The sequence below is a fragment of the Pyrus communis genome, chromosome 10, assembly GCF_041283825.1.
Source record: "Pyrus communis isolate YQ-2024b chromosome 10, ASM4128382v1, whole genome shotgun sequence".
Taxonomy (NCBI): domain Eukaryota; kingdom Viridiplantae; phylum Streptophyta; class Magnoliopsida; order Rosales; family Rosaceae; genus Pyrus; species Pyrus communis.
Window position 1 is genome coordinate 15,516,166 of NC_142574.1, and position 144,179 is coordinate 15,660,344.

The 144,179-nt window shown below is 37.2% G+C and overlaps 8 protein-coding genes, 1 long non-coding RNA gene, 1 other non-coding gene and 1 pseudogene across 15 annotated transcripts; 7 read left to right on the forward strand and 4 right to left on the reverse strand.

Moving 5' to 3' along the window:
- Positions 1–73: 73 nt before the first annotated feature.
- On the forward strand, positions 74–1,242 carry LOC148693575 (E3 ubiquitin-protein ligase SINA-like 7; the record flags this gene model as incomplete). Its single annotated transcript, XM_088678056.1, has 1 exon — positions 74–1,242. A coding segment is annotated over one exon (969 nt), but the record flags the coding sequence as incomplete, so codon positions are not given.
- A 2,694-nt stretch (positions 1,243–3,936) lies between these two features.
- Positions 3,937–6,445, forward strand: LOC137728189 (endo-1,4-beta-xylanase 5-like). The gene is made up of 7 exons (XM_068467052.2): positions 3,937–3,994; positions 4,193–4,239; positions 4,335–4,554; positions 4,657–4,820; positions 4,931–5,029; positions 5,121–5,909; positions 6,080–6,445. The coding sequence occupies exons 1-7, from the start codon at positions 3,937–3,939 to the stop codon at positions 6,443–6,445; spliced, it is 1,743 nt and encodes a 580-aa protein (XP_068323153.2).
- A 1,425-nt stretch (positions 6,446–7,870) lies between these two features.
- Positions 7,871–9,171, forward strand: LOC148693576 (uncharacterized). Its single transcript, XM_088677292.1, has 2 exons — positions 7,871–8,816; positions 9,143–9,171. The coding sequence occupies exons 1-2, from the start codon at positions 7,961–7,963 to the stop codon at positions 9,169–9,171; spliced, it is 885 nt and encodes a 294-aa protein (XP_088533418.1). The 5' UTR covers positions 7,871–7,960.
- An 11,486-nt stretch (positions 9,172–20,657) lies between these two features.
- Positions 20,658–23,795, forward strand: LOC137728190 (endo-1,4-beta-xylanase 5-like). Its single transcript, XM_088678058.1, has 8 exons — positions 20,658–20,709; positions 21,011–21,057; positions 21,246–21,382; positions 21,422–21,471; positions 21,657–21,823; positions 22,065–22,163; positions 22,446–23,237; positions 23,445–23,795. The coding sequence occupies exons 1-8, from the start codon at positions 20,658–20,660 to the stop codon at positions 23,793–23,795; spliced, it is 1,695 nt and encodes a 564-aa protein (XP_088534184.1).
- A 15,930-nt stretch (positions 23,796–39,725) lies between these two features.
- On the reverse strand, positions 39,726–39,797 carry TRNAP-UGG (transfer RNA proline (anticodon UGG)). Its single transcript has one exon. It is a non-coding gene; the product is annotated as a tRNA-Pro (tRNA).
- Positions 39,798–40,586: 789 nt separating this feature from the next.
- Positions 40,587–46,800, reverse strand: LOC137729516 (uncharacterized). Of its 2 annotated transcripts, none has more exons than XM_068468481.2 (18): positions 46,635–46,800; positions 46,309–46,384; positions 45,971–46,064; positions 45,686–45,794; positions 45,573–45,611; positions 45,339–45,422; positions 45,155–45,216; positions 44,785–44,887; positions 44,237–44,377; positions 43,778–43,846; positions 43,630–43,686; positions 43,261–43,524; positions 42,953–43,036; positions 42,733–42,843; positions 42,162–42,232; positions 41,798–42,019; positions 41,550–41,643; positions 40,587–41,366 (listed from the first exon to the last, which is right to left on the reverse strand). In XM_068468481.2, the coding sequence occupies exons 2-18, from the start codon at positions 46,367–46,369 to the stop codon at positions 41,064–41,066; spliced, it is 1,968 nt and encodes a 655-aa protein (XP_068324582.2). In that variant the 5' UTR covers positions 46,370–46,384; positions 46,635–46,800; the 3' UTR covers positions 40,587–41,063. The 2 variants fall into 2 exon arrangements, with proteins under 2 accessions (XP_068324582.2, XP_068324583.2); XM_068468482.2 differs by having other exon boundaries at positions 45,686–45,789; positions 46,635–46,799.
- Positions 46,801–49,036: 2,236 nt separating this feature from the next.
- Positions 49,037–56,051, reverse strand: LOC137729542 (telomere repeat-binding factor 1). 3 transcript variants are annotated; one of them, XM_068468519.2, is made up of 7 exons: positions 55,756–56,051; positions 55,282–55,468; positions 54,905–55,122; positions 53,613–53,697; positions 52,373–52,456; positions 49,868–50,299; positions 49,037–49,317 (listed from the first exon to the last, which is right to left on the reverse strand). In XM_068468519.2, the coding sequence occupies exons 2-7, from the start codon at positions 55,429–55,431 to the stop codon at positions 49,258–49,260; spliced, it is 1,029 nt and encodes a 342-aa protein (XP_068324620.2). In that variant the 5' UTR covers positions 55,432–55,468; positions 55,756–56,051; the 3' UTR covers positions 49,037–49,257. The 3 variants fall into 3 exon arrangements, with proteins under 3 accessions (XP_068324620.2, XP_068324619.2, XP_088534274.1); XM_068468518.2 differs by having other exon boundaries at positions 55,282–55,477; positions 55,756–56,039; XM_088678148.1 differs by lacking the exon at positions 52,373–52,456 and having other exon boundaries at positions 55,282–55,477; positions 55,756–56,028.
- A 1,198-nt stretch (positions 56,052–57,249) lies between these two features.
- LOC148693577 (uncharacterized) lies at positions 57,250–58,081 on the forward strand. The gene is made up of 2 exons (XR_015952772.1): positions 57,250–57,361; positions 57,476–58,081. It is a non-coding gene; the product is annotated as an uncharacterized LOC148693577 (long non-coding RNA).
- Positions 58,082–71,859: 13,778 nt separating this feature from the next.
- Positions 71,860–73,645, forward strand: LOC137730172 (uncharacterized protein At2g29880-like; annotated as a pseudogene). The gene is made up of 2 exons (XR_015952467.1): positions 71,860–72,717; positions 72,831–73,645. The product of XR_015952467.1 is annotated as an uncharacterized protein At2g29880-like (transcript).
- A 3,007-nt stretch (positions 73,646–76,652) lies between these two features.
- On the forward strand, positions 76,653–84,117 carry LOC137730230 (telomere repeat-binding factor 1). Of its 2 annotated transcripts, XM_068469298.2 has the most exons (7): positions 76,653–76,950; positions 77,292–77,478; positions 77,637–77,854; positions 79,124–79,208; positions 80,481–80,564; positions 82,616–83,026; positions 83,575–84,117. In XM_068469298.2, the coding sequence occupies exons 2-7, from the start codon at positions 77,329–77,331 to the stop codon at positions 83,587–83,589; spliced, it is 963 nt and encodes a 320-aa protein (XP_068325399.2). In that variant the 5' UTR covers positions 76,653–76,950; positions 77,292–77,328; the 3' UTR covers positions 83,590–84,117. The 2 variants fall into 2 exon arrangements, with proteins under 2 accessions (XP_068325399.2, XP_088534266.1); XM_088678140.1 differs by lacking the exon at positions 80,481–80,564 and having other exon boundaries at positions 76,690–76,950.
- Positions 84,118–93,789: 9,672 nt separating this feature from the next.
- LOC137730079 (uncharacterized) lies at positions 93,790–96,257 on the reverse strand. The gene is made up of 3 exons (XM_068469145.2): positions 96,012–96,257; positions 95,691–95,865; positions 93,790–94,033 (listed from the first exon to the last, which is right to left on the reverse strand). Exons 1-3 carry the CDS (start codon positions 96,061–96,063, stop codon positions 93,988–93,990), a joined length of 273 nt encoding a protein of 90 aa, XP_068325246.1. The 5' UTR covers positions 96,064–96,257; the 3' UTR covers positions 93,790–93,987.
- Between the last annotated feature and the right edge of the window lie 47,922 nt (positions 96,258–144,179).

Consider the following 144,179-nt stretch of genomic DNA (forward strand, 5'->3'; position numbering starts at 1 on the left):
AGAAGAAGATGAAAGTGATAGTGACGGAGGTGAAGTAAATTGCTATCGCGACGGAGGTGAAGTAGATTGCTAACACGACGGAGGTGAAGTAGATCGCTATCGTGACAGGAGTGATGAAGAAGGAGATCGCTATCGTGACAGGAGTGAAGAAGGAGATCGCTATCGTGACAGGAGTGAAGAAGAAGATCGCTATCGTGACGGAAGTGAAGAAGAAGAAAGAGAAGAAGATAAAATCGAAGTTGAAGACGAAGAGGAAAATAATGAAAGGTCTGATAAAACTATCCTAACCCTAACTGACCCAGATCTGTTTGAATGCCCAATTTGCTATGAACCTTTGACCATCCCTGTCTTCCAATGTAATCAAAATGGGCATATAGCTTGCTCCTCTTGCATCGGCAAAATTAATAACAAATGTCCCTCCTGCTCCGGGTCCATTTGCTCTAATCGTTGCCGTGCAATTGAGAAGATCCTTAAATCAGTTTCAACAATATCATGCCGAAATGCCAACCATGGATGCAAAGAGTCGGTCACTTATGACAAAAGAAGTGAACATCAAAAGACATGTGTGTACTCGCCTTGTTCATGTCCCCATCTAGGCTGTGACTTTGTCGCTTCATCCAAGCAGATATGTCAACACTTCAGGCGTAAACATTTTGGTTCGGCAAAACGATTCGAGTACCACTGCAGTTTTCCAGTTACCTTATCAGCTACTGACAAATTTGTGGTTTTCCAAGAAAAGAATGAAGGTGCATTATTTGTTCTCAAGAACCATTGTGTTAAAGATCTAGGAAATGCCATGACGCTAAGCTGTATTCAACCCAGCTCCACAGGAGGTTTCTTCTATGACCTTGCTGTAAAAACCAAGGGAAATCGCCTAAGATTACAGGCTTTCACAAAGAGCACTCCAAGAATTATAATTGATGACAGCCCTCCTAAAACAGGTTTCCACTTAATCCCAGCTGATTATATCAGTTCTTGCGGCCAGCTCAAGATGGATCTCTGCATATGGCCTGAGGATGACCACCCTATATCCATCCTTTGAAAGCATCGGTGTGCTGTTTCTTAATGTTTTACGATCCACTTTTTAATTAACGTTGGAAAAGATTGTTTGATACTCGGTATCAATTTGATTAGTGTCTAATGCAAGGCTTAGCCTTGTTAGTTTTTCATGTACTTCTCCCCCGATTAGTCGATTATAATGTTATTTTTACATTTTGAGCAAAACATATATTTGTATTTGTACTTCCTTCTGTGTGGCAACATAAACGGTGAATTTGATGAATAAACATAAGATCGTTTCAGAGTATAGACGATACTTTCATGTTTGAAATTTCGATCTCTAAGAAGCCCTTCCTTTTGCTCTTCATATGCTCACAGTTCACTTACTCAGAATGGATATGCTACGTATGAATATTATTCTCATTTTCCTTGGTATATCCCATGTTTGGTAACGCACAAAGAGAATTTTCCTCATGCTAATTCTTGTATTCTCCACCATCATATAAAATTTCATAAGATAGTATAAAAAGCATAACGGGTATTGTAGAATGCTCATATTTATGTAACATCTTCTCTCTATCTGTTGTTTCATATGCAACGAAAAGCTTTAAGCACCAATTACCCTAAGAAGGAGTTAGGCTGAGAACAAAAAATCGAAAATTACTTGTATGTCAATAGAAATCCCCAAAAACTAAGATTGGTTGGATGTTGGCCAAGATAAGAGTTTAAAATCTCACACTCGGGCTAAAGTTCACCCCTTCTTCCTTAGTGCAAATAATATCAATTTGTTCAAAAAAAAAAAATCAAAATAGAAAAACCAGCATAGGACTAAGCATGAATTAGTAAACGCAATGATAATTTAAATTACCAATTTTTTATTTCTATGATTTGAGAATGCGACTAATAGTAACGTTTCTATGATTTGACAATACTCGAATAGGCTTCTTGCGATACAAGAAAAAGAAAAACAAGAGAAATCTGGAGAATGATCAGAGAGAACCTTTGTAGCTTTGTGACCACTTAGAGAAAAGTGGAGGACCCTTGCTGTTGCTTGTGCTTTCGCTCTTGCTTATGTGCTTAGGCTGGGACGACTTTCTCATTATTCTTGGCAGAGACACCAATTGACCTTATAGAAGATTACCAGATCAAAATATAAAGCTTTGTTTTCTTTTGATCGACTAGACACTTGTTTTCGTTTACTTTAGAGTTGACTGTAAAATAGAAAGCTTCATACAATTTTCTTGGTCGACCACACACTTGTCCTGTTGTTTTAGTTTTTACCACAATTTCGTTTTGGTAAATTTGTCAACAGGCGATCATTCTTTACTGATAACATATATCCAAGTTATCCTCAATCCCTATACTACAAATTCACACGACACCTAGTTCCCACATCGGCAAGTTAGTGAAATAGAGAAAAGCTTATAAGGTCTTACATTATAATTTGTAATTCCTGAGCCTAGCTAATAGTGTGGGCTTGTAATTAAGCAGGGTATTAAGTGATATGTTGTACGAGAAGGTTGAGAGCGGCTCTAGGTCCAACAGATCACAGTCTGGCTCTAAGTTTTACAGAGCACGCCCTACCTTTTACGGGTAGGTAGCAAATAACAAATTATTTGAGATGTAATGATAGTATACCACCCATGGTCAGTTAGTGCTTGACTCGTCCCCTCGGCACACCCTACTCGCTACATCAGGACCCAAGCCATGGGGGTACGGGTCTTAGCGCTTGACTCATCCCCTCGTCTCACAATCCACTTATTGGTTTTTATTATTAACACAACACTAAGAGTCCCACATCAGAAAATCGTTTTGTTTTTGTTTTTGTTTTTGTTTTTTTTTTTTTGAGTACATCGATATTCTTACACTAAGAGGAGGGAGAGTTCGGCTAAGCCATACAATAGGTAGCCTAATTCGGTATCGAATTCGTCGTCCACGAGATTCGAATATAAGACCTCTCACTTCCAGGTGAAGAGGAATATCACCTAAAAATGAAATATAGAAAAAGCTTATAAGGTCTTACATTAGGGTTTGTAATTGTACAGCCTATTGATTCGAGCTTGTAAGGCATGAAGGTCCTAATGCCATCTCCAACCAAACCGACCAAATGGCTATAGGCCAAAATATAGCCTGTTTTGACACAAAATCCATCTCCAATGAAGGGTTGGGACAAAAAAGATTTGGTACCCACGAGGCCAAAATATAGCCAAATGGGTTGAGGACTAGGCAAACATAGCCAACCAATCAGCCCTGAATGAAAGAGAATGAAAGAATTTTATGGATGTAGCGGAAACTAATTTTAATGTCAGTCAAATTAAGTATTGATGTAGCGGAAAATAATTTGAGATAGAATGAAAGAATTTTATTCTAGAATTTCTTGTAGTGTTTTACAATGTGAGGCATAGCTAGCTTTTAGACTTGTGGTGTGGCTATCTTGGAAAATTACACAAAATACCCCTAATTCAATAGGAAGAATCAAATGCCTAATTAATTGAGAAATGAATGACTTATTCATTTGAGGGATTAATGACCTAATGGTTACAACAGTTACACCAATTAGTAGACAGACATCAATATCCCGCAAAAATTATAATTTTTTTGGGTTTTTCAGTCAAATTAATTATTAAGACAACGTATATCATTGAAAGCTTGATACGGGATATATACATATCGTCTCATATCTTTAATTGCTTGAAGGGATATGGTTATAAATATCGGTGTCATGTTTTTGTGTTTTTTTTTTTTTTTTTTTTTTTTTTTTTTTTTTTTTTTTTTTTTTTTTTTTAATTCCCTCTAGAATCTAGCCATATTTAGCCATATTCTACGTATAAATATCAGCGTTCATCTCTGTATAAATACAAAGCATAATATGCTCTCTTACCATATGGTTCTTCGCTCTCACTCCAAGGTTTGTAATTAGCAAGCAAACAACATACAATGAAGATTTTGGGAGGAATCAATTTGCTTCTGTTGTTATGCGCTTCCATTTTTGCAGGTTTGTTTATCATGTACCATCTTTTGTAAGCAATGTTCACCATGAGAGCCGTCACGTTATAAACTTATAGCCGACCTTTATTGCCAATGAATCATAGTAACTGTTGGCTTATTTCGCAGTTCTCGAACGAACAATTAATCACTATTAACTTTTCTAGCTAGTTCTTGACAATTCATTACTCAATCAAATGTTGTGCAGGGTATGAAGTGAACGCATTATCTTATGATTACACAGCTAGTATTGAGGCAAGTTGCTTTCACTGGAATTTCTTGCTTTGTCAGTTGAATTAGAATGTAACAAATTTAAGTTCTTGAATTTTTATCTTTTGCCCCTTGTACAGTGTTTGGAAAAGCCTCATAAACCAAAATACAGTGGAGGCATCATCGTAAACCCGGAACTAAAACATGGCTTGAAAGGATGGTCTGCTTCTGGCAATGCAAAACTACAACACAGAGAATCACAAGGCAACGAGTTCGTTGTGGCACATAGCAGAAATGAACCGCATGACAGTATTTCTCAAAAAATTTATTTGCAAAGGAACAAGCTCTATTCATTCTCTGGTACAGAATTAGTTACGGGCAACTATATATACTGCAACAAAGTCATCATGCACTCCTTCCAAAAATTAATATTTTTTTTATATTTGTTTTGTGCAAGTGTAGCTTGGATACAAGTGAGTAACGGTAGTGTACCAGTAACAGCAGTTTTCAAGACAAATAGTGGATTCGTGTATGCTGGTTCGATTGTTGCCGAATCAAATTGTTGGTCCATGCTCAAAGGTGGTCTAACTGTCAATTCATCAGGCCCAGCTGAGCTTTATTTTGAGGTAATACTCAATACTTGCAGGCAAGAGTGTACAAGTAGTCTTCTAGTTATAATTGCGGTGCGTTCTTGTGTCATAGCATCTGTTGACATTTGCATTTATGTACTCCGCAGAGCGACATAGCATCTGTTGACATTTGGGTTGATAGCATCTCATTGCAACCATTCACCGAAAAGCAATGGAAGTCTCATCAAGATCAAAGCATTACCAAAGTGAGTTTGATCATGTCTATTTATCTAGAGTAGGTTTGTTGATGATTGAATTGTACTTCGATTTAAAGACTAATTAACTATGATATCTTAGATTCGTAAGAGAAATGTAAGAATTCAAGCACTTGATGCACAAGGTTATCCACTAGAAAACGCAACAATCTCCGTACAACAAAAGTCTTCAAGTTTCCCTTTTGGGTGTGCTATCAACAAGAACATCCTCACCAACATTGCCTACCAAAATTGGTTCACATCAAGGTTCAGAGTCACAACATTTGAAGATGAAATGAAATGGTACAGCACTGAACCTTCTTGGGGTCATGAATATTACTCCGTGGCTGATGCCATGCTTCAGTTTGCGAGAAAACACAATGTTGCAGTCCGTGGCCACAATGTGTTCTGGGAAGATCCCCAGTACACCCCCGGTTGGGTCAAATCACTCACTAAGCAGCAACTTTTTGCGGCCACTGCCAAGAGGCTTCACTCTGTTATCAATAGATACAGAGGGCAAGTTATAGCATGGGATGTGGTGAATGAAAATTTACATTTTAATTTCTTTGAACATATCTTGGGTTCAAAAGCTTCCGCCTTTTTTTATAACATGGCTATTAGAACTGATGGAGCAACCACCATGTTCATGAATGAATTTAACACCATTGAGGACAGTAGAGATGGTTTATCTACACCCGCTAAGTACCTTCAAAAGCTGAGAGAGATACAAACTTTTCCGGGTAACAGAAATGCACGGTTAGGGATTGGGCTTGAGTCTCATTTTAGTATGGCTCCTAACCTTCCTTACATAAGAGCTTCCATCGATACTCTTGCTGCTGCAAGATTGCCCATTTGGATTACAGAATTAGATGTGAAAAGCAGTCCCAATCAGGTAAAATTTGATCAATTTAAGGTGTTAGACTATACAAATTGAACTAATAATGTCGTTTGATCTTTCTAAACCCAAGTTGTTTCAATTTATATATAACTAGAGTTTATGATTATATGGGAAAAATTTATGATGTACTTCAGTATGAATAGCGTTTCTGTTTATATTGGCAGGCTTTGTACTTGGAACAAATTTTGAGAGAGCTACATGCTCACCCTCAGATTCAAGGAATTATTATTTGGTCTGCTTGGAAACCTCAGGGATGCTACAGAATGTGTTTGACCGATAACAATTTCCGCAACTTGGCCACTGGTAATGTTGTTGACAAGCTGTTACATGAATGGGGTTTGAGGGCTGGCTTAACTTCTTCTGGCATGACAGACGCTAATGGTTTCTTTGAGTCCTCTCTCTCCCATGGTGATTACAAAGTGAAAATCACTCGGCCATCAGCGGTGACAAATTCGTCCTTGGTTCAAACACTGAATGTGCCACCAACCACTGTGTCCCACCAACCTTTGGAGATCCAACTTTCTGTTTGAGTTTTTTTATTGTCTTGCGGTTTTAGTACAAGCTTTATGCTATCTTGCCTTTTGTGTGTTGTTAATGTTGTCCTCTTAATAACTAATTGATTATGTTCTTATATAAATTTGCGAGTATGTTGTTACTTTGGCTGCCGATCATCATAGAACCAAAAAAAATTTATTCTTAATTTGATGGCCGGCATCGCTCTAATACCAAGTGACCCTATTTAAGAACATAAAAAATCACATCTGCGGCATCATCTTGGACTTCAAGAGATAGAATCCCATGTCCTTGGTTAGAAACTTTGTGTTCCGTTAGTAAGTGTCAAAATTTCCCGTGTTCTAAGCAGAAAAAGGCCAAAAAGTTGGAACTACCAGGGCAAACAACAGGTCTCCTAGGTAAGTAGATAGGACAGCGGAAATTTTAACACATTGATGAACTTGAAAAGGAGAATTATCATTCTGATGAAGTTACCATGATATTTCTCCATTTCAAGTTTATTACCTCCATGTACATTTCACCAGAAAGGTTTATTGTGTGGTTGGAACTTCAGATAATGCCTCACTAAGAATATTAAAGACCCCGAGTCTATATATTTACGCAAATCCTTTGTTTGCTGTACTAGTGGTAGACGAGGCTTGTGTTAGCTTTATATGGCTATATAATTAACACAAAAAGGAGTGGCTAACCTGATCGAAGTGGTAGTCATGGGCTCATTGAAGACGAATATGAGAGGATGAAGACAGTAACAATACTAAAGTCTTCTACAAAGCATCTAGCCAGATATAACTATTGTATTGGAAGCGTTTGTTGTGTATCTAAGGTTTGTAGGGACCTTAGTATTTATATTGGCTAAGGTATTTATTGGAAGGCACTTTCTTCCTTAATTCAAGGGATTAATCATCTCCCTTAATTCAAGGGGATGTTATTTTATTATTCCCGCACTTTCTTCCTTAATTCAAGGGATTAATCATCTCCCTTAATTCAAGGGGATGTTATTTTATTATTCCCTAAGCCAGACAACTTCCGTAATTCAAGAGTGTTTTCTTCCTTAATCAACTCCCTTAATTTAAGGGGATGTTATTTTATTTTTCCCTAAACCAGCTGTTGTGGTGTAAAGCAAGAGGTTAATCCTCTTATATATTGCTGTACAATTGTAAAAGAACACACAAGTGAAATATAATTCAATCCTTGAAAATCAATATGGTATCAGAGCAGGAAAATTAACCTGCGTCTGCTATACTGCTATCCAAGCGTGTTCAATCCTCAAAATGTCTGAAGACAATCCGCTGATATCTGAAGCTGAAAGCTCACAGGAGCCTTCCTCCATGAACGTGCATGAGGTGGACGTCAACCCAAATCAAAGATTAAGCTCAGTCGTGTTGAATGAGTTTAATTACTTGCCTTGGTCGAGAGCTGTGTCTTTGGCGCTAAGTGGAAGGTCCAAGCTGGGGTTCATAAATGGAAGCTTCAAAATACCTGATGCTTCCTCACCAAACTATGAATCCTGGCTTAGCAAGGATCAGCTGGTTATGTCATGGCTTTTGAATTCCATGGATCGTAAATTAGCTGAAATATTCAGCTATTCAGAATCCTCGTACCAGCTATGGGAAGCGGTCAAGGAAATGTATGGCAGCCAAAACAATGATGCACGGGTCTTCCAATTAAAGAAGGACATCTCCGATCTGCAGCAAGATGGCAAACCATTTGTGCAACTCCTAGGAAGCATGAAAAGCATGTGGAATGAGTTGGAAATCTATCGCCCTCACACAACCGACGCAGCACTGCTACGAAAGAGAGCAGAAGAAGACAAGATATTTCAACTCTTGTCTAGTCTTGATTCAACGTATGAAGATCTTCGATGTCACATACTCATGAACACTGAGCTTCCTTCTTTCACCAGTGTGTGTGCGACGATTCAACGGGAAGAAGTAAGAAGGAAAGTCATGAACATAGGTACAACGACCAGTGTACCTGAGGCTAGGGCATATATAACCAACGAAAAGAGGTACAAAGGAAAACATCCGAACTTGAAGTGTCAACACTGCAATAATATAGGTCACGTCAAAGACACATGCTGGATCTTACACCCAGAGTTAAAGCCTGAGTTCATGAAGGACAACAAGGGTGTGCAAAGGATGAACCGTGCTCCACATCGAGCGAATCATGCGTCTACCTCCACCTCCAATGGGCCAGATCCACTCAAGAACTTCACAGCGAATCCTGCTGAACTCATGAACGAGTTTATGTCGTATCTTCAAATCAAGAAAGGAGTTGCTGGAAGTGATCGTGCTGATAGCATAGAAGAAGGGAACTCGACGGCATTGCTCGGCAAGTTTGCAGGGTTCTTGGCAGACACGAGATTCATACCCCAAGAGGACATGCAAGGTATCATGAAAGCCTTTAAAACTGCTCTTAAAATAAATATGTTGCATGATTTTTAGGTTGTAGATTCAGGTGCCACAGATCATATGACCAACCATGTGTCTAAGTCTCAAAAATTTGAAAAATTTGCAAACCCTTCTCAAGTTTCAATTGCAAATGGTGAGAATGTAAAGGTCTTAGGGAAGGAAAAAATAAAATTAATGTCAGACAAAATTGAATCAATGGCTTTATATGTTCCTTCCTTCCCATTTCAACTTCTATCTGTGGGAAAGATCACAAATACCTTGAATTGCTTAGCCATTTTTTCTCCTCACAATGTTATCTTTCAGGATTGTGCCACCAAGAAGACGATTGGTGAAGGGTTTTGTTTAGATGGTCTCTATTACATATCAAAGAGCAATCCGAGAGGGTTTCAAGCCAAGCTCAACCACATTCAAGATAATCAATTGTGGCATCAACGTTTAGCTCATCCTTCTTCACCCATTTTGTCAACTCTATTTCCAAACTTAGGAAAGGATGATATTTCATGTGAAACATGTCACTTGTCTAAATCCACTCGACTACCTTTTAAATCTTCCTTGTCTAGAACTAGTAAGTGTTTTGAACTAGTTCATTCAGATGTATGGGGACCAACTAGTGAATCATTTGATGGCTATAAGTATTTTGTGATTTTTGTGGATGACTTTTCTCGAGTCACATGGTTATATCTCTTAAAGTCTAAGAATGAAGTTATGAAAGTTTTTAAGGACTTTCATAACCTTGTTAAAAACCATTTCTCCTCCCAAATTCAAACCTTAAGGTCTGACAATGGCACCGAATATATGTCCCATATCATGAAACAATATTTGAGCACTCATGGCATCATGCATCAAACAAGTTGTGTTGGAACACCTCAACAAAATGGTGTATCCGAACGCAAAAACCGTGACCTACTTGAAAAAACAAGAGCACTAATGCTACAAATGAATGTACCAAAGAGATTTTGGTCTCAAGGTGTTATGGCAGCTGCATATATCATCAATAGATTACCCAGCCGAGTCTTGGAATTCAAGTCTCCACTCGAGGTTATGAAAGGAAGGAAAATTGACCTCTCACATCTTAGAGTGTTTGGCTGCATCTGTTTTGTGCATATTCAATTTCTTCACATAGATAAATTAGATCCTAGAGCTGCCAAATGTATTTTTCTTGGTTATTCCTCTACACAAAAGGGATATAAGTGTTATAATCCCCAATTAAGGAGATTGATTGTGTCCAAAGATGTGCGATTTCATGAAACTAACCCTTTTTTCAGCAAGTCAAGTGAACTCACAGCCCAAGGGGATGGCATCTTGGATGTGTTCCCACTACCAAGAATTGAACTGGATGAACCACATCAACATGAGCTCAGTTATGTCAACGTTGATGCTTCTCCCAATGAAGATAGCAATGAAGGGTCTCATTCTGAGGATACACTGCATGACAATTATGACAATGAAGATGATGCGAACGAGTGTGAAACAACGCTTCCAGCTCCTCGACGCAATCCAATGCGAGTTAGAAAAACTCCCACAAGACTTCAGGATTTTGTTATGTACAAACCCACACATCCCATCTCCAATTGTGTGTTATACAAGAGAGTGACACCGAATCATGCTGCATTCCTAAGCACTATATCCAGTTACCAGGAGCCTCAGAATTTCCACGAGGCCAACAGCCAAGAGGTGTGGAAAGAGGCAATGCAAGAAGAACTTAAAGCTCTAGATCAACACAATACCTGGAGCATCACCAAACTTCCAACAGGCAAGAAAGCAGTAGGTTGCAAATGGATTTATAAACTCAAATTCAAGTCAGATGGTTCAATTGAGAGACATAAAGCAAGACTGGTGGCTCGGGGATTCACTCAAACATTTGAGGTGGATTACAAAGAAACGTTTGCACCTATGGCCAAAATGAACACAGTAAGAGTGTTATTGTCTGTAGCTGTAAACAAAGAATGGTCCATGTACCAAATGGACGTAAAGAACGCATTCTTGAACGGTGATCTCAAAGAAGAAGTCTATATGAAATTGCCACCAGGGCATCCACAAAGCAATGAACCGAATGTGGTGTGCAGATTGCACAAAGCCATTTATGGCCTAAAGCAGTCCCCACGAGCTTGGTATGCCAAACTGAGCTCAGTTCTCACTAGTGTTGGTTTCAAAAGCAGCAACGCCGATTCCTCATTATTTGTTCGCACAGGAGCTGTGGGCACATTAGTTGTGCTTATTTATGTTGATGATCTGATAATTACGGGTGATAATACTGACGAGATCTCCACTCTCAAACAATCTCTTAGACAAAGATTTGCAATTAAAGACCTTGGGATATTGAAGTACTTTCTTGGTATAGAAGTGGCAACCTCACACAAAGGACTGTTTCTTAACCAAAGAAAGTATGTCTTGGATTTGCTCAATGATGCCAACATGAGCGATGCTAAACCAGCCACCACTCCTCTTGACAGTAAGCAAAAACCTAGCTTGAAGGGCACGCCACTCATGGATATCACCCATTATCAGCGATTGGTTGGAAAATTGATCTACCTCACAATCACTAGACCCGACATCACCTATTATGTAAGTCTTGTGAGCCAATTCATGCATTCCCCGACTATTGAACATTTGACTCTGGTTAAATGAATCTTACGCTACTTAAAAGGTTCAGTGGGTCGTGGTATCATCATGCGGAAGAATGACAACACTCAAGTCGTAGGGTATTGTGATGCTGATTGGGCAGGCAACGCAATCGATCGTAAGTCCACCTCAGGCTACTGTACATTTGTCGGTGGAAACTTGGTCACCTGGAAAAGTAAAAAGCAAACTGTTATCGCCAGATCCAGTGCCGAAACTGAGTACCGTGCAATGGCTTCCACTGCGTGTGAGTTGATATGGCTCAAGGGTCTTCTGTGTGATTTAGGGTTTCCTGCAACTCTTCCTATGTCCTTATTCTGTGACAATCAGGCAGCAATGCATATAGCATCTAATCCCGTGTTTCACGAGAGAACGAAACACATTGAGGTTGATTGTCATTTCGTTCGGGCACAGGTGCAGTCGCAGGTAATTCAGACACGGTATACACGAAGCTTCGACCAATTGGCCGACATTTTCACCAAGCCCTTGGCTTCTCATCGGTTTCAATGGCTTCTGTCCAAGCTTGGATCCATAAACCTTCTGGATCCAGCTTGAGGGGGAGTATTGGAAGGCACTTTCTTCCTTAATTCAAGGGATTAATCATCTCCCTTAATTCAAGGGGATGTTATTTTATTATTCCCGCACTTTCTTCCTTAATTCAAGGGATTAATCATCTCCCTTAATTCAAGGGGATGTTATTTTATTATTCCCTAAGCCAGACAACTTCCGTAATTCAAGAGTGCTTTCTTCCTTAATCAACTCCCTTAATTTAAGGGGATGTTATTTTATTTTTCCCTAAACCAGCTGTTGTGGTGTAAAGCAAGAGGTTAATCCTCTTATATATTGCTGTACAATTGTAAAAGAACACACAAGTGAAATATAATTCAATCCTTGAAAATCAATAGTATTAAGGTTCCATCCATAAAGGAGACCGAAATCCTATATTATAATCACATATCTATCAAAGATTTAATCAGCCTTATTTGGATTAATTCAAGACACATTCAGAAGGCTGATATAAGGGTTCAAATCTCAATCTTAATTCCATTACATTGTAGACCGTTTAAATGTTGATTTATATTGGATTACAAATGGTCTACAAATGTCATATTTATAATTGCGTTTCTGAATAGAGATCAAAACTACTTAATGGCTAGTGATTGTGCTCATACCCTGTCGTCAATATAAGCTTCTACCAAACAAGTGCTTCAACATGGAATTAACAATGTTGTAAGGTTAACATAACCTATAACCTTTCTAATCACACATTTATGCTAAAATCCTCATCCACATGAAACATTGTCAAGTTATGATTACAGATGTGGGATCATGATTTTTTAGGGCCGGAGTAAGGCGGATCGAAATAGAATGCCTCAAAAGTCCGATAATGGGCTCAACAACTTCCCAGCGGAGCTGAATAAACGGACCAACGATGCCAACATCATCTTGCTTAGGAGTAGTGGGCGAAGTCGTTAGACTTCGCTAGGATTGACCATGCTTGTTCCGCAAGACATGAGAATCAGCAAACTTACTATATTCTTGGAGTGCTTACAATCTAAGGATTGGATTGCGCGGCAAGTAATCACACTCTCAAGAAGATTTAATATCTATTTCCTATATATCCTCAGGGATTCTCTCGGTTTCATACAAATTCCTTATCCTAAAATGTCTCTACCTCGACTAGTGTAAATACCCTCATCTAGGTTAAATCTTGGGTAATGTAATTATCGTACACTTATTCTCTTGTCTACTGCTTGAGTCTCGTAATATTGCTTACTACCTTGACCATCAGAGAGTTTTTTACCCCTCCCCCCTCCCGGTGAGGTCTTTGGATACTTACGGTTGTTTACTATTTTGCAGGTAAACGGATTTGTGCATCTCCACCATTGACGGCGGTTCGCGAATTTGGTTCTAACAATTGGTGCTTTCATTAAGAGTGAACTTATATTCCTCTCGACCAAATCACTTTACCACCACTGCAATGGCTATTCCAAAGCAATATTACTGCACATGCGTCACCTCTGAGCACAGCGACTTCTCTAGTATGAAAGGTAGTCCCACCATGAATCGAATCTGAGAAAGCTTGCTACAAATCTATGCTTCTGTGATAAGCTTCGAAAACCTTCACGAATGAGGGAACAGATAAAGCTCGCTGACCTCGAAAGGCGGATAATGGTCGTTGAAGACATCGTCTCTAGCTTTGAGGAGTTGTTGGATGAGGCAACGCCTGTTCAAACCCCCCAGCAAGAACACTAATCTAAACTCATGTGCTAAGGGTCATCACTCCACTACCAAAACATCACGCTAGAAGTTTTCGCTTCTTCGCTTTTCTGCTTTAAATGCCCATGATTTTGAAAAAAAAGCTAGGTTTGCTTGAGTTAACAAACACAAATTAGAGTTCATCTTTTTTTTCACTCCTGCTTATAAAAAAAAGTTAAGCAATCCCAAACCAATACTTAGGGCTGGTTTGGTATGATTGTGCTTTGAAAAAAAAGCTACTTCTGCTGTGTTGTGAGAATAAGCAGCTACGAAATAAAGCAACAGAGTGTTTGGTAAACTTTTTTGTAATTGTGCTTTTGGAAAAAAAAAAAAAAAAAAAAAAAAGGGTATAATACTAGATGTGATATGACAAGCCACGACGTCGTTCGCTGGCAACCTCTTCACCTTCGTCTTCCTCTCCCTCCTCATCTTCTCCTTCCACACGATCGTCGAAAATAAGACCCACCTCCTCACCTCCTTCGTCGACCACGACCTTTCTCTCAAATCCCTCATCTCCTGCCTCGACCTCGCTAGCGTCAGCAATACCAACCACCGCTCTCCCAAATCTCTAGCCAATTCCTCTTCTCCGATCTCTCTCCGCCGACGACACTGCCTATTGCTTCACCTCACCCGAGTTGGAACCTTAGACAACGATTTCTTCTCCGGCGATGACGACAATGCTCACTCTCTTCAGCCCCAATCGGATCGTCCCAATCCTCATTTTCTCCTTCTCCTCTTACTCCACCTCCAAATTAAGGTTTAATGGAACTTACGGGACTAGAGTTTTTGAAATTGTGTGCTCCAGCCTCATGTTCAAGGCTGAGAAATTCACCATTTCTGATGACAGAGCTAGAGGCAGAGATGGCGACGGAGAAAGCAATGAAGGGGAGGAGAAAGACGGCGATGAAGAAATGGACGATCGGGCCGTCGATTTGCAATTCTTGATCAACAGATTGGAGTTGGGTCGCCAGGACGTGGCAACGTTGTTCTTCCTCCTGAAAGTGTGAGGAATCAGGAGAAATTTTGAAAATAAGCCACTTTTTGAAGCTGCTTTTTGCAGCTTCCACTTTTTAGCTTTTTTCATTTGAATTGAAAAAAAAACTGGTTTGGGGTGTTTACCAAACACCAAAAACTCTCCCGGCTTTTTTTAAAATCACCTCAACCCCAAACCATACCTTAGTGTGGACAACAGACGAAGGCACTTCGCACCTGTCGACGGTGCACACTCCATTTCATCAAACAAATTGAATGCATTTCAATGCCAACAAAACAAAAGGATTATGAGCAAGAAGCAATGATGTCCCAAATAGAAAATTTTCTTACCAAAATGCAAATACGTTGAATTAGTCTTATAGTTAAGTGAAGACATGCAAACTTTTCCTTTGTGCTCTAACCTGACAAGGTTGCATGGGTAAGGAAGTCATTAAAAGTCCACAAGGGAGCAGGTTGCAATGTGAATGACCATTCCTAAACGCATCATAGGCAATGTTCTAAAAATTGGTCTAAGCGGTGAAGGCCCGCCACGATTTAGTGCAAATCATTTCAAAAAATCGGTCTGGAGCTAGGCGGTCCTAGGCAGTTGGGTTTTTCTTTCTTTTTCTTTTTTTTTATTAATTGTGTGCTTTTTGTTTTTTTAGTTTTCATGGTGGTATACTTATGAAATGGTGTACCTAATTTGCAAAGGATGGATTGACTAAAAGTTCATCCGATTATGAAATGAATTGGAGCACTTATGAGGGGATACATACAAATAAAAGAAATAAAACTAGATACAACAAGGTTAAATAATTCAGTCTATGTCATATCCAATGCAAGGATCATGAACAAAAAGAATTTGGTCTATCATCCAAGAATACTCCTCATTATGATTATATGATTACTATTTTTTAAATATTGAACTTGTTGGATAGATGTACTTTGTGTAATCTTCTACTTCTATTTTTGCATTTTATCATTCTTTTATTATCCATACAAGTATAGTTTTTTTTTTTTTTTTTTTAAGTGTAAATAAGCACTTATTTACAAGATATACAATAAATTTACATAAATCCGTATAGGCCGCCTAGGTGCTAGACCCCTGCCCACCGTCCGACTAACGCCTAGTGTTTTTAAGAACCTTGGTCATAGGTGATGATGCCATCTTCCCACAATTTCTTCAACTCTTCTATTAATGGTTGAAGATAGATATCAATATTATTGCATGAAGCACATGGTTTAGGGATTAACAATGCTATGAATATAAACAGGTCTTTCATGTGTTGAAATATGCTCGAAAACAATTAATGTGGCAACACGTAATTGGTTATTCAAGTCAAATTAATGTCGAGTAATTGACAAAAAAAAAAGGCAAGTGAGAACATCCATCAATCGAGTAGTAAGATTCAAGGTTTGTTATTGGCTAGGATGAATCCAATGAATAACTTTAGTAGGATTGCAGAGATGTTCCAATCTTGGTATATGTACCCTATGGATCTTAAATCTTAAATTATGTTCCTAGCCATAGGATGATCGAAAGGACTATCAAACATCTGCAAAAGCTAGTTTATGTCGTATTCTGTAGTAAGTCTCATATTAAGCATGTAGTGACATAGAATAGACATAAAGGTACTCATCTATGAGATCGAATTCACTGAACATTGACCAACCATAGAAGTGTACGAATGGAAGATTGACTACTTGCCAATCGTACAACACTTCTGAGTTATGGATGCATCTAATTCTTAGACCTGAGACATTACTAGTTATCTCGTGTTAATGAATGTGATCTTTGGTCTCACCTAAAAGCTCTCAAACAATAGCGGAGCTCAATAGTGTAAGGTTTGGGATCATGTGCATCAACATGGAGATACGTGAAATGCACAACAAGGAATATGTTACCTTCTAGGTAATCATGAATGTTTGATATGCTAGTAGCCCGTTGATGATCTATCTCCAAAAATCTTTGGTCAAAGCAATGTATAAGAGATACACCATGGTGATCATATTCATGCTTAGAGTTTGATAAATGTTCCATGCTCTAAAATTTATGATCGAAAGATTGTAAACAGAGGAACCGAATTGCATTGTAACTGTAACTAAGGTTCTAAATAGTGTTGTATGAATTCAAACATATTTTGACTAATTTGGGTAGCCGAAAGTCATTGCTAGATGTTACTATTTGGTTTGTGGATATTCCTACAAGGTTGAATTACAATGGTTCTAACTATGTAATTAGATTAATTTGATTAATCAAATTATCCACTGCACCCAACTTTAGTTGAAATCTAGTAGGTCACACACACTAGAATGATATCAAAAAAATAAAACTGGTGAATGTTGTATTTAATAAAAATGGTTTATACTAAATGCTTTTGGTTTTTTTATATTAGCACCTCACAAAATGTTGAATGCACCCCACATTAAAATTTAATATTAAATAACTTATTTATCCTACTATGCAATGACAATTTTGACCTTATTAGGTTAAAAATTAAAAAAAAGGGTAAAGTACAAAAAACTACCTCAACTATTAGTGTCATGACACTTTCATACCTTATTTTTTAAAATTGACAATGTCATACCTCATCTTTAAAATTTGTGTCAATGTTATACCTTTCGTTAGCTTGGCCGTTTATTTCTTCGTTAAATGCTGACGTGGCTTGATCCAAGACCCATTTTTTATTAAAAAAATTAATAAAAAATTATTAAAAACAAAAAAAAATCATTTATTATTATTTAAATATTAAAATAATAATAAAAAAGTACATAAAAAAATAAAAAATAAACCTCTTCTTTCGTCCCTCCCTCCTCTCTCTCTCTCTCTCTTCCCCATTTTCCTACAACCCAGAAAGAAGAAGAAGGAGGAAGAAGAAGAAGAAGAAGAAGAAGAAGAGAAGAAAAAAAAAAACCCTCAAACCAAACCCAGTTCGTCCCCCCTCCCCCCACCATAAACCCAACCTCCTGCAACCCAGACAGAAGAAGGAGGAAGAAGAAGATAAAACTAAAAATAAATAAAAATAAAAATAATAAATAAAAAAAAAAAAAAATAATAAAAAACCAACCCCAACCCAACCCGAAGGAAGAAGAAGAAGAAGAAGAAGAAAAAGAAAGAAGAGGAAGAAGAAGAAGAAGAAGGAAAAAAAATATTGGGAAACTCAGTTCGTCCCTCCCCCCCCCCCCCCCCCCCCCCCCCAAATACCCACCAACCCACCCTGCAAAAGAAAAACTAGAAGAAGAAGAAAGAAGAAGAAGGAAAAGAAAGAAGAAAAAAAACCCAATTCGTCTATCCCCCCCCCCCCCCCCGGCACCCACCCTCTTCCCTCCACACCCCTTCCCCCCCCCCCCCACCCATTTTCTCCGCGCCCAGGTTCTCAACCTTCGGAATCGCCCTGGCGAAGGTTTCCCGATTCCACCTCAACAGGATCTGGGTTTTTTTTTTTTTTTTTTTTTTTGGGTTGCAGGTAATGGGTGCGAGGTTGGGTGCAGAGGGTGGGTGCGAAGGTGGGGAGTTTGGGTGCGGAGAGTAGGTGCGGGGAGAAGAGGGGGTGGGGAGCGGGGAAAACAAATTGGTTTTTTTTTTTTTTTCTCTCTTCTTTTTTTTCTGAGTTGCAGTTGCAAAAAGGGGGAAGAAGATGAAGATGGGGAGAAGAGAGAGAAGGGGGGAAGGGGACGAACTGATGTTGTGATGTTGGTTTTATTTTTTTTTTTAATAACTTTTCTTTATTATTTTAATATTTAAAAAATATTAAATGATTTTTTTTTAGTTTTTGATAATTTTTTAATAAAAAAGGGGTCTCAGATCAAGACACATTAGCATTTAACTGAAAAATAAAGGGCCAAACTAAAGGAAGGTATAACATTGACACAAATTCGTAAGATGAGGTATGACATTGTCAATTTTAAAAGATGAGGTATGAAAGTGTCGTGACACCAATAGTTGAGGTAGTTTTTTGTACTTTACCCTAAAAAAATATATATATATATATACACCCCAAATCACTTTTAACGTATTATTTATCTTCTTCAACTATCAAAACTCATCCGACCCTCCATTATTGAACAATACTCTAACCAATGAAACTACAAACATGTTGATTGAGAAAATTTATTTTTGACGAATGAAACACGAAATCAATGTTTCGGAAGCTTCACATAAGGTAAGACTTCATATTATTTATTATTTTAGTGATTTTGACGACATTGATAATTATTTAATCTTGCTTTTGATGCGTTATTCAAGCTTTTATGTTCGTATTCATCTTGATGGAATTGAAAACAACCCACATATGCTTTAAATCTCAGGCGGCATCTTTTATCAAAATTTTAGTCGGCATTATTTGTCCAAATTAAAAGCTTTATAAGATTTGAGAAATGTGGGGTGTATAGAAAATATGGGGTACATATAGAAAATGTAAGGTGTATATTAAGAATGTGTGGTGTAAGAGTATTATGGGGAAGTAAGTGTGGTGTATTAAGATAATTTTTAATTGAAAAAGCAAATGTGGGGTTTATTAAGTATGTGAGGTTTATTCAACAATTTATGGGGTATTAATATAATAAAACAAAATACTGGATTAATTAACAATGGGTTGCCAATATGGCTCACAGAACGGGATGTCGATAAAACCCAAATCAGGTAAAATTTTGAAAACCAAAACCTTGGCTTATGACGTTTCCAAGCGCAGAAGTTTTACACTTGTTTAATTTGTTTGTAGGCTCAATATTTGGATGAGATACTAGCGATCGAGGGATATTCTTATCTTGTAGTTAAAGGGATCATCATGTTTGTAGGTCTATTTGTCAGCTGGTTTAATGTTACCAACCTTGCAGAATAACTTCAAAAACACGCATCAGGAGATGTGGATAAGCTGATTGAGGAGTGGAACTCTGGAACTCAGGAAATCACAGCAGATGGTCAAAGATTTATCGATACTTCTTTGTTCCATGGAGATTATGAGATAACTGCGGAAGATCACATCGCTAATACCTCGGCTACTCTAAGCCTTAGAGTTGCATAGGCTGAACCATAGGCCATTGTCCATGTTCATATTGATACTTGAAACTGAAACATCACAACGTGTACATATTAAGAAATATAGATCTCTACAGTATTATCACAAAATCCTGGCGCAACAGCCTACAGAACAATATCTTTATTGCCACATTAATTGGTTTCTCTTTAATTCTATTTAACAGCTTTTTTTTCCTTCCAAACAATAGACTTTTGGGAAGTTGACCGAAAAAAACCATAGACTTTCGAGATTGGGGAGATTTGAACTCGAGCGCATAACGGTGAACACCCACTTTAGCCAATGGGGTTAAACTAATGTCTGCAATTTCTACCCAAGAGTTTTCTCAATTGTTCAATTTTTACTAGAAAACTGCCATGGAGTACGAATTTGAATGAACCTAAAACACAAATTTATGTCCATTACATGGATAATCAAAGATTTAATAACATCAAATGTTCAGAAACGCCAGACAATTATTCTTTTTTCTTATTCATGCATTTACTACATAATACTAATTTTGAGAATGTTAAGATTTCATTTACCTTCAAATTCAATTAGCAGGAGGATGAATGTATCTATATTTGGTAATTAAAATCCCCATGATCTGTAATATATGAGAGCATCAAATGTGGGATGATGAAGAGAATTTGAACAAAAGAGGGAGCATAAGTTTGGAAAATAATCATGTAAAAAAAAGTTTAGAAATTAATATACCACATTACACAATTCTATAGTACATTATAAATACCACATAATGTTGTGTTTTGAAGATTGATTAATTGTTCTGTGGACTGCAGGGTTTCCTTCCTCCTTTTGCATTAATTGTTCAGTATTTGCTCCAAACTTTATTTTCTTCACTTGTGACATTACCATCATTCTTCCACAAAATTTGAACCATATTTTTCGATCAGGTGAGGAAGGAAGGCCGTTGGTGTTGTGAAGTGATCAAGATGTTCACAACAGCTTGCACCTTATTGCTTTCATGCATTGTTCTCTTTCTCGGTCTCTCTCTCTCTCTCTCTCTCTCTCTCTCTCTCTCTCTCTCTCTCTCTCTCTCACGCACAAGGATAAGATTGCCGAAAATATAATGCGCCAACCAAATATGGAAAAGAGAAAGATTGTTTGCATGTTATTTGAACAAAATATTCTTAATTGTACAAAAAGAAAACTGATTAAGCATTAATTAGGATGTTAATCTTGTTTATTTAGAAGCTATTTTCCTCCTTTAGTTTGGGTATCATACTGCAATCAATTTTTGTGTCGTATAAATTCTTGCTTATGTAAACCTTTACAACTGCTACAGGGCATGGAACCCACGCTTCGTCGTACAACTACTCGACAACTACAAAAGCAAGAATCAACTCCTAAACTGTCCACAATTATTATTTCTTTTGCTTCCAAAAGTTTGTCACTATAACAATTAAATTTGGAAATACATATCAGTACCAGCTTCAGCAAGTCTTTGAAACATTGTTTAAAGTTAACATAGGCCAAAAGCTGATTTTTTTGGTGCCTTTTCTATAATTTTGATCAAACAGTGCTTGGTAGAACCACTAGATCCTTTGTATGGAGGAGGAATAATAGTAAATCCAGAATTTAATCACAACACAGAAGGATGGAAAGCTTTCGGAGAAGGGAGGATAGAAGTACGAAGAACGTCAAAGCACGGAAACAGGTTCATTGTGGCACACAATAGAACACATCCATTAGACAGTTTCTCGCAGATGGTTCAAGTCGAGGAAGGGAAAATCTACAGCTTTTCTGGTAACTAGTTAAAAAGCTTTATGGAATACAATTTATGTCTCGTACGGTTTTAAGATTTGGCTACTTGTTTCTTCCGATAGTGTTCAGGTGATTTAATTACTTTTTACATGATTTTTTTAGTGATTTAATCATGTAAATCATTACATGATTCTTAATTGATTGTGCCAAACTATGAAAACTTTCAGCTTCTGTTCAAGTCAGTGAAGGAAGTGAGATTGTAGCTGTTGTTTTTAAGTTTCCCAATGGAGATAATGTACCTGGTGGCGATGTAATAGCTGAGAAAGGATGCTGGACCCTGCTAAAAGGTGGCATAGTAGCAAATTTCACAACCCCAGTTGAGATTCTATTCGAGGTATGTTGAAATTTGATTTTGACTTTAACCATCTTGTTTTGGCAACCTTTGTGTTGTATATAATCACCGCAACTGATTAGAAATTCAAAAGTTCTCCCATTTTGTTCAGGATTTTATTCATCTGATAAAACTACAAACTTAAAAAGAATCATTGCTTTCGAATTGATGCCACCGCCACCAGAAGGTCAAAATTAAATGAGTTTGCTGACTGATTATGCTTTTCATGTATCATTTCATGTAGGCTGAAAATACATCAGTTGAAATATGGATGGACAATGTCTCATTGCAACCTTTCACCAAGGATGAATGGAGATCCCATCAAGACAACAGCATCAATGAGGTAAACCCAAGCATGATGAATCACATCTATTTAACATCAAGGGCGTATACTTAGTAATAGAATCTATGGATAACACGCTAGATTGATTACAATATCATAACTTAAATAGCTAGAATCATTCCAGAATTATCAAACAGATATCTACTTAAAAATGAGTCATTTTCCCCTTCTTGGTCCGCATTATACTTACATATGAGGGGGAATTTGATCGCTTTAACGGGTTCTGTGACCATGTCATGTCATGTAATTTCATGATAATTTTGATCACTTAAATCCCTGCAGGTACGTAAGAAAAGGGTGAAGTTGCAACTAACTCAAGCAAGTAAAGCTCCTCTAAAAGGAGCTAAAGTCTCCATCAAGCAAGTCAAGTCACACTTCCCATTTGGGTGTGGAATGAACCATTTCATCCTCACAAGCCCTGATTACCAGAATTGGTTCACGTCAAGGTTCAAATGGACAACTTTCACCAATGAGATGAAGTGGTACAGCACTGAGAAAACACAAGGCCAAGAAAACTATACCATTGCAGATGACATGGTTAAATTTGCACAACAGAATGGAATTTCGATTAGAGGCCACAACGTCTTCTGGGACAATGCCAACGCCCAGCCCAACTGGGTTAAATCCCTTTCCCCCGAGGAATTACGAAAAGCAGCAGAAAAGAGAATCAACTCAGTGGTTTCTAGGTACAGAGGAAAATTGATTGCTTGGGATGTAGTGAATGAGAATCTTCATTTCAGATTCTTTGAGGACAAACTTGGCAAAAATGCTTCTGCAGAATTCTACTTCACAGCTCAACAGCTTGATCCTAGTACAGTTATGTTCATGAATGAGTATAACTCCATCGAATATAGTAAAGACACGAAAGCAGGTGCGGCCAACTATAAGAAGAAACTTGAAGAGATTTTATCGTATCCCGGAAATGCAAATCTATCAGCAGGAATAGGGCTGCAAGGCCACTTTGTTTCTGGTCAGCCAAACCTTGCTTACATGAGATCTACTATAGACATGTTAGGGGCAACAGGACTGCCAATATGGCTTACAGAAGTGGATGTGGCAAAAGACCCTAATCAGGTATTCTAATTTTTTTAAAGCGGTAAGCAACGGGGACATGTGCAAGTAGGATCGGTTACGAAATTTTAATAAAAATAGAATCGGGGCCATTTCATTGTAGGTTTAGTGTTTCTTCAGTTCTATTTGTTCGTATTTTTCCAAAAAAAAATAAAAATGGTATGACATTTTGAAATGCAGAGGTTGTACACTTGTTTAATTTGTTGGCAGGCTCAATATTTGGAAGAGATACTAAGGGAGGGATATTCTCATCCTGCGGTTAAAGGGATCATCATGTTTGTAGGTCCATTGTCAGCGGGTTTTAATGTTACCACCCTTGCAGATAACAACTTCAAAAATACTCTATCAGGAGATGTTGTGGATAAGCTGATTGCTGAGTGGAGGTCTGGGACTCAAGAAATCACAGCAAATGATCGAGGCTTTGTTGATTTTTCCTTGTTTCATGGAGATTATGAGATAACTGTAGAAGACCACATCACCAATTCTACACTTTCTTTGAACCTTAGGGTCACACAAACTGAACCACAGGAAATTGTTCGTATTGATACCCTGAAAGTCTAGCGAGCAATATCTCTACTACAACAATAATCGATTTTGAATTTTTTTTATTTTTTTTTTATTTATCAATTTACAAATAATTTACATGCAGTACTCTTAACTCTTTGTCACGATCTTCTTTCTTATACTCTTTACGCCGCTCTTCTTCTTATATACTCTTTCAAAAGTTTAAGATATGTTCGTACTCAGGCCGTTTGGAAGTACTTTTTAAATGATTGAAAGCGCTTTTAGAGAAATGTTTTTTGTTTCCAAAGGCACTTGAAGTGCTCTATGTGAGAATTGAAGAAATGCAAAGAATATTCAGAAAAGAATGCAGAGAGAATTAGAGAGAGAGCTTAAGAGTTTTTGTGAATTGTTCTTTCTTCATTAACGAGTAATTGTTTTATTACAAAGAGTCTTATTTACTAATCCACTACAAAGATTGCAAGTTAAGCTAATACAATGTGCTAGCATCATATTACAACAAACTACAATCCTAACAACCTTGATAACAACCCTCTTCATCTAATGACGCATGGCACAATCTTAACCATTGTATTCTTTTCACTTGGATCATCACTTTGATCACTAGCTTTGATATTGTTACATATTCCCTCAAGGGAACTAAGCATGAGATTGCTGCAATGTTGATAAAACAATGATGATGATAGCCCTTTGGTTAGAATGTCTGTGAATTGCTTTGCAAAAAACACATGTTGAACATGAAGATCACTTCTTATGACTCTTTCTCGAACAAAATGGTAGTCAATTTTGATGTGCTTTGACTTGGAATGAAAGACTGGATTTGTAGACAATGTTATAGCCGAGATGTTGTCACAATATAGCATTAGAGATGTGAGAAGTGGAAGATGCAAATCACAAAAGAGCTGTCTTATCCAGACAAGTTTAGATGCTGTGATAGCCAATGCCTGATACTTAGCTTCAGTATATGAGCGTGACATTGTATGTTGTTTCTTTGAGGCCTAAGATATTGGATTGGATTCCAAAAACACAACAAAAACGGAAGTAGAACTTCTGTCATTGGGATCTCTTGCCTAATATGCATCATTGTATGCCTGGAGATGAAGTGGTCCTAATTTGAAGTGAATGCCACAGTCTGAAGTACCTTTGAGATATCTAAGAATTCTTTTAACAGCTAAAACCTGTGATTCCATTAGATTGTTCATAAACTAACATGCTTGATTGATAGAAAATGTTATATCAGGTCTTGTGAAGGTAAGATATTAAAGTGCACCTACAATGCTTCTATATTGCTCAAGGCTATGATATGGTTTTCCATCATCTTTTAATAACTTGATATGGCAAGCATGGTGTAGGACAAGGTTTACAATCCTGCATATCAACTTTTTCCATTAATTCTGATATATACTTTGATTGAGACACAAAGAGCTGATGTGAAAATTATCTTGACACACAAATTAAACCCTATTTGTGACAATTGTAGTATATATGCAAGTAGGGATCGTTCTAACCGGGGATTAACTAGGGATGCTAATCTACTCTAAACTGACTTAAAAATACAAAACTAAACTTAAAAACACTTAATTAGACCTATATGACTCAAAACAAATTAAAAAGACTCAAAACAGCACAAAACAATCAAATAGACTCAAATTAGACTCTAAAGGGTGATTTGAACGAAATTTAACTAACTTAGACTCAAAACTCTAATTTGGACAGATTCAAACACTTTTCTAACTAATCTAACACACTTAATAAAATGGGGAATTGATTTGGACGAAATCAATTAAATTGGACAGATTGTAAACTAAACAGATTAGGCACTAAATTAGGTGAATTGGATGGGAAAAAGGCTAGTTAGAGGGTCTTTCTCCACACATGCACATATGTAACACAAATTGATTTCCAGATTTTATCCCTTTAAACCATGAATGACAATGTCCCAAATTAACTGTGAAAAGCACAAATTAACTTTCAGATTTTCCTAGTTTCATTGAATTGGATGGAATACGCATTGACAATCAAATTATTCTTATCAAATTCCCTACATGAACTGCATAATAGAGATAAAATCAAAGATCATTAAGCTTTTTGAAAACCCTAAGCATTGACTAGGCATTCGTAACTATGAATTGCATGATACTCTTGCCTAGAATTTACTTAATACAATCATGACTAGTGATTTTCACTACTTGTGAATATAAGTTCATAACGATTAGGTGAAATTCCCTTATATCCTAGCATCAAATTCATGCATGAAAACTAAGTATGCATCCTTAATCAACACACAAGAACAAGTTCTCAATAAATCAATTAAGTAAATCACATCCACAATTCAACAAACAAAATCTGGAGGAAATCAATTGATATAAAACATATGCCCATGGCTTTGAATTCACCTCTAACTAAGAAAAACTTAGTTACACATGTTCATAACAATTGAAAAGCAAATTAAAATAAACATGGAAACGAAACGAGGGAAGAAAAAACTCTGAAAGTCTCCAAGGGTTGCAGATTTCTTGCGGCACAAGATGGTCTTTCTCCTATGGAAGCCACGGCACTCCTTCTTCTCCCTAGGGTTTGAAGGGAAATCTATGAGATTCATGTGGGATTTCTAGTGACTAGCATGCATATACAATTCAAAATTTATATACGAAAGCAACGGAAGCATGTCATACATTTTATCAAAGCTATAGTCATGCAAATCCCCTTCAAGATGCATAGGTTTATATAAGATGCATCAAAACAAAATTTAGAAGAAGAACAAACTAGAGGTTTAGTTTTATACCTCTTGATCTAGATCTTAGACCAAGGATGGACCACCTTCAAGATCTTTGCTCCTCAAACTCCTTGAGCCTAGCCTCCTTCCTTGCTTCCTCCACTTTGTAAAGTAAGTGCTCCTAGGTTCTCTTCAAGTTTCCAAAGATATGAAAACCTCTAAAGATCCTCACCCACTTTGTAATGAGAAAGATGAAGGAATAACCAAAAGGGTGTATAGATGATTAGTTAAATCACCCCCTTGGTGGCCGGCCCTTTGTGTTCAAGAGAGAGAGCTTTTCTTTTCTCTTTTGTTGTTTTTAGAACACATAAAACCCTTATGAACTTTGTGTTATAAAGTTCCTTTTATAGACAAAAGAAACAAGTCAACATTTTGACCTATCTCTCCCTTGGTGGCCGGCCATATGTGTTTGGTTTGGGCTTTGGGCTTTTAATTATTTCAAGTCATCCAATGCTTGAATAAAAGCCCAATGGGTTTTGGCCCAATGGACCTAATTAAACCCGAACGTTTCTTTAAGCCCAAAACGATCTTTATCGCTTTTATGATTTCTTTAGACTTTCTAAATTAATCAAAACACTTAATTAATCCAATTAATTATTTCCTTCATCCATTAGTTACTCACTACAAGAGTGTATTGGTGAACAATCTTTTAGGTTCTAATTAGCAAGGCAGTGAGGTGATTGGCACCAATCCAATTGATTATCCAATCACTTAGTGAATTAAAACTTACTTTTAATTCACCTTCCTTTTGATGACTACATTTAATCATCTAGAAGAACTCACAAGCCATGAGTGACATCTAACCATATATCATGGCTACCCAAGCTAATGTAGAAGTTATTCGGAGAACCTATTCAGTTGGAATTACAATGTAATTCGATCCTTCTCTAAAACAATACTCTCAATCACATTACTAGGGTATGGATTTATAATGTCAAACCCCTAATGTGATTATTCCTTCTTATATGATTCATTTGAGACGTATAGGAACGCTTTCCTTTATTACGCTCGATACTTCGGCCGAAGATTCCTGAATCATATCTTAGAGTATTCATCCTCTCTTATCGAGGATTAGAGATTCCTTGTTGCGCATTCACTTGCCTTCATGGCTAAGTGGCTTAACCCCAACGATGCCTTGGACACTCGCGAACGGAATGACTTTAACATAATCAAAGATTAAGTACTTAACCACAAGACAACGACGATGCCTCAGGTCAAAGGATTACTTACATTATTCCAACCATTAGAGTTACTTGCTTGACATGTGAGTAGACCTCCATGCAAGTACTCTCGTTCGATTGTGTTCAGTGAACTCATTCCCTTAATGAGCACCTACATACTTGTCTTAGTGTCACTACACGAATGGGATGAGACTTTCCATCCTTCCAATTGAAGCGGACATAGTATGTACCGGTCTATGGATTGTCAGTATCCCTCCGACAATCCTATGACCAGGAACCTTTTTGGACATGATGGTTATGAGAAGAAGGTCTCTGTAATCTAACATCATTAGGTTACTTCTTCCATCGATCCATTGTCCATGGATTCACTATTTAGGACATATTTCGTTTATTGAGATAGTCCTAATTAGTATCTTTGCCTTCCGATGTATAAGAATCATCTATACATCAATTCATTGTCCTGAAAGGTTTCTTCCAAAGATTGACTTTCAGGGCATATTTCCAACAGGGTTTGCGGCACAAAAGTCTATTTCTGAATGGATGGTGAATGATGTGAATGAATGAATGAATAAATTGAAGGATGAATGGCTGCCTAGGGTGTGTAGGGGGGTGCGGCACCTTAAGTTATATATATATATATATATATATATATATATATAGCATGGTAAAAACCCTAGGAATCAGAATTAGGGTTAAACCTAGCAGATACAAGTGATTTGGGTGCCCTAGGTTGCGGCAAAGGTTTTAAAATCAAGTCCTAACCCAATTAATTTCAGATATGGACCTATACAATCCAAATCCAAGAGGAAAAGGGCCAAATAAAATCATAATCCAATCAGAAAAAGGTTTAAGAATTTCGTCCAAAATTGGGCCTTCTAGAAACTAAGTGTTTTGTGGCTGATTTTGGGTGTTCTAGAAGGCATAAAAAGGGGGAAAGGTGTGGCACCCTTTTAGGGTCAGATAAGGCTTCTAGAAATTAGGTTTTTAGGTCCACTTGCAGCTAGGATGAAGGTGGAACAAGATTAGGTTAGGATAAGATAGGATAAGGTTTGGATAAGATAAGGTTGTTAGGATAAGTTTCCATATTTCTTGCTCTTTCCTTATCTTCTTTGTCTTGAACTTTCCTTTTCTGATTTGTGGCATGTTTCTAACCTTTTTTTACTCCAAATTCGTCCATCCACCTTGCTCCATATACAAGCTATCCATAATAAGCCCAAAACTACTCTAAAATGCTCAAAATTGCCTTTTCTTGCCAACTTTGTCATTAGGACCTACAAACAAACGAAAATAGCTTAAAACACTATAATAAGTAGTAATTAGCTCACTAAATGTAAGGAAATAACATAGCTAAGTAGCATAAATATGTTCCTATCAAGAGCCTTTCTGGAGTATAACTAATTTGTAATCCCAAAAAGTAGTTCAATTGACCCAACTCTTTCATATCAAATTCTGCAGTGAGATCTTTAATGATTGTTGATTTAAGTTGTTGATTGATGCATGTTAAATTCACATCATCTACAGGTAGCAGCAATACCACAGTACCAAGTGATGAATACTTGACAAACAGAGATGGATCAACTCGTGAACTTTCAAACCCCAAATAAGAAACTTGTAAATCATTAACTCCATGATCTTAGAGCATGTTTAAGTCCAATAGAGAGACTTTTGTAACTTGCACACAAAGTTTGATGGATATTGGTCATTGATAAAACCTGGAGGCTATTCCATGTAAACTTCTTCTTGGAGAACACCATGCAGAAAGTCATTTTTGACATCCAATTGCCTAAGAGGCCATTTGAATTAAGCAACCAATGTAAGAAAACAAGCACATGGTTTAAGTTGAAACTTATCTGTGTTATATGGTTTAAGTAATGGAAAACAATCACACCCAAAGATTTTCAAGTGACTTACACCAGGAACTTGACCATATAACAACAAATAGGGAGATTTCATTTTTAAAGTAGCACAAAGCATTTGATTGATTAAATAAGTTGCAGTAGCACAAGCATAAAACTAGAATTTGGAAAGAAGATGCGCAGTTTGTAGTAGAGTGATAACAGTCTCAATAATGTGTTTGTGTTTTCTTTTTGCAAGTCCATTATGTTCTGGGGTGTATGGACAAGAAATTAGTGTATAATTCCATTATCAAGAAGATAGCTTTTAAACTTGTTGCTTATAAACTTGTTGCTTATATATTCATCACCCCCATCACTTTGAAAAACGTTCATTTTTGTGGAGAATTGAGTACAGATATGCATTGAACTGAACAAATATTGGAAACACTTCTGTTTTTTTATGTAATGGAAAAATCCATGTATATCGAGTACATTCATCTATGAAACTTACATAGTACCTAAAACCTTCAACAAATAACAAGGGGGAATGTCCCCATACATCATTGTGAATGACTTTTAAAGGTTGACAGACTTATTTGAAGAATACAAGAAAGGTAGTTTGGCAATTTTTCCTTCTAAACAAGGTGTACAAATGTTTGCAGTACTATCTTGTGATGCAAGAACTTGATTATTGTGTAATATAACAAAAATGATTGTATTTGATGGATGTCCTAGTCTTTTGTGCCACAAGGTTGTATGTACTAGCTTTGCAAGATAGCATGCATGCTTGTGAGATGATGCAGATAACAGCTGCTTTGGTATGTAAAATGGAATAGGATAATAGACATCCCTACATAACCCCTTGAGGAGTATTGTCCCTATGATCTTTTCCTGAACCCAAAAAGAAATTTCATCACATATAAACCTGCATATATTGTCTTTACAGAGTTGATAAATGGAGAGTAAATGTTGTGACAATTTTGGAACATGAAGAACATTTTTTTAACTTAGGAGTATGATTTGGAGTATGCAATTTTGAAGAACCAATGTTGGTAATAGCCAAACTTGCACCATTAGCAATGGTTATTGTGTCAGTGCCTTGATATTGGTTAGCTAGCTCAAGATTAGCAAGCTCAGATGTCAATTGACATGTAGCTCCAATGTCAACAATTCAAAATTGATGTGGTGGAGCTGAAGGGTGATGATTCACATGCATGGCACTAAGAGAAGGTGCATGAGGCCTTCCTTGATAGGCAAAATTACCTTTATGATAACATTAGATTGATGTATGCCCAAATTTCCAGTAAATCTAGCATTGAATAGGTGATGAAGAGCTATTAGAATAACATGTATACCTTTGGAAATAGTCAGCTGCAATGTATCCTCTTTTGTTATAGATTTGGCATGTTGGAATTTCAAAATGATGGTCAGGACAAGTTGATTGATAAGGTTTAAGAGTGCCAAGAATTCCAAGGTAGTTGTTTGGTGTATTGAATCTTGACCTTGAATTGTAGTTTACTTTCCCTCTACCTTCACCTCTATAACTGTTGCTTCTGTATCTACCATTGTAACCACCAGTGTAGTTATGTGGACCATTATTGTAGCCACCATTTTGATTGCCGGTGTAATAACCTTGATTGTTTGAGCTACTTGGTTGAGTAGATCCAGCCCCCAGAAGATGAACCATATGTGTTCGACTCTGTGGAACTAGAACCAAGAACTAATGCTTTCCCTTTTGAAGCTTGAGTGCTTGTTACCATTGTAGTGCCAAAAGACATGCTAAACTCCAGAGATTGATTGATAGTTGCTTCTTCAGCAAGCAACTGAGAACGAAAATCTTTAATGGAGATGCCATTTTCCCTGTCTCTGATAACACATCGAAATGTGTTGTATTCTGCAATGAGACCCTTGAGAGGAAGAACAATGATATCATCATCTTCAAAAATAACCCCAGCTACTGCAAGATGATCTCTTGCACCTTTTTTTATGTTCTGAAGCTCAGTCTTTAATTGAAAGATACTTACTTTAGTCATACATGAGAACCTTTCCTTGAGATTCACCCACATTTCATTAGAACTAGTACAACTAGGGGTGGAAAAAAATACCAAAAATCCCAAACCGTACCGAAAAAAATCTTGAAACCAAACCGAAAAAATCCCAAATCGAAAATCCCAAAAATTTTGGTACCGATCCCGAACTTTTCAGTACAGGAATCAGCACTGAAGTTAACATATATATAGTTTTAGATATTATAAGCCGTTAGATTGGTTGAGAATTAATCTCAGCAGTTCATTCAAAATGAAACCCAACCTCACCTTCACCTTTACTCTCTAACCTCTCCGCCAAACTCTCTGACCTCACCTCACCTTCACTTCCTTCCCTCCCTACTCCTATACCCCTTTCAGTTCAGACCCACAAATCTCTCTCTATCCTTCTCTCTCGACCTCCACTCTTTCACTCTCTCACCCTTACCTTCACACTACATCCAAACTCCAGCCTTCCATTTTCTTTTTGCATTTGATAACTTCCCCTGCATTCGATAATCAATACAGCCACCTCTGCTTCCTTCTACTTCTCTCTTCATTAAGGTAATATTCTTGTCTTCATCTGGTCATCTTGATGTGGTAAAGTCTGTTTGTGGCTTCAATTCGTTTTTAATTTGGGCATTTGAATTCTAAGGTTTTGGATTTGAGGGTTTTCAATTGCATTTGAAATTTGGGGTTTTTAATCATATGGTTCTTCTATAATTTGTTTATTTCCTCCTCAAAGCTAGCAGACCCGAGCTCCTTCACCTCCTCCTCGAACTTGCTCTATGAAATAGGGACTTGGATGTTATCAAGCCCTGTAGTCGAAGAGAAAAAGTGCAAATGTTTATTGTTTCATAAAGCTTTTTGCATAAGGGTTTGTGTTCCGCAATCTTCATTGAATCTAGCACTCTTCTTCAATAGTTTGTACTTTAATGACAGCAGTTGCAATTTGTGTTTCCAACAACATTGCTAGCAAGGCAAGTTTAAATAAATTCATTTTTTTTATCAGTTCACTGTATTAATTTTTCAAATTTTTAACCACGAAGCCTTCATAAAACATGGTGGATTAGATTTGTTTTATTAGCAAGAGACCAACCATATTTGAATTCTATGTTTCTTACAGTCCCCTCTCTTTCTTTACAGGCATGAAATGATTTAGGCCAATGAGTTAGGTTTCTTGCCATTCTTGCATAAGGATAGTTTTCGATGAATGTTGTAATAGCATAATGTTTTGTCGAGACTTTCTCTGAATTCGTGTGTGCATTTGCTACTTTAGCTACACTGTTTAGCTGTAAACGAAGTTTCTATGTTGTTGCGATTGTTTTGACGCATGAGCCCAAAACTATTTCGGGATTCCCGATTTGTCTCTAAATCCTGAAACTATTTCGGGATTCCCAAAAATTGGGATTCCCGAAAATTTGGTTTGGGATCGATCTTGAAATTGGGATTCCCGAAAACTTCGATTTGGGAATCGGGACAAAGGTTTCGATTCAGTATCCCATACCGAACCAGCCTTACTAATGATACAAGACATTGTAGTGGATGACAGAGTTGCAATAATGAGCTGCATAATTGTCCGATCATGCAGTTTTCAAACTTGGTAGGCATCTGTCTCCACACCTTCCACATTCGAATCATTAACAAATCTTGATGGACATTTCTTGGTGCCATCCAAAAATTCCAATATCCCATGACCTTTAACAAGTAATGTGATTTGAAAACACCATGTCAATTAGTTGGTGTCATCCAATTTTACTGTAATAGATGTTGATACTATTGGAATAAGACTAGTGCTATTGTAACCATTGTTGTAGAAAGAGAGAAATTTCTTCACTGCTATGTTTTATCAAACAGTTGATCTTCATGATTAAGAACTCTAATTTTCTTGTGAATTGGATGATTGTACTTGCCCAATTTCATCTCAGAAGGTGTACAAACTACAAACTAGAGGATTAAGAAGAGAACAGAGAAATTTTCAATGAGATTGCAGGAGCGCCGGATTATTTCTTGGCGAGGATACCATGTGAGAATTGAAGAAATGCAGAGATTATATGTAAAATAATGTAGAGAGAACTAGAGTGAGAGCTTGAGAGTATTTGTGAATTGTTCTTTCTTCATTAACAAGTAATTGTTTTACAAACAGTCTTATACACTAATCCACTACAAAGCTTTCTAGTTAATGTAATACAATATGCTAGCACCATATTACAACAAGCTACAATCCTAACAACCTTTATAACAAGCCTCTTCATCTAATGACACATGGCACATTCTTAACCATTGTATTCTTTTCACTTGGACTATCCACTGCAATGTCTTATATCATTGGTAGTACTAGTTCTACTGAAATGTAGGTGAATCTCAATGAAAGGTTCTCATCTGTGACTAAAACAAGTATCTTTCAATTAAAGATTGAGCTTCAGAACATCAAAAAAGGGTCTGATTCAATTTATAAGTATTTGCATAAGATTAAATATCTAAGAGTTCATCTTGCACTACCTGGGGTTGTTTTTAAAGATGATGATATCATCATTCTTGCTCTCAAGGGTATCACTGCATAACACAACACATTTTGATGTGTTACCAGAGGCAAAGAAAATGGCATCTCCATTAAAGATTTTTTTTCTCAGTTGCTTGCTGAAAAAACAACTATCAATCAATCTTTGAAGTCTAGTATGTCTTTTGGCACTGCAATGGTAGCAAGGATTCAAGCTTCAAAAGAGAAAACATTGGTTCTTGGTTCTAGTTCCACAAAGTCAACCACATATGGTTCATCTTCTGGGGGTGGATCTACTCAACCAAATAGCTCAAACAATCAAGGTTATTATTCTAGCAATAAAATGGTGGCTACAATAATGGTCCACAGAACTACACTGGTGGCTACAATAGTGGATACAAAAGCAACAATTACAGAGGCAAAGGCAGAGAAAAATTTAACTACAATTCAGGGTCAAGATTCAATACACCAAATAACCCTGGAATTCTTGGCACTCCTAAACCTTATCAATCAAGCTATCTTGACCATCATTCTGAAATTGCAACATGCCAAATTTGTAGCAAAAAAGGACACATTGCAGCTGACTGTTTCCAAAGGCATATAGGTTCTTCTAACAGTTCCTCATCACCTATTCAATGCCAGATTTGTTGGAAATTTTGGCATATAGCAATCCAATGTTATCGCAGAGGTAATTTTGCCTATCAAGGAAGGCTTCATGCACCTTCTCTCAAATTTCTTGTCCATACACCTCAAAAAAAAAAATGGACTTGCAAAAAAAAAAAAAAACACAGACACATTATTGAGGCTGCTATCACTTTACTACAAACTGCACATCTTCCTTCCAAATTATGGTTTTATGCTTGTGTTACTGCAACTTATTTAATCAATCGAATGTCTTGTGCTACTTTTAAAATGAAATCTCTCTATTTATTATTATATTGTCAAGTTCCTAGTATAAGTCACCTTAAAATCTTTGAATGTGCTTGTTCTCCATTACGTAAACCATATAACTTAGATAAGTTTCAACCAAAAAGCAAGATGTGCATATTTTTGGGATATGTAGGTCATTACTAAGGATTCATTTGTTTTAATCCTAAAATAAGCAGAACTTATGTGTCTAGGCATGTTCATTTTGATGAAACATAGTTTCCATATCACGCACTGGTTTCAATATTACAAAATTCATCTATGCACCCATCGATTCAAACACAGGTCACTGCATTACCAAGCATTTCATTTCAAACTCAAACACTGTCACCCTCATGTCATGAACATTCATCATTATCATTATCCTTAAATTCTATGAAGAATAACTCATCTAGAGCCTTAGATTCTTTGTCTGCATTATCATCTAGTGCCTCAGATTCCTTGCAAACAGATGCATCCAAAGCCTCAAATTCCATTCAAAACCCTGTACATGACATGATCATTCCCCACTCTCTAAGCTTAACCATATAAATCAATTCCTCAACACAGTCACCTATCCCTGTGAATCCTGATTTCCAACATGAATAGCTCACTGTTGTTCTTCTTATATCAATGAATTTGCATCCAATGCAAACAAGATAATAATAAATAAAAAAATGAAATTATCTAGAAGAAAGCTTTCTCTGCAACTATTGATTCAGTTTCACCTACATTGGAACCAATGACATTCAAGGCAACTAATAAAGTTCCAGAATGGAAATCTGCAATGCAAGAATAAATAGATGCTTCACAAGATCAAGAAGAATGCAAGAATAATGCAACAATCTAGTAGGTTGTAAGTGGGTTTACAGGATCAAGAACAATCTAGTAGGTTGTAAATAGATGCTTTTAGGCTTGATCTTGAAGGTTGATGGATGAGCAAATCTTCAAGGGCTTTTGGGCTGAAGAACGGTGATGAATGGATCTTCAAAGGCCGTCGAGACTTGATCTTGAAGAACGGTTGGGTTTCTTCAAGGGGCCGTCAGGGCTTGATCTTGAATGAACAGTTGGTTTTCTTCAAGGGCTTTTGGGCTTGATCTTAAAGAGTAGACGTGTGGATTTGTTTGTGTTGTTGATCCAAAGGGTCGTTGGGGCTTGATCTTAGGATGAACACTTTCTTCAAGGGCCGTTGGGGCTTGATCTTGAGTTGGTGGAAGTTCTTAAAGGGCCGTCGGGACTTGATCTTGAAGGAGGATTTGACGAAGAACAAAAGGGCTTTCTTAATCCTTCGAGATTTGCTTGAGAGCTTTAGAGTTTGAAGGCTTCAAGGTTTTGGTGTAATGTGAATTGGTTGATTTTTTTTTTGGATCCTTGATACCTTGATGGAGAAGCCTATTTATAAGCTTTGAGAATGAATCACCACCACAAATTTTCTTGGTGAAGTAAGTGGATGATGTAGTTGAAATGAGTGGAAGTTGTAGGTGAAGTAAGTGAATGATATAGGTGAAATGAGTGGAGGTTGTAATTTTAATGCATTGGTCAACATTTATTTTACCGAAATTTCGATGTCTACAGTTCTACTTCTGGTTTTGTTGTGTTTTTTTTTTTTTATCAAATCCCATATATTGGGCCTCAAAGAAACAACATACAGTGTCACGCTCATCTACTGAAGTTGAGTATCGGGCATTAGCTATCACAATATCTGAACCTACCTGGATAAGACAGCTCTTTTGTAATTTGCATATTCCACTTCTCACATCTCCAATGCTATATTGTGATAACATCTCGACCATAGCATTATCTACAAATCCAGTCTTTCATTCAAAGTCAAAGCACATCGAAATTGACTACCATTTTGTTCTAGAAAAAATCACAAGAGGTGATCTTCATGTTCAACATTTGTTTTCTGCAGAGCAATTCGCAGACATTCTAACCAAATGGCTATCATCATCATTGTTTTGTCAACATTGTAGCAATCTCATGCTCAGTTCCATGAAGCATGAGCTTGAGGGAGGATGTAAGGATATCAAAGCTAGTGATCCAAGTGAAAAGAATACAATGGTTAAGATTGTGCCATGTGTCATTGGATGAAGAGGGTTGTTATAAAGGTTGTTAGGATTGTAGTTTGTTGTATTATGGTGCTAGCACATTGTATTAGCTTAACTAGCAAGCTTTGTAGTGGATTAGTATATAAGACTCTTTGTAAAACAATTACTTGTTACTGAAGAAAGAACAATTCACAAAAACTCTCAAGCTCTCTTTCTAATTCTCTTTGCATTCTTTTCTGCATAATCTCTACATTTCTTCAATTCTCACATGCAAGAAGTATCAGTTATGTGCTTCTTCCAAGAAACATTTTAAGTGCTTTTTCAAGATTTACTTACATTTTTTCTAAGAATTGGTTCCAAAAATATTTTCACTAAAAATGCTTTTAACCATTTTAAAGCACTTCTAAACAAGCTCTCAATTCCATGAAAGTCAGGATGAGCCAAATAACGTCTAATGGTACGTAATCATAATCAAAATAAGAGGAATTGGATTGAGAAGGAACTAAATAAAAGGGGAGTTGGAATGGCAATGGGTTAAAATCATATTCATATTGAAGCTGTTTACCTATATTGACTGAAATCAGATTAAAAATGAAATTGCGTTTATAATTTTTTGGTTAAAAAATTATTTTATACTTTAATTAATAAAAAAAAATCAATTAATTTCCTATAAAAAACTTGCCAAACTAATCGTGTACCGCTGCTACCACACCGTAACTTTCTCTCTCTCTCTCTCACATCCAGTGTTTTGATTACAAGATTCTCTAGGGACAAACAGAGAGAGATGTTTGGGAGTGGTTGCAGTGGGTATGAGATGTGGCCTTGGACGAGTCTCTTTTGTTAAATGAAGGGCAATTGTTGGAATAATAAAAACCTAAGTGAGGACATAGTTGGTAAAATACCGATAATAGACATCCTATTCTTGGACAAAAGCATTTATGTATAAGGGTTCAGGCCCTAGACAATCCGTGTACCGCCATCAGAAAACCCTCCTTAGAGCCACTCCATACCCTTCTAGCTTAACAAACAAAGGAAATGGTGGATACTTCCACTAGTTGGGTGGAAGGTGACGACCCTAATGAAGGGAAACTTCATTCCAGATTCCACATATATCGCAAAATTCAAATAATTAATTCATCTAGTGAGTCCAAATCCTTCAAAAAGAGGAGTTGGATTATAGCATTTGTGAAGACCTCGCATGAATTTTTATTCCTCTATGTTAGGTAAACAAAGAAGTAAAGTGTAATTAGAATCCAATTTAGTATTTTATTTCAATCACAGATCCGTAAACATGCCATAAGAATCTGAAAAGAAAATATCAAAATTTCTTTGAACTCAATTAGGTGTCTGAAATATTTTTGATTTGACTAATATTTTGCAAGGATGATTTATAAGGTGCAACTTGACAAATAGACGGTTCAAATTGTTGAAGTTTGATGTGATGTGAGTCCAACAACTAATTGTATCAATAGTGGGCATTCTCGTATAATTGTATCAATGGGAGTGCTAGCAACATTTGCACTTACCATTTGGGTAATAAAATGACACGTGTTATTTGAAGAAGTAAAAAAAATAATGTGATCTTTTGTGTTAAAAATGACATTGTGTCATTGAAAACAAATGGAAAGGTCCAAAAATGCAAAGGATAACACTGGTATACTAAATTTGTAAATCAAATGATGTGTCATTTATTAAAAAAATAAGCACATTAGTTAATCTAATCATCAACAAACACATAATTTGGTTAACAAAATTTAGCTTCCCTCGTTAGCAATGGTTTGTTGTTGTCTTACTTGTGTGGCGGTGATATTACGTGTGCTCTGGTATAAGTTTGTTGCGTCTGCCTTTTTTTGACAGATTTGTACCGAAATGCTTGTGCTAGTGTGGTAGCCAATTAGGGGTTTGTCATCATTACTTTGTTTGTGCGAATTATCTCTAGTCGAATATTTGGTCACTGGAAATTGTATTCATGTGGCAACCTTTGTAATTGTTACTATTAGTAATGAAAATCGTTGTCATTTCCCGTTAAAAAATAAATAAATAAGAAAAGAAGATAAAATTTGATTTTCCTAACATTGTTATAATAGAAAAGTTGCTAACATTTTTTTATATTAAATAACAAAATATAATAAACTTGACCGTCTCCCGCTTGGAAGGCGCTAGATTAAAGGGTAAGGAACACCCACGTGGCGCCAAAGCAAACGGAGGCCACAGTAGAGAGAGATTCCTTTCTGGGTTAAACCCTTTTGAGCACAAAACCCAAACAACATCAACACCACTAGCTCTCGCTCTCGCTCGCTCTCTCTCTCTCTCTCTCTCTCTCTTTCTCTCTCTCATGCCTTCTCCGCTCGCCAAAATTAAATTTCCTTTTCCGTTTTGTTGGTGTGTATTTGAGGAAGTCGGGAGATGATAAGAATGATCAGTCGTCGGAAATTCCAAGCGGGTGGAACATTTTTCAGGTGAGAAAAGAGTAGCTTAATGAGTTATTTGGGTTTCATTTCCTTTCATAATTATACATCTGATGGAAGCATTCTCCTTGCTTTTTAGTTTGTTAAATATTGCAATTTGCACAAGTAATTGTTCCGGATACTTAAATTTCACTCCTTATATTTAGTAAATTTGAGTCCTCTCTCTGTTTCTCGATTTCCTCCGTTGTGCCGACTCGCTACGAGGCAAAGCAAAAAGTTGGAAAGATAAAAGGGGCATTCCGAGAATCGAACTCGGGACCTCTCGCACCCAAAGCGAGAATCATACCACTAGACCAAATGCCCTCGACATGCTAATTATACGTCCTAATGATAATTACTTTGGTTTAGAAATGCTTTCCTTTGTTATAGCTGCATGCGTCCAGTTGCTTTCCTTTTCAGTTTGCTAGTTCTTGTGTACGGCAGTTCTCACGTGGGACGGGGTTGGTTGGGAGCCAAACCACATGGGACGAGACCAGTGTGAGGTTGGGTGGGAGCAAAATACAAGGGTCTGGTCAAGGATTTTGTGAGAGGTGTCTGAGGAATGACATGGCCGGGGACCGGGGTATTCCTACCCAAGTTTTCTCCTAAAGTTGGGTGCCCTAGGATGACGTGGTCACGCTAGTTTAGTTCACGTTTGGCAAGCACAATCTTGGGAATGCTAATCCTGGCACATGGGTATGAATGTGGAATTTGAAACCTTTGGGCCCTTATCATATATTCACTGGGGCCTTTATATTAATTAGCTTAAAGTTGAGTATTGATTTACCCTCTTTGATCCTGAACACTGATGCTTTCTGTTGTACGTTTCTGTTGTACGATTGTCAAGTAGGGTTCTCTAGTGTGCAAATCTAATGGTGTCTTGCTAATATTTAGTGCAGTTAGCTTCAAAACTGTTGTTGGAAACAGTGTCTTTGGATGAGTTTTAAGTTCACGTGTGTCCCGTTAGACCAACCCTATACGATATCAACGACATTTCAAGAATCCAACTCTTCATATCTTGCATCCGTGGATCAAAGAAGCTAGAGTTGTTTAACTTCACATCCGTGGATCAAACACTTCATCTTCTGCACCCAAACACCGTCACAGCTAATATTTATAGGTTCAAATGGAAATTATCTTAAATCTGTGATTAGTGTTTTTATGCTATCGCATTGATCCAATTGATCCTTTTGCGCTATGCTTGTTTCTTGTGAATACGGTGTCTGACCTCTTATCTAGTGTTTAGTGTTTACCTTAAACACCCCTAATCACTATCCTGTCCATGAACAACAGATGAATGCATCCAAGGCATGTTCTGAGAGGTACTGAATTCCCTAAACACCCCTAATCACTCAACGGAAAACAGATTTACAATGCAACCGGTTACAAATGTACAATGACAAGATACTGCACGAATCTGCGTTCGGCCCTCGACGACTGAGTTTCATTTTTTTACTTCTTGAAGAATTCTCAGTGTACCCGACTCTCCCGTTAGAATCAATTTGTTCAGGGGTACCAGTTATGCTTTGGCGTCTAACCGATCATCATGAACCATTTTACCCAAGTTACAGTAGACCGTTCCCATTTCGGTCAGGAACCAGTTTTGCTCGTGTTGTCTTTCAATATTTGCGCTGCAAGTATTAGGAGCTCCACCATCTCAAATCCGGCAGCATAAACAGAATCTATCTTCTCATGACTGGCCTTCCCATAAGCATGACCTGGCTCATTGCTGACACTCTGACGGTTGACTCCATCGTCTTCGTCTGCTGACCAACTAATCGGCAGGGAGCTGCTAAGTGCAGTCTTCACTAGTTTTGCCTCATTAATAATGCCATTGACGGCTTCTGATAGGCTAGCAACTGCTGTACTTCCAGAAGTCACCAACTCTTTGGCCTATACAGTAGATTACAGCAGAAATACTGAACACATTAACTTCAAACAGTAGACAAAAGGAAAACGGCTAAACCGCCTAGCTTTTGATGGACAAACAGAGTTTCAATGTTAGCAATTGAATAATTACTGTAGAGTAAAAGTTTTCCATATGAAAAACAAAAACATCTTAAACTTCCATCAGACCTTTGAAAGGGATAGACGAAGCCTGTGAACTGTCGTAGTCAGATGCTCCATACTACCCATGCTTTCTCGAAGTGTTGCTATTTCAATTTTCATTCTGAGAAGACAAAAATTGAGGAAGAAAAAGGACTTTGATGTCATATCATTATCTACTATCATGTCAGTGGCAAAATCAACGGTGATGCATGTCAAGAACACACATATACGGTAGTATCATTGAACTCAAATTTACCCAAACTATATTCACAAACCTGGCAAACTCCATGCTATTGGACCCCTTGCCAGATAGATTCCCCTCGACATTTTGGCCACCTGCAGCTTCATGTCCCCTAAAGTCTACATTACCAGCCCAACGACTCAAGTACGTTTTCTTCAGCAAACTTTTTAGCCTTCCATCTCTTTCACGAGTTACTACCTTCCTCTCCCCAATTTCAGCGGCCAAATTTTCTCTATTTGTCCCCTGACCCATTCTCCTGCACATTATCATCGATAGTACTGTCAGTACTGAAGCAAAAAATCACTACAAGGCAAAGAAGAAGGTTCTCCTCAAATAAAAGAAGAATTAATAACCCATCTATGATGCAAACATTTCTAAAAGTAAAGAAGAAATCTAACTCTTTAAGCTGATGATAATCCTGCTTCAATTGTGCAAACTCCATTAGAGCTCTTACTTTTTCATTCGTAACCTGAAGCAAAAAGAAATATTTGGACAGTTCATCAATGAACCCAAACAACAATTGTACTAAACTTTTAAGGTCACATCGAACAGGCAAATTCATATTTGAACCACAAATATTCATGCAAATAATGAATTATCAAACTACCACAATAAGATGGAAGTATCTGGAGTCAGCAAAAACACAAGTGGTCAATGAAGGTCACCATTGAAATGCTTCAACATTGTATGACATAGTGATAACATCAATAGATAAGGTCCCATATTAAAGCGAGTGGCCAAATTAACAACAAAGCACACGAGCACATTACAGGCATCCACATGAAACTTCACAATAGTTAGCTTGGATAACAGTGTCATATCTATACTGCAGCCTTTCACAAGAAATTTCATGAGTTACCAGTAAATTGCATGCAACACCCCCGAACTAATAAGCAGAATAGTTTAGTTAAATTCAGACAACCAATTCAATGGTGAAAAGTTGCAGGAGGGGCACTTCAAAGAAGTTACCTGCTGTAAATTTCTGTGAAGCTCTTCTATTTTACTTTCAAGAGCTGCATTCACATTCCTGTCCAGTAAATGTCTTTCTTCCTGCTGTGATAAAAGCAATAACGTTGAGACCTGAAAAACATTCATGGTTAAAGAAAAGCAACCGCAAATCAGTACAATCGTTCCAAAGTCACAAGAAAAAGAACCAACAGATTTCAAGAAAAAGATAAAAGCAAAAAACCTTGTCTTGCAATGCCTGTGCAAGGACTTCGGAGGAATCATTCCCTCTAACTGCCACAAACTCTGATGAGTCAGGACCACTATTCTGCAATCAGTATGGAATACATAAGGGACGAAAAAATGTAGGTGCAAACTCAGATAAACTGCATCCTCCGAACTTCTCGTCACTATTATTCTAACTAGAAAATTGAGTTCACCAACCACAGAGCGAAAAAGTACTACTTCCCATGAAAGTCCACAAAGATGTCTACTATCAAACATCATTGACAGTAGTCAGCAGATTACTCTATTAAGGTGTAGTAAACAAACCTTGGATACCAACTGGGGATCGGCATCAGTATTTTCATGCACCTCTTGGCCTTCATATTTGTCGTGCTTTATATCTCGCGGAGAAGGCTCCACCTTTTCAAGTCGGGTTGCATCAATTTGCCTACTATTTTCCTTTATTGCATCAATTATTGTTTTGATACTAGCCTTTCCCTCATCAAGTAAATTCATGATGAGAACTCTATGCTGAGAATGGTAATGATGCAATTCTGTAATCTCATGCCTTATCATTTTATATGTGAGGTTCTGCATGTAAGCCAACCAGAGTTAAAGTAAGAACGATGCTGAGGTTTTTTTAATGAGAAAGAAAGAAATTGAGATTGAACCTTATTTTTTCAAGCAAGAACTTACTTTTTTCTTTTCCAATTCGCCAACTCTCCGCTTTAAATGATTTTCGATTTCCAAGCCCTACATGCCATAACAAGATCAATTTTTGGAAAATAGACCATAAAAATTAGTCTGCAATGTAATGCTGATAAGTATGAAGCAAGTTGCTTACCATCCGCTGCCTGTTTTGAAGGTTATCTACAGATTTCCTCATCCTCTCAAGCTCTTCCTCTAATGCACTCTGTCTGAGGATAAGTTACTCAAGTTGCATACAGGACATAAAATCTTAATCTAGTGACAACTGCAAATTTTTTAATAAATTAGGCAAAATTTTCCAACTGCAAGCATGATGTCATTTCAATCTGGAAAACTAAGCAAGACGACAAAATTCTATTTTGATTCACAAGGTTCTCAAAGAGCACAGTCAATCTATACTTCTTGTTGAATCTACAGTTGCTAATGTGTTTATATCCTCAGCAAAGAGATGTTCAATATTTGGTATTCTTAAATTAATCCTTTAGATCTACCATCTCCACTAACTCAAACTTAGGTTAACATAAATTTATAGTTTGATATAGATATCCATTTACCCTTTGAAGAGAATGAAAAGTAGAGGGTTGTGCAAACTTACAATATATTTAGATGTTGAAGCATCCTTGAAACACCACCATTCTGCAGGATCATGCAAAAGGCATGCACATTTTCTGTCCCAACTTGTATCTTCACATCCCTCGGGGCTTTGCTGTCTGATCTCATAAAATTTATCAATTACCTGTTATGAACATAATATCTCCTTAACAACTACGCAAAAATCATTCTCAAAAAGAACCAAGCAAAAATAGGACAAATGAAAAGTAGAAATTGAGAGCAACATAAATCGAGTACAAAACGAAGAAACAAAACTGAGAACAGTGGTCAACGTTAAAATAGTTCTAGCTACACCTTGAGCACATACACGTCTTTGAAAAATCATGCAATATGTTCTCTATTTGCTAAATATGAGTGGAAAGATAACTTGCTCATTGTTTGGGACTGAAAGTGCAGTTAAATAGTAATATATGATTCGTCATGCAACATCTTTACATCCTTAGGAGCTTACATCAGATGTTTCTTCACGATTTAGAAACGTGCATTCAGAAAGTTGCCATGCATCATGATTTGAACATTATAGAAAGTCACCTTCTTGAAAGCTTCAATCTGCTCCTCTTGCATTGCTAAATCACTTGGCAGTTTATCACTAAGTTTCTTCTGTTTAGAAAAATCTGCAGCAAGTTCTTCTAATCTGTATCACAAATTAGATGCACATTCATCAAGAAAGAGGTAGGCTGTCACTTGCATCAGAGTTTCATCTTGGCTTTATAGCTCCAAGAACAGCATGAAAACTCAGGAAATTAATGAAAATGCCAAATCATAAGTTCCCGAAATAACACGTAGATGCCTAACATATATGAGACAGAAACCCAAGATTGAAGAAAGTAGAAGTATAGCGTTTATTTTCAAATATTTGCTGCTAATAATCAATTCTCCTTTCGTGCAAGGCCAGTATTACCTCTTCTCTATATCACATAATTTGTTTGACATGAGATCCTCTTTTTCCCTAGCCTTCTCAGCCTGTGATAAGCCACGTAACATATGTAAGATTTTGATTTTCATAAATACTTCATGCAGGAAAGTACTTATTAAGTGCCATACATGCAGAAAATAAGCTTAAAATAAAGGACAGCTGCTGTAACCTCCATTATTGAATGATCTCGTTCGGCAAAAGCTGCAGCCACACAGCCCTGGAAAAATTTAAGCTGCTTTTCTGCTTCCACATTCTAGGCAAACAAATTCAATATATCAGACCCAAGAATGCCACCATGAAATTAATTTGCACTCATTCCATAATTAAAAAAGTAATGTTTCGTATTTATCAGAACGATTCTGCTGATGATTGCGATGCAAAAGAGCTTTCGTGTGAGAGAGACCTTTGCAACCTCTGCACTATGTAGATCAGCCAACTGGCCCTGTAGGTATAAAGCACACATATTAGCTTTCATAAGCAGTTACACTCATAAGGGAAGAAAGTTAAAGGTCACACTTTGATTCTGTAAGCCTCAGAAAGCTCCTCTTGAAGATTCACATAATCTCTCGTGCAAGCAGCTAGCTTCTTTTTCAAGTTTTCAATCTCCTGCTCCAAACCAGCTGTCCTAATATGGCATTAAATTTTAATGCAAAACATATTTTTAGTTTTCTTGGCAGTACCACCCCATGGGCCATGGGTTACAAATTTGCCTTCCGAACCCTTCAATAAAAAGAAGAAGACGAAGAGGAAATCGCAAGGGAAAAAAACTCGACCCTCTTGATTGGGAACAGAAAATTATACCTTTGGAAATGCATCTTAGTGGCCACAACAAGGTAGCTTGGTCCAGCTTGTTGCATACACAGTTGTTCAATGTCTTTGCGCAATTCATCACGCTCTGTGAAACATTATAATCCCCATATTTTACCTTACATGTTAGTATAGACTCGACTCTGGAACACTACTGAGGGTCACAAACTGAACAACACGGTATATACAGAAGCACAACTTATGTGTTTGCAACATCAAGCAGGACCACACAAAACCAACTTCCGATTTCACGTAGCGTAATGAATAGTCAAAAACCAATTCTATACAAAAACATAGAGTGGAGATTGAAGACGCAATCAAATAGCACATACCAATTTCGAGCTGATGAATCCGAGCCAACAACGATTCCTTGTCGCTTAAATCTTCATCCATTGCTAGAAACAGAAACTGAGGTTAAACCGTAAAACCCATTAGCATCAAACAATAAACTTAACCAATTACCATAACCAACCCATATGCAAGATTGTATCCTTCAGATTGAAGCAAAGTCGACAGCGTTTCACAATTTGGGTATCGCAAGAATCCCCAGAACCAAAATTGGACAGAATTATATCACCAAGCGCAACAATTTCATACATATCAATACTTAAAGCAAGTGAAAACAATTGGAATTGAATGAATTTAGGGTTTTTGGTACCTGAATATGTTATAGGAACGACGAGAAAAGCAGCGGGGAGGAATTCGGATTCAAGGCCGGAGAGGGAGAGAAAGAGGAAGAGGAAGAGAAAGACGAAGAGGGGTAGTTTGCTTTCGTTTTGCTTCGTTTGCTTGCTGCAAGAAAATGTGTAAAACCACAGAACGTGAAACTAGGGGGTTTTCCTCTTTGTATTTTGTTGTTGTCGTTTTTGCCAAATATTTTTGAGTTTTAGTTCAATAAATTACCTTTTTTGGTGGATAATAAAACTTTGAGAAATTTTATTTGATTTCATCTTTAATAATCCGTTTGAAAATGCTTCTTTAAAAAGTATTTCTATTCAAAAGTGTTTCAAATAATAAAAAATAACTTTATTTTTAATTTTCCGATATGATTTTTAACCTATCTCGTCCTACCATGTGTTATTATCTAAAAATACAATTTTTGTGGATAGATTTTCGGGTAAATTTTTGTGTGTTTTTATAACTTTTAAGTTTATTTTCTGAATTCTTTTATAATCTTTAGTGAACTTTATTAATATAGACCGTTGGATAAATTTTTGTTGCAATCTAACAGCCCAGATTGTGTCACGTCACCCAACAATAACTTTAAAAATTTTTTTCTAATTTTTTTTTTTTTTTTTTAATTTTTAAACAGAAAAATCGATAGTTGATTATAAATCCAACAACCCAAGTTTGGACATGTGTCCTAACCATTAGGATGGATTTGAGTGCCTGCAAGTGGGCCTTGCCGCCTGCTTTTCGTCAGCTCACTCTCCTTACACACGTGAAAATCATGCGCCTGACAACAATAAAAAATTAAAATTGTGGCTGACGTCAGATCACCTTAGTTAGTGGGTTGGGCAATTCTAGCCCGTGTGGTCTGTCGGGCTCCCCTGAAGCCTAATTGATTTGGTAAGGCAGGAGTGATTTTGAGAAAGTTGGGGGATTGGGTTGCCTAAAAGCATCTCCAATGGGAGTCCCTATTTAGAGACTCCCACCACCACCTTTGAAGACTTATTTAGAGGAAGATTATATTCACACACCCCAAATTACTTCTCCCACACCCTTTTAATTTGTTTCTATCAAGTGTTAGTGGTGTGTAGAAAATATTAAAAAATTAAAGGGGTGTGGGAGAAGTAATTTGGGGTATGTGAATATAATCTCTCTATTTACATACTAAAGAGAATCTTCGAGTCCTTAAAAGAATATTGTCTCCAATGAAATAGTCTCTATAGTATAAACCCTAAATTTAAGGACTATATAATAATAAAAACAACTCTAGGTTAAATCTGGAACGTTCATTTATACAATAAATAAATAAAAATATGTGGGACTCAGCCTGCAGCTGTCTGGCGACTAGCATCCGCCTGCACTGCTAGAGCAAGTGGATGAGCTACAACATCACTCAAACCCAATATTTGGAAGAAGCATGCAACCTTTCATGTGGGTGGGCCTCCATCCCCACTCATAGTTATCCCTATGTATAGTCCTCAAATGTGAGGAAATTTTTTAGTACTCCGTCCCACTAGAAGTCACAAAGTCCCTAAATTTAAAGACATACGGTGGTAGAGCATGGTAAAGACTTTATTGAGGGACTTCACTGGAAATGCTCTAATAGCCCAAGTTATTTTCTTGGGGTGGAGTTGCTCTAGACATAATCTTTTGGCCCGTGGTTGGCCTGATAGTCTATTTAAAGGTTTTTATTTTATTTTTTTAACAAACGATATTATCTACACTAAAAGGATGGAAGAGTGGGTTAAACCTCACAATGAGCTAGCAATAATGTGATTCATATTCACTTTTTGCGAGAATCAAACCTAAGACCTCTCACTTACAAATGAAGATAAATATCACTAAATTGCAATATTAAGTAGCCTATTTTAAAAGCATTGCATACCACTTAAATTTTCAATGTAAATTTTTTTTTCCAAGCTCTCCAATGATTTCATGTTCCCACAAAAGGAAATAAAAACAACAATCATTGAGGAAATGGCCCATTTCTATCATATCCAGTTTTAGAAAAATCTATGTGCATAGTCCGTGCATATCTCAAAAATCCTACCTTAGTCTTAAGATTAAGGAAATGAGCCATATATTCTTCCAATCATCCTGATAACATGAATACAAGCTCAAAACAAAGAGGACAAAACTTTATCATCGAATCAGACTAAACAGTACGATCCAAAGCATATACATATTGTTGCTGATGAATGAACTAACTCAACCTATGACAGCATATGCCCTCTGCCCTCTGGTTAGTAGGAAAGACCCCACTCTAGACGCGCAGGGCAGGGCGGAGCGTGGTGGATATTAAAAATCACCTTCAAAGATGAAGATGACAGCCGCCTCCGCTTCTATATTGAAGACAAAGAAAAACAAGGAAAAGAAAAAATAACAAGACAATTACAACAACAAAAGAGATGCTGTTAAATTAACTTTTTTATCCCACTGTGAGTCCTAATTTTCTGCATTTCGACGCAGATTTATGGTTTGCAAAAGGAAATGAAAACTGCCATGAACCAGACTTTCCTACAATGAAACTAATCAAAATACAAATCACCTGTCTCTGTGTAGGTGAATTTGGTAACATAGTTTAATTACAATAAAACAACATACGTCCAGTCTCAAGAAACTTCTCGTTCATTGCTCTTGCATGTTTCGAACTTCATTCCGGGACGATTCATCTGCATATATTGACAGTAAAATGAAATTTAATTCAAAAGCTTGGTAAAGAGAATCAGACAAAGTTACAATCCAATTACCCTAAACCCTATCTACAATAATCAAAATTAGAACAGAGAGAGCTAGAGAGTAGGCATGTATGACCTCATCATAATCATTAAACGAAAAAACAAATGCAGAACTAGACCGAACACCAGATATATCCACAACTACTACAATGACAGTTACAAATATATATTAGAAGGATCTACAAATACAGAATACGTGTTCGTTGGAGTGCAGTTGCAAAGAGAGGTTTTGGGTGGGGATGAACATAACTTGTGTTTAACAACGAAGGGGATTTCTCTAATGATGGTAAAGTAAACAAACTCACTCAACAAGCATTCAACCCATTTGCACATGCGAATTTCAATTGTCAAAATAATTACCGTCTTTTTGCTAAAAGCAAGCATAAACTCAAGCCAAGATTATAAACTCACTATTTTAGCATTTCAAATCACGCCAAGACAATGAATTCACTGTATAAAAGAAAATATGCTATGTGAACTTTACCGTCTTCGCAGCATTTCTTCCTTTTAGTGTCTTCATTGCTGCTTCTGCAAAAGCTTGTGCTGCTTCTGCATCAGCTTCAGCAGCCTCAGCTTCTCTAGCTGCCTCTTCAGCTTCAGCAATGGCTGCTTCCGCCTCTTTCACTGCTTGAGCAGCAGCTAAAGTAGCTTCCCTGGGGGTCATAGTCCTCATCTTCGCAAGCTCCAAATCAATTTGGGCTTTCATCAGGATGGTAGCCTCATCATTGTCAAATTTTGGAGATGCCATATATCTTCCCTCAAAAGGAGACACCAATGGTCTTCCCTCAAAAGGAGATGCCATACGTCTTCCCTCAAAAGTAGAGGCCACCTGTCTTCCCTCAAAAGGATACGTCGAGGTATTTCTTCTTTTTTCAGATAATGCTGGGGTAGGTGCAATCCTGTATCTGCGTTTTACCTGTCAAAATAAAAACACAAACTAGTAAGATCAAACTCTAATCAACTCTAACCATATTCAATTCCAGGGTTAACATCCCTTGAGGAATATCATACGAGTGTCCTTTCTTTTTTTAACAAAGAAAATCCCAATTGAAGCACATGAACAAGTTGGTACTGTAGACCAAGTAAATTATATATCCAAGTATCAGCAAGCATTAATATCATAATATCCTCAATATTTATCCATCTAGCAAGAATCAATATTAGATACAATGACATTTTTTTTACACTCCATTCAAAATTTCCATCCAACTTACACCGGTATCAATATTTTCTTGATTTCATCAACATTTCCATACTTTTACATATGGCATGACATTTCCATTTTTTGTCCAATGATAAAAAACCAATGTGATCAAAGATTTTCAAGCCAAGCCAAACTCTCTTGAAGCTGTGATTCATAAATAAGGTCTTAACACTTCCATTTACTCATGAAAAGTTGGTTTAGTATAGTATGGTATCAAATAAGATATAGGCAGCTGACATACGATGATTTCTATAAACATTTAATATGTGAGTAAATTAGAATTTTACAACAATTCAATCACCCATATCTTCACTGCATTCAAAGTTTGGGGAACAATAAGCTGTCAAAAGAAAGCGGCTTTGTTTGTTTATCTACCAAATCTAAGAAAAACTACAGTAAAATTCTCAGTCAATCATTGTACTACCATGGAAAAATCAAAACCCAACTCTGAGTTGTTAACATGCAAACATGGACCACAAAAGAAGCAAGTAATAAACATAAAAATAAACCGTTCATATCAGAACCTGACATATTAAGCCCCCACTAAACCTATATCATGGGACCACTACAGAAACACTAAGATCAGACCGAAATGCTTATCTTGAAGCCCTAAACACTAAAATAAAGGGGGAAAATCGGAGTAGGCAACAGAAGGAAAGAGAGAGTCGAATGCAAGGAAAAGAAAAATACCGACTTGAACCTCTGCATCCTTCACCCCAAAGCAAGAGCACTGTGTTCTCTCTCGGCCTTTGTTTTTGGCCTTATCCCCAAAGCCAACAACGAAAACAAAAAGGGGAGGGATACTAAAAGGTAAAAAGAGGAAAGGTGGACCGAGAAAAGCAGGAAATCAAGGAGAGATAATATATCCATTTAGATACCTACCTGTTGACTTAAAAGGTAAGGTTCTTTTCAATTCAAGATGTCCAGATACCGATTTATTCAAATAAAGAAGTTCGGGAGATTTATGGAAACTACAACACGTAATACTAATTTTTTTTTAATTTAGAGAGCATAAAAGAAGAATAGACCTACACTCGTACAAATGGAGTGTTTAGCAGTCTGACCAGATTGGCGGAACCAAGGGAAAAGGCATGGGCCATAGAAAAGTGCAATTTATCGTGAGATCAATCAGATCTCGAATGATTAAAAATAGAGAAAATCTAGGATGAAAAAACCTGTAACACTGTTTAAATAGTTGATCTTCTAAACCTCATTAATTAATTGTGGAAATTACCATGTAAGGGAATTTCAAACAGAACAAGCATGAAGTTGCCAATCACCTATGAAAATTTGTTCCTTTCATGTATAGAGTAAATTGACATAGTTATTGAAATTATTATTGTCATGTGGCACGTGTAGCTCCAGTTGTAATGAACATATGCTCCCACACCCAAATCGACAGTTTGATATCCCTACCCCTTTGGCCCCGTTATTATCAACCAGAACTTTCTCGTATGTGGCAAATTCCCAAATGATCCTTTTTTTTTTGGAGTACACATTCCAATATGATGACAAACCTCGGAAAACCTAACCTTTTTATAAATGTGTACAACGTTTGATTACTTGCCGTACAACAATCAAAAACCACATTGCATGCAACAATTCTGATCATTTAAGTCCAAGTTACTTGTAAGTGTATAAAAATGACAACTCCATGCACATTAAGTAGTCATTAATTGTTTGTTCCACAAAAACCACATAATCTAACACCAATAAAAAAAAAAAACCATAAAAGCTATACAAATAGGACAACATTTTGAGATTATTAGACCACAATATATTTACCTTAATCAGTTTACGGCTTGCTGTCAAGAATTTTAATTTCTCAGATAATAGCCTCTTGAAATCTTGAGGAGGCCAATATTCGTCCTACAAAATAAAATCTCTTAAGGTGAACTCATTACACAAAATAATAGCAAGAAATAATGCTAGCGTATAACATAACTCGACAGCATAAAAAGACAAATAGATGCAACCTATGTATTGACAGTAATTACATAGCATAATTATTGTTAAATTATTGTAGATCGTATTCAGCAGTATGAAAAAATTGAACTATAACCTATCTAAAGTATCGGATTTCATGTACCATATGAGTAGATATCATAACCACTCTTCTTGACAAGGCTAGGCTATCATATGCGGGGTTTACTTCACAAATTACGTTAGGCTAGGAGATGAAACTGGACATTCAAAGTTAACGAGACTTGCACAAGAATTCATTTTCTCTTGGAAAAGTGCACTGACTAAAAACTGGTCCAACCACTCTTTAAACTTTTTTTTCCTTTTTAATTTCTTAAACTTTAATGAATTTGAAACCCGAGAAAGCAATTCATGACAATGTCATTAACAATGTTGCAGAAGCTTATCAATGAATATCAATGTCCACTTGTCTTGTACCATATACTGAAGGCTATTTTATTACCAAATATTGTCAATCTCCAAGCCTATTAATCGGTGGATCTTTGGATTAAATTACATTCACACTTCCCTACCTTGTGTGTGAAATCTTGAAAGGAAAAAAAGAGACAAAACATCCTCAAGGAATCCAAACAAAGAGTAATAGAGAAAGCAAAGAGTAATATAAAATTTAAAGCTAAATATCCGCAACCAAAAACCTGATGTGTGCAATCAAGTACGTCTGTATATTATACAGAGCCTCCCTGCAAGGGACAATGAAGAGAGGGTTCAACGTGCGCCATCAGCTTAATATATATTCCTTCTTTTTTTTTTTTTTTGTGGCTAGCAATTGTTCTTTATTCCCAACCCTGATGCTTTCTAGAACAGCAGTGAGAAGCCCCATATAACCGAAATGCAATAAACTCCTTTAAAATATTCGCTATGAAAATATTAGCTGAGTGAGCACACTGAACTACATGACTAGCTCATGATATTTGTCAACTTCATGAAACATGTAGTAAACAGTTTGATATAGTCAACCAATTTATGACCAGATACTAATGAAGTGGGACGTGCCATAGAAAATTGCAAATAACACATAATTTTTGTCAGACATAGAGGCTACCTCTATATAAGCAGAAATAGTCGTTTTATTAGATCCACCAGGCTCCTTCAACCTTGTTATAGCTTCCATGATAAGATTGTCCAGCCTACAAGCATTAACAACAACAAAGCATCAAAGTTACAGCAGAGTTTAAAATTTTGAAGTATGACAAGAAAAAAAAAACTGAATAATAGCTAGTAGCCTGATTTAAAACGAATAATAACTAACTTACAGTCAATAATTGTAAACGATAAAATAGCAGCAACACCTACGATAATTGCAAATAACAAAGACACCAAAAAAATTTCTCTTTAATATCATGATTATTTCAGTGCTGGACAAAAGGAATGAAACATTTGTCAGTACGCCCCTATCTAATGTTATTGCTTAACTATAGATATTATCTAATCAACTTGGGAAAAGAAGATATGAATTCAAAAAGATGACTGGTGTCCCTTTGCTTTTGTGCCCCCAACAAATTATATATGTCCATTACTATTGTTCAAACAACCAGTTCTCTATTGTTTTATAATATGTAATTGTTTGCCCAAGTTAAGGGGTCACCATGTACTTGCAACTGTAAAGATCAGCCCAGTTCACAAGGAAAGAGAAAAACCAGGTAAGTGTCAACAAATAAGAGCAAGCATCTCTCTAGTGAAATCGGACTGCTAAACAGGAGACCATAATATACCTGCTTCAACACACAAAATGCTCATATATGTGTAAATGACAGTGATTTAACTCTATGGAAGATTTTAGACACCCCATTTGATTTTGTATATCTTCTCAATTTAATCTGAACCCTAACACCTTTAAAAATGAAGTACCTAGTTGGACAATTGATTGATCCAACCTGCCTTCAGCCTATCACAATCCACTGTAAACTACAAATAAACAAAAAAGCCATGCAACAAAGATTACAGGTCCCCAACATTTAGCATGTCAAATTATGAAAAATTTAGACAGAGAACTCAACTAGTGAACTTCTGAATCTTAATAAGTGTCACACACAAAATGCTCCTACATGTAAAAAAGAGAGATGCAATGCTGGGTGCATTTCAGTTTTATATCTTCATAGTTCAATCACTTCTCCCATATGAAAATGAAGCCACTAATCTTGCACAACTAACCAATCTGAACCCTTCAAGATGTCGTGAATAACATTTACAAACAAATCAACCTGCTGAATCGCACAAGAGTTATTGGTCCTCAAAAACTGAATAGAATATATCAGATGGGCAATATTTAAATACAAGATTTGGCAAGGACTTCTTAAAAACAAGAATTCGAAAAAGCCAAGAAATCTGTCTAACCTCACAATAGATTTTCTTGGACCAGAAATCTGCTGGGTCTCACTAGAAACTGAAATAGGCTTAGCATCCATCATTTCATCATCGCTTTGAACAGCAGTACTGAAAGGCATAGAGTTTTCATCCTGTTTAGAAATCGGATGCATTCTTCTAAGTGCTGTCTTAGCTTTCTCTCGAGAGCCCCATCCATTTGCCATGACACTCATATTTCTCCACTTATCCTACCCACGATGATACAAAATAAAATTAAATACTCCATACGAACACAGACCAGCAAATAGTTTCAAAAATCCATTGAAGAATTGATAAAAGCATCGGTACACTTCGTGTCCAACGAAATGAGTAGTACAACAAGTATATAGTGTTAAAAGAAACCCTACCTTAAGATCTACATTTGAGCGAGTATACAGAACGCCACTAAATTCTGGATCTTTAAGTATGGTCCGCCATTTTCCTGCGCCATGTTTAATAACTCCAGCTTTAAGGGCTGATTCTTCTTCCGGCGTCCATTTCTGCTTAGGAGCACCCATAGGGGGTAACACAGAAGAACTCGGCCAGAGAATCAATCTGCAAAGCCTTAGTGAAAAGCAGTGTAAACGAACACCAGTAATTATTATTATTATTATTCAAACCCTAAAAGGCTAAAAGCATCCATAGCAAATTTCAACAGCCGAACGTGAAATTTCCATACCACACAAACACAACAAAATCTAAATTCCCAGCATTTATTCAAAAGGAAACCCAATACAATTCAATTTCCCAATCAAATGTCACGAATTTGTTCAAATCACCTCGAAAATCCACGAATCCAGACAATAAGAATCGAAATTACATGAAGGGATAGGGAAAATTACCAGAAATCGGCGTCTGATTCATCGAATTTGAATATGAATTCGATTGCCAAGTTTAAATTCAATTCGGTGTTCAGGGCTCTGAGATTTGATTTGAATTCGGTTCAGAGCGGGGGGGGGGGGGGGGGGGGGGGGGGGGGGGGGGGGAATCAGTTTCAGGCCTCTCGCGTCCACCTTGGATTTTTGCGGATCGACACGAAAAATCAGTTTCAGGCCTTGCTGCCCAAAGAGTGACATGCAATTTCCGTTGTGCCCTGATATGGTAGTGACGTATACAAAGGGCACGCATATGGGGCTCCGGAGCTATTTATTTTTCAAGTTGTGTTTATTTTTCTTTTTTCTTTTTTCTTTTTTAAGTGGAGAAGGGTGATTCGAATTTAAAAATATTGAAATATTATTACAAGATTGTCAAATTATATAACTTATATAAGTTATATAATTACGTTAATTCAGTTAACTTTGAATTACCGTTGTACCAACAACAAAGAAAAAAAGGGCACGAGTGGGGGTAGCGGGTGGAAGGCGCGAATGACAATTTTGGCGGTTCAATGTTATCATCTTTATATGCTGAAAACAAAAAAAATTATAAAACGAAACAACAAGAACAACCGGATGCATAATTGTTTTTATTATTGTCGTCGTCATCATCATCATTATCATCATTCTTATCTTTCATTTCTTCGCAAGGTAAAAGTATTTAAAAAAATTATGGAACTTTTTTTGTTTTTGCCAACATTCAAATGTATTTGGTAAAGAATTACAATATGAAATCTTAACCATAAATTTCCAATTATAAGATTAAGGATAAACTCAAACTTCTTAGGTTAGAATCAAATCAATTGACACGGTTAATTAAATGACATTCAATTGAATCGAATTGAAAAGGAATGTACAAATATTGAATGACACGATTAATTTAAATGACATTCGACGGAATTGAATTGATAAGGAATATACAAATATTGAATTTTAATCATAAATTTCCAATTATAAATGCAAGGATAAACTCAAAAATTTTAAGTTAGTGTCACGTCATTTGACATGATTAAATTGAATGACATAATCAAATTGATAAAAAATAAAAAAATAAAAAAATAAAAAAACTATACAAATATTGGCTCTTCATCATAAAATTTCAATTATACAATACAAGGATAAACTCAATCATCTTAAGTTCATGTCAAGTTATTTGACATGGTTAATTTGAATGACATTCAACTGAATCAAATTGATAGGATGACAACTAAGGCATCCAAAGTATCAATTTTTATTTTATTTTTAGTTGAGGAGAGGATGGCGATTCGAACTTAAAACTTATTTAACTATCACTTGTGATCAATTAGGCCTTGTTTGTTATATTGCATTAAATACCGAATATAACTATTTAATACGAACCAAGTGTTTGATACTTTGATCTATTAAATTCCCGCTAATTAATACGAACCCACCGGTTTTATCTGCCTCACACTGTATAACATATCCCGCTACAAATCGTCGGTATTATTTAGTCGGGTTCTGAAAAAACGCTAAAACAAAAACTCACGCTCGCTCTTTCCGAAACCCTTCTCTCGCGATCTGCTTGTGCGGCCATCTTCTTCTCCAACTGAAAGTATTCCTTCTTCTTCTATTTCTCTCTCTCTGTGGATTGATTTCTTAAGTTCTTATCACTGCCTTTTGGGTTTTCTTCATTGCCATCACCAAGAACTTGTCTTTGTTACTGCAGACTTCGTCAAAGCTTTGCTTTTTGGATAAAAAGCTTGCTTCTGTGATGGGTATTTGAGCTTCTGCCTTACTAGGTTCTAATCAAAGTGAATCTTCATCTAATTTGACATGGGTATTCGATTTCAACGACCGCGTCCCTGCCGGCCATGAAAACCCAGAACCCAACCACGACCGGCGTCCACTGCTTCACGGGGGTGTGTTGTAAAACCCAAAAAAAAAAAAGTGTGTTGTTGTAGAATGAGTGAAGGAATGCGATAATAATTCTGCAATCCGTCCAAGACCCAATTCTGTAATCCTTCCAATTCTGCAATTTCTCATACGAGCTCAAGTCTTGCAATCTCTTATTGAGTAAATCTTGCAATCTCTCGTTGAGTGGATATGTTTTAGTTGCTGCTGCTGAGCTCTCAAAACAAATGGGTAATCACCATTTTTCTTCCTTTTTTTTCACTTTTTTATTTTCCTTCCAAGCACCAAGATTTGCGCTGGGGCGGAGGTGAAGTCAGTTCGTGCTTGCATATGGGTATTTTGGATTGAATAAGTTTTGTTTATGGTGATTGTGGTTGGAAATTGGATGATTTTGGATTGAATAAATTTTGGCATTGGGCAAGTCATGGGGTTTGTGAGTTGTCTTGGGTTTTGTTTTTCATTAATCATCAAATTTTCTCATATCATTTTGAATTCCTCTTATCTGATGCATTATTAAGCATAGTATAAATAATATGATCATTAGTTTGATAGTGCATCAAACGGTCGACTAATTTAGTTAGTACTATCCGTCATTTATCTTATCGAGCTGAAATAGTCTGTCCAAATTGCCAAACAAGACCTTAGAGTCTCTCTTCCATCAATAGGAACTCCCAGCCCTTTGACCACACGCCTTAGCATAGCCTTTGCCGCATGAACATCTACAATGAATTTAGTGTGCTTTGGCAAAACTCATTGAAATCGGAAGTCGTTTAGTTATTTAATTGTGACCTGATAAATAGACGAACATAACGTTATTAATAAAAAAGAAATTTTCACAATAATAAATACAGTAACAAATAATTTTCGATTTAAGTGAATAATTCTTACAAGGATGACCTGTGATTAATAATGACCTAAAAATACATATTTTAGATTACAAGAAGCATTCTGGAGTATGCCTGAGCAAGTGGTTAATGCATATTAATTAAATTACTAATTAGCTTTTGAGAACTCCAGTGTTATTATTTTTATCTTTCGTTTCTTCACAAGGTATGAAGAGATTTTTGATAAATTCATGTATAATTTATGGGAGGCTACAATATTTATATATATTTTATACGATCATCATCTGACGGTTATATATACACATATGAATATATGTATTTAATACAATCACCATTTGATAGTTGAGATGGTGATGGTAATGGTATTAAATACATATAAGTATTGTAGCAAAATCCATAATTTATAGGGAAAACTAATCAAAAGGGCTTCAAATCTTTGCATTTTAATAAAAAAAATTATCTACTAACTCTATTTAATGATAAGGACAAAATAATAAAAAATAAAAAATAAAAAACATAAAAAACCCCACATGTTGTGTCACATCTCGGCCCGGGAGGGACCACTTTTTGGGCCCGATATGGAATGGTAAAAAATTGTCACATCCCGACCCAGGGGGGACCACTCCCCGGGCCCGCTTCACCACCGTAACACGATATTGTCCGCTTTAGGCTTACCATTCCCTCACGGTTTTGTTTTTGGGAACTCACGAGCAACTTTCTAGTGGGTCACCCATCATGGGATTGCTCTAGCCCCCCTCTCGCTTAACTTCGGAGTTCCAATGGAACTCGAAGCCAGTGAGCTCCCAAAAGGCCTCGTGCTAGGTAAGGATGGGAGTATACATTTAAGGATCACTCCCCTGGGCGAGTCTTTCGATACATTTAAGGATCATTCCGGAGATGGGAGTATACATTTGTGCTACCTACCAAGAATTCTTTGAGGTTCTACTTCATGTTAAAATTCTGAGAATGCTCTTGATGATGACGATGATGAAGAAATACTCGGAAGAATAATAAGAGGGGGCAATCATCCTCTGGCCCTCGAAAGACTCAGAATTTCAAGTGAAGCGGTAACAGTTCTAGATCGTCGAGTAGTGGTTCAAGTTCCAATACACCTCGAAGGGGTGGCAAGTCTACTGGCAGCTCACATTTTCAGAGTTAAAGAAACCCTAGCAATTCTAGTGCTCAGTTCTGCCACAGGTGCAATAGTCGACATTATGGTGAATGTAAGAGGGGAAGTAGTCGATGATACATATGCAGTCAGATGAGGCACAAAGCTACTCAATGCCCTCAAAATCAGAAACCTCAACCTCTTACTCTACCACTTGCAGTTCTTTTCCAGCAGATTCCAGGTTTTGGTACCTACTAGCAGACAAGTTATGGTGGTGCGTTTCATTACCAGGTGACATATCCCAGTATCTAAGAGGAGCGTATCAGTACCCACATGATGTCAATATTACCAGGGCAGCAATCTGTAGTACCAGGGGGTTATACGCCGTATCAGGGCGGCAGAGCTCAGTGGTATGCTGGAAAACAGTACCAGAATCTTGATGTAGCTTCTAGCAGTGGTGGTTCGACCAGGTAGACTAATCAAACCAACCAAGGTTGAGGTAATTAGGGACGCGGCAACCAAGGGAGCAGGGGTCGTGGAGGCAAACAATAGGTATACGGTCACATCAACAACATTACCTTGCAGGATGCTCAGGGTAACACCGACTTGATCATGGGTACGTTGAATGTTCTTGGCCATCTTGCTAAAATTTTAATTGACTCGGGTGCTACCCATTCGGTTATTTCCCATATGTTTGCTCAAAAGACTCAACCTTACCTCACTCCCCTCGGTTATGAGTTGGAGTTTTCGATGCCTAGGGGTGAAACTTGTTATGTTGGTTGGGAGTATCAAGGATGTCCTATTCTTATTAAGGATGTCATAATGCCAGCTAATCTTGTTCCTTTGGACATCGTTGATTTCGATGTTATCTTGGGCATGGAATGGTTAGATTACAATCGTACCATGTTGAATTGCCACCAGAAAATTGTTACTTTCCATCGACCGGGTATGCCTATGGTAATTTTTGTCGGCAAACGTAGTGGTCTAAAACACGGAGTTATTTCTGCCATAAGGGCGAAGTGTATGTTGAGGAAGGGTTGTCAAGGCTACTTAGCTCATGTAGTAGTGACTGAGGAAACTCTTGCTTGTGTGGAAGATGTTCGGGTAGTCAGACACTTTCTTGATGTTTTTCCCGACGATTTACCTGACCTACAACCGGATCATGAAGTGGAGTTCACTATCGACCTAATTCCAGGAACCGATTTATAGTGACGCCTCTCTGAATGGTCTAAGTTGTGTATTGATGCAGCATGGAAAGGTGACCATGTATGCTTCACGACAATTAAAGCCCCATGAGATGAACTATCCTACTCATGATCTTGAATTGGCAGTTATTGCTTTCGCTTTGAAAATTTGGCGACACTATCTTTATGGGGAAACATGTCGAATCTTCACTGACCATAAAAGTCTCAAGTATATTTTTACTCAGAAAGAACTTAATCTTCAACAGCGTAGATGGATGGAATTGATCAGCGATTATGACTGCACTATTGAATATTACCATGGTCGTGCGAATACTATAGCAGATGCTCTCAGTGAGAAATATCACGGTTGACTTTATGCTCTTTATGCATGTCATGTTCCTCTTCTCACCGATCTGAAATTTATTGGAGTGGTTTTATAAGTGGATTACCAAGGAGCCCTACTTGCCAACTTTCAAGTCGGACCATTTTTATTGGATCATGTTCTCGAGGCTCAGATGAATGACTCAGAATCCTAGGAGTTAAAGTAAGCAGTGTTGAACGGTAATAGGGGGATCTCAGGATTAGAAGGCTTGATGGTATGCTCATGCAAGACGATCAAATGTACGTACCGAATGTGGAAAAACTGAAGAAAGAAATACTCGATGAGGTGCATATTTTAGCTTATGTGATGCATCTCGGGAGTACTAAAATGTATCATACTATCCGACCTTTCTACTACTGGCCAAGAATGAATAGAGAAATTGTGGAATACGTGAATCGTTGTACGGCCTCTCAGCAAGTCAAAGCGAAAAGAAAGAAACATCTCGGGTTGCTATAGCCACTTCCTATACCCTAGTGGAAATGGGAAGATATCACAATGGATTTCATGTACAAGTTACCTCGCACACGTAATGGTTATGACGGTATTTAAGTGATTATGGATTGGCTTACCAAGTCAGCACATTTCCTACTTGTTCGTGAAAACTACCTGTTAAGTCAGTTAGTCGAACTTTTCGTCTCTGAAATTGTCAAGAATCATGGTGTTCCAGTTAGTATTATTTCTGATTGGGACCCCAGATTTACTTCAAAATTTTGGGTAGCTTTTCAAGGAGCTATAGGTTCGAAATTACTCTACAGCACCGCCTATCATCCTCAGACTGATGGGTAATCAAAGAGAACTATTTAGACGTTGGAAGACATGTTGAGATCTTCAGTCCTACAGTTCGGAGACGCATGGCACAAACGCTTACCTTTGATAGAGTTTGCCTACAACAACAACTTTCACTCCAGCATTGGTATGTCACCATTTGAGGCGATTTATGGAAAACCTTGTCGTACACCGTTGTGTTGGTTTGAGGTAGACGAAAGAGTTTTGGTGGGCCCTGAAATCGTAGATGAGACAACACAAAATATTTAAGTGATAAAGGTTAACCTGAAGGCAACCTAGGATCGACAAAAGAGTATAACAGATAGACATTCGACCGACATAGTATATAAGGTTGGAGATTAGGTATTCTTAAAGCTGCCGCCGTGAAAAGGCGTTGTACGTTTTGAGAAGAAAGGAAAGCTAAGTCTATAATACATCGGACCATATCAATTCATTGAGCAAGTTGGTAAAGTTGCATATTGACTTGATTTACTTCCAGAGTTGTCAAGAGTGCATAATGTATTCCACGTGTCCATGCTACGGAGATACGTCTCTGATTCGTAACACATGATTCCTCCTCAACCGTTAGAGATTAACCCAGATTTGACTTTCGATGAGGTTCCAGTGATGATTCTTGACTAGAAATACAAGGTTTTTAGGAACAAAACTGTTCGTATGGTGAAAGTCTTATGGAGAAACCACTCTGTTGAGGAAGCTACTTGGGAGACAAATGAGCGTATGAGAGATCTTTATCCACGTTTGTTCTTTAACTATGATTTTTAGTAGTGTTGAAATTTCGGGGATGAAATTTTCTTAAGGGGGGGTAGGTTGTGACGACCTATCCCTAATTTTTTATGTAATTTTATCCCTGAGTGTGTAAATTGATGTTTATGCCTTTTTTGGAAAAAGTAGAACTTGACGTGGACGTAGTCATTCAGCATTTAATTTATTTTTCTTGTTATCGTAATTAAATAGTACTCGTTGTTACGAACGCGTAAGCGTGAGTTAGACTCAAAATGGACTTGTAACGAAGAAGTTCCTTTTAATTAAAGTGTGTTAACAACGGGTAGATTTGTACACCTGCATGTTAATTATTCAGTGTAGGAAACTATTGTTTTTGATAAGGCGTGTTAGATTTCGTCTGATTTCAAATTGTACAAAACCTATCATTTTTCCCTTTAAAAATCTGACTCATGACTTGTTTCACCCACCAATCAATCACTTTACTATTTTCCCTCACCTAATCAGAACTCTTTCCTCTTTGCCCAATTAGAAAATAACCTTCTCTCTCTCTCTCTCTTCTTCTTCTTCTTCTTCTCATTCTCTCTCATTCTCTTTCTCGTACAGTAGTCATCTCCTCTCTGCAACCACTAAGAAACTTCATAGGTCGAGCCTAAAATTACCACCATCGAGATCCTCTCATCCTCACGAACCCATCCATACCAACCGATCAAGATATGGTTGAGTTTTAAACCTCCAACTCGGAGCTTCGACTCGGATGTAGGTTCTCCGATGTTTTCTCGGCCGTGTTACAAGGTTTTGGAAGTTGTGGAAGCATCCACACAACTCCCTGGAGTCCCTAGACTAAGTTTGAAGTGAAGTTAACGTGTAAAAGCACAAGTTTGAGACGTCAAGTTTAGGTCCAAGACTTTCGAGCCAATTTCAGTCCATTTCCGTCCATTTTTTGGACTTTTAAAAGGTATAGACTTGTTCTTCTCCTCATGACCTTCATTTCTATATAAAGTACATCAAAAATGAAGTTTTGAATTTTTTTACTAGAAATTGGCTACTTTTTCTAGAGAATACAGCAAACCAGAAGGCGGCGCTGGCGCCGACGGACAACGGAGGACCATCAAAGAAGAAGGAGAATATTCCGTCAAAGTTGACGGAATATTCTGACGCTGTCAGGTACTGCCGTTAACTGACGCCATTACCGTTAGCGAAATATTCCGTCAAGTCTGACGAAATATTCCTTGGGTATGTCAGCATATGGCCTACGCATGGGTGCGCGTGCGGCCTTGGGCTAGGCAACGCATGAGGGCTCGTCCAACCTCTGGCCGACGTGTATGGGTTTGTGACTTCATGTAGAATGTTTTCGTATATTTAAACCCTCTGTTTGAGCAAACTATGGGGGTTTTTCCTTATTAATTAATTATTATTAGTTGTTTCACATATAAGGGAGAATTATCCCGAGGACGTACGAGGTCAAGCAACGCTAGGAGGTTACGATCCGAACACGTATCAGTGAGTGGGCATTTGTTTATATATATATATATATATATATATATATATATATATAGTTTATAGTTTCCACAAATACTTTTAAATTGATTTTAAGCCTATTATGCCATGATTTATTTAATTTAAAAAAATGCTATTATGATGTTGAGATTCATATATTGTCATGGCATATTCACATACATTATACTTGCTCATTATACATGCTTGCACCGGTGTAGTACTCGTCCCGGGCCAGGGCCAAGCTTCACGTGTATGTTCACATCACACCGCACTCTCACCTTGGATCTATTGTAGGTGCCAGTTCTGTCGTATAGGTTGCAATAGACGACTCCGACTTGTATGTGATGCGCTTAATGCTAGTCTTCACGTGATTGTAGTACTAGAGCGTATATTATGATTACGCCCAATCATGTTCATGTTAGATTCCCTCTGCATGAACTCGTGTGTTAGCATAGATTGATGTGCACCTTATTTTATTATGCTATTATTGAGATATTGTGATTTTGGTGTATTTCTGGATTTACTGTTGATTTGCATTTGATTTCATACTTATACGTAGTATAAACTATATATGATATACGGCGAGGGGTTAGCATGTTTGGAAAATAAATATGTTTTATAAACCATTGTTTTTGCCCACTCACCCTTCTGTTTTTCGCCCCTTCAGGTCTTAGATGGCTGAATTCTCTGTGGCATACGAGGAATCTCCGGCAGTTTTGACATATCCATAATTAAATGTAGGGGCTTTTCCCGGTTGTGTATTAAGCACTTTAACTAGTTTCGATTGCACACTTTTATTTCATCTATACTTTGAACATTTGTATTTTATGGGTTCCTCCCACTACTGCGCACTCGCTACTTTAGATTAAATAATTGTTAGTTTTGATTTAAATTTATTCATATTTTTATACTTCATTTTCCTTTTTGGTTACATCACCTTCGGGTGACGGCCAACATGCCTCGATTCTGGTCGAAGTGTGTCAACGCATGCTAGAGAAGCAAATGAACTAGCTGGCTCTCCAAATAACGCCTCCCATGCAGCTTACAATTCCATCCTTTCTCCCTATAAACAGAATCTCGGCAAAGAAGAAAGACACACCATTGGAAGCCAATCTTCCTCTCAGATCACTCTCCCCCTCTTTTCATATTTTGTCAAGGCTCTTTGGCCATCTCCTTTGAAACTTGTAAATATCCACACATAGTGATGTGGAAATACAAAAACTCAACCTTGGATGCGCAAAATACCTACGGGGTATGGGTAACCGCGGTTACCCGCGCATATAAAATTCATGGTTACGCTTATAGGTAACCGTTTATAAAAATAAACGGTTATGGATATAACTGCTTATCCATGAAATTTAAATGGACAATTATATATATTATCCGAGGTAATAAATGGGTATCTATTTAACTGTTTGTTTTAATATATGTAAAATTATAAAAAAATAAAAAATAAAAACTAAAAACCTTAAAATTGTTCGACCTGTCCAAACTCCCACCGCTCATCTCTCTCCTCGCTGCACTTTATTTCATCTCTGGCAAAACATTCTGATTTGTTACCCATTTTTAGTCATTGATGATGGCGGCAGGCACCTGGACGTGCATTCACGACAGAGTTTTACGGTGGATTATTTGTTGGCTAACGATAAGAAAATGTTATAATTACGTAACAAAATCAAAGAATTAAACCCCGAATCAAATTGAAGATAAAATATTAATCAAATAATCAATTGAAGACACTAGAACATTGTTTATAAACAATGAACGAACTGAATTTTCTGTACATCATTCAACAATTCATAAAAAATAAAATAAACAACATGCGACTATAAGCTAACTAGATAATGGAGCTCTGTAATTCACATAAATCCAAATCAATCTCGACCCAACAACCATCGCGACTTGTCGAAATATTAGGATGGAATTTGAATTAATTTGCTCAAGTAATAAGAGGTATTTTATTAGTAAATAAATTGATTATTAGCAAAGATGTTATATTACGTTCATTGATAATAGGTGAAATCATCGTCATTAACTATAATGTCCGTCATTGGAATGGTAAGAGGGCTTAAAAGATTGAAATACGGGAATGCATGTTAAATATACCTATAAATGGCTTAAAAAAAACATGTCGACGGGTAAAAAACATCAAACGGTAAAAAAAGGAAAAATAGGTGAATGGGTAAACGGGTATGAGATTAAATGGGTTCAATTAATCGTTTATAAATGATTATGGGTACATGTAGACGCCATAACCGTTGCCCATCCCTAACAAGGACTTGGGCCTATGCTTACTTCCCAAACTTCCCAAATATGTGTGTGTGTGTGTGTGTGTGTGTGTGTGTGTGTGTGTGTACACAATCAACATTTAGATCTGGCTTTACCCAAACTTTTCTGGTTCACCTCAACATTTTGCACTTGTCCAATTGTTGAGCAGTTTTTGGATATCAAACGGACCTCCTCATAAGGTAATTTTAATGTGGTCGATTTCCTTTCTTTTGCAATCAGTTTCACTACATCACCTGCTACTCTAACTAATTATCCACCATTTCCAAGTGTGATTTCTATGTTATGTATGGTCATGCCTAAAGGCATATCGGTTGAAGTAGATTTTTCTTTTTGATCAATCAAAAACCCTTCCCAAACTGTACAAGCTTCTTCCAAAGCATACAACTTTCTGGATGTAGATGATAATATCTATATATATAGATCTTATATATCTCGTATAAATTATATGTATATATATATATATATCATATAATGAAGTACCACATGAGTGGATATATAGGAATCAAAATAATAACTCATGTTATGCTCTTCTACATCCTAGGTCTTTCGTTCTTTCATCTGGCTTATGTTTTTCATGTAACATTCAAACCGAATGACTCTATGAAATTTCGTCGATACTTTCATATATTACAGGTAATGTAAGAGGCATCTCTATTTTTTCACGTGGGAAATCCTTAGAATTACCACTGCTTAGCTTTCAATTCGCCTTTGACCATCAAATGAAATGTGAATAACCTATCATCCTCTCTTTGAAACAAGAGGAGCTTCTGGTTCTGTAGGTGTTTGAAACAATTTTGTCTTCTTCATTTTACTATATCTCTAAAGTCAATAATTTTATATGAGGAACTACTGAACTCAATCACTTGCTATCGTTACTCTTCAGTTTTCTGTTGAGGTTTATCCTGTAGAGGTACTCAAATTGGATCAATGATCGATTTCTAGGTTTCATTGTAAACCTAATTGGTTACTTCCAATTACGTAAATTAATAGTTCAAACCGCACTCAAAGGTAGGGCATTTCCCATTATTATAAGAACTTATGTACCATAAACAATGGTATCTCCAATTATAGCCACTCTGGGATGTAAAATAGGTCATTTCTCACCACCCCCATAGTGTATGAGACAAATTCATGCATTTCAATTAGGGTTGTATTCTATAGTTGAAGATATAATTTGTGAAAGCAAGTTCATTTGGGCAACATCTATGTATGCAATTAACAATTAAAGGCGGAATCATGCTTGTATGCACTCAAAAACAAAACTTTACCCATAAAATTCAAGGCCTAGTAGTTGTGGTGAACCAAGATTCAACTCAAATATTAAAGAAAAGAGTTGAAAAACTTTTATACCTTTGAAGCACCTCCTTGCTTAGCAAAGGATATTCACCTATGTGAGGGAATGAGTTATAATTTCCTTTCTATAGCCACTTACATTGAGTGGCATAATTGAAATTAAAACCAATTCTCCCTCACACTCTCTATGGTTGGCCATGTGGGTTCATTAGGCTTTCATGCCCTTTGTGTTTTCAAGTTGTCATACAACTTGAGTTATTGGACTTAACATTCAAACCCATTGGGCCTTGAGGCCCAAAATTAACCCAAGGTCTAAAACGAACTTATTCATTTGATTAATTAACATATTAATTAATCATAGCCATAAATAATTAAACCATTTAATTATCCTTACTCGTCTCCGTTGTTTCTTCAATCTCTAGCTTACACGGTGTACGATCCATTAAGTTCCTTTTAGCGAGGTAGTGGGCGATTAGAACTCTTCAAAACGATTATGAATTGAAACTTGATTTTCAATTCTCCCTTTAGTGATTATACACATTTAGGGCTTCCACAAACCATGAGTGACACCTAGTAGTATGTCATGGCTACCTAAGCTAATCAGAAGAGGTGGAGAACCTATTCAGTTTGGGATTACAATGCAATACCGTCTTTCTCTAATACAATACTCTTGACCACATTGTTTGGTTTGATAGTTTATTCATGTATACTATCCAATGTGATTCTCTTACTTATATGATTACCTTGAACGTGATTTGGAACGAATTCCTAAATCTCATTCATACTCTAGCCAGAGATTCTTAATCATATCATAGAGTATTTTCCCTCAAACGGTTTGAAGGTTAAAGATCCCTTGTTGTGCATTCACTTGCCTCCATGACTAAGTAGCTTAACCCCAACTATACCGTGGACATCCTTTGACGGATTGACCTTGACATAGTAAAAAATCAAGGACCTAACCATAAGACAACTATGATGCCTCAGGTCAAATGACTACTTTGCATTATCCCAACTATGAGTTTTCATGTGACATGAGTATGAGAACTCCTTGTTGATCGTGTTTAGTGGACTCATTGTCTATTGAGCACCTACATGCTCGTCTTAGTGTTAGTCACATCAATGACTCAAGACCAGTCACTCTCTCTAAGAGAAGGCATAACACGTACTGATCTTAACAGACTGTTAATGCCCAATTGGCAATCCTATGATTAGGAATATTTAAGATATGTATACGAAAGAGAATGGTCTCATGAATCTAACTTCTTTAAATCACATTCTCCCAATTACATATTCCTTAGACTTATCGTTTAAGCATATAACATTTATATGTGACGGCTTTAAACAATAATCTTTGCCCTTTATATTAAACTAGATTAGTTTAACATGTGAAATGTCCATAAAGTATCATCATATAGTAGTAGGGAAGCTAAATTCCTTACCCACTAGGATTACAATTCTAACAGGTTAATATCTAGTCTAAGAGATATGATAGAATTTATACGATCACATTTCTAAACAAATAGGACTGCAACGTATATTGAATTTTAGTAGGATGGTTGTTAAATATTGGTTTTATTGACACAATAACTTGGAATTAGGTGTTTTAGTACATTGATCATAATTCTAAATATTAATTAATAAATTTTATACTTTTAGGATTGGTGTTGATTGTTTGAGGATTTTATAATGTTAGTTGAGACTTTGAAATAGATGCTTGGGTTTTAGAATGAATAGTAAGTCCTAAATTTGAATCACCTTCTCTCGTTAGTTAAAAAAGATAGAAATTTTGACAATTGGAGAAGCCCTAATTCTCATCCTATTAACTCGATTCAGTTGAATGTCAATCAAATTACTCGAGCCAAATCACTTGACACTAACTTAAAATGTTTGAGTTTATCCTCATATTTTATAATTGGAAATTTGTGATTAAGATTGTATTTGCTTCCATATTTGTACATACCTTATAAATTATGGATTTTGTTACAATACTTACATATATTTAACCATCACCATCTCAACTATCAGATGATGATTGTATTAAATACATATATTCATATGTGTATATATTAACCTTCAAATGATGATTGTATACAATACATGTAAGTATTGTAGCCTCCCATAAATTATACTTGAATTTTTCAAAATGCTTTTCATTCCTTGTGAAGAAATGAAAGATAAAAATAATAACACAGGAGTGCTCAAAAGCTAATTAGTGATTTAATTCATACGACATTAACCACTTGCTTGGGCATGCTCCACAATGCTTCTTGTAATCTATAATATTGTTTTTTAGGTCATTATTAATCATAGGTCATCCTTGTAAGAATTATTCACTTAAATCGAAAATTGTTTGTTACTATATTTATTATTGTGAAAATTTCTTGTTTTTATTAATAACACAATGTTTGTCTATTTATTAAGTCACAATTAAATAACCAAACGACTTTTGATTTCTATGAGTTTTGCAAAAACACACTAAATTCATTGTGGATGTTCACGCGAGAAAGGTTGTGCTAGAGCGTGTGGTCAAGGATGGGGGTTCCTATTGATGGAGGAGGGACTCAAGCGATCACAAATGATAGTTAAATACGTCCCAAGTTCGAATCGCCCTCCTCTCCTCAATTGGGAAAAAAAAACAAAACAAAACTTTGGATGCCCTAGTTTTCGTCCTATTAGTTTGATTCAGTTGAATGTCATTCAAATTGACCATGTCAAATGACTTGACATGAACTTAAGATGTTTGAGTTTATCCTTGTGTCTTATAATTGAAATTTTATGATGAAGGTTCAATATTTGTACATTTTTTTTTTATCAATTTGATTATGTCATTCAAATTAATTGTGTCAAATGACATGACATTAACCTAAAATTTTGAGTTTATCCTTGCATTTATAATTGGAAATTTATGATTAACATTCAACTTTTGTACATTTCTTATCAATTCAATTCCGTTGAATATCATTCAAATTAATCGTGTCAAATGACTTGACACTAACCTAAAATGATTGAGTTTATCCTTATATCTTATAAGGGTTGTTTTATTGGCACCCCATATATTGATGAATACACCCCACATAAAATTTAAATATCAAATGCCTTGTATGCTCTAATATGAAATGACTTACATGCCCTAATTCTTATTTCTCTCACCACTTTGATTTTTGGGTTATTCTAATCATCCAGTTCTAAAAATTTGCCAACAATTTCATTCGGGTTTTGTTCAAGTTGATTAAAAGACCTATTTAATTTTTGGGAAATTTTGGTGTTTGAATATGTGGGGTGCTGTAAAAAATGGTGACATAAAATTTGGGGTTGTTGCAAGCACTATTTATTGGACCATGTTAGTGGAGCATTCATGCATACAAAAAAAACAAGCCTCAATTTTTCTTCCCAGAAAGCTGCTTTTCTCAGAGAAGGGGTTTTCAGGAGGCCTTGAGATGAGCAGCTTCTTAGTGCATTGCCTCCTAAGAGTCACAATTTAAGAGTTGCATTTCTAGTTTCGAAATTGGTTTCTCCTCGGATATGCTCTAGTATGATAGCAAGTAGGGTGTGAGGGTAATTTGGGTGAGTAAATGACGTGTATTAAGATAATGTTTAGTTTAAAAAGTAAGTGTGGGGTTTTTTTTTCCAGTATGTGAGGTGTAAATAGCAATTTGTGGGGTGCTAATAAAAAAAAACCATCTTATAATTGGAAATTTATCATTAAGGGGGTGTATTCAATTAGGATTCTGAGAGAGTTTAGGGAATTAATAATTCTAGGACTATTCAATTAGAAATTTAAAAGATTTTATAAAAATCTTGGTGTATTCAATTGAGATTCTTAAAGACTTCTTACAATTCCCTATAAATTTAGGTGTATTCAACTATAACTTTTTGAAAGTCTCTAAAAGTTTAGGTGTATTGAAAAAGGAATTGGATTTGAGTGGATTTGTGATTTGGTGGATTTTGGAGGATTTCAAGGTGATATGTATAAATACCAAAGAGCTTGGCAAATCTCACCTCAACCCTAGAAACTTTGAGAGATTTTGAGCATGCTGCTCTCTGCTCCAGAGAATGTTTTCTCCGGTCTCCGTCCCGTCATTTCAAATTCTTTGCGAAGGTACAATCTTTCTTCCTCTGCAACTTCTTCCCATTGTTTCGAATATTGTAAGCCTCCTCTTGTTCTTCACCTGCTTCGATTCTAGGGTGTCCTTGTTGTGTAATATTACTTTTGTGCTCGTTTGTGGTATAGGATTATGGGTTTTGTTTCTATTTTTTTGGGTTTTTTTTTTCAGCGATTTGTTTATTTTTAGGGGTTTATTTGGTTGGCATTGTTATATGTTCTGTGGGGTTTTTTTTTTTTTTTTTTTCCAGCGATTTGTTTATCTTTTAGTCTTTTTGTTATATGTCAATCTGTTGTTTATACTATGCTTGTAATCCCTATTAATCAATCTGTTATTATCATGTTATGCTTTTTTATAGTCATTATACTTGTTGCGTTAATAATATGTCAATCTGTTGTCCCAATCCTTTTTATAGTCATTTATACTTGTAATCCCTATTATCATGTTATGCTTTTATTGTCATGTCTCATTGTTTTATTATAATGCATCATCTAGTAAGATTATAAATGGGAGATTCACAACAAGAAAAGACAAAAGGAAACTATAATCAGTGGTCCGTTCAAGAGAACCACATATTGTTACAACTACTTGTTGAGGCCGTAAACAATGGATGGCATGATGCTAATGGCATAATAAGTAAGCAGACCATAGAAGCCAAAATTGTTCCCGCGCTCAATGAAAAACTTGGGTGTAAAAAAACTGAAGATCATGTTACGAACCGTATGAAAACATTGAAGGGTCGATTTCAATCAATTTGCAGCTTTTTAGACATAGTTCTGGATTTGGTTGGGACCCTGTCACAAAGAAGTTCACAGCTAGTGATGAAGTATGGGAAGGTTTCCTTAGGGTGAGTTTTTTTTTCTTTCTTTTTCTTTAAAGAATATATTATTTACACATGATGATCGTTCATGTTTATACATTTTTTATTTAACAATTTTATTATGTTTTTATTTTTGCTAGTCTCACCCAAAGAGTCAAGGTATTCGCAAAGAGACATTTGCAGACTATGAAGATTTGATGACTGCTTTTGGTGACGGAACAGCTAAAGGAAATAACTCGATTGGATTGGGCAATGATACTGATGCCACAACATATAGAGTTGAAGAAAGTAGGCCAGTCAGAGTAGACGAATTTCCTCCCTTTGATGAGAACGTCGAGCAACTTGATCCATTATTCCAAACGCCGTCCTATGCATCATCTTTCCTAGATGCAAATTCTGAGGCTCCCGCTGCTACACTCGTACCAAAGCTACTTCCAAGGAAAAGATCTCGACCTGAGTCTGAACCAAAATTAAATGGGACTACCTCTCATATCTTTCTAATGGAAAAAGTTTTTGTTGGAATGGATTCGATTGCTGCAATTGCCACTGAAATTCAAGGAATTCATTGCATAATGGCGAAAAGAGAAAAAGATAGAGAAAAAAAAAAAGAAATGGAGAAAAAAGAAGAGGAGAAAAACAACAATGTGTGGGATGCTATCAAAGAGACTCCAAATTTGGATGCTCGTAGTCGTTACAAAGCAGTTGCGTTGGTTCAAAAATTAGGAATGAAAAAAGAGTTCTTGAAAATGACACCAGAAGAACGCTCATAATGGATAAAATACAGTATGGAGTGAATGCGGTTATTTTAGATTTGTTTACATCTTGGAGTATTTACTTTTGTTTGATAACATGTTGACTTTGGTTTGGTTATTTCAAATTTGATCTTGGAGTATCTAATTTTTTTGATAATACGTTGACTTTGGTTTAAATGATAGAAGAAGTAGTTTGTTTATTTGCCCAAGGTATTTTCCCATTCCATTGGTCTTCTTAACATGGAATATTAATGCCATGGTTTGTATAAGTTTCGGTTATTTCCTGAGTTCTTATTTTTCTGTATTTCGAATTGCAAGGTGTGGTACTAGTTTGAATTGGCTTTGATTATCTCGTTCTGTATTTCCTTAGCTAACAAATGAACAGAGACTATATACTAAATGAATAATCGACCATTAAAAGCTACGATGTTGAACAGTTGGTTGCTTGATTCATGTTGTGAAAGCAAAATCATGTATTGTGCTTCGATATTTCCCCACTACTTATCTTTTGATATCCTGCAGAGGAATGAGTTATTTGCATGAGAAGTAGTTTGTTTCTTTACCTTTCTCTCTATTATGTTCTAATGGATATAGTTTTGTTTTTTTAGGTGATTCTTTATATAATGTCTGAAAACATGTCTGAAGAGGAAATGGAAAGAGAAGATGAAGAATATCATGAAGCCATTAAGTTACTATTGATGGCAGTACAAGCAATAGTTCAAGTGCTAAATGCGTTAATGGTTATTATACATGATGATCATATTGAACGTCCATTGGCTCGACGACCTATTAGTAGAACTGGATACGATTATATTAACAAGGTATTGAATGGGGATCCTCAAGAATTTCGAGTGCTATATAGGATGTATCCGGATGTTTTCTTAAAGCTATGTGACGTCCTTACGGAAAAGGTGCATTTGAAGGGTACAAGATTTATTTGTATTGAAGAAATGGTTGCTACATTTCTACTCACTATTGGTCAAAATTCTTGATATTGCCAAACTCGGGACGCATTTCGGCGGTCACATTTTACAAGCAGCAAAAATTTCAACAACGTTTTGAAGGCCTTGAACACAATTGCACCAGATTTGATGGTCCAACCTAGATCCACGGTGCCTACTAAAATAAGAGAAAGTACAAGATTTTACCCTTATTTTAAGGTTAGTAATTAGTACTTATCTTAACCATGTCCTGGTTAAACTGGTTTCATAAACATATTCTTAGCTATGTATTGACTCTTATAATTATTTTAGGATTGTGTTGGAGCTATTGATGGAACACATATACCAGCAATGGTATTGGGACCGGAAGTAGCAAGCTATTGTGATCGTCATGGTAAAATATCACAAAATGTATTAGCTGCTTGTAACTTTGATTTGGAATTCATATATATTCTTAGCGGATGGGAGGGTTCAACTCATGACTCCAAACTATTACATGATGCTGTATCAAGGAGGAATGGACTTAAAATGCCAGAAGGTTTGTATTCATTCATTTATTTATTTATTTACACTAGGATGTACCATAAATAATAACTTTATGTGTTTTAATTTTAGGTAAATTTTTTCTAGTGGATTGTGGATTTGCAAATCGTCGTCAAATTTTAGCACCGTTTCGAGGTGTTCGATATTATCTCCAAGATTTTGCTGGTAATGATCGTGACCCTGTAAATGCGAATGAGTTGTTCAATCTTCGACATGCTTCCTTGAGAAATGTAGTGGAGAGGATATTTGGTGTATTCAAATCTCGATTCACAATTTTTAAGTCTGCACCTCCATTTCCAATTAAAACACAAGCAGAGTTAGTGTTAGCTTGTGCAGGGTTGCATAACTTTCTTCGTAAGGAGTGTCGTTCTGATGAATTTCCAATCGAACTAGAAGATGATGAATCTGAAGATGAAGAAAATGATGATGAACTAGGTAATCAAACTCAAGAGCAACAACGACAGATTGCTAATGCATGGAGAGCTGGCATAGCTACAAATATGTGGACAGATGCTGTGAATGATAGCATTCAAAGATGAGAAATAGAGAATTAATTGTTTTTACGAATTGGAGTATGCAAACACCTTGAGAGCAGCGATATAACCTCGGACTTCACATGACGTAAGTTGCTTAATGTGTGTATGAAATTACATGGCACGGTGACAGCTAATATGGAAGTAGGGCCAAATTGGGTCAAGGTTGTATATCTATATAGACTTGTTGTCACCTTTGATACCTAGTTGAAAATATTGGATGTAAACTTAGTATTGCGATTTGGTATTAGTAGGATGACAATTTTGGCTCGTAATGAGAAGGAAAGTGTTGATCAAATTCTTTACAATTCTCTAACCCCATGTAAAGAATTATCTCACAATTTATGTGAATTCTCTGGAAGTTATAATTAATTCACTCAAAATGTATGGGAATTCATTTTTTTTTCTCTCTCAAACTCTCTCAAATTCTATAGATTTAAATTCCCTGAAACTCTCTAAGAATCATAATTGAATACACCCCCAAAGATTCAATATTTGTACATTCCTAAGTTTAACGTCATTCAATTAACCGTGTCAATTGATTTGATTCTAACCTAAGAAGTTTGATTTTATCCTCAATCTTATAATTGGAAATTTATGGTTAAGATTTCATATTTGTAATTCTTTATCAAATACATTTGAATGTTGGCAAAAACGAAAAAGTTTCATGATTTTTCAAAATACTTTTACACCTTGTGAAGAAATGAACAAGTAGAAGAATAGGAAAGATTGAGACTTATTTATTCATGAATAGCTCTTTAAAGAAAAGGTTCTAGTTCGATCCACTAGATGATGATGATGATGATTCTGGCATCTCATTGTCCTCGTTGTTTCATTTTATAATTTTTTATTCTAAGCATATAAGAAACAAATTGTCATTCACGCCTTCTGCCCGCTATCCCCGCTAGCACCGTTTCTTCCTTGTTGTTGTTAAAACAGTAATTAAAAATTAACTAAATTAACGAAATTTCAAAATAATAATCCGACGACTTATATAAATTGCAACACATCACATCCGTAATTTAAACTCGCAATAATATAAATATCAAAATTAGAGCATATCTCGAACTAGTTCAACTTTTTAATAATATTTCAACATATTTAAGTTCGAATCATCCTTCTCCACTTAAAATAAAAAATAAAAAAAATAAAAAAATCACAACTTGAAAAATATGGTGTGCCAAAATTTTCGTGTAACAGATAAATAGCTCCGGAGCCCCACACATGAGTGCCCTTTGTACACGTCACTGCCATATCAGAGCACAACGGAAATTGCATGTCACTCTTGGCCAGCAAGGCCTGAAACGGATTTTTCGTGTCGATCCGCAAAAATCCCAAGTGGACGCTAGAGAGCTGCGACCAACCGGTTCAACTTCCCCGGACCCTCTAAACTGAATTCATATCAAATCACAGAGCCCTGACCACCGAATTGAATTTAAACTTGGCAATCGAATTCATATTGAAATTCGATGAATCAGACGCCGATTTCTGGTAACTTTCCGTATTGCTTCGTGTAATTTCGATTCTTATTGTCTGGATTCTTGAGTTTTCGAGGTGATTTGAACAAATTCGTGACATTTGATTGGGAAATTGAAATGTATTGGGTTTCCCTTTTGAATAAATGCTGGGAATTTAGGTTTTGTTGTGTTTCTGTGGTATGGAAATTTCACGTTCGGCTGTTGTATTTTGCTATGGATGCTTTTAGCCTTTTAGCGTATGAATAATAATAATAATAATAATTACTGGTGTTCGTTTACACTGCTTTTCAGTTTTGAACGTTTAGTGGTGTTTGTTTTTCGATTTTTGATGTGTTTACTTATGTCGATTTGCAGATTGATTCTGTGGCGGAGTTCCTCTGTGTTACCCCATATGGGTGCTCCTAAGCAGAAATGGACGGCCGAAGAAGAATCAGCCCTTAAAGCTGGAGTTATTAAACATGGCGCAGGAAAATGGCGGACCATACTTAAAGATCCAGAATTTAGTGGCGTTCTGTATACTCGCTCAAATGTAGATCTTAAGGTAGGGTTCTTTTAACACTATATACTTGTTGTACTACTCATTTTGTTGGACATGAAGTGTACCGATGCTTTTATCAAGTCTTCAATACATTTTTGAAACTATTTGCTGGCCTGTGTTCGTATGGAGTATTTAATTTTATTTTGTATCGTCGTGGGTAGGATAAGTGGAGAAATATGAGTGTCATGGCAAGTGGATGGGGCTCTCGAGAGAAAGCGAAGACAGCACTTAGAAGAATTTACCCGATTTCTAAACAGGATGATAGCTCTATTCCTCTCAGTACTACTGTTCAAAGCGATGATGAAATGATGGATGCTAAGCCTATTTCAGTTTCCAGTGAGACCCAGCAGATTTCTGGCCCCAGAAAATCTATTGTGAGGTTAGACAGATTTCTTGACTTTCGAATTCTTGTTTTTAAAAGTCACTGCCAAATCTCGCAATTAAATATTGCCCATCTGATATATTTTCTATTCAGTTTTTGAGGACCAATAACTCTTGTGCAATTCAGCAGGTTGATTTGTTTGTTAATGTCATTCATGACATCTTGAAGGGTTTAGATTGGTTAGTTGTGCGAGATTAGTGGCTTCATTTTGGGAGAACTGATTGAACTCTAAATAAAATATTAAAACTGAAATGTACCCAGCATTGCATCTCTCTTGTTGACATGTAGGAGTATTTTGTGTGTGACTCTTATTATGATTCAGAAGTTCACTAGTTGAGTTCTCTGTCCAAATTTTTCATAATTTGACATGCTAAATGTTGTGGACCAGTAATCTTTGTTGCATGGCTTATTTGTTTATTTGTAGTTTACTGTGGTTTGTGATAGGCTGAAGGCGGGTTTGTTGTTCCGTCCACCCTCCATCAATGCTTCTTGGATCAATCAATTGTCCAACTAGTTACTTCATTTTTAAGGGTGTTAGGGTTCTGATTAAATTGAGAAGATATACAAAATCAAATGGGGTGTCTAAAATCTTCCAGAGTGTTAAATCACTGTCATTGACATGTACACGAGCATTTTGTGTATTGAATTTAATGTATCATACATGTACTCCTTCAGTAGGTATGTTATGGCCTCTTGATCGATTTCACTAGAGAGATGCTTGCTCTTATTCCATGATTTGTAGACACTTACCTGGTTTTTCTATTTCCTTGTGAACTGGACTGATCTTTACTGTTGCAAGTACATGGTGGCCCCTTAACTTGAACAAACAATTATATATTATAAAACAATAGAGAACTGGTTGTTTGAACAATAGTAATGAACATATTTAATTTGTAAGGGGCACAAAAGCAAAAGGACAGCGGTCATCTTTTTTAATTCATAACTTCTTTTCCCAAGTTGACTATATAATCTCTATAGTTAAGCAATAACATTAGATTGGGGGATACTTACAAATGTTTCATTCCTTTTGTTCAGCACTGAAATAATCGTGGTATTAAAGATAAAAATTTCTGGTGTCTTTGTTATTTGCAATTATCATAGGTGTTGCTGCTATTTTATCATTTACAATTATAGACTATAAGTTAGTTATTATTCAATTAAATCAGCCTACTAGCTATTATTCAATTTTTTTTTTTCTAGTCATACTTCAAAATTTTAAATTCTGCTGTAACTTTGATGCTTAATTGTTGTTGTTAATGCTTGTAGGCTGGACAATCTTATCATGGAAGCTATAACTAGGTTGAAGGAGCCTGGTGGATCTAATAAAACGACTATTGCTGGATATATAGAGGTAGCCTCTATGTCTGACAAAAATTATATATGGTATTTGCAATTTTCTATGGCACATCCCACTTCATTAGTATGTGGTCATAAATTGGTTGATTATATCAAACCATTTATTAAATGTTTCATGAAGTTGAAAAATATCACGAGCTAGTGATGTAGTTCAGTGTGCTCACTCAGCTAATATTTTCATAGTGAATAAATAAAGGAGTTTATTGCATTTCGATTATATGGGGCTTCTCACTGCTGTTCTAGAAAGCATCAGGGTTGGGAATATAAGAACAATTGCCAGCCACATAAAAAAAAAAAAAAGAAAAAAAAAAGAAAAAGTAAAAAAGGAACATATATTAAGCTGACGGTGCATGTGGAACCCTCTCTTCATTGCCCCTTGCAGGGAGGCTCTGTATAATATTCAGACATCCTTGATTACACACATCAGTTTTTTGGTTGCGGATATTTCGCTTTAAATTTTATATTACGCGTTGCTTTCTCTATTACTCTTTGTTTGGATTCCTTGAGGATATTTTGTCTCCTTTTTTGCTTTCAAGAATTATGCAAAAGGTAGTGAAGTGTGAATGTAATTTAATCCAAGGATCCACTGATTAATAAGCTTGGAGATTGGCAATATTTGGTAATGAAATAGCCTTCAGTCATATCATGGTTCAAGACAAGTGGACATTGTTATTGACATTGTCATGAATTGCTCTCTTGGGTTTCAAATTCATTAAAGTTTAAGAAATTAAAAAGAAAAAAAAAAGTTTAAAAGAGTGGTTGGACCTGTGTTTAGTCCATACACCTTTTCCAAGAGAAATGAGTTCTTGCACAAGTCTCGTTAACTTTGAATGTCCAGTTTCATCTCCTAGTGTAACGTAAGTTGTAAAGTAAACCCCGTGTATGATAGCCTACCCTTGTCAAGAAGAGTGGTTATGAAAACAATGCCTCTATTGCAAGGCAAGCCCCTCCCTCTCTTAAACTTAAAAAATAAACTGACATTTTGCAACACTGCACAAATGACATCTACTCTGGGTTCACTGATACGAACTTGTATATCCTCCCAAGGTTAAGTACACGAAATCAGATACTTCAGATAGGTTATAGTTCAATTTGTTCATACCGCTGAATAAGCTGAATAAGATCTACAATAATTTTAACAATAATTATGCTACGTAAGGCTACATCTATTTGTCATTTTATGCTATCGAGTTGTGTAATATGCTAGCATTATTTTCTTGCTGTCATTTTGTGTAATCAGCTCACTTTCAGAGATTTTATTTTGTAGGACGAATATTTGGCTCCTCAAGATTTCAAGAGGCTATTATCTGAAAAATTAAAATACCTGACAGCAAGCCGTAAATTGATTAAGGTAAATATATTGTGGTCTAATAATCTCAAAACGTTGTCCTATATGTATAGCTTTTGTGGGTTTTTTATTGGTGTTAGATTATGTGGTTTTTGTGGAACAAACAATTAATGATTACTTAATGTGCATGGAGTTGTCATTTTTATACACTTACAAGTAAGTTGGACTTAAAAGGTCAGAATTGTCGCATGCAATGTGGTTTTTGATTGTTGTATGGCAAGTAATCAAACGATGTACACATGTATAAAAAGGTTAGGTTTTCCGAGGTTTGTCATCATATTGGAAAATGTACTCCAAAAAAAAGGATCATTTGGGAATATGCCGCATACTAGAAAGTTCTGGTTGATAATAATGGGGCCAAAGGGGTAGGGAGATCAAACTGTCGATTTGGGTGTGGGAGCATATGTTCATTACACGTGCCACATGACAAGAATAATTTTAATAACTATGTCAATTTACTCTACACATGAAAGGAAGAAATTTTCATAGGTGATTGGCAACTTTATGCTTGTTCTGATTGAAATTCCTGTACATGGTAATTTCCGGAATTAATTAATGAGGTTTAGGAGATCAACTATTTAAACAGTCTTGCAGGTTTTTTCATCCTAGATTTTCTCTATTTTTAATCATTTGAGATCTGATTGATCACACGATAAATTGCACTTTTCTATGGCCCATGTAGTGCCTTTTCCCTTGGTTCCACCAATCTGGTCAGACTGCTAAACACTCCATTTGTATGAGCGTAGGTCTATTCTTCTTTTATGCTCTCTAAATTCAATAAAAATAGTTTTACGCGTTGTATTTTCCATAAATCTCCCGAACTTTTTCTTTATTTGAATAAATCGGTATCTGGATATCTTGAATTGAAAAGAACTTTACCTTTTAAGGCAACAGGTAGGTATCTAAACGGGTATATTATCTCTCCTTGGTTTTCCTGCTTCTCTCAGTCCACCTTTCCTCTTTTTACCTAGTAGTATCCCTCCCTTTTTTGTTTTCATTGTTGGCTTTGGGGATAAGGCCAAAAACAAAGGGCGAGAGAGAACACAATACTCTTGCTTTGTGGCGAAGGATGCAGAGGTTCAAGTCGGTATTTTTCTTTTCCCTGCATTCGACTCTCTCTTTCCTTCTGTTGCCCACTTCGATTTTCCCCCTTTATATTAGGGCTTAGGGCTTCAAGATAAGCATTTCTGTCCGATCTCAGTGTTTCTGTAGTGGTCCCATGATATAGGTTTAGCGGGGGCTTAATTTGTCGGACTCTGATATGATTGGTTTACTTTTATGTTTATTACTTTCTTTCGTGGTCCATGTTTGCATGTTGACAAGAGTTGGGCTTTGATTTTTCCATGGTAGTAGAATGATTGACTGAGAATTTTACCTTAGTTTTTCTTAGATTTGGTAGATAAACAAAAAAAAAAAAACTGCGTTCTTTTGACGGCTTATTGTTCCCCAAACTTTGAATGCAGTGAAGATATGGGTGATTGAACTGTTGTAAAATTTTAATTTACTCACATATTAAAAGTTTAATGAAATCATCCACCTACATCTTCTTATCTGATACAATACTATACTAAACCAACTTTTACATAAGTAAATGGAAGTGTTAAGACATGATTTATGAATCACAGCTTCAAGAGACTTTGTCTAAGGCTTGAGAATCTTTGATCACATTGGTTTTTTATCTTGGACAAAAAATGGAAATGTAATGCCATATTCTGCTTTTAAATACGTTTTTATATATGGTTATTTTTTATTTAAATAATGGGGTATTGATGCACATATTTACTACGTAAAAGTATGGAAATGTTGATGAAATCAAGAAAATATTGATATCGAGGATATTATGATATCTAATGCTTGCTGGTACTTGGATATATAATTTACTTGGTCTACAATACTGGCTTGTCCATGTGCTTCAATTGGGATTTTCTTTGTGAAAAAAAGAAAGGACGCTAGTTTATGATTTGATATTCCTCAAGGGATGTTAACCCTGGAATTGGATATGGTTAGAGTTGATTAGAGTTTGATCTTACTAGTTTGTGTTTTTGTTTTGACAGGTAAAACGCAGATACAGGATTGCACCTACTCCAGCGTTATCTGAAAAAAGAAGAAATACCTCAATGTATCCTTTTGAGGGAAGACAGATGGCATCTGCTTTTGAGGGAAGACGTATGGCATCTCCTTTTGAGGGAAGACCAATGCTGTCTCCTTTTGAGGGAAGGTATATGGCGTCTCCAAAATTAGAAAATGATGAGGGTACCATCCTGATGAAAGCCCAAATTGATTTGGAGCTTGCGAAGATGAGGACTATGACCCCCAGGGAAGCTACTTTAGCTGCTGCTCAAGCAGTGAAAGAGGCAGAAGCTGCCATTGCTGAAGCCGAAGAGGCAGCCAGGGAAGCTGAGGCTGCTGAAGCTGATGCAGAAGCAGCAATGAAGACACTAAAAGGAAGAAATGCTACGAAGATGGTGAGGTTCACATAGCATATTTTCCTTTTTACGTTGAATTTATTGATTCGGCTTGGTTTGAAATGCTAAAGTAGTGAGTTTATAATCTTGGCTTGAGTTTATGTTTGCTTTTAGCAAAAAGTCAGTAATTATTCTGACAATTGAAAGTCTGCCTGTGCAAATGGGCTGAATGCTTGCTTAATGAGTTTATTTACTTTACCATCATTAGAGAAATCCCCTTTGTTGTTAAACACAAGTTATGTTTATCCCTGCCCAGAACCTCTCTTTGCAACTGCACTCCAACGAACACACGTATTCTGAATTTGTAGATCGTTCTAATATATATTTAAACTGTCATTGTAGTAGTTGTGGATATATCTGGCGTTCAGTCTAGTTTGGCATTTATTTTTTTGTTTAATGATTATGATGAGGCCATACATGCCTACTCTCTCTCTCTCTGTGTTCTAATTTTGATTATTGTAGATAGGGTTTAGGGTAATTGGATTATAACTTTGATTATCTTTCCCAAGCTTTTGAATTAAATTTCATTTTACTGTCAATATATGCAGATGAATCGTCCCTGAATGAAGTTCGAAACATGCAAGGGCAACGAAAGATAAGTTTCTTGAGACCGGACACATGTTTTATTGTAATTAAACTATGTTACCAAATTCACCTACACAGAGACGGGTGATTTGTATTATGATTAGTTTCAATGTAGGAAAGTCTGGTTCGCTGCAGTTTTCATTTCCTTTTGCAAACTATGAAGCTGCGTCAAAATGCAGAAAATTAGGACTCACAGTGGGATAGAAAAGTTAATTTAACAGCATCTCTTTTGTTGTTGTAATTGTCTTGTTATTTTTTCTTTTCCTTGTTTTTCTTGGTCTTCAAGATAGAAGCGGAGGCGGCTGTCATCTTCGTCTTTGAAGGTGATTTTTGCTACCCGCCACGCTCCGCCCTGCCCTGCGCGTTTAGAGTGGGGTCTTGCCTACTAACCAGAGAGGGCTGAGGGCATATACTGTCATAGGTTGAGTTAGTTCATTCATACAGCAACAATATGTATATGCTTTGGATCCTACTGCTTAGTCTCAATGATATAGTTTTGTCCTCTTTGTTTTGAGCTTATATTTATGTTATTAGGATGATTGCCGGCAAATACGGTTGGAATATAATATAGAGAAATTGACAGAAATGGGCCATTTCCATATCTTGAGACTAAAATAGGATTTTTGAGATATGCACAGACTACGCAAATGATGTGCACATAAATTTTCTTGAAACTTAAAATGACCAAATTACCCTCCCGTATAAATGGGTTATTGCAAATACTAAGTTAGCATTTTCTCCTTCCTTGTAAAAAAACCTCTCTCACAAACCCTGCACGACGAACGGCAAAGAGAACCCCTAAACCTTCCAAGCATCACTCTTTCCGGTTCGTCTCTCTCTCTTATCTCTCTCTCTTTAACCTGATCATCATCTCCATTTTTGCTTGTAATTACTTGTTTTTTGAATTTGGTTTTTTGGATTTGTAGAGATGGCAAGTCGAAGAAAAGAATGAAAAGTAAATGATTTTCATGTTGGTTATTACCAACTGAAAAGAAAACGTGAAACAAGGAGCAAGCAGCAAACTGAAAGAGATTGAGAAATAAGTGCAAAATCTCTCCTCGTCCTTCATTCCTTGGGTAATTGAGTTTGTCTCTCGTATTAATTTTTTTTTTTTTTTTTTTGAACAAATGGTATCATTTACACTAAAGCGGAGGGGGATAGGCTTATCCTCACAATGTGCCAGTAATAATATGGTTCAAATTCGTCTTTAGTGAAAATCAAAACTAAGACCTCTCTCTTATAAGAAAACAGAAACACCACTAGACTACAGTAGTAAGTGACAATTCTAATTAAATACATCATCTTGAATTGGTGAATGACCTCGCACAAGTGCTTTCATCTTTTGAAGTATAAAAACGCTCATCCTAAGAGAGTTTAGAGAAACTTTATTCGAACACAGTGGCAAGTAATGTTCGTTCTACTGTCTACACTCATATATTTATTTTGTTAAACAAATTTTTATCTTTAGACTGGAGGCCCTCAATGACTGTTGTTTTTATTTTCTTGTGTGGGAACATGAAATCATTGGAGAGCTTGAATAAAAAATTTACATTAAAAATTTGAGTGGGATGCAGTACCTTTAAAATAGGCCATCAGGCTAGCCACGGGCCAAATGTTTGTGTTTAGAGCAACCTCACTCCAAGAAAATAGCTTAAGATTAGGCAACCTATTCTCCCAACCTCCCCAAAATCACTACAGCCCTACCCAATCAACTGGGCTCTAGTGGAGCCTGACAAACCACACGGGCTAGAATTGCCTAGCCCACTAACTGAAGTGATCTTACATCAGGCTGACGTCAATCACGTTTTTAATTTTTTATTTTTTTTTCTCTGTCAAGCACATGGCTTTCATGCACAAAAGAAGGAGAGTGAGCCAACCAAAAGCAGATGGCGGGGCCCACTTGCAGCCGCACTCAATTCCATGCCAACGACTAGGGCATGTGTCCAAACTTGGGTCGTAAGATTTATAATCAACGGTCCAAGTATTTCCAACTTTAAAAATTTTAAAAATAAAAGAAAAATCAGAAAAAAAATTCAAAGTTACTATGGGTGATGGCACAATCCAACAGTCTATATTAATGAAGTTTGATAAAATAAAAGATATAAAAAAAGTTCAGAAAATAAACTTAGAAATTAAAAAAAAAAAAATACAAGATCATGACACTTGGGCCTCTGAGATTGGTTGAAAATGTATCCAGATAAATTGTATTTTCGGATAATAACACGTGACGGACAAGATTGGTTAAAAATCATATCCGAAATTAAACATTAAATTATTTTTATTATTCATTAAAATAATATTTTAATACAAATCGCTTGGACAATTCATTTTAGAGGTGGAGATGCACTTGGGCAATTATTGTTAACTAAGATAGAATTACCTTAGCTCAATAGACTGGGCAGTAATTGCTTGGGCAATTTGGTAGGGGCAGGGCCGGTCCTAAGATTTTTGAGACCTGGGGTAACACCAAAAAATGTGCCTTAACTTCATAAAAGAAAATTATTTGTTTTCACACGTAAGACTTCGATAAAATCATTTTAAAAAGCATTTCAAACTTAATAATTTAGAAACAAGGAAAAACTAATTTATTTTATATCAAGAGATGGGAACCAAAAATTAAAGTTCCTTAATTTTAAACAACAAAAACATTGCTTCTGATTAAACCTCTTGATCTTTTAGTTGTATTTCATAAGTTTAAACTCATATGAAAAGAAATTTGTAAAAGTTGGAAAGTAAAAAAGCACATATAGTGTTTCAAACCCGAGACCTCCTTGTAGTCTAACTTCTTTATCATTTGTAGGGGTGAGTACGGTTTGGTGCAGTTTCAATTCGGTTTGGTTCGGTTTAGTGCGGTTTTGAAGTCAAAATCAAAATGAAACCAAACTGTTTGATTCGGTTCGGTGCGGTTTCAATTCTGTTTTTGAGAAAAAAAAATTACCGTTTAAAATTGCACAAAACTGCATCAAAGGTGGATTCAAACCTGCAACAAAACAATAGCAAATTCTTCCATAATCTGCGCCATATGAGAAATCAAAGCTAACATTTTGTAGGGATTCATGCACGCCAATGGCTGATCATTTCATTTTTTTTATATGAACATATAAAATCACATTTCATATGGTCCACAGGAGTGGTAAACAGGGCCGGTTTAGAGATTTTTTAGGCCCGGGGCGATGTCAAATAATGTGCCCTCATTTTATATAAGAAAATTATTTGTTTTCACACGTCAAACATCGATAAAATTAAACTTAGAAAAACACTTTAAACTTAATAATTTAGAAACAAGGAAAAACTAATTTATTTTGTATCGTGAGAAAAAACAAAAAAACTCTGGGTTTACAAGTAGATAGATATGAGTTTTGTTTTTCATCTGAACTTTTAAAGTGTTTTTGTATAAATCGTGATGTTTTTTTTTCTTATTTACTAACCTTTTCAATATGGGACTAAAAAAATAATGATATTTTTGAGTCTTTAATTGATATGTATAAGTAATAAAATGGTAATAAATTAAACTTTTTGATGACACGTTATATGATTTGTAAATTTGGTCAACGCTTTACTCTTTGTGGAAGATTAGGAACAAATATTTAAAAATAACAACCCACATAGCTACTAGCTATTAATTAAAAATAAATTAACAACCAAACAAAAATTCGTAAAAATTGAAAAGAATAAACATGCACTTAGCATTTTACTTAGGTAATTTTAAACAACAAAAACCATTGATTCTAATTAAACTTCTTGATCATTTAGCCAAATTTTATATATTTATACTCTTATGAAACGAAATTTGTAAAAATTAAAAAACAAATAAGCACACATCCTGTTTTGAACCCAAGACCTCCTCATTAATTCCAAATGACAAAACCACCAATTCTAGTTAAACTTCTTTGTCATTGAACCAAATTTTATGAATTTATACTCTTATTGACACAACCCGACCGAGATCGGGGCATGCTGGCCGTCATGTGGAAGTGACGTAACCATGTGCACAGTGCGGAAGCTAATAAATAATAATAAAAGTATGAATAAATAAAAACCAGCTATACACAAAATAAGAACATACATGTGCAAGCGTAAGTGTGAAAAACAAAGTTCAGAGCACGGAAGACCTAATGCAGTTCGGGAGAAACAACACTACATAAACACACCCAAAGGTGGTCCTACACTAGTGATAATCTGTCAGATATGCCGGGAAAATCCTCTGGGGAGCCACCACAAGTGCTAGCCAACTAGAACCTGAAGGGGCGCAAAACAGAAAGTGTGAGTGGCAAAAACAAAGCTTTTCAAAAACCATTTCATAAACAAAGTTCTAACCCCTCACCGTAAAACCTGTATACTTCCCAGAAAATAGAATATACATATACATACATATATATATATATATATATAAGTCATGCTCAAAAATATGCCATGCCAAATGTCTCGAAACAAAATGCAAGTACTCAGGTAACGCCAAAACAATGCCATGTAATTTGTCAGCCGAGTCACCTAACGTGACCTGTACGGCTGAATATAGAGCTCAAATCTCCATCTCACTAACTATACTTGCATACGAGTCGGAACCACCTAAAGTGGTCTGTACGAAAGGACTGGGTGTATAATAAGTACGCTCAAGTGCTACGATCACGTGAAGGCTGGGCGAATAATTGCGGGTCACCTACGAGTCGAAACCACCTAAAGTGGTCTGTACGATAGGACTGTGCACCTAACTTGGATCCAAGATGAGCGTGCGGTGCGGGAGGTGAACATCACGTGAAGGACTGTGCCCAACTCTGGGCGGGAGCACTAACATCGGGGGTGCAGGTTATGAGCTCTCTATGCATCTCAAATCATTACTGAACATAAACATAAATCATAACTCACATGACACTTACCTGTGCGTTCGCAGCACCAAACATATATACATATGAGACTAATAATGCATAATTAAATGGGCAAATATAATGCATGGCATATAAACGTATAAACGTTTCATTTCACTTTCTGGGAAAAACATAAGTATATAGGTATATACGGAAAACCAAAAACCCACTCACTAGTATGTAGAAGGGTCGTAACCCCCTTGCCTCGAGTGACCGCACTCGTCCTCGGGATAAGTCTCACCTATATGCAAAACAACTATAAAAACGTTAATTTTAAAGCACATAACCAACCTTACGAAATAACTTCTCATACAAAGCTCAAATGGGGTGTATGAATACACCAACGTGATTTACTCAACCTCAGGAACATCCCCATATTTTTAGAAAATTTTTCCGACGCCGCATGCGCCCCCACACGCCAGCCAAGGCACGGCCACACGTGCCTCCCATGCGTAGGCACGTGCCTGGCACACTGACAGCGTCAGTTAACCCCGTTAGGAATATTCCATTAAATCTAACTGATGTCGTTAACGCCGTTAGGAATATTCCGTCCAAACTGACAGAATATTCCGTCATCTTCTCCGGCCAAACTGACGGCGCCGAAAAACCGGGAAATTTTTAAAACTTTGTATCTTCTTCGTTTTTCAACCAAATTTCACAAAATTGGTACCAAAATGAAGCTTACAACAAGAGGAACAAATCCATACCACTTTCAAGCACTAAAACCCACGGAATCTCGCCGGGAAAACACCACCAACTCTGGCCAAACTTGTAACTCACGATCCCGACGTCCAAAACCTTCAAACGAACCACCCTGAGCCTCCTAAGGACCTCACCAAGCTTCCTACAAGCTTGAAATTCCCAAAAACACAAGAATTAACGTGTGCATGAACAGTGACCAAATCGGGGGATCCCGAGTTCGACGTGAAAACGAAGGTATCCTTACCTGAAATGGGTATGGTTGAACTCCTAAGGACCTCACGAGCACGAATATGTAATTTGTTTCCTCAATCTGTGAAGGTTTTAATGGTTTTGGGTGACGTCCGTACAAAAAGAATAGGAAAGGGAGAGAGAGAGAGAGAGATATTGGGCCCCGGATGGTCGCCCTGCCTGCACTGGGCCTGGGCCGGCCCTGGTGGTAAAATATACACAATTTTTACTTTTTATTTTTTATTTTTTATAATTTCTCCTAAGCATGCAGAGCTAGGTAAGAGAGAGAGAGAGAGACTGATGAGTGATAATATCTCTTGAATGGGGGTGGAAAGGGATGACATTCTAATGTGGTTGAGTTCATACTAAATGTATGGACTTTAACAAATAATCAATTAAAACATGACATCTAATTTGAGGTGTGATTTCAGTTTGGGTGCGGTTTTCAAAAGCCAAAATCGAAACCAAAATGTTTCTAACACTGCGGTTCGGTTTCAAAACTGCAAAACTGAACCGTTCGGTGTAGTCCGATTTGGTTCCTGTTTTGGTTTCAAGTGCCCACCCCTAATCATTTGGCCAAATTTTATAAATTTATACTCTTATGAAAAGAAATTTGTACAAATTGGAAGGTAAATAGACACACATAGTGTTTCGAAGGCAAGACCTCCTCTTTAATGTCAAACAAGAAACACCACTACTTCTAGTTAAATTTTTTTATCATGTGACCAATTTTAAAAATTTATATTCTTATAAAAACATATATGAATATACTGCCTTAATAACTTTAGGGCCCCCAACTGTTTTTGACCCTGGATACGGGTGGAGTTGCTCTTAGCCCGAATAGCCCCCTCTACATAGGCTTTATGGCTGGAGATGATCTCAAATCACCAAAAATTCTTTTAAAAGTATTTGATAGAAAAAGGTAAAAGGTAAAACTGTTTTTGGGTTGATAAATATTTGAAGTGTTTTTGCTATGAGCTTCATTCATGAAACACTTCAAGTGTTGTTCTGGAAAGTACTTGATTTTTAAATTTTAGTGTAATTCAAATAGAAGCACTTTTGAACAGAAATACTTTTTAAAGAAGCATTTTCAAATGGGCTATTTTTTTAGTACATCGATATTTTTACATTAAGGGACAAACGGGCTATTAAAGATGAAATCAAATTAAATTTCTCAAAAGTTTATTATTCACCAAGAAAGTTAAGACTCATTTTTAGTTACGCCTTCTATTTTTATTTCAATTTGTTCCATATAACTTAAAAGTCACTATTTTATTTCATAAAACTCAAAATTCGTTCCACTTTGGCTTATGGACTCTCTATTCTCTTTGAAACTTATAGGTCGCATCCTATAACAAATAATGAGACTCAACATCTAATAAGACTATAACACATGTATAATAAATTTAATTATAAGTCTCTATTTATCAACATTTAACAATAAAAGAATATTAAGCTTAAAAGGAATTGAAGAGATAAAGAAATAATAAAAAAACCCACATAAGAAACTAAGATAAGGGGGTAAACTAGGATCAAAATAGCACAAGGAATCGTTTTCGATCAATTATGGAGTGAATTTTTAGTTTCATAGAGACAAATTTTAAATTTAAGGGGGCAAACTCAAAATTGAGTTTCAGGGGCAAAGTGAAGAGAATTTTGAGTTTTAGGGAGTAATGACTCTTTTGAGTTATACATCTCTCTCTTCTCTCTCTTTGCCACCGGCCATCCCCTCTCCGTTCCTTATAATTATTTAATAAATTAGGCCTACAACAATATCAAATTTAATTTAAAAAAAAAACTGAAAATTGCAACTAATAGTCTGAATCCGTAAAACGTATGAGCTTCAAGGACGTGCAGTTTGAGTTTTTATTCTTCCTGCTTAATAAGGGGTAAATGTAATTTTTCTACTTAATTATAAAGGCTTGAAAATCATGGGCTTGCTTCGTTGACCTATACCTAATAATAAATATAAGCCGTCACTTAGTACTATGATCTAGTGATATTCTTCTTTACTTATAAGAGATAGGTCTTAGGTTTGATTATTGCCAAATGTGAATTTGAACCACATTATTGCTAGCCCATTGTAAGGCTAAGCTATCCCCCTCCCTCGTAGTATAGAACGTATCGTTTGTTAATTTTTTTTTTATTATTATAAATATAAGCCTATTGACTAGGTCTATAACAAAAAAATAATTATTGACATATGGCTAATTGTTAAAGATTTCTTCGATTTATGCGGATGGAGCGTTGAATGTCAATACCAAGCTGGGTGGTGTTGGAGTGGTGATACGAGACTGGAGGGGTGGTTTCTTGGCGGCAGGGGAGCATCTGTTAGAACCAATCAAATGTCTAGTGTATAATATATAACAATTGCACAGTTTTTATTTCAAATGAAAAAAAAAACTCAACGACAAATACAATATATCAAAACATAAACACTTAATGAAATTGTATATAAAATCACAAATCACTGACTTGTTTCTTGAAGATAGAGGCTTGCAGAAGCAATCTCCTAAGATAGAAATTCGTCCCTACACCAATGCAGCAGTTCAATGGACGTCTATCTTGCAGGATACAACTATCTAATCCAAGTTCTTGCACTCGAACTTGGATTCTTGGCGAATTGGTTGTAGTGTTTCTATGAGAAGTATGAAGAATTCAGATGGAAATTGTTGTCTTTGTTTCTGATCCGACAGCCATATATATAATGGCGTAAATGAGCAGTTAAAACCGTTCATATTTATCTTTAAGAACGGTTGTAACCGTTCATGTGATCAGTTTTATTCTTTCGGAAAAAATTGAATGCAAAAATCAAAAACGTAAAAATGATACTTGGGTTTTTCGTCCATCCAGGCCCAAGAGCCCCAAGGGCCAACGCCCATCTTTGACATTTAATATATACACCTAAACCCTCCAAGTCTAAGGCCCAAGGTCCATGACTTTGACCCAATTCATTTCAAACTATAAGTGAGTGAACTCACTTATAAAGATGTAGTGTTAAAGTTGTTTGGGCGATGTGGGACTGACAGTCCCACATAACACAAGTTCCAACAGCATCAATACCCATGCATCACTTATGTGCCGCTCCTGGAGTTATTTGTTGTGAGGTACGGATTGCAATTGACCGAGAGCAAGGTTTCAACAAGTCGTGGTGGAGAGTGATTCCATGAATAACAGCACATAAGAGGACCTGTTCAGACTCTTATTATATGTCTTATAATTCCTCATATTTTCTTCATAATCTTATTACATATCTTAAAATTTTCATCATTCATTGTATTCTTGATTCGAAAGAAGGAAAAAAAATCTCTTATTTTCTCATAAACCAAATATGATGAATCTCAAATTCATATTGTTGTGAAAAGAAAAATTCAAATTCAGGTCAAATTTCGGAAGGTCTTCATTTTCGTCTTAGGCTTCAATTTGAATAAGGACAACTCTGTAAGCGATAATGGGGAAGGGGAATAAACTCAAGACTTTAGGCGTGCAAGAGTGAATGCTCTTAATCAACTAAGCTACAAACGACTTGTCCATTAAACTCATAATGGATACTTGAACGGTGAGCAAATATGGTATCATATTCCGGATGTTTCTAATTCATTATCTAAATAATTCTGAATATAAAGCCTTTTCCCATGTCATAGGTTGTACTTTATTCCAACCTTGCTCCTTTTTTATTCAAATCTTCACATTTCCTTGCTTTGATGTAAGATTGCATGACAGCCACCTCAAAGTAGAAGCATTTTTCATGATGAGAATCCTTTCCGGATACTCGTTGTGAGGATTCTAGGGATCAATTCGTCTTAAATGTTCATCATACATCATGTAACCAGCTTTCGTTAGATACTATTTGTATTCAAATTTTTAATAAAAAATTCAAAATGATTTATGGTTGTAGGATGATTGATGGACGGATATACCGTTCATCATACATCGTGCAACTAATTTTCATTAGGTACTGTTTGTGTTCAATTTTAAATAAAAAAATTCAAAATGATTTCTAATAACAGAATGATTGATGGACGGATATAATGAACTGATCCTAGGATTCTCACAAAAAGGATTTGAATAGAATGCTATTCCCATTTTCCAAAGCATCACCACAAAGTTTCTCCAGCTCAAAGGAAATATTCCTCCAGCTGTTTTTATCCCCAAAAACAAAATCCAACCCATCACCTCAATAAAACCCAACAAAGTCATAAACCTATAAGCTTCCAAAAAATCATAGTTGTCCAATGTTGTACTCCTGTAAACAACGTCCAAATTTTTTGTCCATCTTGATAAGAATTATGCTAGCATTAGCCGCACATGCATGAAGCTAGCACAACTCGAGTTGAGAACTCAAATGAAATAAGATAAGCGCATAGAAAATATCAACCAATGTAACATTCAAGCAGAAGTTCATATTATATATAAAATTCAGGGGTTCGAATTTTGTTCACAACCGAAAAGGAAAAAAAGGAAAAATAGACAAAATAACAGAGAAAAATCTGACAGCCCAAATCAGGGAATCAAATTTTGTTCACAATCCAATCAAATGGACTTCACTTTTCACTTCATATTTTTGATCCAGAACTCCAATCAAAAGCAGGCATCGAGCAGACAGCAACAGCACAGAGCAGCCAAACTGCAACATTCATAAAATCGGATAACAAGTTGGGAAAAGTGTTACACATTGGGAAATGCAGTGCACCTTAAAAAGAAAGAACAGTGACGTACTTCCCCTGTCTAGAAACGACAACATTATATAGGTGTACTACAGAAGATTATTGTCGTATTACAACCTCAAAAACATCAAACACCGCTTAAATGACTGGGTTGCCCTTGACTCTGATGACATAACATAGAATGAGTTTCAATTTCGAGAATGATCTAATAAATAGACAAAAATGACTGATTAATGGAATGCATTCTTCTAAGCAAAGAATGTAATCTTACGTGTTTTAATTTTTTCATACAGATTATATTATTAGTTTACAATGTCACAGCGGATTCGCCGCGCATGCTTTTTGTCCCTTTTTTTTATTTTTATAAAAAATCAATATAAAATGTTGATGTAACTTAATCGTAATCGTTCAAGTAAGAAAAAAAAAAAAGGAAATGAGAGATTATGTAGTCAAACTCGAATTTAATAAGATTTTAAAAAACTTTAAAATCTTAATGTAGTTAATTAAAAGATTTTAAAGGATTTTGGAATCCATTCAAATCTAGGTGTAGTTAATCAAAAGATTTTAAAGGATTTTAAAATCCATCCAAATCTAAGTATTAAAAAAATTAAGATTTTGAAGGATTTTAATAAGTTGTGGATTTTGTGGGATTTGAGAGTAAGAAGTATATATAACAAAGACTAAAGAGAATTCAATCTCATCCCCTAGGATTTCAAATCATTTTCCATCTGGATTATCCTCAAATCTCTACTAACCCCAGCCACACATAGGTAACCACCATATACTTTGGTGGAATATGTTATTATGACCCCTAGACCTTAATTAGGCATGTATGATCATCGAAGGACATGATCGATCTAGGATTTTGGTTAATACTATGCTCTAGCCATTCTGATTTTTCAATGTATGTAGTACTACAAGCACTCCTGAAGTACCACAAAGTATGTTTGTGGCAAAAAGGCAGTCGGTGGTGATGGTTGTTGATGGTGTAGTGCTCTCAAAAGCTCACCAAAGTTATGTTGATCTATCAATTGAGAAAGAGATGGAGCCGTGATTGTGTGAAAGGGGACCCGAAAAAAGAGGGGATAAAGTGGCTGTTGAGTACATTAGACAAGGGGAAAGATTTTTATTTTTATTTTTTTAATAAAAAAATTTTATGAAAATCTATCACAATCCACCAAAATCTACAAACTAAATTCATTCAAATTCTTTAAAATTCATATGAATTTTGTAAGAGTCTTAAATCCTCCTAAATTCTATCAAATCTATCACTTTTAAAATTCTTTAAAATTCTTTAAAATCTTAAAATCTTAGTTTGACTAGATCTAGAATCTTCTTCCGTTGGGTAAGTACCTCTCCACGAAAAAGGGTAATTTGGGAACAAAAGTCATCGCCCTCCGGCCAACACCAGGACTATTCATGTGAACCCACCTTTCAAGAAAAAGGGTGTAAACCAGGATTGACTAAAGGACAACCACCCGGGACCGAGTTGTGCCAAACTCAACAAGACCAACCCAGATCTGAGTCAAGACAACTCAGTTTCACAGATTTTACAAAACGAAATACAGAAAGTAAAAGAAGTAGAAGAAGAAGAAGAGTGAGAAGGAAATTACATACCAGCCCTCCATACAACCACTGCTGCTGCTGCTTTGTTGTTGTGGGGGAGGCTGGGCATACTGAGGGGCGTAGGGAGGAGGGTACCCTTGGGGGTACCCCTGAGGTGGAGGGTATCCCTGCGGTGCATATCCCGGCGGCGGATAAGCGTCTTTAGGATATCCTTCCGGTGGATAACCTATTCCAATTCCAAACAAAAGTGGCAAAAACACAAATCAGAACAAAAACCAAGTCACAAAATTCAAATCTTCATCAAACTACTTCGACTCTTTATACAGATCTAAACAACATTAAGAAAAATCCCAAACATGGAAATCTACTTACCCTGAGGTGGAGGAACACCAACAGGGGGCTGCTGCTGGTTGTAGTAGCTCATTGTTGTTGGCGGTGTTAAAAGTAAGAAAAAACAAAACACCCAGAAAAAAAATCTGAATTTTTATCTTTTGTTGCTGGGGCTGTTGCTCTTTTGCTTCTGCAATAAGTTGAGAAAAGTTATAGAGAGAGAGAGAGAGAGAGAGAGGGGAGGAGGAGGAGGAGGAGGAGGAGGAGGAGGCGTGGGGATTGGTTTTCGACAGGCTGGGTCGGATGTTCGTTTTAAATACGTTATTTGTTTTTATTTTTAATTCTTTTGTATCCAATAAATAAATTGGAAAGGCTGCAAATGTTGAATGGGGACATGGGAAAACTTGTATAGGGCTTGATTTGCTACTAGATTTCGCTGAATGACACTATAATCCATTTAAAACTTACCACGTGTCAAGTCTTAAATATATTTTTTTATCATTCTTTTATATTTAAAATTTTTATAATTATTTTTTTAACTAATTAATATATTATATATATTAATGTTATGTTTCCTTTTTTATTTCTTTCCCCCTATTTTTTTTCTTCCCAAATCCCCCCCTTCCTACACTTTTGTTTTGCCGTAGGTCATAGGACTCTCTCCCCTTTCTTTCTTTCCCATTTTCATTTCTTTCTTTCTTTAAATAAAATAAAAAAAAGTTATGCACCCACTCCAAGTTTATCATGGAAAGCAACCAAGTATCTGTAAGCTTCAGCGTCTGAATGCACCACCATTCCGATTTTGCCGTAGATCTTAGGTTTCAATACTCTCCCCCCTTTCTTTTTTTCCCAGTTTCGTTTCTTTCTTTATTTAAAAAAAAAAAAAAAAAAAAAGTTCTACACCCACTCCAATTTTATCATGGAAAGCAATTAAGAATCTGTAAGTTTTTTTTCTTTCTTTATACAATAGTTGCTTTGATCATGTGACATGAATAATCCACATATATAGATGTAGTAGGGTTATTTTCTTTTTTTTTAATTGGGGATTTTTGGGTTCGGGTGAGGTTTTTTGGATTTTTTATATTTATAATATGAATTAGGGTATCGGAATGGTGGTGCATTCAGACCCTGAAGCTTACAGATACTTGGTTGCTTTCCATGATAAACTTGGAGTGGGTGCATACCTTTTTTTTTATTTTATTTAAAGAAAGAAAGAAATGAAACTGGGAAAGAAAGAAAGGGGAGGGAGTCCTATGACCTACGGCAAAACTAAAGTGTGGGAAGGGGGGATTTGGGAAGAAAAAAAAAATAGGGGGAAAGAAATAAAAAAGGAAACATAACATTAATATATATAATATATTAATTAGTTAAAAAAATTATTATAAAAATTTTAAATATAAAAGAATGATAAAAGAATATATTTAAGACTTGCCATGTGGCAAGTTTTAAGTGGATTGTAGTGCCATTCAGCGAAGTCTAGTGGCAAGCCAAGCCCCATACAAGTTTTTCTCGGAATTGGGACGTGGGTTTTTATTTGGGGAAAGAGGTTCTCTTTGGATTCCTTCCACCTAATTATTTTCATCAAACAATCCGATTTAGGATCAACATTTTAGCACGTCCAGTAGGACCAAGTGCTAAAACTATGAAGTTCATTCCAATTGAGACACAGTAAGTAAAAAAGAAAGCAGTCATGGAAAAATCAATGACCGACCTACTAGTCCAGAGTCCAGGACAAAATTTGCCACAGGCACAAAATCCTCTTGCTATTGTGACACTTGAGGCTACAAGAGCATCGCGCTGGGAAAAGGAAGTTTGTCTCGGCAAACAGCCTCGCAATACAGAAGTCCCTAACAAAACCACAGGCATTTTCATTGAAGGGATAGTGGAAGACTGCGATGAAGATGGTGGTGAAGGCTCTGATCCACCGATTAGGTCGTTTCTTCAAAGACGACTTGACGAGCAATCCTGGCAGGTTGAAAAGACAATTAGCCGAGAAGTAGACAATTTACTTGAGGTGATACACAATAATGGTGATACATACACCAGATTGCTCGAACTATTAGTTAATAAAGCCTATGAAGGTGGACCTGTCGATCATTCCCGACAATTTCCATCAAGGAATAACCCTTTACTAACAGTACAAGCCGAGCCAGGATTTGCTTGGCTCAAAATGACCGACTTGGAGAAAAGAGGGGGATCAAGCAGTAAATCAGATGGATTTAACCAGAGCACGGAAACAACATCCATCGATATGACCGAAGTCCAAAGAATGATTGATTCGGCCTTAAAGAAGAGGCCAAAGTTTCCAAAGTTCATTCATCCATATCTCGCATTCGTGGAGAAATTCGAGTATCCTAAAGGCTTCAAAATTCCGGACTTCAGCCTTTTCGTCAGAGAAGTATCCCTATCATCATTATAACACGTAGCTCGTTTCGCTGCTCAATGTAGGGATGTTAATAGCGATTTTCATAAGCTACGTTTGTTCAATTTTTCGCTAACCGACTCAGCTTTCGCATGGTATATCAATCTCCCACCCAACTCTATCCAAAGTTGGGAGGAATTAGTCGAGAAATTTTATGAGCAATTCTATCCGTCAGGGATGGATGTATCAGTGTCCTTTTTAGCCAGAATGGCTCAGGCCTCTGACGAATCATCGATGGAATATCTTACAAGGTTTAAATCAGCCAGAAATTGGTGCCAAGTACCTCTTCCTGAAGTCGAGTTCGTTAGGATCACTCTAAACAGCCTCAATGTAGAATACAAAAAGAAATTCCTGGGGGCGAACTTCTGTGACATGTACAAACTAGCTTAACATGTCGAGTAATACAACTATTTACTCCGAGAGGAGAAGGTTTCGAAGTCCTCGTCCAGAGGAACAATTTACAAAAACCCCACAGTTAGTTATGCATTAGCCAAAGTTGAAGAGTATGCCAGTATAGACGCGGCCGAGATAGTAATCGATAAACCATACATATGCAAGGCGTTAGCTCACACCAATCCCAAAGGAGCCAAAACTCACTTGGCCCTTGAAGAGTCTACCGTCAAAACGCCAAAAGTTTATACTTTCGACATTACTAAGGCCGACGCCATTTTCAATCAATTCCTACTTGCTAAAGTTATCAAACTTTTGCCAGGGCATAATATCCCTGAGGCCGAAGAACTAAAGGGAAAAATGTATTGCAAATACCATAACTCGAGAAAAACACACAACAAACAACTGCATCGTATTTCGAGACGTCATCCAAAGCTGAATTGACAACGGTAAACTTAAGTTTCCAGAAAAGAAAATGGGTGTCGACATTGATCCATTTTCTACAATGATGGTAAGCATGGTAGATGCTTGTCTACTTAGAGATAAAGGAAAAGAAAAGGCCGAGTTCATTCCAATGCGACACGTCCGAAAATAGAACCGTCGGCCACGATTAAAAATCGATTTGTTCTCAAATAAGCCACCTCAAGATTTAATCGGACCAGCCATTGTCGAATCAATGTCGAGCTCCAACGTCGAGGAAGCTAACAAGCTGACAGTCCTATGTAGTCGTTGCAAAGCAAACGTCATTTTAGCTGAGTTAAAAAAAGAGCCATGGCGGATAGCAGTACTGCAAACGCCCACAACCGTGGTGACATCCCAAAAAACGTTTGGAACATGCCAACGTCATAAGGTCTTCAATAGGCTTGGTCCCCAAACGCAAGATACCAAGCCATCTTTGGCTAGACGACACCTTGATTTCGAAGCGCCGTTTTATAACGAAGATTATTACGCGCGCAGCTCTGGTAGTTCAAGTTCACCCGTGAACCAACGCACTTTCAAGCCCCCTGAGCCACGTGACCAACGTTTGTATACCTATCATTCCCCTAATGGTGTATACACCACGCTGTCTAAGTCACAGAAACATCGGCGTCAAAGAATAGATTGTATGGCCCGCCAATAAGCAACCCAAGAAACTTCGGCCCCCAAGTGGCAGCCGAAAGAAAAATCCATAATGACGATAAAAGACAACCTCCGACTATTATGATAAAGTTGCTTCAAGGAAAACAGGTGATTAATTATGATTTTGAAACCACAATTGAGGAATTTGAAAACCGGATCAAACTCTTTCTTCGGCCTGGGGAAATGGAAGCTCACCTCGAATACTTCTGGAAGGAAGTCGAGAACAAACTTTTTCCACCACCCATATCGGAACCGTTGATCAAAGTGAAACGAAATCTACATCCGCCGTTCCTCGGGGAGGCTTTAGAGAACATGCGAGAGTTTCACTAAAAGCACTCGGCTAATGATTTATCTGGTTTACCGAAAGCATGTCAAGATACTATTGATCTCGTTCTAACTTGTCCAAATGCTGAACAAATCATCCAAAAAACTTCGGATTCAGGGTTAAAATCTAGGTTCTAACATATACGCGAGGCCCGAGTCCTTGGCTTTGATGTCGATCCATATACTGATATTGACGTAGCCGAGCTTCCATTCTCTCTCGAGGACCTTGGATATTTGTGATACCATTTCAAGCCGTTTTCCTTTTCAGCTTTACGACCGATGAAACAGAACGTGTCGCCCGATTAGATGCTTACCTTAACACCAGAGATGTATGTATCATGTATTAGCATGCTCGTGTCACGACACAAATCCTGGACACAGTTCCGATTTCAGATGAACCCGAGATCGATGAACGGAAGGAGAAAACTCTTGTAGACATATCACAGGAACATACTCCAGCGACAACCGACGAAGGAGAAACTGATACTTCCCATGCAAATCCAGAAGAAGAAGATCCCTAAGAAGAGGATCTAGAAGAAGAAGAAGATCATAACCCGATGGGCCATTTTGTCCTCGACAACATGGAAATCAGTATGGTCCATGTCTTATTTGTCGATTTTCAGCCAATTACGTCCCAACCTAATTCCTTGGATGTTGATGTAGTTGTTGAGGAAGCCACGCAAGTTAACTTTGTGGCTGTTGAGGAAATCGAGCTCGCAACGAAGGAAAATAAGCTCAAAGTGGCTCTCATCGAATTATTTCCTCGCTCGTCATCAGTTAATCTCCATCATTTGAAGTCGTTGTATGTTACAGCTCACATCGAGGGGTATCCAGTTTCCAAAATCTTTGTCAACTACAGCACGACAGTTAATATCATGCCCGTCTCCATCATGAAGGCATTACGTCGCTCTAGCGGCGAACTTATTCCATTGGGGATCACCATGAGTAGTTTCGTCGGTGGCAAGTCCCAGACCAAGGGGGTACATCCGTTAGAAGTAAATATTGCAGGTAGCAATCATATGACCGCGTTCTTCATAGTCGATTCAAAGACTGAATATAACGCATTGCTCGAACGGGACTGGATCCACCAAACAGGCTATATTTCATCATCTTTATATCAAGTCCTCATTTTCTGGGACAGTAAATCTGTCGTGGTTCATCTGACCGACAATCGGCCGTTTGAAGCTAACATGATCCAAGCACGTCACTATGATGACCACGTCAGCTACATCACCTTGCACTATTTCAACGATGAAGGACGACCGACACAAATTTCAATTTAGAAAGCCATCGAGGTTGGCACCTAGACTGTACATCAGGATTTGACGAGACTCGGGTTGGCTGGCCTCATTACCGAGCCTGATGTCTAACACTAAACAGGTTGAGCGACGAGCCGCGTTTTCATCTACCATGGAATGATTGCTGGCTCACTGGTATACTATTTCCAAACAACCGAATTCAGGCGTAAACCATGTGGAGTTTCTCACTAGATCAGATAATGGCCCTGTCATTTCCTTTGACAAAGTCCAAGCTACCCCGGCTGAGCTCAAAGACAGTCGGCCCCAAGTCAAAGACCTATTAGAGGAAATAAATGTTGCAACGGCCAATGACCCTTGGCCATTATTTATTAGTGCTTTGTTACCCTAACCCATGAAAACTGACCTTTGTAAGTTACTAAACGAATTTAAAGATTGTTTTGCTTGGAGTTATCATGAGATGCCTGGTCTAGACCGAACTCTAGTTGAGCATGAATTACGTATCAAAGTTGGTTATAAACCTTTTCACCAACCCCTTCGGCAATTCTCGACCAAAGTACAACTTGGCATAAAAAACAAACTAGTTTGACTTTTAAAAGCCGGGTTTATTTAAACCGCTCGATACGTCGAATGGTTAGCGAATATCGTACCCGTGTTAAAGAAAAGCAGGGCTCTACGCATCTGCATCGATTTTCGTAATTTGAATTTGGCAACCCCCAAAGATGAATATCTGATGCCAATCTTAGATTTGTTAATTGACACCGTAGTCAGTCATGAAATGTTGTCCTTCATGGACGGCCATGTTGGCTACAACCAGATCTTTATCACCGAAGCCGATGTTCACAAAACTGCCTATCGTTGCCCAGGGGCACTCGGGACTTACGAATGGGTAATCATGCCATTCGACCTTAAAAATGTTGGTGCCACATATCAATGTGCTATGAACACCATATTTCATATCGACGATGTGGTAGTTAAATCGAAGTACATAGAAGTACATAGAAGCACATATCAATGTGCTATGACCACATAGAAGTACATATCGACGATGTGGTAGTTAAATCGAAGAGTTACCGAACGCATCTAGATGATATTTGGCAAGCTTTCCTTTGTATGCGTCAACATAATCTTAAAATAAACCCAGCCAAATGCAGATTCGGTGTATCAACCAGTAACTTCTTAGGTTTTCTTATACACCATCGTGGTATCGAGGTGGACATAAATAAGGCTTGCGCAATCATCGACGCTCCACCCCAACGACCAAGAAGCAACTACAATCTTTATTCGACAAGATAAATTTTCTTCGCCATTTCATAGCTAATTAAGTGGGAAAAATCAATGCGTTTTTTATGCTTTTGAAACTCAAGGATTCAACAAGTTCGAGTGGCGCGATCAATTATTCAGCCGTAGAAAAACTCTGCCTGGCTTTGTTTTTTGCTGCGTCTAAACTTCAGAATTACATGCTCCCTTCCATCACTTAGGTCATCGCGCAAACCGATGTTATTCGGTATACGCTCACCTGACCAATGGCACTGTTCGAATTTAGTTTGCAATACGTGCCACATAAAGCTGTCAAAGGACAAGCGCTAGCCGATTTCTTAGCTTAAATTCCTTCTCCATATGGTTTCGGGGGCAACGACATTGAAATCGGCATGGTGGAAATGCGTGATAATTATTGGACGATGTATTTTGATGGCTCAAGTACTTTAGCCTTGGCCGGTGTAGGGATCGTTATTTAATCCCTAGATCAACACCGCTGGTATTTTTCTCTCAAGCTTGATTTTGACTGTACAAATAATCAGGCCGAATATGAAGCTCTTATCATCGACTTCAACATCCTTCATGACTTGAGGGTAGCTTGTGTACTCGTCCTCGGCGATTTAGAACTTGTAATTAACCAACTCAATGGAACTTTCCATTGCATGAGTTGTACTCGGGCGCCCTATCACATGGTTGCCAGCTATTTGGCCGAGTTGTTCGACGGTATCATGTTCAAGCACATCTCCCAAGTTCGAAACATCGATGCAGACGAACTGGCTCAAATAGCCTCTGGAGCACAACTCATAGGGGGTGAGCTAGGCCAGGCGATACCTGTAGTACGACGATCACACCTGGCCTTGGTTCATCAACAATTTCTCTAACACGACCACGTGATCCGTACACGAGTCATGTCTCTACCTTTGTTGTTGGAACGAAAAGTTTCTGCAGATGTCTGCGCTGTCGAGATATTACCAAATGATTGAAGAAGGTCAAATATTCGATAACCCTAGTGATAAACACGATCGACGGACAAAGGTCTATGCCACAAATTACGTGTCATACCAGAATGAGTTGTATCGAAAAGGTGAGGATGGTTTATTGTTACTATGCCTCGGCCCGCAGGAGGCTACCCAAGCAATTACAGATGTACACGAAAGAATTTGCGGGGCTCATCAATCTGGAAGTAAGATGCGTTGGCTGATTCGCTGACATGGCTATTTCTGGCCTAGTATATTGAAGGATTGTATCGAGTATGCAAATGGATGTGTACATTGTTAAATTTATGGGCATATACAAAGAGTCCCAGCCGAATTACTCCACTGGGTTACCAAATCGTGGCCGTTCAGAGGATGGGCCATAGATGTAATCAGTAAAATTACACCATCTTCTGGAGTAGCAAAACATGCATGGATACTTGTAGCAACCGATTACTTCACTAAATGGGTCGAAGCAAAATCATACGCTGAATTGACATCCAATGAAGTTTTCAATTTTGTAGAAGAAAACATCGTGACTAAATTCGGCGTACCAAAAACGATCATGACTGACAACGGCACGATCTTCACTGCTGAAAGGTTGAAAGAATATACGGCGAACTTGAAAATCCGACTCGAATAATCCACACCGTATTACCCACAAGAAAATGGACAAGCCGAAGCAAGTAATAAAGTTTTGATCGGCATTCTTGAAAGAATGATAAAAGAAAAACCTGGTATGTGGCATTTGAAGTTAAACGAGGCTTTATGTGCATATCAGACCTCACTTCGATCAGCAACCAGGACAACCCCATATGCGTTGATGTATGGGCACGACGTGATGTTATCAGCCGAGCTGAGTATAAACTCGTTGCTAGTAATTGAGCAAAGTAGTTTGTTCAGTGCCAAATATAATCAGGCCATGAGGCAAGAGTTGGAGGATTTAGAGAAAGCTCGGCTTGATGCTTACAATTTATTAGTAGTACATAAAAAAATCACCGAGCGAGCCTATAATCAACGAGTTGAACAAAAAATGTTCGGCGAATGAGAGTTAGTTTGGCAAACCATGTTGCCTGTAGGAATCAAAGATCCTAGATTTGGAAAATGGTCGCCGAATTGGGAAGGATCGTTCATCGTCCACAAAGTTCTCGGCAAGGGGGCATACCATCTCAAAGACTAAATTGGTCTAATTTATAAACTACCAATCAATGGGAAATTTTTAAAGAAATACTATCCAGTCACATAGGAGATGCGAGAATAAAAAGTTTATTTCATTAATTTTGCAAAATGACGTACAAGTGAAGTTACAAAGGATTCCTAAAGCCAAAATCCTAAGAGGTCTAAGGAAGGAAGACTTCAAGAGTAGCCTTCAATTTCAACCATCTTACTTCACTCATTGTGACTTTGGCTTGCCTTGTTCTTTTATTAAGCTAAAGTTGCTGTATCTGTTTTGCGTCAGCTACGAAGTCTGTCAGTCGAGCCCTATTCGCTTTAAAATCTTTTTTGAGTTCTAAAGCAACATCCAACCTTTACCATTGAAGCTCGGTAGTTTGACGTTGAAGTTCGGCAATTTGATGATCAAGGCCAGCCAGCTGCGTTTTCTTTACTTTTATGGCCTCAACCTCTGGCCGATTGGCTTCATAAGTGATATTTGCAGCCTTTAGGTTGTCCTTGGCCTAGAGACTCTTTTTAATGGTAGTAAAGTACTGTCGGGTCCACTCCAGGATATTGGATAAGTGGACGACACTTTCGGTGCTTAGCAAGCCACTGGCTGCAAGATCGTTCAGGCACTTTCTTACAAAGTCAAAGCCTTTACTTTGAAGGACTTGTAAGGCCAAAAGGGATAGGAGTTCCTGCAACTTGGTGAAGGCATTGGATTCAACAGCGGTCGTGGAAGGCTCGGCCAATGTGGCTATTCCAGAAGTACCCGAGAGGAAAGCATCGAGCTCGACTTCCCATGAAGGCTGCACATGAAAAAATTTTAGAAAAAAAAAAGGAAAATCGTAAAGAAGATAGTAAAGAGAATTTGTTTTAGACCTGCCGAGATGAGACTTTGGCCATATTCCCTCGTTCATTGCTCAAACCTAGAGAGCTTAATGGCCAAGCCCAGTGTTTAAGACTGCTTCTCAATTCACGCGGCCGATGAAGGTTATCTACGTTCGACGGCCACTGAGGTGGCTAGGAAATATACATAACACCCTTCGGCACATAGAATTTTTGATGAAACGAGTAATTGGGCACTTGACATTTAACATTTTTTGGTTTAGAATTCAAAACCAAGAAGTTAATAGATGGATAATGAAGGTTCTTACAAAGGCCGAAGTAACCTCTTGTGGAGGATTGCCGAGATTCTGATATTGGGGATGAATCGGCGTCTCTGTTGTAGTTTTTGTCTTGACAGTGGGTATTGCTTCATGCCTCACGTTTGCTTCGGCAGCAGGAGAGTTGACTTAGCTAGCAGTTTCGATCACCGACTGAGGAATGATGGGTGGCAGCTCGGCCGGTCGGGGGCACTTCACTAACAAAGGTTCTTCGCTCTCGTCCTCCTAGACAGAAAAAGGTTGTTCATTAGTTGAGAGATCCAATTAAATAGAAAATTACTAATAAAAATGATCGTACCTCTTCTTCGACAACGATTATTAGTTTCTTTTTTGGATTTGGGGATGGGTTATTCTCAGCCAGAGTGGCCAATTTCCCTACAGCAGCAGCTACTGGGCCGACTGCGGGAGTAACAACTGGCCCCGGAATTACAGGACCCTCGACTAATAGAACGGCTACTGGTTCGACAATGGCCGGAACAATTAGGGGAACTTTAGTCGTTTGAGCCATCGGAGGATTTCGCGGCCTTCTCGCCAAGACCTCGATGGCAGAAAGAGGGAGAGATACGCTATGAGCAGTTGTCCTTGTTGTTTGACTTGAGATCATAAGAATCCCTCACTCCCATTTCTTTGCCTTCTTTTTGATGCGTTTTTGGGGGTGGGGCAACATTACTAGCCGCTCCTATCTCTGGGTAAGGCCGTTTGCTTGGTGTGGCTGGTATAGTAGTGGCCGCCATTGGAGTAGGAGAGGTCATTGAAGCTCGAACAGTTGCAGCCTTCTTTGGAAGAGCAAGCTTCTTTTTGGTTGCAACTGTCGTGGCCCTGTCAGCCCGCTTTGTTGGATGACTCACTGAAATTAAACTTAAGTGAGGTTGAAAGTTTTTGAGCAAGAAATATAAATAAATAAAGGACGTATACCTTGGGCTGCTTCTTTGGATTTTGGGGCGGGAGCTTTCTTTGGACGGTCGCCGAAGACCTTTTTGACAATATCTTCGACCGGTATGCCAAAGAACTCTTGGATGTATGCGTCACACCAATCAGCAAATGCGCTAGTGCTGTGAGTTTCAAGGACGTTCGGCTGAAGGCGGAATTTCGTGCATCTTTCTTGAAATTCTTGGTCGGCCTCTTTACACACTCTCTCTAATGAACCAGAGAGGTGTTCTCAACTTAGAAGAGATTGAGAAGTAAGTAGAGGCACAAGGCAGCGTTGAAGGTAGCCGAGTTGCCAAGCGGTAAAGTGGGGGTCGTAGATTTCCTAACTCGCGCGTCGAGCATCACAATCGAGAGAAAGGTCACGAGTTAGCACAATCGCCCCTAGTTTTGTCGAAGATCGGCGTCTTCAGTCTCATCCCATACCGAGGATGGAAGCTTGATAAAATAAGGGTACTCATGACGACGACAAATAAAGAATTCGGCGTCAGAAGATCTTCTGGGCCAAAGAAGTACTTACAAACTTATTCGTCCGAGTGAGGAGGAATTGGTCTAGAGACCAATTGGAGGCCTAGCGCTTCGGAGGATTTGAAATTGGGGATTTATGGCCTCAGGCTGGCGAAGTAGACTTGCAACCAAATTTAGAAAACCCAGATTGGGCCGTTTTGATGCGGATCAATTTTGGTAACAGTCGTCTTGGCCAGGCAGTGCATGAGGTTGGTGAGGATGGCCAAACTAAGAGCTAGGGTGTGACCACTGGCTAGGGCTTCAGCCACTGGCATGTTTTCAATCAAACACTTATTTGACTTGGCATAAATAATAAATTTGTTGTACCAATAAAATAAGAAGGCTTCATGTTTCCCCTTTCATAAGTCTTCCTCCCCTCGACCAACAAAGTGTTAGATGAAAGTGTTATAGTTGAAGAAGTTCTTGTGTAGCTTCTGAACTTCTTTTTTTGGGGCCTCGGCGACATGTTCGTTGAATAATGATTTAAGGTCTAAGTCAAATTGGTACCCAAGAAGAACGACATCAACTGGAAGACCAGATGGAGAAGTGCCAAAGATGACAGATATGTCGAGCACGGTCTGGCCAATGGGGCCGAGAAGGAGTACCATTGTGTTGGTGGCCGAGCACCAAAAACTCAAGGCTGCCGTGAAAAGCTCTTGGTCCATGACAATTTCAACAGTCGAGAGCTTAATGGCATCATAAATGCCGAGAGTTTTCCACTCCTTGCTAAAAAACTTGTCCATTCGTTCGACCTAAGCTGCCCAGGCTGCAGTGGTCGAAGGCCAAGCTCTTTGAGGCCTGGCCGAATCCCACTTTGACCAATCATGCCCTTGGAGTAAAGGTTTTAAGCAGTGGGTCATGAGCATTTCGGTAATGGCTTTTGGGATGACGTCCTTGAAAAACAGTCCTAATATCTGATTGGTGGCATTTGAGTCGCCTTCAAACCTTAGGGTCTTAATGGCATTTCGATCGATGAAGTCATTGCATTTGGCGCACTTATCAGAAAGCTTGGTAATAAAGGTGTTGGAGGCCATTGTTGAAGATTTGAGGAATTTTCTGGGACTGTGGTAGTTTTCTGGGTTTCGAAATCTTTTGGGCTGTGAGAGCAAATGGCAATAAGGATTCAAAAATTTTGAAAGTGTAAAGTTTGAATGAAGGAGAGTTGGATACTTATAGGCATTTTTGGAGGAAGATCAACAATTTTGTTTTAATTGGTGATGAAATCGACCGGAGGATTTGGAAATCATGATGGATATTCAAAGAATCAAAGGACTGGAAAATTCACGATCGAGACCGCATGATGGCGTGTGACGGTGAATTTAATGGTAAAAAGACACCTGAGTGTCTACACGTCTCAAAAAGGCCAAAAAACTCGCGGATCAAGGTTGCAATGATGACGTATGGAAGAAAGTCCAGTTATGAGGGGGCGTTTCAGTAACAAATATGTAATACCCTGAAATTTTAAATATATGAATTAGATATTCATAATTATTAATATGTGGGGAAAATCGAAAATAAACCGATTTATGATTATGAAAAATTGAATTGAGAAAACGTTTAAGTTTTATGTCTGGGAATTTTTATAATTTACGTCGGTTTTTCCTTGTCGATAAGTGAAATGGAGAAAATGCCCTAGTTGGATAAATTGAAATATACGAGGATGTATCCTATCCCCGTACATATTATCGTTTTCTTGGCATATTTGGATAGAGTTTGATCTCACAAGCGTGTGGGCGAAAACCGTTTGTGAAACGAAGTTATAACGAATGAAATAGAAATGAACAAGTGTAAGGGTAGAATGGTCATTTTGCTATGAATCTAGAAGGCTCCATAATTTTGGGAGCTTGTCGAGGAAAAGAAGATAAAAAAAATGAAAGGATGAAAGAAAAACGGCCAGAGAAGTGGCGAGAAAAGAAAAAGGAAATAGGAGGTAACTGACCAATGATACCAAGAGAAATGAGAGAAAGGAGAGGGAAGAAAAGGAGAGGAACAAGGGGAAATCACCCAGCTAAACCGGGTCATCCCGTAACCCGCGGCTCGACCTGACGGAATTGATGAGTTCCAATACCTTTTCATGCAATTTCTCCATTGATTAGAAGCCCCACATCACCTGGAAGTGACCTAGCATACATTCCTCTTCCAATTTCATCAAAACACCGAGTTAAATGGGTTTGATTTCGAGATAAACCCACTGTCGGGTTCGTAGGGGTGCGACGGCAAATTCTACCATTTCTGAATGTTATCATGTCAACCACCACTACCAATAGACTCCTCTTAACCCCAGGAACAAAGCTCAAGCAATGGTTGAGGCGTCGGAGTTTGTTTGGAGTCGAATCAAGAACACCCATTTCTAGGGTTCATGTGGGTTTGAGGGAAATTGGAGCTTTTCCCGGCCAAATTGGACTTGGCCACATGTATAAAGCTTGCGCTACTCTTAGAGATCTTCATTTCTGTAATTTTTGAGAATTTTTAGAAATAGTTGAATTTTCAGGCGAGTCGGGGCGGCCTACTGCCACCCGCGGCGGCGCGTGGCCAGTGGGCCGTCTCTGCCTCTTTCACACTATTTTTGATATTCTGAATCTATATTTAATGTAAATATGGTGTGATTCAATTATTTGGACTGATTTTGTGGTAGTTAGTCACTAAAAAGTCGAAGTTAATGAATTTGGAAGTGGATATGTGAACTACGAAAGGTTTGATCCCGCTCAAGGGTATGTAGGCAGTCTAACGAGACGTTAGATGCAGCCATAAAATATGTGAGGTTAAATAAATTCAGGATTAAAGGTTGCTAAAATGGAAATTGGTCCATAAAGGGAAATGTCATTAAAATATGAAGATAGTGTCGTACATTTGGTATGGAATTATAATTATGGAGCGTTAGTGAAACTTAAGTAGAGATTGTAATTGTAGATAGTTAACTAAACTACATTAAATATTTTGGGCCTACCCACAAATTTAATTCCCGAAAATAAATATTTCAGGGCCGGGGTGTTACAAAATGTCATCATTGAAGAGAAACATGCCAAGGAGATGCCGTGTGGTAGGAAGTTTGACGAGTTTGATATCGTGCAGTCATGCCTCATAAATGTGTCTAAGTGGTTGGGATTTTCAAGGTGTTTTAGGGATATGCTGAAAGATTTGTTTCACTTCTTCAAGGTCGATGCTTGCCCAGGAGTTTTAGGTCGAAGACCTTAGAAGCGAGGGGACAATGTTTGGACCCAAAATGTTATTTTGGGCCAAGGTCAGAAATATTCTCGGCCCGATAATGCTTATTTAGAATCTTGACATGGGCCAGCCCTGTCGAGGTTGGCCGAATCCTGCTACGAGGAGGATTATTTCGAATAAAAGTGAAAAAGTCGAGTCCTCGCATAATAAGGAGTCTCAAAGCTAAAGGCGTTGGGAATTCGAGAATGAATCTGATTCATTATAGAGCTTGGTTCAGAGACCTATTGAAACTAGGATTGGCCGAATTCTAATCAGATTAGATTTGGGAGTTTTAGTCCAGATACATTTCTGGTTCGGCTAGGAGTAGGTTCCCTGCTATATATAAAGGGAAGTGCATTATTCGAAGCCCTTCCAATTCAATACACAAACTGTCCTGTGCAAACTCTCGTTCTACGCGAAACCTCTCAACAATCTTGAGATTCTTATTTTCTTTTTTTGCCAACACATCCTCAGTTTGGATAAACAACACTGTGAAGGCAACCAGCAAACATCTTCAATTTGGATAAACAACATTGTTGTTGTAGAATCAACCGACTACGGAGCACCTTCAGTTTGGATAAACAGCATTGTGTTGAGGCCGACAAGGATTTTCGAGTCTTTGTTGGTAGAGGTCATCTCATGAGCCTTCTCGACGAAATGAGGTGTTACAAGTTATTGGGCTCGACACATTGAACGCTGAGTTGTTTATGATTGGATCTTCACAAGTAAGTTTTAGAGTTCGGCATTCTGACGGCCGAACGACATTCACCATCAAGACATACATCTCTTTTGAGTACTTGTATCTGTATAGTTTGGTGCCAGTTCGGCATACTTATACTCTTACGAATATAATCATCGTGATCGAACCTGGGGCCGACAATTCGTGAACTTCGCAAGACTAGCATCCTTGTCTTCAGGCTCTAGAACCCGAAGGCCGAGACGTGTTCCTTCCTCGGCCACAGTCGTAAGATTAAGAAGTTAGCAGCGCGCTCAACGCAACGCCCTACATACAATCGAAGGATGTAGTTAGCTTATTAATTACTCGGCCTGCGCGCCACGTAGGTTTGATAATTTTTAGGGTCGACAGTTGTTGAATAAATAAATTGAAAGGCAGTAAATGTTGGAATGGGACATGGGAATTAGGACAAAGGAAGGGAAACCAAAACGTAAAACACCCGTTTAGAGTGCTCTCTGTGTAAAACAACGCATCAATTCTCTCACTTCCATGCTCATTTTCGCCGTTCTTCCACTCTCTCTTCATTTAAATACTATTTTCAACAACCGCCCAATCAATTAAAATACATATGATCAACATGCAGTGAATTAAACCATCAAATTTTATTGAAAGGGTTATTATATTGTCGTCTTTGATAATGTCAAAATTTTCATTATTAAAAGTGGACTTGTTAGATTAAATAGGTAGATGTACCATCAAATTTTATTGAAAGGGTTATTATATTGTCGTTTTTTACACGTTGCATTGTTTTAAAGTAAGGAACGTGCAAATGGAATGTAAAATTTGTATTGATGGCTTGGGTAAGAATTTTAACACTTCCAAAAGTTGTTGTAAAGTTGTTTTATATATCTCTATTCGAAAAGAGAGTGATTTTGTACATCTTTTTCACATTTTGAACACCTCAACTTAATTATTTTTTTATGTGTTCAACCGAACAACTAAATGAAAAAAATATGTGAAAAATAAAAATGAGTGTGTGTAGTTTATTTCTATGTGAAATTGTTGGAGTTATACATCCAAATAATTTACATAAAATAATAAAAAGAAAAGGTAAAAATTTTATTGTTCATATTAGGAGATTATAAATTATTTTATTTGTTCATATTAGCAAATAATAAAATATTTCATTAAAATATATGTAATGATTAGAGACAAAAAGGGTTTATCAATGCGGTTAATGAGTCAATGGCATGTGGCCAGGTTTTATTTTTTATTTTTAACTAAACCATAATGTCAAATCCACTCCAACATAGTTATTATGGAAAGACAATGTTGTGAATAAATTTATTAAATAGAGAAAAAATACAAACAAGGCGCGAGGACAAGAACCTTACCTTCATAGAAAAATAGAGCTCATTAAGCCAGTACGGTCTAAGAGACAGTATTCTCTCAACTAGTAAATGAAAGTTTTAGTTTTGTGTTCACCTCACAAGAACAACGAGTTTGATATACTCCGCTATAGTCAACCTGTATAATTTAACTCAAACCTCGCCCGCCTTAAACTAGAGCATATGACATATCAAATTAATTAAAGAAGAACTAAGGGAAACTTCTTATTCATCAATGATCATCATGTACTTCTTATTCATCAATGATCATCATGTATGATTTATAATGAAATATGTCATTGACTATAAGACGCCACTAACATATTTTGTCTTTTACTTTTAGATATTTTGGTGGTGTCAATGTCACGTTTATCATGCATAGAAACGAAAAAAGAAAAATAAAAAAAAATTACAATTATTAAACTAAGCACTTAAAACGCAAGGACTAAAATAATCACTGCTAAAACTCTTGGGGCAACTAAATCAATTCCACGTTGAGTTCGCCGAAGAAATAGAGTATTTCGGAAAATCATTCCAAAAACATCAATTTTTGATAAGATATGAGACATTTCATCTTAAATTATTTGACAATGAAAGAAGTAATTCAACAATAAAAAGAGAAGAAAAAGGAAAACCAACCTTTTTTGCTTCACACAACTAAATCTAGGACCAAACTAGCAAAACCTAAAATTAGGCCGTGAAGAAAGGTTATATGAAGGTAAGCAGACATCGCAAAAGGAGGAAAAGAATCCCAATATAAACTCCTAGAATGATCCACACCGAAACTAGCCAAACAATTAGCAACTGCATTACCCTCTCCAAAAATATGAGTGACACGAACATGCATACAGGAGAGAAGAGCAAGACAATTAATCCAACAAACATGCAAACTCCAAGAAATCTTGCAAAAAGTAGAAGAAAGAAAAAGGACCACTAAAGAAGAATCACATTCAATCTACAAAAAATTCTAACAGTTTGCCGAAACTATATCCATTTCATGAATAACCGCATGCAACTTCGCTTCTAAACAATAAGCAATTCCAATTGAAGATGCAACAGCCTAAACAACTGCCAAAATGATCTTGAATAATACCCTCAATCTCTGCCACCATGAGCCGCACAATCAGTGTTAACTTTGAACTAAGAAACATGAGGAGGTAGTGGTCACAATCGTACTGTCCTCTAAAATTTGATGAAAATTTTTGATTTTGGTTCATTGTACAACTTAATTCTTTGTCAATGGCTCATGGCTCAATTAGAAAAGGTAAAGGATTGTTTGATTTAAAATGTCAAAAGCAAAAATAAGAGGACGAATTGGTATGAAATTCGTTATTTACAACTTTACACTTACAAGTAAAAAAAAAAGCACTAAATTATAGTATTAAATGACATGTTAAATTTTATTTTTCAGCTTAATAAAACATTGATAACTAGAACAAGTTTTGAATTTTTTACATGATCTCGTCATTTTGTAGCCAGTTCGTATAGACTATTGACTCGCAACTTACTAATCTTTTTCTTGAATTTCCTTTTTTACTTAGTTTATCCCCAATATTTTATAATAACAATTAAAATTTCTTGTACTCAAATACGCACAAACAAACATCTACATATGTTGCAACCTAACACTATAATAGTTTAGCTATGTAATATTACGATCTAGTGGTAATCCTCTTTACTTGTAAGTGAGAGGTCTTAGGTTCGATTCTCACCAAATATGAAATCGAACCACATTATTGCTAGTCCATTGTGAGGCTAAGCCTACCTCTTCCTTTAAAATAGATAATATCATTTGTTCAGAAAATAAAAAAATAAAAAAATAAAGCACTATAATAGTTTAGTTATATTTCTCTTTGTTAAAGGAAAGAATTCCACAAGATAAGTGTCGAATATTGTGATTGATTAGTAGTTATTTGTTTCCTTACTTTGTATACATCTATGCACAATTATTGGCACTAGAGTAGGATCTTGATATGTAAGTGTAAATATGTGATCCTAGCTGTGTGAATATACTATGAATATTATTTCTATCATATCACGTTTCTCTTGATGGCACCAGAGCATTGACCTGGGAAAATACGAAACACAAACACAAACCCTAGCCTACATAGCCATGGGAGACAACGAAGGAGAGAAGCCAACCAAACCAGGCATGACTTCAAACCCTACATGGGAAAATCCTAATCATCCTCTCTACCTTCATCATTTGGACCAGCCTGGCACAATCCTTGTGCCATAGCCCTTGGTGGAAGACAACTATAGCAAATGGGTTCAATCCATGAGCATGGCCCTTGGGTGAAAATTAAAAGTAGTTGTTGGTGGTGTTCTTGATGGATTGCAATAGCTAGAAAATTAAAAGTCGAAAGGAACAAAAAAACCCAGAAAAAAAAATCTGAGATTTTATCTTTTGTTTTTGGGGTTGGCAGTGACTGGTTGTTATTCTTTTGCTCCTGCAATAAGTTGAGAGTTAATGGATGGAGAGAAGGGGGAGGGGTGGACAGGCTGTCTGTGTGACGTTCGGTTTATTTTTTATTTTTTTTGTTTACACTAGAGGAAGAAGAGTTCAGCTAAACTGCATAATGGACAGCCTCATTTGTAAGTAAAAGAAAATATCATCAGATACTCAATGGTTGGAGGTTTGTTTTAAATACGTTATTTGTTTTTTTCTAAAGTTTTCTTTTACAAATAAATAAATTGGAAAGGCAGCAAACGTTGAAATGGGACGTGGAACTGGGAGGCCGGTTTTTTAGGTTTTTACTAGGGAAGGAAAGGAAGGGCTAATTTTAAATTTTTACGTAAACTACGTATTAACATATTCCTGTTTGTCACTAAAAAAAATAGTGAAAAGACTATTTAACTTTCTATCATACAAGAATAATGATGAGTAATAATGAAATTTCACAGATCCAAATTTTATTGTTTCTTATCGAAACCTCACTTACAGGTGATGTTAATCAATATATATCTAATATTATGACACGCTTTTTTCATTAAATGCTTTACCCATTGTTATTAGAAGTTTAGGCATGATTCAGAACCTCATGGCTCACATACATCCAGTGAGTGATAAAATGTTTTTGTTTAATGTGGAAGGCAGCAATTCTGCTTCGACAAAGCCTCGACTTCTGCTTTCATCTCCATTTCTTTCTCTCGGAAACTTCGCCCTCTCACTCAGAAATCCCCAACAATACTCTATTGCTCAAAAACTACCAAGCCAGTAGAAATCTCTTCGATTCTGCCTCTCAGAAACTACAAAGTACAACGTCCTCTTGCTGAAGTACCTCCCATTTGTACTGAAGTGCCCCAACCAAACTCATGTAAAAGCTAGGATCATGTAATGAAGTGCCCCAACCAAACTCATGTAAAAGCTAGGATCATGTAATAAAAACGTTTAAGTACTGAAGTGCTGAAGTGCCCCAACCAAACTCATGTAAAAACTAGGATCATGTAATGGTTCTCCTTCAGACATAAGAAGTTGTGTATGAGGTTTTGCTAGTGTAGGTGCTCGTTTACATGTCTTCGTACCAGCCTTTTTGAGCAGCTCCTTTACATACTTGGTTCGACTCACAAACAGATCTCCATTTTCTTTGTACTCCATCTGTAATCACAAGAAATAAGTCAACATTCCCGTACCTTTCAAATCAAAGATCTCACCGGGTTGTGTTATGACTGTTTAGACCTTTGTTGAATTTGAGCCTGTCAATATAATATCATTTACATAGAGAGGTAGAATGATAATATCAACCCCAACATGTTTTACAAATAAGCTTATATCAGATTGAGAAACAACAAATCCTAAGGAAGGAAACACTTCTGTAAACTTTGAGTTCCAAACTCTTGGAGCTTGTTTAAGTCCATATAGTGACTTCACCAACATACATAATCTGGACACTTTTGATCAACAAAACCTTGTGGTTGTTTCATGAATATTTCTTCCTGTAACTCACCATGCAGAAAAGCATTCTTGATATCCAGTTGTCTGAGTTCCCACTTGTGACAAGTTGTAAGTGCAAGAGTTAGCCTTACTGTAGTGTGCCTAACCACTAGACTGAATTTCTCAGAATAATCCAATCTATGTTCCTGTGTATACCCCTAAGCAACTAGTCGAGCTTTGTACCTTGCAACGCTGCCATCTGGATTCTTTTAACCTTATAAACACATTTGCTTCCAACAACAGATCTATCTCAAGGTGGAGGCACAAAAATCCATGTCCCCTGGGCTTTCAATGCATCATACTCCTCTTGCATTGCTTGCTCCAATTAGAACTAGAGGCTGCACTCTTGAAATTCTTAGGTTCTTCAGAGTCCACGATCTCAGCCAAGAATGAAAAGCCAGCATAACACATGTAATCATCATCTAATTGAAGTGAGTTTAACTTAGGCAATTCAGCACAACATGCAGTATAATCTCTTCTACTTATAACACCTGATTGCAATCTAGTTCTCATATTATGCTTCTTGTGATTTGCAGAATTTGAAATAATAGTAAACTCCTCATTATCAAAAGCTGAGATCGAAAGTAATACAAGAGATGTGCACGATCTAGGACGGACAACAAGGGTTGGGATTGATCTTGGAGTAGATGAGCTTGAGGGTAGTGTTTCGAATTCCTGTAATTGGTCTTGTGCTGAACTGGTTGTACTTGTAGAACTCATTGAGTTATCAGAAGCAAAACTGTCATGATCCTGTACAGAATGATCAATGTGACATTTTCTGTATTACTATTTGGTTCTGTACTGTGTGGTTGAATATGAACAGCAGCAATTGGAGATGATGCTAAAGATATACATTGAGGCATAACTCATGTTGTTGAAGACCTGTATTTTGCAGGAAATAATGACTCATCAGGAAAAATAGGGTTGGGCACGGCCGCGTCGGGCCCAAAATTGAAGGGACCAGACCGAAACTGTTTGTAAATAAAACGGGGAGGGGCAGGGCAGGTTTTGGATTTTTCAAAATGTGACCCGGACCTAACCCGATCCATTTGAAACGGACTGGTTCCTAAGGATCCTACAGCAGTGAGGTAACAAATTGCACCTTTGTACCCTGCAGCATATCCCATAAATATACATATAGATGCCCTAGATTGGAACTTATCGTCATTGTAATGCTTAAGGTAAGGGTATATGGCTAAAGCAAATATTTTCAAGTCTCTCAACATTGGATGTTTATCAAAAAATGCATAGAAAGGTGAATTCATATGCAAAGCTTTACATGGCATTCTATTGATTAGATACACAACATGAGCACATGAATATAACCATTGTTGTGACAATTCTGCAGCATTCATCAATGTAATTGCAATCTCAACTATATGACTATATCTTCTCTCAGCTAAACTATTCTACTAAGGAGTGCAAGGGCATGATATTCTGTGAACCATTCATTTATCTTGCAAGAATTCTTTAAAAGCATTACATGTAAATTCACCACCTCCATCAGATTGTAGAGATTTAATATTTGATTCCAAATTGTACTTTAACAAACTTGTAGAACTTAATAAAAGTGGAGAAAGCCTCTGATTTATTGAAAAGTGGAAATAACCACAGAAATCTTGTACAATCATCCACAAATACAACATAGTATCTGTAACCTTCTATAGACCAGAGGAAAGACCCCATACATCTAAGTGAATTCTATCAAATGGTAAAACACACCTAGAAGAGTCACTAGGGAAGGGTTTCCTAGTTATTTTTCCATAGATACGATCAGAACATATTGAGTGACTATCATCTATAGAACCAGTAATTTGAGATTTAACTAGCATGACTGACATTATTTCATTAGCTGGATGCCCCAATCTGTGGTGTCAAACTAAAGACTTCACCAATTATCCCACAAATTCACTTGAACACTATCTTATAGATACAGGAATCTGAAACAGTTGCTGAGGTCTACTCCTTCCTTTGTACAAGACCACCTTTGGCACTTTGTCTTGCACAAAGAAATTAGTGTCATGACAGATAAACAAGCAGTTTTATCTCCACATAATTGTTGCGCAAACATGAGATTAACTGTGATTGATGGTACTTGCAACACTTTCTTTAAAACCAATGAATGTGATGGTGTTTTAACAACTATGGAACCAATATTCTTAATAGGTAAACCTTGACCATTGCCTATTTTTATCTTCTCAGAACCTTCAAAAGATGCAACTTGATTAAGGCTTGCAAGATCAGCTGTCATGTGATGTGAAGCTCCTGTGTCCAAAATCCAAGATGGTTGATTGGAATGTGATGTTGATCCTTGAGCAGAGAACCCATGCATTGAAGGTGGAACTTGATATGGAACCTCTGGCATATGAATTTGCTGTGGAGGAACCTAATTTGAATAATGAACAGCAAAGTTGGGTGGATTTGGAATAGTTGGAGGAAATTGATTTTGAAAGGAATGAGTCATATGTGGTGGAGGTCCAGAAGGCTGATATGAATAATTGCCTCTGTGAAAACATTCTAGAGCAGTGTGCCCTCTTTTGCCACAAATTTGACATTAAGTGTTATATCCCTGTGGAGGACCTTGAGAATTTCTGAAGAAACAGTTTGGAGCAGTGTGTACACTTCTCTGACATATCTGGCATTCAAGTTGTTGATTAGTTCTGAAACCAGTGTTACTAGACCAATCATTATGCCTATTGTTGTTAGACCCATTTCCTCTATATCCAGACTTAAAGTTGCCACCTCCTCTCTGGTGATTACCATTGTAGTATCTTTATTGACTGCCGTTGTAGTTCGATGGTGCAGAAGATTGCCTAGAAAACCCATCATTGGGAGGTTCCATTATTCCAGCAAAACCTGTTGAGGAATCAGGAAAATATGGCTGTTGGTTCACAGATTGTTGAGAACCAAATGCAGGCAATGGAGTTAAAGTTATTTTGCCTACTGTACTTGATGATTCCACACCAGAAGAATCGGAACTAGATGCTCCCTTTTGATAATGAGAATTTGCAGAAGATCTTTACATGTATAGAGCAGACATATTATGAGTCAAACCCACCACATCATTTTCTCTTTCAGCTCCTAAAAGAAGTGCCCTGAACTCCTTCATTGAAATAGTATACTCTCTTGCAAGAATCACAATTCATATAGTTGCATATACCATTAGTAATCCTGCCAATGTAGCAGTCATCACATCATTATCAGAGATGTATTCTCCTGCAGTAGTCAGCTGATCCCTTATAGACTTGATTCTTAGCAAGTACTTATCCATTGAATCCCCTCATTTTTGCATTGTATGTAACTCAGTCTTGAGATGATTTCCATTTTATAAACCGAGGCATATCTTTCTTCAAGATTGGTCCACACTCCATGAGCTGTTTTGCATCCAATAACATGTTCAATTATATCATCTGTCAGAGTTGCAATCAATAGACTCAACAATGCCATATATGTTGTTTCCCTGTCTTGAAAAGCTGTTGTGACTTCCTTAGTGACACCAATTTCAGTATTTAGAACAAATTTAGGAGGACAAACTGCAAATCCATCAAAGTGGTCATACAATTTATACCCTTTCAACACAAATTTGAACTGAAAGGACCACTTAGTATAATTGCTATTATTGAGTGTTATTGTTAACATTCAAAGTACTCCTTCAATTTTAATCACAGAAGACCCCATTTTTCCAAGATTAACTAGAAATCACTTCTTCATTCAAGAGACTAACTTCTTCAACCAAAGAAAGAAACTGACTACAACTATCAGATAAACTTCAGAATCTAATGGCTTTGGCCTTGAGATTCAATCCAAAAGGGTTGTCGGCTTTGGCCTTTTTGACAAACTCAAATCACAATATCAACTGCAATTAATCAGACAATGGCATTGGCCTTCACAATATTATCTACTTTTAACCAACATTTCAAAAGAAATTCATATGAATGAATCTACTTTGCAGCAAGAAAAAGTACCCCAAATCAAGAAAGAATGATATGGTGTAAGACTTCGAACATTGAACCTGCATTTCTTCAAATCTCACTTTTGTAGCATAGATTACAATGGTGGTCACAGTCGCCGAAATGGATGAGAAAGCCATACAGTTTGCAGGAAACATTGCAGAAAAACCCAAAAAATCTTCAATTCTTGAACTCGAAACCCAGATGCAGAAACACTCCAGACGAATCCATATCCCCAAAGATGTCAACTTCGAAACTTCCAATCCATGAGCTACAATCCCACAGAAGATCTCTGGCTCGATACCACATTAACAGTATTGAATTGAAACTAGAATAATGTAAAGGTCGCAGAAATCTCAGAGAGATGAACAACGGAAGAAAACTTGAGGGAGAGAGAGAAATAAGAATAGTTTGTAATGAATGAATGTGAAAGGTTACAACAGAATATTTGTAGTTATAGCAGCAGCCTAACTACCTAGACTTTGTTAGGCTAAACCCATACACCAACAGTACACTTGTCTGACCAACTATTTAGTAAACCAATCCACATATGAAACCTGGACATTTGGTTATTACTTACGAGTTTCTTCTTTTTCTCTTCTTTTGATTGTGTCATTTATCCGGATAGGGTTGTTACTTGGTTTGGGGAATTTCTCTAACACTAAATCTGTGATCATAAGGGCAAGACAATTATTTGGGTGGTTAAATTGGTGAGGCGGATGGTTTAAGAATTCTCATGTTTTTCCTTTATGGATTGTAGTCAAAATATTAGTGCATATTGATTGAGCTACAAAATGTTTTGGTCGCTCTCTAAGAGCAAGTCCACCCCTTGTGGGTAGGCCGGCTCACAACACACAAATAGGGCAGCCTCGTCTTTTTTTGATCTAGGCCACCCCAAAATGTGCTGAGCTATGGGACGGGCCATTTGACATCAGGCTTGCGCCAACCTAATGTCAAGGCCCATTGAATTTTTTTTTTCATCAGGCGTATGTGAAACACACGCGAGTGGAGGCGCGTTCCTGACAAAAAAAGGTGGTGGGGCTTGCCATTGTAGCGCACCAATTTGCATCCGTGAGTGACCACGTGGCTTGTTATGGACCGTTGGATTTCGAACTGCTAGTTTTTTGGGCCTTTGGATTTCCAACGGTAAAAAAAAATTTCAATTTTAAACCTAACGGCTAGTTGACGTGGCGATTTCTAGGCCGTTCTATCCAAGATCAACAATCAACGATTTTCGTTCCAAAAAATAGGAAAAAAAACAAAAAACAAATGGTCAGAATTATAACCGTTGGCCCACATGTCAACATCTGGGCTGTTGGATTTGAATCTTTTTCAAATCCAACAGTCCAGATTAATTAAGTTAATAAAAAATTATTAAAAATTGTTTAAAAATACAGAAAAAAAATTATTTTTTATTTTTATAAATATCTAACCATTATCTTCCACCTTACATGTCAAATCCCGACCCAGGGTCCACCACATCCCGAGCCCGCTCCACCACTGTAGCACAATATTGTCCGCTTTGGGCCCGACCACGCCCTCACGATTTTATTTTCTGGGAACTCACACGAGAACTTCCCAGTGGGTCACCCATCTTGGGAGTGATCTCGCACGCTATTCGCTTAACTTCAGAGTTCCCATGGAACCTGAAGCCAGTGAGCTCCCAAAAGGCTTCGTGCTAGGTAGGGATGGGAATATACATATAAGGATCACTCCCCTAGGCGATGTTGGATGTCACAATCCTCCCCCTTCAGGGCCCGACGTCCTCGTCGGCACACACGCGGCCAGGGTTAGGCTCTGATACCAAATTGTCAAATCCCGACCCAGGGTCCACCACATCCCGAGCCCGCTCCACTACCGTAGCACGATATTGTCCACTTTGGGCCCCGACCACACCCTCATGGTTTTGTTTCTGGGAACTCACACGAGAACTTCCCTGTGGGTCACCCATCATGGGAGTGATCTCGCGTGCTACTCGCTTAACTTCAGAGTTCCCATGGAACCTGAAGCCAGTGAGCTCCCAAAAGGCCTCGTGCTAGGTAGGGATGGGAATATACATATAAGGATCACTCCCCTGGGCAATGTGGGATGTCACATTACACCACGTTTCAATATTTTCAACACTTTCAACCAAAGCTTTCATATATATTTTTGTGAAAAAATAGCTACGTGGAAGCTCATCGAAGATGTTACTTTGTGTCAATGTTGGGTTCACATTACTCATGACCCACTTACGGGTAATGAAATGGAGTTATGAGAAATATGGAGTAGAATTAGGGAAGAGTTTTGTGAGAAGCTTGGAGATTGCACAAGAAGTAGTCAAGGTCTTCAAGGTTGTTGAAAAAAAACTCAACATATCGTTTACTTGTTGGAAAAACACTATCTCTCATGCGTCCACTAATCTATGTAATGGGACAAGTTTAGCGAAACAGGGTGACAATATTTTTTATTATGTATATTTTAATTTATTTATTTGTGTTATTCCCACATTTTGTAGACATTACAAGCACAAGCATTCTACAATGCGAAGAACAACAACAAATCATTCAACAAATGGGAATGCTGGGAAATTATCAAACATTGTCCCAAATACAAAATTGTGCCAACCGGTCCAAAAGTTATCATGCACGACATTCCTCTACACAATTCCCTAGAAGCACACCAGACGAAAATGACATATTTGAAGAGACAAAAAGGACACCTGAAAAAGTGTTGGAGACGCAACTGACTTGTTGGTCCCTAAGGCCTCAAGGTAAAAAGGCTGCAAAGAAAAAATGGAGTTCTTCCAAAAATGACTACACAAAATATATGGACGAACTTGTGCACCAAGGTGAACTGAACATGGCACAAGAAGCGACTAAAGATGAGGCAAAAGCGGCGGCTATGGAAGCAATCTTAGCAGCTACTGAGAGACGTGATGCGGCTAATGAGAGACAAAGAGAAATACTTAATCAAGAAAGCTAGTTGCTTAGAGAAGAAAGGATGACTCAACCAGATCGTGACACTATGAACAAGCCTCTAGCAGGAATGTTGTAACGCCCCGCCCCAAAATATTTATTTTCGGGAAATAATTCCGATGATAAGCCCAATTCAATACTCTTATTTATTTTACTACCATTAAACACTATTCTTTATTTGAATTCCTAATTACTCACAAAATCTACAACCATGCCTTCCACCCCTAAATCAAACCTGTCGAATGAGCAAGAGCACCCGAGGCACGAGTCTATGATCACCTTGGCCTCGCTGAGGGCGCCAAAGGAAGAAAGCCCGATGAGATACTCCAAGTCCTTGACTTCCAATGCTAACTCAAGCAGCAGCTCATATCTCGTAGCCATGCAAGTCATGACTACTAATGCAACTTCAATCGAAGAGCAGCTAGCAAAAATAAGCTACGCAATCGCAAGGCTGACAAGGACCATGGAAAAAAAAGACTTGCAGATTGCTACACTCATCAACCATATGGAGGCGCAGCACGACAAGAAATTGACCCAAAGATTGATCCGCCAAAGAAGGAAATCGACGAAAAAGAGGAGCCTCTAGTGGAGAAAGTCGAGGAGAAGCTAAAAGTGGATCGAGCTGTGACACTCATGGGATCTCTCTCTATCCAACAACTGTAAAAGATGATCACAAGCACCATCAAGGCACAATACGAAGGAAGCTTACATAACTCCGTGATGTATTCAAAGGTTTACTTTAAAAAGATTGATGCCTTGAGGATGCCAAGGGGTTATCAGCCACCAAAATTCATGCAATTCGATGGAAAATGCAATCCCAAACAACATATGGCCCATTTCATCAAAACCTGCAACAACGCTAGGACGGAGAGAAACTACCTCATCAAGTAATTCATGCATACGCTCGCAATGCAAGGATGAACCTGTCGTCGACTACATCAATAGATGGCGTTTATTAAGTCTGGATTGCAAATATCAGCATTCTGAAACGTCCGCCATTGAGATGTGCGTTCAAGGCATACACTGGGGGTTACATTACATCGTTCAAGGCATAAAACCAAGAATATTTGAGGAGCTGGCAACTCGTTCCCAAAATATGGAGCTGAGTATTGCCAATCATGGGAAGAAGAAGCCAATCACTAACTTCAAAAAGGATAAGATGTTCGTCCCAAAGGTAAACAAGACTAGGAAAAAGCCCTCCAAGGAAGCTTTTGCCGTCCACACTACCACCATCAAGACCTCATCCACGCCCGTCAAGATCTCCTCCAAAAAAAAAACAAAGGAGATGAAGAGAGGTGAGCCTTGTCACACCCAAGACAGGTACAAAAACACCTTGAGGGAGCTGGAGCAAATGACATACCCTTTTCCTGACTCTGACGTGGTTGAAATGTTAGACGACTTGCTGGAAAAGAAGGTGATCCAGTTACTTGAATGTAAGCGCCCTGAAGAGATGAATCGTGTTAACGATCCTAAGTACTGAAAGTACCATCGTATCGTGAGCCATCCTGTTAGCAAGTGTTTTGTCCTCAAAGAGCTCATCATGAAGCTGGCACAACAAAGGCAAATCGAGCTTGACCTTGAAGACACAGCCGCAATATATACCACTACAATCTTGTTTAGATCCTTCGAACCCGTGCCTCTCCAAGTGACACATGACCATTCTCGTCCATGCTCAAGCTACATGGCAACTTCTGGACAACCATCGTTGGGGGCAAGCAACCAAGATGCACCTACCAACGATGAAGAATGGTGGACACTAGTGACCTACAAAAAGATAAGGAAACCAAGACCACAAGCCATATGGCCAATGGTGGAACAAGGGAGAAAGCATCGCCGCCGCAACAATAGAAAGCCCAAAAGGAACGTAAGAGCTGTTAAGCCAATGTATGATGGGGAACCTATGGAGCAAGAGCCGGGCATTCCCATCTTTTTGCACAAGTACTTCCCAAAGAACTTCTTTCAATAGCACGCTACCGTTGTCTTTCACATAGTTAAAGTGAAGATAGAAGTGTCCTTAAAAGGCAAAGCTATCACCGTTGAGGAAGAGAAGACCCTCATGCCCAAATAAAGCTTACTGGCATACTTTGGCATCGAGGAAGCACTATGATTGCCCAAAGATATACGAAAAGCACTAGTAGCGATCTTGGCGAGTCCCGACAACCATGAGGTGCAAGAAAGCAAAGACGAAGGCTTGAAGCTTCGGCCACATGAATATGCCAAATGTTATGTCACCCATGACACAATCAACTTCACTGACAAAGACTTGCTGCTAGGGTCAAAGCCTCACAACCGTCCTATTTTCGTCTCTAAGTATTTGAGAGAAAACAAAATCAACTGCATGTTTGTGGATAGTGGGTCGGCCATAAATATTATGCCAAAGTCAACAATGACCATAATCGGCATCAAGGTGGATGAACTATCCCAAAGCCACCTCCTAATCCAAGGTTTTAACCAAGGAGGACAAAGAGCGATGGGCATGATTCGAGCGGAGATGACCATTAGCGAACTCAAAATAAGCACGTTATTCCATGTGATCGATGCAAGAACGTCCTACAACTTGCTCTTAAAAGGGCCTTGGATCCACGAGAATGGAGTGGTGCCGTCCACCCTCCACCAATGCCTAAAGTTCTACTAAGAATGAGTAAAGGTAATACAAGGCAACACCAAGCCATTCACCGAAGCCAAATCACACTTCGTGGACGCCAAGTTTTATATGGATGAAGACATGGTGCCCAAAGCTCTTCCAAAAGAAATTAAATCCACTGGCAAAGCCACACCTAAGAAATAAGAGTGGCAAGCCGTGCCCAAGAAACAAGAAGGGGATGTCGTGCCATCTTTAAGCAAAAGCGACGATGAGCCTGTTAAGCCCACAACAATCAAAGGAAGTGTGACACCATCAAAAAGACCAAACACACCCATTTTTCGATACATCCTGATGTCGATAAGAAAGAATAGGTAATCCCTATTCAAAACTGGAACAAGCAAAGCCAACACACAACTACACAAGGACTATGTAAAGCTACTCAAGAAAAATGCAATTTTACCTCTAACACAGCTAGGCAACGCTAAAGTTTCAAAGCCACCACAAGGTTTCATAAAACCTCTACCAAAGGGAGTGAAACCGAGCACCCTTCCAACCAAGAGGACCGAAGAAAATCAAACGCCTACAAACTCATGTCAAAGACTGGGTACGATTTCGCCTCCCCTTCCAATCTTGAAAAGAAGATTTCAAACACTGCCAACGATAAAAAACGTGACCTCATCGAGACTCAAAAAAAGTTGAATGAGCATGGTTACAGAGTTGACAACAACAAAGCTGGACTTGGGCTTTACACCAAATACACCAGTGAAGATTTCAAGGAAAGCAAAAAATGCTATCGCTCAACACATCAGCGTAAGCATTGAACAAGATCAAGAGGAACCTAAACCTGCCTCTCAAACGTCTATCTTCGATAGGCTGAATTGTTCAAAACCCAGAATTTCGGCACTTGATCGCATTGGTAGCCAAAACCGGACTTCCATCTTCAAACGGCTTAACACAATAACACCCCAAAGCTCTGTGTTCGAAAGGTTGTCAAAACCAAAGAAACAAAGCAATGCGGCTAGCTTTCTTCCACGACGGTCGGCCTTGGAAAGACTTGAAGAAACCAAAGCCTTTTAGAAAGAGGAAGACAACGCTAAAGGAAGAAAAGCTCCATGGTTTAGCAGAAAAAGACGACGTTCGAAGCTCGATTCCTTCAAGGATGAAGCGGCAAGTAACCTTGGAAGTTGACACAAAAGGACAACTAAAGGTAAAGAGGTGCACCATCATCCACACTGGCCAATCTTCATGCCAACAAGCCCAAGAGGACGGCACTAAAGAAGAGGTCCAAGACGTCTTCCACATCATGATCCAAGAAGACAAAGAAGACGAAATCCCCAAGGAGTACGTCAATGCTGCACCATGACAGTTCGAGGATAGGGCGCAAGCCACGGTTAATGATCTCAAGGAACTCAACTTAGGCACAAACGAGGAGCCGAAACTTATCTTCATAAGTGCACTGCTAAGTACAGCCGAGATCGAGGAGTGCTACCACCTGCTTTTGGAGTACAAAGACATCTTTGCTTAGACCTACAAAGAAATGTCTAGCCTTGACCCTACCATCGTCGTGCATCGACTTGCTGTTAAGCCCGGAACACGACTAATCAAGCAAACTCAAAGACGCCATCAATCCGAGCTCATCCCACAAATTGAGGGCAAAATTGCCAAGCTAATCGAAGCATGCTTCATTCGAGAGGAACAATACCCTAAATGGATCTCCAACATCGTCTTTGTCCTTAAGAATTCTGGACAAATACGTGTTTGCGTAGACTTCCATGACCTCAACGATGCTTGCCCGAATGACAACTTTCCCTTACCAATCATCGAAATCATGGTGGGCATAACCACTGGCCACGAGGCACTATCATTCATGGATGGTTCCTTTGGGTACAATCAAATCCACATGGCTTGTGAAGATAAGGAACTAACAGCCTTCCGCACTCTAAAAGTATCTACTGCTACAAGGTAATTCTCTTTGGCTTAAAGAACGCTGGAGCTACATATCAACTCGTAATGCAGAAGATCTTCCATGACATGGTACATAAAAATGTAGAATGTTACGCAGATAAAGTGTTTGTCAAGACCAAGAAGAGATCCGATCACTTGAAGGATTTACGAATGGTGTTTGACAAACTACGACACTACAACCTCAAAATGAACCTGTTGAAATGTGCATTTGGCGTCACTTCTAGGTCAAGCACCATGGCATTGAAGTGGACCAATCAAAGATCAAGGCCATTCAAAGCATGCCTGAGCCAAGGAACCTACACGAGTTGAAAAGTCTACAAGGACGGCTTACCTTCATCAGACGCTTCATAACCAACCTTGTTAGACGTTGTTAACCCTTCAATCAACTCATGAATAATGACGCTCCATTCATATGGGATGATGTCTGCAACAATGCCTTCGAGAACATAAAACGGTATGTGGCAAGCCTACTTGTCTTAGGAGCACATGTGCCTAGAAAGCCACTTATCCTATACATTGCCGCACATAAGGGTTCCATTAAAGCACTCTTGGCACAAGAAAATGAAGACCAAAAAGAAAGCTCACTTTACTACCTGAGTAGAACTCTCATTGGTGCCGAGCTCAGATACTCATTTATCAAGAATATGTGCCTTGCCCTAGTCTTTGCCATCCAAAAGCTAAGACATTATAGGCATGCTTACACCATCCACTTGGTTGTTAAAGCTGACTTGGTCAAATACGTTATGTCCAAACCAGTTTTGACAAGATAACTAACTAAATGGGCGTTACTTCTCAATCAGTATGAGATCATCTAAGTCCCAACTAAAGCCATCAAAAGACAAGCGCTGGCAAACTTCCTTACCGATTATCTAATCCCAACCAGTTGGAAAATCTCAAAAGACTTGCCTGACGAAGAGGTGTTCTATGTTGACATATTCTCGTCATGGACAATGTTCTTCGACAGATTTGCATGAGCAAACAGAGTAGGGGCAAAAGTAATATTCATGTTACCATAAAGACAAGTACTACCCTATTCCTTCCGATTAAGTAAGTTATGTTCCAACAACATCGTTGAGTACCAAGCACTGATTATTGGACTCCAAATGGCGATCGACATGGAAATCACAACACTAGAAGTGTATGGTGACTCCAAGCTCACAATCAATTAACTCTTGATTGAATATGAAGTGAGGAAATATGATCTCGTCCCATACTTCCGGCTAGCAACTCAACTGCTACAAATGTTCGAGGCTGTGACGCTAGAACATGTGCTAAGAAAAGAAAAGAAAATGGCAGACACTCTCACTAACTTAGCCTCAAGTATGGCGCTAGGAGAAGACGAAGCTGCTGATGTGCCATTTTGCCAAAGATGGGTGATCCGACTCATCGTTGAAATGCTACTAGACACAAACATCATCTCAGCATTTCCAATCAATGATGTGATAGAAGATAACACACAAATTAAACCCTCTTATTGACAATTGTAGTAAAGATGTAAGTAGGGATAGTTATAGGCCAGGGATTAGGAGGGATTGTTAATGTATTCTAAACTGACTTAAAAACACAAAACTAGGCTTAAAAACACTTAACTAGACTCAAAGAACTCAAAACAAACTAAAAAGACTCAAAACAACTCAAAACAATCAAATAGACTCAAACTAGACACTAGGACTTACTTTGGATGAAAATTGAATTGGTTTTGACTCAAAACACTTAAAAACACACTTTAGGACAGATTCTAACTAATTGGACATAAAAAGTAAGGGGGATTGGGTTTTTGACAAATTTGAAGTAAAAACAAGTAAATTACAGAAACTAAGTAAAGGAATACGAATTTGGGTGAATTGATAGGTTATTAGCTAACTAGAGGGTCCTTCTCCACACATGACACACTCGCATACAAATTGAATTCCAATTGCTTTTCCAATAAACCATGAACCTCAACACCCCAGATCAACCGTGACATCACTAATTAACCCTCAGATTTTCCTTAAGTCATTGAATTGGATGAAATACACATCGGCAACCAAATTATTCTTCAATAGTTCCCTACATGAACAGCATAATAGAGATACAATCAAAGATCATTAAGCTTTATGAAAATCATAAGCATTGACAAGGCATTCATAACTATGACATCATGATACTCATGCTAGGAATTCAACTTAACACGATCGTGACCAGCGACCTTTATTACTTATGAATATAAGTTCATAACGATTATGTGAAACTCCCTTATATTCTCGCATCAAATTCATGCATGCAAACTAAGTGTGCACCCTTAATCAACATACAAGAATAAGTTCTTAATCCAACAGTTAAGCAAATTGCATTCACGATTTATGAAATCACAACTGGAGTTAATCAATTCATATTGCAAATATAATCATGGTTTCAAAGTATCCTCTAGCTAAAACGAGTTTAGTCTCTCATGTTCACAGCAAAACAAAGAAAATATAAATTAAACATTGAAAACAAAGATTGAATACACCTAGAAACGCTCCAACAATCCAGCAATCTTGAATGGCAAGCACTACTCCCAGGGGTCTTCTCTCCTTCTTCTTTGCTATGGCACAAGGGTGAATGGGTGTGAAATTAGGTATGGTGCGACTATGTGTCTAGAGAGGGATGGCTAAATTGTGTATGTAATTGTATATATGTGAATGGGTGCGACACAAGGTATATATTTTAGGGAAAGGATCATAACTTTAATTAAATGTTTTGGGAAAGAATTGGACCCCAAATCCACAAGGAAAATGAGAATTAAAGTTAAAATCCTAAGGGAAAAAGGGAAAGGGACTTGCGGCAGCATCCAAAGGGAAGGAAAAGGAAAAGGAAAGGGAGAGGAGGTGCGGCACCAAGGTAGGAATGTGATTTAGGCTTCTATAACATATATTTAAGTGTCCCAAATCAATTAGGAACCCCCCCCCCTTTGCACCTGGAACATAAGTAGGAAAAGATTAAGATTGACTAAGTCAAAATAAGAAAGTTTGACTCATGTTTCCTTCTTTGTGGTTGATTCCTTTTCTTCTAAGTCTTGAATTAATTTCTTCCATATCCTTAGCAGATTCCTAACCTCCTTTCGTCTTCAATTTCATCCATCCACCTTGCTCCAAGAATGTGCTAACCATTCCAAGCCCAAAACTGCTTCAAAATGCTCCAAATTGCACTTTCTTGCCACTTTAGCCAATTGGACCTATAAAAACACAAAAATAGCTTAAAATACTAAAATAACTATGAACTAACAACATAAATGTAAGAAAACAAGCTAACTAAGTCGCATAAATATGGTCATATCAGTCAAGACTGAAGAGTGGAGACAGCCGTTGATCGACAACTTAGAGCATAGAAAGCTTCCACACGATCCTAGACACCACTCTGACATACGTCGACAAGCACCTCGCTTCCTCTACTACAAAGGAACACTCTACCGACGCTCTTTTCAATGAGTACTTATGAGATGCTTAGGTGAGGAAAAAGCCAATCAAGCTATGATATTTCATAAAGCGTAAATTTGATTTATTCATAAACGTAGCCATAAAATCATGATTTTCATGTATGGATTTCTAATAATAAAATCATGCATTTTAGAAGGGGTCCACTCATAGATACTTCATCATCAAAGAATCGTGCAAACAAGAGAAGACGGAATCGCCACTAACAAACGCACCTAAGCACATATATTTACTTGTATGCGGTAAGTATCGGATTCGATTCTCGTTAATTGTAAGTTCGAATCAAGTTGTTATTGTTGGCCCATTACGTGACCTAACTCAAATCATCTATCCCTTAAACATATCATAGTATATTACAAAAACAAAAATAATAAAGGAAAAGAACGTCTACACAAGTTGTAGCTTATGATTCAAGTCTTGAGATGTTTAAAAAGTCTTGTATTACGAACAAAAGACCAAGTTAGAGGTTGAAAGCTAAAAAATCATCCGTCAACGGGTGATTTGACATGGTCTAAGGGCTATCGGCCTAATCAAGACAATCTTATTGAAGTTTCTCTTTTAAAATTGAGATTATCCGTCAACGGTTGAATTTTGGGATAGCCCAAACAAATAAGGCCTCAAGTTTAATGTCGTTAGTTGGGCTCAATCATAGCTCACATAATAATTCACTAAGAAAAGGGGTGGTTTGTCAACCAAATAGAAAAAAGAAAGTGGGTCTTGCATCTATGATGATAGAAAAATGGCAACTAATTCAGTAAATGAAAAACTTTTGAGGTTGTACCAAACACCAAATATATGTTTTACCAAATCTAAAACTTTATGGCTAGATTAAAGTGCTACCCAAAATGCTAAAAAATGAATTCTTGTGGTACTTAACAAAGATACAAGTATATTTCTTGGTACCTGATCTTAAGTTTCTTGTTAAAGATGGTTTTGTATCTTGGTAATTAACTTGGAAATGCGATTAAGAATATAGATCACCAACATAAACCCAACTTAGAAAAAAAAAATGGGGACTTTAACGAAAAACTTCCGATACTGTTCACTTTAACGAAAAACTATATTTTAACACTAAAAAAATCAATTCTGATACTATTCATTTTACTCTTTATTTTTATTTTTTTCGTTAAAACTCAAACATTTTCAAATATTTTTCATTAATTTTTCTATATACTTTCTTTTTTACTCTGGTCGTTTCTCGCTCCATATGCATTAAAATCCAACCAATCAAATTTCAGAAATTGCAAAAGTGAAACAAAATTTGGACAAAACAAAATGCAGGTTTGAAAAGTGGTCAGAGCAACTTTTGCAGTCCTCCCTCACAGAAAGAGTACTTGGACTGCCCCTCCCTCCCCCTCCTTTTACGTCCTCAATTAGAGGGACAGTTACTTTTGCAAAACCAACCACTACTCCTCCCGTCAAAACTCGAATATATTTTTAGTCGCTAAAGTCTACAGAAATGGAAAATATATCGCACATACGTTGATTAACTCTTTTGTATAACACGAGTCATTCTCCTCGTCCATGGATGACGACTTTATCCGCTAAATTCGTGACTACAAAAAAAAATACATTTTTCATGAAAGGATTTTGTCGGGCTAAATGTTTTGTCGCCCTATTGTTTAGCCCGCCAAAAATTCAACGGGTAATTTTAGTCAAACAAAAGTTATCCTTCAAAGGTTTGTCTCATGAATATTAAAACTCCGTAGAACAAATTATGTTTGACCGACAAAATAACAAAAGACTATTTTGTCAAGCCAAGTGCGTTGACCAACTTGAACCGACAAGCCCAATTTCTCCAACGACAACATTTCGTCACATAACCCATTGTTGAGTAGGAATAATATCCTAAATGACAATCGTACAATTTTACCTAACGAATATTCTACTCTTTCGTCGCGCAAAGTTATATTTTTCCGAATTAAATAATAATAAAAATATTTTACCTGACAAAATAATCGTCAGACAAGGAATTTAAAGAAAATTTTAAAAAAAATACAAAATACATGCTCGACAAAGGTATTCGTTGGGCAAACATTTTAGTTTTGTTTAAATTCTTAACTGAAATTATATTTAATTTCAAGAAATTAATTTTTTTTTAAAACAAACAATATTATCTACACTAAAGTAATTAAGGAGTAGGCTAAGTCTCACAATCAAATAGAAATAATGTGGTTCAAATTTGTTTTTAGTGAGAATCGAACCTAAGACTATGTGACAATAAATTAATTAGTTTTAATTACATTCATCTTAAAATAAATCACAATATAAACAAAATTATTTAATTTTAAAACTAAAATATTTGTACAAATTTATGTAAAATATTCTAAACTAATTAACTACTCCTGGAGTAACTGGCGGGACAGCGGCAGAAGTTTGCTTTGAGGATTGGAGAGGTGAATGATAGAGATTGCCATTGTATGGGCCATCTCTTGCATGGACATGCAAAAGTTATCCTCTCGTTGGTGTGCAGCTTCTTCTCGAGCTTCTTCTTGCAGGCGCATGGCCTCTAACTCCATCTCCAAATGTTGTAGTATGGAAGGCGTTCCACTTGCAGGCTAAGAGTTAGATGAAAAAGATCCCACGAGGTCCCAACCTCAACACCCTTCTAAGCTGCGGATCTCTCGACCTTTCTATCGCTTAAACTCGTCCATCAGCACCTATAAAGACAACTATGAATAAGTTTCAACTGCTCCATTGATGTGTCTGGTTGCTATTGGGTCCAAAATGCCTTTGGAGAGATTTTGGGCCCAATTTTTTTTTTTTTTTTTTTGGTTTCCCACCCCGTTGAGGTAGCCTTATGAAATGATTATATAGTAGCGGGGATAGGTGCCTGTATACATAACCTCCCCGAACCTGCCCCATTCCGTATTTTCTGATATAATTTAATGCATTTCTAATTGTAAAATATTCTTCAGCCATATTTCGTTCCTTAATAGTTAATAGTGTGTAGTTTTATGGTTTGACTCTTCCTGCATTTGATTTTTAATCATAATTTTATGTTGTTTGAAATCATATGATCATTTTGTTATTAATGACACAATAATGTCTATTAAAGCTGTAATGGATAACCGATTAACAGGAATATGTTATTTTGTGGTCATGATGGGTGATTGTGAGTAAGATAGTTTTTACAATTATCAGGATTGATAGATATTTATTTCTATTTCAAAGCGTTGTTAGTTTTACTGGTAAATTATAATCTGAATATATATATATATAAAATCATTCTAAAAAATGTCAAATTGTGAATTGTATGTAATAAGCCAAGTAGTTTTCGCGTAAATTTTCATTGTTAACAACTTTATTTGGTGACTTGGATCTTTGACCAACAATATAATACCAGAAATGGTCTATGCACAACAATGGCAACTCCAATTCCGATTAAGTTTTACTGACTCAAGCCCAAAAAGATCTGACAAAAATTTGATACTGTTTAACATACAAGGAATGCTATTTTCAAACGGAGTCGAATCTTATCCGGATTCATTTTGAGGGAATTTTAAGAATTTTCATATCTTAATCATTCATCGTGTATCATATCGTCAGAAATTATTTAAAATTAAACACAAATAATATCTGACGAAAACTGACAGTACTATATACAATAAATAATTAAGATGTAAGAATCTCTGAGACCCCCACAAAATAAATCTGAAGATGATCTTTTTCCTTTTGAAAGCTTGCTGGCTTTTTCAAACCTCGCTGATTAAGTGACTCGGGTTTTGGGGTTAGAAAATTGTAGCTGTGTTTAAGAGATAACAAGAAAATAATTAATAATTAATTACTTGATTATGTGATAATAAATTTATCAGATAAAAGTCCAAAAGTCCTCCTGACATGGTCAGAGGACATGAGATGCTGCTGCTGCTGCAAATACAGTTCTTGTCTGTCTTCAGATACGGCTCTGATGGTCTCTAGTCCTCAGTACTAGGGCTCCCTTCTCTCTCCTCCTTTTTCACTTTTCGATTTATCTTTTTTATATAAAAAATTAATTTAAAATAAAATATTAATTTAATTTAATTGTAACTGTTTAAATAAGAGGTGATAGGACGAGATTGAGAGAAATTAAGAGGAAAACGAATCTTGCTGCGGTCACGTGACCAGCAAAATAAGAAGTTTGAAATGAAGTTCTTGGCCTCCAAGCCAAAAAACTGTTTTGGTTCTGGAATCCGGCTGGTCATATTTCAGAGCAGGAAAGTAATGATGGGTTCATGAAAAGTATTTTATGGGAAATGAAATTTCATTAAGTAATGTTACATAGTACACACACATAGGTCAAACGTCCAAAAGAGAATGGCGTGAATTTTTCTCATTGTCCTAAGAGCAACTCCAGCGTTGGAGCCCTCCCCCCTAGCAATACACTATTCAATCCACCTAATGAACAGTAACTGCCCTTAATGAACAGTAAGTAGCCCTGGCAATAGAATTTGCATCTCCACCGTTACACTTCAATAGCCCTAGTAATAGGTAATAAAATATTAGTATTTTTTTTTTATAAAATAATACAAAATAATTTTAATTGTAATATCGGATAAGATTTTTAATCGTTATCGTTGCGCCACGTGTCATTATCCGAAGTATTATTAAATAATACAAAATAATACAATTATTGGTGATGGATTTCTGATAAGATTATTAACCAATCACGTCGCGCCACGTGTCATAATCGGTTCACAATCTTTGAGGATAGATTTCCATCAGATTTGTAACGAATGACGGCATGCCACGTGGCATTATGCAGAACCTAATCCTTTCTGAATCCTTTATATAATCCACCATTCATCCTCACAAATCTCACACCAAAATTCTCAAGATCTCTATCATTATTTGTAGTTTCTGCTTCCTTATTCACAAAAATCTGTATCATTATTCATAGTTTCTGTTTCTTTCTTTCAATGTCTTCTTCTTCTTCCTCAAGGATGATGTGGGAATACAATCAGGAAGAGGAAGAATTGTTTAACGAATCTGAAGCAATCTTCAATCACCAGAGGGTAAGAAATGAGAGGGAAGAGGATGAGGAGCGTCAAATGAGAAATGACGAAGTAAGAAGGGGCAGAGCCTCACATTCCCGTCGAGTCATCCAAGCTACGGCTCAGATCTGCAGGCCCAGCCGTTCCGGAAACCTTGATAGAAGCAGGCAACGACGAGGTATGGAACTCTTGGATGATTATTTTGTTCCTAATAGTGCATTCCCTGATACGTACTTTAGACGTCGTTTTAGAATGGAACGACATTTGTTCAACAAAATCATGATTGCTGTTTGCAACCATGATTCTTATTTTGTGCAAAAAAAAGATGTTTTTGGTGCTATGGGTCTACTGCCTGAGCAAAAAATTACTGCTGCCTTGCGGATGCTTGCATATGGAGCATCTGCAGACCAAGTGGATGAGATAACGAGGATGGGGCAATCAACCATTCTTGAGTCCCTGATGAGGTTTTGCGGAGCAATCGAATCTATCTACACCGCTGAGTACCTCCGCAAACCTACACACATGGACTTGGAGCGGCTGTTGAAGAAGGCGGAGATGCGTGGCTTTCCTGGGATGATTGGAAACATTGATTGTATGCACTGGACGTGGAAAAACTGTCCAAGTGCATGGCAAGGCGCTTACGGGGACAGAAAATGAGCAAAAAGTATCATTCTGGAGGCAGTGGCATCTTTTGATACATGGATTTGGCACGCCTTTTTCGGGGTCCCGGGAGCTCAAAATGACATCAACGTTCTTGCCCAATCCCCAGTGTTCAACGATGTCCTACAAGGAAAGGCACCAAAAGTTACGTATGAAGTCAACGGACGTATGTACGACGGGCCATACTACCTAGCTGACGGCATCTACCCGCGCTGGTCAACCTTTGTCAAAACAGTGCCACGTCCGCGGAGTGCAAAGGAAAAACACTTTGCAAGCTGTCAAAAGGGGTGCAGGAAGGATGTGAAGCGTTGTTTCGGTATCCTCCAAGCTCGCTGGGCGATCGTTAGGGGTGCTGCCAGATTGTTTGATGTAGAGTCGCTTCGATCCATCATGATGACGTGCATCATTCTTCACAACATGATTGTGGAAGATGAGTACGATTATGAAGCTGTTGATGAATATGAGCCAGACCCGATGAACAATTCAAGAACACGTATACATTGTGCTCATGACGCCACCGATGAGCCCGTGCAACATGAGTCATTACAAAGGGATGGACGTTACAATGAAAGGCTCATTCAACGATATACTGCATTTCAAATGCCAGACATGCACAATGCCCGACAAATTGACTTGATAGAGCACCAGTGGGCATTGAAACAAGCTGAAGATAATTAAGTTCATTTAGTGTGTTTTTTTTAATTTGGTATGTTTATGTTATTTTATTTGGTTTGTTTTATTATTTGGTATGTTTATGTAATTTTTTTATGTTTATGTTTATGTAATTCTTAGTATGTTTATGTTTATGTTTATGTTTATGTATTTTTTTTATGTTTATGTTTATGTAATTCTTAGTTTATGTAATTTTTTTATGTTTATGTTTATGTAAAGGACTTTTAATTATTAGAACGATGGACTTTTAATTAGAACGATGGACTTTTGATTATTTTATACAAGGACTTTTAATTTGAACAATGGACTTTTAATAAATAACTTATCAAATTAATTTGAATAAATATTCAAGAAATTGGAAACAACATAAATAATACAAACAATAAATAATAAATTACAACCCAAAGTGATTGGAAAATTATGGGCTCCGATTACAAAAAGTACTCTATTCATCATCACTTAACCAATTTGTGGTGCTAGGATGATCTTCTCTTGCGGTGCTAGAACCACCTTGGCTTGCTATTGCTTCTCTTGCACGCCTCCTTCGCACAACGTCCGCTTTCTCTGACTTCCAAAAAAATTTAGAATTTGGAGACTTCCCTTCTAAAAACATGTTCATAATCTCACGATCTTGTTGAGCCCGTCTTTCTTCTCTAACATGTTCCCTTTCTTGCCTAAGTAGCTCTCTTTCTCTCTCATTAGCATAAAATTCTCTCTCAACAGCTACTTGTTTTGATGCCTCTCTAGCCTTATCAGCCTCATCTTTCGCCAGGTCCCTCGCCAAAGTCAATTCACCTTGGCGAGTAAGTTCTTCCATGAACTTTGCATAATCGTTCTTGGAAGCACTACCTTTTCTCTTTGAAGCCTTCTTACCTTGAGGCCTAATTGGAAAACGGGTCGAACCCGACGCGCGTTCAGGGAGGGGCGTTTCGGGCACTTCTTCTGCATCATCTTCATGATCAGGATCGGGTGTAGAGTGTAGAGGGGTGCTGTTCATGTGCACTTCTGGACCGACTGGCACAACTCTAAATTTAGGACAATCTTTGACAATATTCCAACATTCCCACCGGTTGAATAATTTATTTTTGCTTTTGGTTTTGGCAGCGTACCAAGCTTGTGCTTGAAGTTCCTACACAATAAAAATAAGTAACAAATATGATGAAAATAAGTAACTAGCAAATATATACATATATATAAGTAACAAATATAATGAAAATAAGTAAGAAGGCTTCAAGTTTAGTAAATAATGAAAATAAGTAACAAATAAATAATTATAATGAAAATAAGTAACTAGCAAATATATACATATATATATAAGTAACAAATATAATGAAAATAAGTAAGAAGGCTTCAAGTTTAGTAAATAATGAAAATAAGTAACAAATAAATAATTTTAATGAAAATAAGTAACTAGCAAATATATACATATATATATAAGTAACAAATATAATGAAAATAAGTAAGAAGGCTTCAAGTTTAGTAAATAATGAAAATAAGTAACAAATAAATAATTATAATGAAAATAAGTAACTAGCAAATATATACATATATATATAAGTAACAAATATAATGAAAATAAGTAAGAAGGCTTCAAGTTTAGTAAATAATGAAAATAAGTAACAAATAAATAATTTTAATGAAAATAAGTAACTAGCAAATATATACATATATATATAAGTAACATATATATATATATATATATTTATATGTCATGTTAATCATAACATGGGGCTAGAGTTCCAAGTTTAGTAAATAAATAATACAAACAACATAATTATAATGTAACAAATAAGTAACAATAAATAATAAATTGTTACCTGATCCGAGTAATTTTCCCCACTTCGAATATTACTACTAGCTTGTGCCAAAGCGTCTCTCCACGTACTAAATGATTGGCTAAGTAATTTCCAACGACTGGACATCGATTCTTTGGTTCTTTTCCCACCAATTTTCTCAAGAAAACTGGTATGAATAAGACTCCACATTTCTCGCAACTGCATCTCATTACCCGTAAGCGAACTATGAGTAACTTCAACCCAGCTAGTACACAACGCAACATCTTCAATAAGCAACCAATTCGTACCTGCACCAGTGGTCATTTTGTTGAAAAAAAATGGATTCAAACTTTGAGACAAAGAAAGGAATGTGATTGAAAGTAGTTGAGAAAATATGAAATTGTTGTGTAAGGTAGATGATAATGAGAAGGTATTTATAGAAAAGTAAAAACAATTTTTTTTACAATTTTTTTCAGATTTTTCAGATATTTTTTTGAATTTTTTACAATTTTTTTTTAATTTTTATTCAATTAATTAATCTCTGCCGTTGGATTTAAAAAAATTTGAATTCCAACGCGCCAGATTGTGCCACGTGTCACAACGATAACTTTTCAGATTTTTAAAACTATTTTATCATTTATTTTTTAATTTATAAAGAATTTTAATATCCACCGTTGATCTCAGATCGAACGGTGGATATTAAATCAGACTTTTTTTTTTCCATTGAGATCTAACGGTCCACATTAAGTGACCGTTAGGATCTAACGCACCGTGGGAAGCCACGTGGCTTCCCAACGGTAACTGACATATGTTTTTTTTTTCTGACTTTTGTGTCGGGACGCGCCCCCACGCGCGGGTGGGGTGCACGCGCCTGACACAAAAAAAATAAAATAATGCGTTGACGCCACCCTGGCGTTAGCATTGCGTCACCCCCACCTCGGGCTCAAGGGCTGGCAATCCCTCACGGGCCCTTTGCTCGGGCTTCCCCCTTCCACCGGGCTGGGTCACGCTGGACGCCTTCCACCGGCCCTTGGGCCATTGTTTTGGAGCCAGTCCCCCGAGTAATTCCCAACGGTGGGAATGCTCTAAACAAAATGCTACCACATACAAGAAACAAATTATTGTGTTTAAATAGGTAAACTGCGAATTTAGTCTTTTAAATTATTAATTAAGTAAAAATTAGATTTTTATCTTCTTCTTTTTTAAAAAAAAAAGAGTCTCTAAACTTATTAAAAACTGCTAATTTTATTCTTACCTTTAAATTTCAAGTTTTTTTATTCAATTATTTGTTAAATTAAGTCATGTCACTTGCACATGACACAATTTAAAGGATAAAATTGTCATTTCATCGCCCATGAAATCCAACTAGCACAAACACCCTTCTGTCCTCTTTTTTGGCTCAATTTTACCCTTTCAGTTTCAGATGTGTCATGTGCAAGTCACCTAACTTAAATTAACAGAGAATTGGACATAAAAACTTGAAATATCACTCCAATGATGAAGTTGGTTATTTGTTATGAGTTTAGGGACTTATTTTTCCAAAAAATAATACATGAACATAGTTTTCACCTGAGTAATAATTCAATGACTAAATAATGGCTAAATATGCAGTTTACCCTCCAATATATTCATACACACACACACACACACACACACACACACACACACACACACACACACACACACATATATATATATATAATGTAACATTTATGCATCATACATTACCTGTCAATTATACGACTAATCATACCCATTTCATGCAATAGTTTGAAACAACCAATTTGAATTACTCTAGTTTCCATTGACAATTATGCTTAATGACCTTAAAAGTTTGAAATTGTTGTAGGACTAATTTACTTAACTGTGTTTAGAGCTAGAGAGAAGGGGGATGGCAGCATGAAGAGAGAAGATAGAGATAAGTGTCTGTGAGGTGTGTATTATATCACCCCGTTGTGCCTTTATTTATAGTATTAGGGAATGTTAAATCCTTACCCTAATAGGATTACAACTCTAATAAGATAATATCTAACTTAGGAAATATTCCAAGATATCCTAGATGCACTAGGATTTACACAATCACATTTCTAATCCAATAGGACTGGAACACTTCCCCTTAAGTGTGTAAATACTCAAACAAAACATCGCATCAGGTCTTCAGCAGTTGAGGTAAAACAGTTGATGAAGTTGTCGGCATAACAAGCGAATGCGAGTCTCAAATTAAAGAAAGTATGCATTGGTAGTAAAACTCACAAAACCTCGCTATGGTAAAACCAAAGGTAAGTAAAAACCCATAGACTGAGGAGAAAAGTGAGAAGTATGCATAATGTCTAAAACAAACGTCATACAGGGCGAAAGTAGTGAACTCAATAGAGTATGATCATCCCATAATGGGTGCCTTATCAAAACCTCATTAAGTAGCAAAAACCCAGTAGGAAAAATGCTTATAATCGTAGGAAAAAGAGTACATTAAGATCAAGTGAGTATGCTTTTGGATACTCCCCCTGAGTTAGACATAACTTCCATAACTTCCAAATAAGAGAACTACAAGCAATTTAACTCAGACAATTTACGTATATTGATTCCTTTGAAGAGTTTCTGAAAAGTAGACTTAGGCAATGGCTTGGTTAAGAGATCGGCCAGGTTGTCCTGGGAACAGATTTGCTTGACTTCAATGTTTTGATGTTGTTGTTACTGGTGAGAATAAAAGAACTTCGTCACAATGTAGTTTGTGTTGTCTCCCTTGATGTATCCCTTATTTAACTGCTCGATACATGCTACATTGTCTTCAAATATCATCGTATGAAGGTCAACGACGTTAGTAAGACCACTAGTGCTTCAAATATGTTCCATGACTACTCTTAACCAAAATTGCTCTCACGAAGCTTCATGGAAGGCGAGAATCTCAGCATGGTTCAAAAAAGTCGCAACTAGCGTGTGCTTGGTAGACCTCCAAGATATTGTGATGTCTCTAACAGTAAAGACATACCCGTTTGAGAACGTGCCCTATATGGGTCAGACAGATAACCAGCATATGTGTAACCAACAAGGTAAGAATTAACCCGAGGACCTAAGGGGCGGCAACTCTTCTCGAGGATTCATGGGCGTAAAGCAAGCCCAAATCCATCGTACCCTTGAGGTAGTGAAAAATGTCTTTAACATTATTCCAATGTCTGCGTGTATACACATTGCTGTATCTAGCCAAAAGATTAACAACGAAGGAGATGTCGGGTCTAGTGCATTGAGCCAAGTATAATAAAGAACCAATTGCACTTAGGTATGGAACTTTAGGCTCCAAAATCTATTCCTTATCCTCCTTGGGACATAAGGGATCTCGTTTAGCATCTAGAGTCTGAACGACCATAGGAGTATTCGAAGGCTTCGTTTTATCCTCATTAAAACATCGTAACACCTTTTGGGTGTAGTTCGATTGATTTACTAGGATTCCATCCGAACAAAACTTGTCAAATATTCACTCAGACAATTATACCACATCCGCCCAGATTGTTTGAATTCGTAAAGTGATCTCCTCAATCTAAACGAGAGGGTGTTCCGGGGTCTAGAACTATTTAAACCAGTCAATGGAAGTCCTTTTGGAACTTTCATGTAGATTTCTGTATCTAGATCCCTGATAGAGATACGCGATTACCACATCCATAAGCTGCATATTCAGTTTTTCAGAAACTACCAAACTGATAAGGTAGCAGAACGTTATGATGTCCATTACGCGGGAATAAGTCTCCTTGTAATAAATCCTCAGGCATTGAGAGAAGCCTTGAGCTACGAGGCATACTGTGTATTACACTATTTCATTCTTCTCATTACGTTTCCTTACGAAAACCTACATAGCCCACGGGCTTCACATGTGGTGGAGTAGGAGTTACGGGCCTAAACACCTTACGTTTCATAAGCGAATCGAGTTTGACCTATATTGCTTGTTTCTAGTTTGATGAAATTCATCACTTTAATTCAAGACCAAGCCTTAACGGCCCTTGAAGAAATGTTAGGGTTATGTGAACAATGAACTATGCCCATGCATGTTTATTAAGAAGCCACATTCTAGATTTTCGATCATTGCAGTTTATGTCGGCGACATGAACCTCATCAGAACTCCTGCAGAGCTTAAGGAAATTATCGTTTACTTGAAATTAGAATTTGAGATGAAGGATCTTAGGAAAACTTAATATTGTCTTGGCCAAGAGATTGAGCATTTATAGACATGTAAATTTCGTTGCATATAAATGATGCATCACAAAGCTCCACATGGCATATAACCCATCACAAATAGACAAGTCATCAATGAAATGTGGCACAAATAAAATAAAGGAAGCTCAAAAGCATTCCTAAAATACGGCAAAAAGGAAGAAATCGCCTTAAAATCGGCAAGGGGCCCAAATTGCTCCCAAAACCGGAAAAAAAGCTAAAGTATCTTCACAAAACAAAGCAAGAATTGAAGATTGCCCACAAAATAGGCAAGAAAGCCCTATAATTCGACCAAGCAAGGGAAAATGGCTGAA

Excerpts from the sequence above, each read along its gene's own strand:
- LOC137728190 (XM_088678058.1), top strand. The coding sequence starts at position 20,658 with ATGTTCACAACAGCTTGCACCTTATTGCTTTCATGCATTGTTCTCTTT. Across the intron at positions 21,383-21,421 it reads ACGTCAAAGCACGGAAACAG|TTTCTCGCAGATGGTTCAAG; the intron begins GTTCATTGTGGC and ends TCCATTAGACAG. Across the intron at positions 22,164-22,445 it reads AAGACAACAGCATCAATGAG|GTACGTAAGAAAAGGGTGAA; the intron begins GTAAACCCAAGC and ends AAATCCCTGCAG.
- LOC137730079 (XM_068469145.2), bottom strand. The coding sequence starts at position 96,063 with ATGAGCTACTACAACCAGCAGCAGCCCCCTGTTGGTGTTCCTCCACCT. Across the intron at positions 95,866-96,011 it reads TGGTGTTCCTCCACCTCAGG|GTTATCCACCGGAAGGATAT; the intron begins GTAAGTAGATTT and ends GAATTGGAATAG. Across the intron at positions 94,034-95,690 it reads AGTGGTTGTATGGAGGGCTG|TTTGGCTGCTCTGTGCTGTT; the intron begins GTATGTAATTTC and ends TGAATGTTGCAG.
- LOC148693576 (XM_088677292.1), top strand. The coding sequence starts at position 7,961 with ATGTCATGGCTTTTGAATTCCATGGATCGTAAATTAGCTGAAATATTC. Across the intron at positions 8,817-9,142 it reads ACCCCAAGAGGACATGCAAG|GATTGTGCCACCAAGAAGAC; the intron begins GTATCATGAAAG and ends GTTATCTTTCAG.
- LOC137728189 (XM_068467052.2), top strand. The coding sequence starts at position 3,937 with ATGAAGATTTTGGGAGGAATCAATTTGCTTCTGTTGTTATGCGCTTCC. Across the intron at positions 4,555-4,656 it reads CAAGCTCTATTCATTCTCTG|CTTGGATACAAGTGAGTAAC; the intron begins GTACAGAATTAG and ends GTGCAAGTGTAG. Across the intron at positions 5,030-5,120 it reads AAGATCAAAGCATTACCAAA|ATTCGTAAGAGAAATGTAAG; the intron begins GTGAGTTTGATC and ends ATGATATCTTAG.
- LOC137729516 (XM_068468481.2), bottom strand. The coding sequence starts at position 46,369 with ATGGATGAAGATTTAAGCGACAAGGAATCGTTGTTGGCTCGGATTCAT. Across the intron at positions 43,525-43,629 it reads GCGAATTGGAAAAGAAAAAA|AACCTCACATATAAAATGAT; the intron begins GTAAGTTCTTGC and ends GCTTACATGCAG. Across the intron at positions 42,020-42,161 it reads GATTATCATCAGCTTAAAGA|GAGAATGGGTCAGGGGACAA; the intron begins GTTAGATTTCTT and ends GATAATGTGCAG.
- LOC137730230 (XM_068469298.2), top strand. The coding sequence starts at position 77,329 with ATGGGTGCTCCTAAGCAGAAATGGACGGCCGAAGAAGAATCAGCCCTT. Across the intron at positions 77,855-79,123 it reads CCCAGAAAATCTATTGTGAG|GCTGGACAATCTTATCATGG; the intron begins GTTAGACAGATT and ends TAATGCTTGTAG. Across the intron at positions 80,565-82,615 it reads CAAGCCGTAAATTGATTAAG|GTAAAACGCAGATACAGGAT; the intron begins GTAAATATATTG and ends TTGTTTTGACAG.
- LOC137729542 (XM_068468519.2), bottom strand. The coding sequence starts at position 55,431 with ATGGGTGCTCCTAAGCAGAAATGGACGCCGGAAGAAGAATCAGCCCTT. Across the intron at positions 53,698-54,904 it reads CCAAGAAAATCTATTGTGAG|GCTGGACAATCTTATCATGG; the intron begins GTTAGACAGATT and ends TAATGCTTGTAG. Across the intron at positions 49,318-49,867 it reads GAAGAAATGCTGCGAAGACG|ATGAATCGTCCCGGAATGAA; the intron begins GTAAAGTTCACA and ends CAATATATGCAG.